This window comes from Haliotis rufescens, unplaced genomic scaffold, assembly GCF_023055435.1.
Source record: "Haliotis rufescens isolate VD_foot unplaced genomic scaffold, xgHalRufe1.0.p SCAF_30, whole genome shotgun sequence".
In the NCBI taxonomy this organism is placed as follows: Eukaryota; Metazoa; Mollusca; class Gastropoda; order Lepetellida; family Haliotidae; genus Haliotis; species Haliotis rufescens.
Window position 1 is genome coordinate 2998535 of NW_025964002.1, and position 133640 is coordinate 3132174.

Here is a 133640-nt window from a genome sequence, read left to right on the forward strand (position 1 = left end):
CTACATACTACCTGTGCGGGTTTTTTTAAAGAGTGCATCTAGTACCTTTCCTCACGCAACCATCAAACTACGCTGTAAATGTACAGTGCAATTTCAAGCAATTGTTCAGTCAATACTGTACTTACCTTTTAATCTAATTGTACATGGTAATCGTTATTGACAAATATAACGACATGAGTAGACATGAGTACAAACATGGCGGCACTTCCCGGTTACATCAAAATGTGCTGATAAAAGTCTGATGAAGGGCCGCAGATGATCAAAGCCGCGTGATGCTATTCACAACACCATAGCATTGAATTAACAAGATTAAGGAAAGATTGCTGTTTTCGTCAAGATGGCGATTAAATTAAAATGAACTTCGGATGTAACGCGATTACAGGATGCACATACTGGAACTACCGGAACATTAGGATTCATCCCATCAGACTCGCAAAGTGCGCTCACTTCAAGCCATCAGCAGCAGAAACTCATTCTCAAATGAAGTCACTAATGTTTTACACCAATATACAAGACTATCGGATGAAGGCAAACAGGTGGAGCTGTGTTTGATCCCGTCCCACGTAGATATTTCATGGAGGAAAAAGCAGACACACCAGCGTGTCAAGTCTAATCGGACGCAAGTAAGATCGGCAGATTTCTATACAAAATTTCAACGAAAATTCACAAAAAACCATACTCATACTCAAATGAAAGGAAAGTTGAAGAATTGCAGTCAGATCAGTTGTCTGGACTAGCTCTCTTTATGCGATGCAGAAACGAGGCCAGCCTCTCGAACGTATACAAACAGAGCAGCCACAGATATTATAAAAAAAAATCTTTAAATGAATAATCAGATCATATCGAAACGAAAATAGAAATCTTATCAACACTTAAACACCCAATAGATATGTGTATCCTGCTCGTGCAATGAGTCCAAAAGAGGGGCAGGTCAACTGCAATTGCTATTACAGTTTGCACTATGTCACAGATTGGTTATCGCGAGCAATTTAGTGAAGAACACGAAGCAGAAAAAATACGACGCGGTACAGGCTCTGGATTCTGGAATAAAGTCAAAACAAGACATCACCTGCAACATTGTCTAACTAAGATTTATCCACAGAAGGCATTAACTTCAAACAAACATCAATCGATGACTTTTTTCGTCAACAAACATAATTCAAGACGGTGTCCCAATATCTCTTTGCTATATCATCCACACCCGGGCTTTCATCACTCAGGACAAATAACGAATATGATCGTGAAAAAAATGCTGCCATGAAACTTCAAGGCGATCGACTTCACGAATTGAAAATTAATGCATGTGATTGCGCGATAAGCTGTGATAATACATCATTAGTCAAATCAATCAATTTAAGGATTCAATTAAACGAAGGATATAGAACTAATCAAATGAATCAGTTTAAAAATAACTAACAAAGATTCGCCAGGTAGAACCTGGCTAATAAATTGCCGTTCACAGAAACATGTCATACTTTTATAATGTCATACATACATACTTTATACATTGATTTCCGCAGTTCCGAAAACAATATTCCTAATTTCGCAAGTGAAGTATAACAGTATGATAATGCTAATAAGTACACACTTATTTACTTTTGTTGTATCTGAAAAGTGTTGATTTTGCCTTTCAATCATGTTACATTTATGATCAAACTCAATTATATCACCTGGATATATCGACGTTATACAGCTGAGGGTCTTACCATGAAAAGCAAATTTAATTGTTTTTACTTCGTTAGCAGTTGCTTCCCGATTTGGTAAACACCAAATACAAGAACGTACGTTGTCGCTTATTTGTTTTCAGAATAATTCATAGACAAATTCAAATGTTTGTGCTGACACGGTATGGTACGATAGGTATCGATTGCAAGTATGGCTTTTAATACATACAACTGTCCGCCCGTGCCAATCCTCAGACGTGTACCATAAACAAACTCTGTTATGCAGTGAAAACATAAAAACACATGAAGCTTTTAAGCACAAAGAATACAAGCTCGGCACAATAGTGTCTTCAAGCATGCAGACGACGGGGAATGTTTGTGAACTAATTAGCTTTCCATTATTATCTGGAGACTTGGGGCGTGGAGATACACGTTTTTAACGATGCTGTAACGTCATGAGAAAGGGATACAATGTCTCGGGATCTGATGTCAATATTCAGTCAACCTCTGGTTATCTGTAGGTTAGTTGAGTGTTGGTCTTGGCGGTAGTTGGAGCTTGGCAAGCAGTCGCTGAGGTAAGTAAAGGCATAGCGTTTGGATTTGCTTAGTTTGTGCTTATGATTCTTTGTTTAGCATCTCATTGTTAAATTAATTTATAATCCAAAAACAGGCTTTTACAGACGATAGCTCTAAAATAAAATTGCGCCACAATGATTTGAGGATCATTATGACGTCATCGCTTACTACTATGTCACAACCAAATGATATCACATATATATCTGCCACTAAAATTGGTCACTTTATTTATTGCAATCAAGACAATGGATATTACTGTTTACCAACCCAAGAAGTTGAAAGAATGAAACAAATAACTCATCTTCATGTCTTGTGATATGAAATATATCAACGTCAGTCGATAAAAGTTTATGAATTCAAACTGATATGTCTAATTACATTATTCGTGTAATGAAGCTCTCGCAATTGTCAGTCAAGCAACATGACTGACCAATCAGAAGACCGAAGTGATACTACGTCTTTTTGCTGGACGTCTTTAAACCTTTCCGACCTTTATGAAAGTAACAGATGTTTAAACATATATTCGACAATACCACACATAAACATCAATATCTCCGGAAACGTAATATTATTCATTATTAGAAGTATACAGATTTGTTTAAAACAAATACCCACACATGTTGATGACTCATTCGCCCCTATTGTTTGGGGCGAGGATAACTCCGCCGAGAGAGAGAGAGAGAGAGAGAGAGAGAGAGAGAGAGAGAGAGAGAGAGAGAGAGAGAGAGAGAGAGAGAGAGAGAGAGAGAGAGATTCATAAACACATCGTTTTTATTAATAGCAACAAAATCAGTAAATGCACCTACTTGTGACTTGATTTTCCGATTCAGGGACCACATGGTTTTCTCTGGGTTGTTAACTGCCGCCGTCGCATGTCAGGAGTACTGCTGTGCGGCGCCAGGCAATAAATACTTACTTTTTATGCAAATTGTCTGAGATGGGCGCTACCACTAGGGTCGGACATGCTTACCTTTTTCGCGAACACCTGTTGTCCTCACTGATTGTCAGTGGTCCATTCATATAATGTTCACAGTTATTTTGAACTTTACGCGTTATGTTATCTGTTTCGGTGGATAATCTAGACAGGTTATTATTTTGCATTGACAAAACATGGGTTTTTTTTGTTTTTTTGTTGTTGTTTTTTTTTTTTTGGGGGGGGGGTTTCAAATCATTTTTATTCCAGTTTCAGTGGTTACAAACACAGTGATATATACATATATAGCATTATTAACATTTTGACACCGCATATTTGGAGGATATGCCTTGATCATGAAGGATCGAGCAAGATGTTCTGGCATGAAAGTAGTTAACACCATATTTATGAGCAATCGTAGAAAGATAAGCTAATCATAAAGGAATAAACAGTACCGAATTATAGTATTGTAATCCTTATCTTGGAAAAACATTACAGTCTTTCTTTGGCAATAGAGTCAAAGTGATTGGAAACAATCAATAATAACACACAGTCAGCAATCTATGTAAGATTCAAGGCATCATGTAAACCACAATACAATATCCACTTTTTGTTATAAGTGCTAAGCTTATTATTAGTTTTTGCTGACAGATATTCCAAATAAATAGCATCTTAAATACTTGTTTAAAAACGTCCAATGAGGGTTTCCTTTTCTTTAAACTAGAAATAAAAATGTGTCTCTTAACTAACATAATAATATGATTATTTGCAGGTTTTGCACTTATTTCACCAAAACATACATTAAATCTTGTAAAAAGTATATGATTATTTCCCACAGAATTCAGGAAAGCCTCCAAGTTTTGCCAGAATTCGAACACATATTCACAGTCATAAAATACATGCATCAAGTTTTCTTTCTCTATCTTGCAAAATTCACATAAATCATCATCGACAAGTTTCACTTTATAAAGTTCTTTTTTTTGTATATATCATTCTATGCAGAAATCTAAATTGAAAATCTATCGATTTTACATCTCTAATGTCTTTTCTAAAAGAGACAAAAAAATTAACCCATTCTAAGCATTCACCAAGTTCAATTTCCCATTTCTTACATATTTTAGGTTGTGAGTCAGAAGAAATAAGTTTATCATAAAAGAGTCTTGAACCTTTTTTACAAATCAATAAGTCCTGATAACAAGGAAGAATATACATGTCAAAGTATAAATCTACATCAAAATGTTTTTTAATTGCTGTTTTCCAATTGAAATAAGCTGAACATAATGCAAAAAGGTCCCTTTAATATTGTATCTTTCTTTTAGAATTTGAAATGGAATAATCTATTTCCCTGACAAATATGTTTTAGGGACCAAATATCCTTATTATACCAATCTTTTATGAAAAACTTTGGGGAATTTAAGTAGTGGTTTAACCATAATGGTTGATTCATAATGTTTTCAATAAGAGAAAGGTCTAATTCATATTTTCCAAAATATTCACACCAAGCTTTAATAACATCGTTCCAATAAGGGTTAGAAACTTTTGTGTAAATAAAAGCATTTGAACCTAATCTTAGTAAATCTTTTACTGGAATGTCATATTGTTGACATTTCTGATGTTTAATACATTTACTTAAAAAGGAGATTTTTAGAGATTTCACAAAAGTTTTAATATCAGGCATTCTTAGTCCCCCATTTTTATATTCTCTCTTAATATTTTCTCTTTTATTTTATCTGTTTTTCCGTTCAAAAGAAAATAAAAAAATATTTTATCTAATTTCTTAATAAAAGCATCGGGCGGATTTGGAATGCCGTGAATATGTGAACTAGCTGTGGTAAAGCAAGTGTTTTAATAACTGTAATTTTCCCAATTAGTGTTAAATGCCCTTTTCTCCAGTTTGCTAACAGTTTAGTGATATTTTCTAATCTTTTACGAGTATTGATTACCCACAAATCCTTCAATTCCGGGTTAAGAATAATACCTAGAACTTCAAAGTCTCCAGTGTGCCACTCCAAGTTGAGCTGATCACATATTTTTAATCTACTCCCAGCGAGGGCGCCTATTCATAAAGCTTTTGACATATTCATAACATATTTATGATTATTTTAACTATATTTCTATGTAATTCATAGGTTATTGTTGATGGTGATAAGATGGAGATGCATTCTTTAGGGATGCCCCAAGGGAATAAATGTGGGTTCGAATCCCAGATTCGCGCTGATAATGGTTCTGGGATGGTCAGCACCCGTGCTCTTGAGTTCAGCAAAGTGGTGAACGTCTAAGACCTGCATCTCTTCAGGCATTCTCCATGCTGATACATCGTTACGTCCGGTTTAACTAATAATGATATACAATAACACGTCCCGTTTTACATGTGGAGCCTATTTGTCGAGCAACTCTGCTCGTTGTGACCCCCTCGGGCATCTAAACTAGTGTCCAAAAGTGAATTGTCTAGTATGAAAACATGCCAATTCGTATTGCACATCCCAAACACAGCATAGTCGATAAAAAATACCGGGAACACGTGATCACTTCCGGGAAAAAACGTAAATTTCGTGAAAGTGACATTTCCCTCTCTTACATGTTCTGCACGTGCATAAAAACTGTATAAAACGGCTGATCAGACACGTTGATATCACAGCAACAAAAAGAACACAAGATATGCCACGTTTGACAGCCATCGAGAGAGAGAGAGCCGTTGGAATGGTCCAACAAGGAGAGTCACACGTCGACGTCGCCAGAAGGTTGGGCTGCGCACGCATCACTATCACCAGGTTGATGCAGCGGTTACGTCAGACAGGTCAGACGTCAGACAGGCCCAGGAGTGGAAGACCACGAGTAACCACGCCCCGTGAAGATCGTTACATCCGGGTATTACACCTGAGGAACCGCACCGTAACAGCGACGTCCACGGCGGCTACAGCACTGGGACACAGGATCAGTCGACAGACCGTCTACAGGAGACTACGGCAGTATGGTATCCGGCCACGTCATCCCTACCGCGGACCGCTCCTGACGCCTCGACACTGGAACAACAGACTGATCTGGGCCAGGCGAGTTCGACGTTGGCAACGGCGGGACTGGGCACGTGTTATGTTCTCTGATGAGAGCAGATTCCTCATCTTCAGAAACGATGGACGGCAGCTTGTATACCGACGATTTGGTGAACGTTTGGCGCCTTACTGTATGCAACAGGTCCGGCCGTTTGGAGGTGGAGGGTTAATGGTTTGGGGTGGCATATGTGGTGACGTCAAAACGATGCTTGTCGTAATTCGTGGAAACCTGAATGCACAGCGTTATCTTGATGACATCCTACGGCCTGTTGTGGTGCCCCTTATTCAACAACAGCCTCGTGGACTCCTTTTCCAACATGACAATGCAAGGCCACACGCAGCAAGATTGACACAGAACTTCCTTGCCAACGCCAACGTACAGGTTTTGCCATGGCCCGCATGTTCACCGGACATGAATCCCATCGAGCACTTATGGGAACACCTCGATCGGCAAATCCGACGTCGTCGTGTGCCTCCAGTCAACGTCCAGGACTTGGAACGATGTCTCCTCGAGGAATGACAACGCATCACTCCCAACGTCATCAGTCCGTAGGCGTGTTCTGGCATGTATTGATGCTCACGGTGGACATACCCGCTACTGACTTGACTTTGAGACGTGTGGTGTGACATTTCCCGTTGTTTCTGTGATCAGTGCTCTAACGAAATGTTCATTTTTCGACCCCACCCATCTTTAAAGGCTTGTCATATTGGTTGTACAGATTTTATTGAAATGAAATTTTTGTACAGATGTTGTGAAAGGATTTCTCAAAAGCATAACACCGATCCTAAACTTCTGCATTGTTTAGTTTTTCTTTTATGTCGTTGCAAACAGGTGGTATCGTTTCTTTTGGACACTAGTTTATATCCACACATGGCAACATGCTTGTCTCAGGGCTTCATAGTAAGAAAATAACTAAATTTGGGTCAATAACTGATTTTGATGCCCAAAACACATTTCTTGGTTTTGTAGAAATATGAAAGTAAAGTATTGAAGGATGAAATGCAAATATAAATACAAATATTATTAAACAATAATGTTTAAAGCGGTGTCATAATCACACACTCATTCACGTGGAGCAGGACACTCACACCCTCATTCACGGCGGCTGCTACCGGAAGGACAGGATATACTCCCATCCTCATTCACGACGGCTGCTACCAGTGGAACAGGACATACTCACACCCTCATTCACGGCGGCTGCTACCGGTGGAGCAGGACATACTCACACCCTCATTCACGGCGGCTGCTACCGGTGGAGCAGGACATATACACACGCTCATTCACGACGGCTGCTACCGGTGTAGAACGACATACTCACACCCTCATTCACGGCGGCTGCTACCGGTGTAGCAGGACATACACACACCCTCAATCACGGCGGCTACTACCGGTGGAGCAGGACATACTCAAACCCTCATTCACGTCGGCTTCTACCGGTGGAGCAGGACATACTCACACCCTCATTCACGACGGCGGCTACCGGTGAAGCAGGACATATGCACACCTTCATTCACCAAGGCTGCTACCGGTGAAGCAGGACATATGCACACCTTCATTCACGGCGGCTGCTACCGGTGTAGAAGGACATATACACACCCTCATTCATGACGGCTGCTACCGGTGAAGCAGGACATACTCACACCCTCATTCATGACGGCTGCTACCGGTGTAGAAGGACATATACACACCCTCATTCATGACGGCTGCTACCGGTGAAGCAGGACATACTCACACCCTCATTCACGACGGCTGCTACCGGTGAAGCAGGACATATACACACCTTCATTCACCACGGCTGCTACCGGTGAAGCAGGACATATGCACACCTTCTTACGACGGCTGCTACCGGTGAAGCAGGACATATGCACACCTTCATTCACGACGGCTGCTACCGGTGAAGCAGGACATATGCACACCTTCATTCACCAAGGCTGCTACCGGTGAAGCAGGACATATGCACACCTTCATTCACCAAGGCTGCTACCGGTGGAGCAGGACACAGTGACCCTCATTCACCACGGCTGCTACCGGTGGAGCAGGACATAGTGACCCTCATTGACGATGTCAACACTCTGGGTGAGTACAATCACCAGAAATACAGATATATCCTGTTATTCCCTGTCGGTATTTTCACGGAAATTCTCTAGAGAGCAGGAGACAGAACGACATACCCTAAAAGGGCCGTGGTGTTATAACTTAAAGGGGCACTGATCTCTAACAGTTGTTACTTTTGTCATTGGTATGTTTCACGTGGATGACACTTCGACTATATCTTGACCTATGCTTTTAATGATAGTATAAGGACATATCGAGGAATATATCCGTCAAAATCCACATATAGGAATATCCCATACATCTGTAGCTGTCGAAAAACCTTGTCATGTGTGACTGTCCAATCTAATATTTTCAAATATATAGATTGTTTCGGGATATTATGACCCGTGTTCGTTTCTCAACTGATCACCAAAGTTTCACTGGTCAGCTGAGATAGCCCACGTGACAACTATGTTCAAGATGTCCACGGTCCTTTAAATCCTCCTTGAATGAGATAGCAATGAGCAATCAATGAACATATTATCGGCTAATCCTTTGAACGAGGTATGTTGCGTAGCATAAGCACTTTACGCCCAAGGAGTGTTCCGTCTGCTTCAGTAAACCTACACATTTTAACACTCACCTCTGACAAATCCTCTGTGCAAGATAACAGTGATGAATCAATCAACATATTGACATATCAAATTTATACTTTCAAATGTTTCATACAAAGATAATGCCAATTTTACTTTTATTTTATGGATCAGAATTATGGGGTTATAGAAAATATGAGTGTATAGAAAAAGTTCATCTTCATGCGTGTAAACGTGTAATTGCGGTTCGATCCTCCACCCCAAATGGTATTGTACTTGGGGAATGTGGCAGATATCCATTGTATATATCTTCGCTTAAGCGCTGTATAAATTATTGGTTAAAACTAACGACTCTTCCATCCACGCGATACCCAGTAAAAGCCTCTAACATGCTGTTCTATCTGGATCAAAATGCCAGTCACTCACGCAATAAAAATAATTGGCCAACAAATATCAAAATCACCCTTTTCAGTTTAGGCCTTGGATACGCATGGATGGATCAGGGTGTTGGAAATGTCAAGATGTTTACGTCATTATTACTCCAAAGAGCTAAAGATTGTTTTCAGCAAATGTACATATACGTATTCTCTCTTCAAACAACTATTTTTACTCGAAGAAAATCTAATATCTGTTACAATAAAAAAAACTTCGAGTATCGCTAGCGCAGTTCAGAGCAGGATATAATGATTTAAAGATCTATAAAGATATATTTAAAAAGTCTAACAATATTTGTACATCTTGTAACATTAATGTTGTAGAAAATGAGTATCATTTTATGCTTGCGTGTAAACTCTATCGTCAATTAAGAAACAAGTACATTCCAAAGAAGTTTATAACTTACCCAAATATTAATTTGTTTGTCATGTCAACCTCAAATAGTACTTTATTACAAAATATTGCAGTGTACATACATCATGCATTGTTAGTTAGAAGAAACACCCATACCTTGTAAATACGTTGAACTATGGGCCTATGGCCTTTCAGTTTGCAATGAATAAAACAATTTGAATTTGAAATATCAACATTTATTACCCCAGACACGTGAAATGCCAATATGCGAACCTTTGTCAGGTAATCTGAATATCACCATCCCTTATTAATTAACAATAATGATAGTTAAATGTAATAAATTTATTAACTTAGCATCAAGTCATTGACGACAAAAACACAGGTCTATAGTTATACATGGATGACAACAAGGTAGCAGTAATTGTTGTATAAAATGTAGTTTAGCTGCCTGCATAATAGGGGTCGTTACTGTTTTGAGTAAATGAACTGAAGTCATTGTTTGCAAAAGTATTATGTACATGTATTTCCTGTATACTAAAGTACATCATTGTACATACGCATTTACTTTTAATGGTTTGCTTTTATTATGCCCCGCCCAAATGAGGTAAGGTGAAATTGGGTTGAATGTCGCGTTCAAGATTATTGCACTTTTATAGGACGAGCAGGCACACAGGCTATAGTGCTAGCTCCAGCTCACTGAGATACCATGCCACAGTTTAACATGAATACCCCACTCAGACACAGTGTGCCGACTCCGAGCCGACCGGTCTTTGCTTTAGCCCCTATGCCAAGCTCCAGACAGGGTAACAACAAGTACCACCTTTCAACGTCTTTTGTTGTGATGCGACCGGGGATCGAACTCCCGACCTTCCGCTCTCCGGGCAGACGCTCTACCACTAGACCACGGAGGTGGTGCAGCTCAAATGAGGTCTGTCACATTATGTCTCTGGAGCATACCTCATTAAACATTCAATATTTCTTCAAGCAGCTTTGTATACACATCAGGCATACACTGAACGTGTGCCTTGTGCAATTCAATTGTTTTGCGTTTCAATGGCAACAAGTTAGACTTCAAACGAATGTCGATACTCATAAAATGTTATTCATTTTTAGGTTTCAGGCAAGTACCGAACTACTAGGTTTTGCAATGAAGGTGCTTATAATTTTGGAATAGGGTTGAAATTAAATGAGGGTTTCATTTTGCGGATTAGCCCTCTGTCATAATGTCAGTTGTACTCACACACGTCTCTTTTGTATATTGAGGTATATGACATATACATTGTTTGATTTATGTACATAACATAACAGGTGGGGGATTTTGGTGACTTTATCTTTTTGTTCAGTTTACATTCCAGCGTTCTTTACGGTTAAACAAAAGCAAAACAATCCCTGTGTGCTGTTCACATTAAAACAAACACGTGTGTGAGTATCATCATCCCAAGAAACACGCAAACATCCCAAACATCGCAAACATTGGGCGTTGGCATTAACATGCACGTGCAACCTGTGAATCACGACCCGTAGCAGGAGAGCTGAATGCACTAAACGTTAAAAAAATGCGTCTTTCAACACATATACATGAAGACATCTCGACTTAAGGTCCAGCAGCATGAGAGCTGAAAGCACCCACTACACGGCTTATCTAACCTCGCTATCAGCCTGCTACTCAGCCATGTCGGCAAAGGGTCAAGTAGTCAACACAACACAAAGTCATTTTGTCAGTTACTGATAAAGCTTTCATATTCAAGCAGAAAAAAAGTCACTCACTACATGTCAAGTACTTTAAGATTACAACTTATATTTACTTATTTACCTAGTTACTTATGGGAACCTCATGTGTCTGAATATAAAAAAGTTTGTTGTGTTTACCTTGAACGAGTCAATATTTTAGCATAAATGTGTCAACACCTTCTTTGGGGGTAAGGTTTTTTATCATTCTGGTATCCACATCATTGTTTTAGTAAAATTCATAACTGTAATAATCCCCTTCCAGTGCTCTGGTTTTGCCATAGAATGCTTGCCATACTTGTTGTCTCCCCTGTTCTATGAGCGTGTGTTTTATCTTCACTAAGGCCACTGGCCGTATGAGTATTTGATCGAATTTCTTGTTTCATTGTATTGTTTTTTCTGATAACACTAAACGAAATTCTTGCTCAGACATCTTACCGTCGACGAGCGATGTTGAGATACGATCCTCAATGCTATTTAACTTTGCTGAGCCAGCACACAAATACTATCATGTCTTAATGCTTTCTTTTGCAAACGGCGAGAAAACATTTTTAAGAGCTATTTCTGTTAGTCCAGTGACTCCCACTGCTACTTCCATGCCAGGTACGATAGGTGAAGCAATTATAGTTGATAACAAAATCACCACCAGCTGCACCAAATCCCATGCTAGTTGCTATAAGAACAATGTCAGCTTCATCAAGAGGACTCACAGCTCTGTGATACTTTTAAAAAGTCAAATTCATGAATCACGCTCCCCGCAAAGGTCTAGAACCTTGAGATATAGTCTTCCAGTTATGTAAAACATCATTGAATTCAGTAACCAAATATAAGCTAATATCTTTGAATGCTGGCCATCCCATTAACATACAGCCTTATGTCTGCAATAGTGGAGCAACGAACACATTCTTTCATTTTAATGGAATATAAACCATGAATATAACACCACTTTTCTATTTTGTAGTTAAATGATGAACCTTACCCGTCGTCATTACATATGGAGGACCAATGAAGATATTTAGTAACCAATCGTTTTTTGTTTCAAGCATAATCCATTTATCATCAGTGAGGAAAGGATTGTACAATTAAACTAAGCGGCAAAAGAAAGTATAGGTTGGCGATTTGTAATTTTCCAAAAAACAGCGATAACTAGTGGAAAGTGGGTATTGGGAATATGACTGCCCAGGAACAGGTACCAAAAAACACCTCACCCGAACGAGCCACCTTTGACGGCGCTCGTGCGGTGACAAAAAAATGGTGTTACAGGTTTCTCGCCTATGGCATACACTGCACGTGCATGTTAGTTGTGTAAATGCGTTCGTCTGCAGGGTATAACCACACGTGATGAAAGCACACAAAAGAAATGCCACGACTGTCCCAGGAGCAGAGAGAGAGAGACATCGGTGTGGCCGAAATGGGGGCAACACAGGTCCAAATTGCCAGAAGGTTTGGTTGTACACCATTGACAGTAACCAGGCTGATTCATCGGTACAGGCAGACAGGGAGGACACAGGACAGGCCTAGAACCGAACGACCCCGAGTGACAACACCACTGGAAGACGGTCAGAAACGGCTCATTCACCTCCGAAACAGATTCGTAACGGTGACGGCGACGGCAGCAACAACGTTGGGACAACCCCATTAGCCAACGTACAGTACTGCTGGAATCCGAGCGTATCGTCCTTTCCGAGGAATGGTACTGACTGCTCAACATCGACGCCTGAGACTGCGATGGGCGAGGCAGGTTCGACGCTGGCAAGTGAAAAATTAGCGTCGAGTGCTGTTTACTGATAAAAGTCGGTTTAACTTGTTTCGAAATAACGGCAGAGAACGAGTTTATCGACGCAGAGGGGAACTTTTGGCTCCGGCGTGTATTCGAGAGGTCCATCTGTTCGGCGGGGGAGGTGTCATGGTGTGGGGCGTTGTTTGTGGAGATCATACATGATTTGGTGATTATACAGGGAAACCTGAACGCTGTGCAGTACAGAGACCAAGTGTTGCAGTCAGTTGTGCTTCCGTTCTTACAAAACCAACAGCAGGGGACATTGTTTCAACACGACAATATCAGGCCCCATACTGTAAGACTGACTCGGAACTTTCTAAACCAGCAGAACGTTGACGTTTTGCCCTGGCCTGCCCACTCATCCGAAATGAATCCTATTGCACACCTGTGGGACCATCTTGACAGACAGATTAGAGCACGCCATCAGCCCTCCCGTCAACAGACACGAATTGCAGCAGGCCCTGAAAGACGAGTGGCAACGAATTCCAGTTAACGTCATCAGAGGACTGACGTCATCGATGAGGCGGCGTATCACAGCATGCATTGAGGCAGCTGGAGGTCATACACGCTATTGAAGACAACTTTGTCGACAATGAACTTGTAGTGCGTCTGACAATTTCTTGGTGACATTTCAGACAACTTTTGAAACTGAAATTTCTTACCCCACCATTGTTTACCTTGAGCTTACATTACCTGTGATTGCACAATTTCATTAAAACTGTGGTTGATCAATGATTTATCATCCAAAACTGGCTCCCACAGGAGATATCGCTTGGATTAAATCAAGCGATATCTACACTGTAGATATCGCTGCAATGAAATGACATCACAATGCTTTGCAGACCATTGTGACGTCACTGGTTACCATGACGTCACAATCAAATGACATCACTAATGGCTATGCTACTGAAGCTGTTAGCAGTACTTTTTACACTGAAGACCCTTCTAATTACTGTCTACAAATTGAAAAAGTTGGAAGAATGATGTCGGATTATAAATAAAATCTCACCCTCGTGTCTTTTGATATCAAATATATCAACACTCGTTGATAAAAGTGGCAAAAATCCTCGGCAAGCCTCGGAATTTTTCCACTTTTATCAACTCGTGTTGATATATTTGATATCAAAGACACTCGGGTGAGATTCTCTATTTGTCATCCCTCCCTAGATTATATTATAATTCACAACAAAACCTCGTCTTGTTATTTTTTTATCGATCATGGAACTCGACTTATACTTTCTTTTGCCGCCCAGTTTATTTTTGCTGGGTTCTCTAATCTCAGCATCATTTAAATCTCCTAGAGAGACACTAGGTGCTGTAAATATAACTTCTTTCAGCGTGTATACATTATCTTGTATGTGTAAAGCATACGACTTGTATTCATTATCGGATTTATCAAATCCTTCAGTGTCTGAAAGACCAGAAAGTGCAAAAGTTAGTTTCACTTTGAAGTGACACATTCAAATATCCTATATGCACTGGTTGATGTTTTGTTCTTAATGCAGTAATTATATGACCTCTGTCATAATATCCTGTCTTAACTTCTTATACTGTAATGATGAGAAAGATTCTGTTGTACCATCATATTTTTCATCATTGACGGGCATATTTCTCAGCAGAGTTGAAGGACTTTCTCACGGAATATTGTCTGTTGTACTATTCTGATCAGGATGGATGGATAGCTCTTGATAGGGAGTTATATTGGGTAACATGACTCCACTTACTATTGTGTTGGGTATTTCATGATTTCTTGTAAATCTAAGTGTATTTGCCAGGTCCGCAACAAGTTCAATAGATATTTACCACTGGTTAAAGCCAGTGTTCCATTTGACTTATTTAGTGTGATATGTGACTTCATAAGGCTTAACAATTTCATCATTACGCTATAGTATGCTTTAGATATAACACGAGCATCTTTATCTATTAATATCGTATTATTACTTTACACTGTAATTAAATTTGTCCGCTGTGGGTCATATGGTATATTACAGAGAGAAAATTCAAGTTGTCCCATTGAGTTATCAATAGCACGAAGCAGTTGCATAGACTCTCTATGTGTTGTTCCCGGGGGTGTAACATACATATTAAATACATAAAGACATAAAAAATATAACTTCAACATGACAAGTGCTTATGATAAAAATGCCAAGTACAAGCTAGACTTGAATGTTTTTTTTCCTGTGAATAGTACTGACGTAACAGAACTCACACACCCAGTGATTTCTGTTGATGTCTCTCGTGCTCAGCTCCAATCACAATTCCCTGATATCTCTGGAAAATACAGGTTCACAGAAACAAACCTTACAACACTACATGCTTAGTTCTCCAATCCAATGCAGCTCTTGCAAAACCAACGCAACTTTGCTTTATGGTGTGTTACAACAGACTGTGTTGTATCTGTTACTGCTCATCTCACAACAACTGACAAACTAAGTAAGTCGGTTTTCTTCTTTCATGTTTACTATCCGATGACGCGCATCCTTGCAGAAATAAGTACACCATAACCACAAGATCAAGCATGGAAGGCATACAATAATCTTTACAACCAGCGGGAATATGAACATATTTGCGGTGAATTTGCTATTTCTACAAAAACAGATGTGTGTCAGCAGGGAGTTTGCTACAATCACTGCCCATTAGTTTTGACTAAGCCAAGTATCAGTCTTAGCTAAATAAATTCAAGATCCATGATACAATACTTCTTCATATACCAGGAAGTGCAGATGCAGCTTTCCCTGCAAGCTTTGCTAGAGCTTCTCCTAATGACTTTAAATGCTTTTTAATTCGCCCTTTTATGTCATCCTCATCACTAGGCGGCGTAGGTGCGTAGTCACTACCACCACCACCACCACCAGTTAAAGCAAAAACCAAAGTTGATGTAATAAACCCCAAAACTTTTTAAAATACTCGTTGACCGCCTCCGTGGTCTAGTGGCAGAGCGTCCGCCCGGAGAGCGGGAGGTCCGGGGTTCGAGCCCCGGCCGCGTCATACCAAAAGATGTTAAAAGATGGTACTTGTTGTTACCCTGTCTGGCACTCGGCATTAAGGGGGTAAAACAAGGACTCGGAGTCAGTATACTGTGTCTGAGTTGGGTATTCATGTTAAACTGCGGCATGGTATCTCGGTGAGCTAGCACTATAAATCGGCATAAGTCCGGACTAGTACAAGCAGCCACAAAAACACACACGCACGTTCATGCACGTCGCAATATAAGTGCAATAATCTTGGACGCAGCTTTAAAATCCATTTCACTTCACCTCACTTTAAAATACTGGTAATGGTCATCCCCTGTTCTCTGAGCAATGTTTTAATTCTTTCAGCCAGTGGAGTATCATTATTGAGAACATGATCAATAGTTTCTTGAAATCAATTGATTTGTGACCGAATTTCTTCTCTATTAGTGGAAGCTACTTCAAAGCGGACTGATCTTTTGTCTTCTAAATTACACAATCTTTCTGCAATACAGAGTCTACTGAATTCTTCTTCTACCTGGGAAAGTTTTGTTTTCTCATAAGCTATATTCTTGTCGAGTTCATCTAGCTTGGCTATATTATTCATGAGCGATCCCCGCATCGTCTTGTCAAGGCCTCGTAATCACTGTACTTTATTGCAAACATGTTGACTTTGATGGAGAATCATTGATGGTATTCAATATTTTAAAACAACTTCATCTGCAGCTCTTTATCATGTTGTATGTCTTTCAAATGATCTTTACCTATGGCGGCCGCTGCTATTCCAAGATCTGTGTGCACTGTTTGCAGAACCTTAGTGGTCTTTTCAGAAACTTTTTCTTCTGGGCTGTCATCGTCTGCTACGAGAATGCATACGATCAATATCTGGAGAACCATTCAGTCGCAACATTCCTTGCAAAACGAATATATTTCTTAACATTTTTCTTTACTTATTCGCAGCAAAATCTCTGCAGTTGTACACAGCAAACATACCGTTTTAATCAGTTTCAACAAAATCAGTAATTACCCTTTTCGCGAACACCTGGTGTCATCACTGATTTTCAATGGTCCATTCATTGAAGTTCCACAGCTATTTGCTCTTTACGCCAAGTGGAATCTGTTTCGGCAGAAAATTTAGGCTGGTTATTCTCTTGCATTGACAATTTATATTTACTAGCTATTGTAAACTACGACCAATAGGAGTAACATATTTCTTATCTGCTTTTAAGGCATCATAATAATCATTCACAGCAGATTGAAAATTTAGTTTGAGATTAATTCTCACCATAGTCCTAAGAAGCTTGTTTCACCAGTCTCTCCTCCTGCTGCTTCAGCTGTAGATCAATATTCTCCATTTTATATCAGACATTAAAAACTTATGTTTAACATAATAATGTCTTCACAATACTGCAGCAAGTTAAATCCACAATGTAGACTGTGCGATCCATTAGGAGTCAAAGCAATCCATCAGTCTATTACTGATATTACAAGTACCATTAATCAGCATCAGTCAGTTCAGGGCCCACTTGAACAAAACGATCTTGGCGCTAAGACTAGTGTAAGCCTATGTTAAAGTATGGGAGTTAAGATCATCTTAGCGCTGAGAGGGCTTTTTGCAAGTGGGCGTTGGTTCCCGTTCCTAATCTTGGTGTTTATGATGTTATAGTTACATACCTGGAACGGACCAGCTCGACTATCTTTTACAATTAGTTTGGTTTCTATTGATGATAACAGGGAGTTTGTTCAGAACACCGTGCAATCGTACAGAAAACTAGTGGGAATGAGGTCATGAATATTGATGACAGTAATGTATACTACTTTTATATGGATCTCTGGAGAACAGCGAAAGAACGGGATAACTTCAGTAACAAGGTATTGATACGACAAGCGCCCAGAATCCAAACAGACTGCGTGTAGGTTCTGCTAGTGCTGATGATACCGATGCTATATTGCACTTTACTTTGAGTTTGTAGAGAGTCACATGCTCTTTTACTAAGCATCCCTTGGTGAGAGGTTAGAATATGAACTCACCTTTTAATGACTACAGAGTAATCAAAGCCATTGGTTACACAGGAGCCAGCTATTCCATTGACGATACGGTATCATCACTAAAGTATATATGATATGGTAACATATCCCGAGTCAGCAAGACAAAATCGTAACCATTATACCGGAAGTCTAGCTATTTTTTATGATCGTGTGCTTCGCCATCGCAAGATCTCCAAGGACAAAAGTGATGCAATGGGGAACGTCAATCTGAATGTGCCTGCTAGATTCTTAAAGGGTATTTTAATCTTGTTCGAGGATGCCTCAACGCCAGATTCCAGACTATCCGAGGTATTCTACAACCCTATGATTACTAAAGTAGAATGGCCTACATAGGGTATGCCTGATCAGCTATATAGTCAAGGTATGCCAGGATGCAAGCGGATGAGGTTAAAAGACTCCCTTCGTTTAGGCACAGTCCGGAAGTTTACACGTTCGCAAAAGATCTAGCTCTTGCAGATGTATCACTGGCTGAATTCCTAATCTCAAAGTATGCTATCTATTAATAATCCTTTACTGAAAGAACCTCACTGTGCTATATTCTGCGGGCAAATGGATTGGGGTAAAACAGATTTTATTCTTGATATTTTACAAGGTAATTATGACAATTTTGTCGCTCATATTATTATTCTATGCCCATTTATAAACGTCAAAAAACATATCTATCAAGAACATGGGTAATGAAGGATCTTGGGGTATACAAAGTTAGTCCAGGCGAACATTTGCAAGACTGCTTACGAGTGTGCCATGACAAATTCAAAAGAGAACCAAGCCTTTTCATTATAGATGGCTGCAGTTCGAATAAAGAACTTACCCGAAAGAAAGAAATGATTTCGTATTTTGCATTCTCGGGTCGACATATGGAACAAAGTGTTTGGGTTCTTACTGAAAAATGCAACTCAGTCCTGAAGAATCTCAACTGGCCAAACAGCTGCTCATACAATTGCTAAACAACTGCCGAGCAAACAATTGCTTAACAACTGCCGAGTAAAATGTAGCAAATTATAGCAAATACAGTCAAGTCCCGTTAATCCGACATGGTTGGATGCATATGATTATGTCGGATTAACGGGTATGTCGGATAAACGACATTAGGTGATTTGTGATCGAAAATCGGACATCTTCACGATAGATAAAAACCAGGTGTACCTTGTAGTAAGATCATTGAAAACGAAATATTCTTTTTGTTATGTTGTTTATTTATTCATTCCTTAATTTATGATTAATGACATTGCAAAAATACAACTTCCTCCACATGTCTACCATAAACTCTTTTAAATCTTTATTGAGGCCTTGAATGATGTAACGTTTAAGCAAGCGTCGTATGACGCTCTTTGTAATCTTCGTAGAAAGAGTATGCTCTGTTGTACCTCAAAAGCGGTGACACGTAGACAGGAAACGCTGGAGCTATTCTGTGATGTCATCGTCCTTCAATTCCCTCAAGACACTACTGACAAGTATTGAACAACAACTTTTTTTTCAAAAATAGATTATTTTCCTGAAAACAGAAGGTTGAGAAAAATAGAGAACTGTCAATATCGAAGTTAATGTAAACACGCGGATGAAGATCTTAAGGTCGTGTGTACAACATCGTGAAGTAAATGTCAACACGCGGATGTTATGGTCGATGCGTGTATAAACAATGAATTGTATTTATATGTCAGATGTGTTCGCACATGATGTGCATAAAAGTACATTTAAAACACAAAATATATTTGAGAAATCCAACAGCCGTGAGGATCAGACCGGCCGGTCGTATTGTAACCACCTTTAGCTGTCAGAATAAGAATCGCAACGGGAGTAAGAATGATATAATAATTTAGTTTGCTGGACTAATCGTGCTTGGACCAGACAATGCAGTGATTGACATTATGATTATCGATTAGGAAACGATGATATTCATTTAACCAGCTAACAGGGTAGGACCGCCCGATCCAATTAATCGTCTCTTACAACAAGGAGGAGTCCGACCTGAATGTGAAATAATACGTACATTCAAAGCATCGTCGCACTGTCAGGACTGGAGTTGAAAACTGCACCGAGGCTTTACTTTCAGAAATCCAATCACTTCCGTTTCTTCTATCGCAGAAGTACGGGTCATGGCTGTAGTACAATGTGCCCATCGAACAACTTCACTCGCGGAAATCGGCCCAGCAGTCACCTGCTTCCACATACACAGATTTTTCACAGGCTCTCTGACACGCTGGCTCATGTTCCAGCCGAATCGTCATATAACCACCAGTTCCTTGAGTACATCCGGTGTACCCGCTGGTGGTACTCGTGCAGGACCCTACAGATGTACAATGGACCTGTAGGACCTATATAGAAATAGCAACACCAGTCTACAACCTAAAGATTTTATAAAAAGGTTTGCATACATAAATCAACTCAAGTTATTTTTGCTAAATCCTGGAGGGGGCAAATCCCGGAGGAACACCCCAAATGACGAAGGTTACCGTAGATGCTCACAAGTTCAGTAAAATCCTGACGACCCAATAATCATAATTCATTCGAATCTGTTGCATTTTAGACCACTGGTCCACTAGTGCTCCCCAGGGTGAACTTATACTCACCTGTCTGGCCCCACCGATGTCCTGTTTGCCAGTGTGTGTCCAGTAGGTTGGGTGGGTCATTTAACGTTATAAGCTAATGGTCAATGCCCTAAGCGACATCGGTTTTCATTGTTGTAAGCGACCGGAAGTAAAGACACACATGCTGCAAGCCAATAACAGTGTCAGTCATGTTTTGATACATGGTGTCAGAAGACGGCGAATCCCGCTGAAATATGCACAGAAAACTGTCCGAACTTAACGAATCTGACCCTTAGAACAACAGGCGTCTTGTGTGTATCTGTTTTATCGACAATTGACTCTGAAAGCGTTGACAAGTGCTAATTTGCCAATGATCTGAACCGGACAAAAATTAAAATAAGTTTCCAGTTTGAACAACCGACCCTAGATTAGGACGCAACTGATATGTTCCAAGAATTTCAGCGCTTTCAACAGCATATCACGTTTAAGGCTGTCCACTGTCTAAGGCATGTGATAAAGATAAGACGGGTTGGCTGGGAATGTGGATCGGTAGACAAGGCAGGGAGATCTACAAAACTCTTAACTGGGAAGAGAGAAAATCACAACAAGTCAACACACTTCAGGAATATGAGACTGATGACTCAGATGATTGTTCAGAATCCGAAGACATAATCCACATTTACACCTTCGCAACAGAGAGTGTGAACAAAATTGGAGCTGAAGGTGACAGGTGGACCGAAACTTTGAAAATAGGAACAAAACAAATAGAATTCAGATTTGACATAGGAGCAAAGTGTAATTCATTGTGAAATCAGTGTATGACCGCATTAAAGTAGTTAGTGACCTGAAATAGTCACCAACGAGACTGTAATCCTACTCGAATCACAAGATTCGCCCCTTACGAACTGTCAAACTTCCTCTAACCTATGTCAAGAAAACAGTTGATACACACTTTCTAATTGTAGATCTGGACCAGGAAATCTGTGGAGATACGTCCGAGGAATTAGGACTAGTAATTCGAGTTAACATGACCACAGATTCTGTGCTTACCAGAACTCATCCAAACCACAGGCACTCTCCCTGGAGAGTATCGCATCAAATAAGATCCATTGGCTAAACGTGTCGTTCATCCACCATGCAGACAACCTGCAGAGCTCAAGGAAAGGATTGTTGAAGAACTCCAGCAAATGGAGGAGAATGTATACATAACCCGGGTAACTGAATGGGTTAGCTCAATGGTAGTCTCAGTCAGGAAGGAGAAAATCAGGATCTGTATTGACCCTAAGGACTTGAATAGAGAACACCGACCACTTAAGACAGTTGAGGAAGTGGTAGCAAACATTCCCCAGGCCAAAGTGTTCTCGACCTTAGATGCAAAGTCAGGCTTTGTACAGATCAAACTCGATGAGGAGTCCTCATACCTAACCACCTTTAACACTCCCATCGGTAGATACCGTTGGCTTCGACTCCATTCTGAATCCATATCCATATCCCGAGATATACCAGAGAATCATTGATCAGAAACTCGAGGGCATCTGTGATGCAGCACCCATCATGGATGACGTTCTGATTGCAGGTGTCGACACGGCTCATCATGATGAAATTCTGAACCAAGTGATTGGAAAAGTTTGAAAAACTTGAAGCTGAACTATGACCAAAGCTCCATCAGGCAGACAGAGGTTAAATATTTGGGACACATACTCACTAAAGATGACCTCCAGTCAGACCCTGACAAGGTTCCAGCCATCATAGAAGTGCCAGCTCCAGTTGACAAAGATGGCATCCGCCGGCTACTAGGACTCGTACAGAACCTAGCCAAGTTCATCCCTGACCTGAGCAAAGTGGACGCACCACTTCGTTCACTTCTGAAGTCTGATGTACTATTCTCTTGGGACCCTGAACAAGAAGACATTTACAGAAACCCAAGAAGTTATGAAGTACACCACCTGTCCTTGCTTACTTCAATGTGAACAAACCTGTTGAAATCCAGTGCGATGCCTTCACTTCCCACTCTCTGACTGAAACTGAGAAGAGGTATGGTATGCCCAAATTGAGACGGAGATTATCCATCGGTTATCCATCGTCCATGCAGCTACCACGTTTTACTGCTATATAGTTGGGAAAGAAACCGGTGTACAATGATCACAAACCATTTAAGGACATTTGCAGGAAGCCACCACACGCAGCACCGATGAGACTTCAAAGAATGCTTCTCAAACTTCAGTGGTATGACCTGACTGTCAAGTATAGGAAAGGCAAGGACATGTTAGCAGCTGACGCCTTGTCAAGAGCCTACCTGACATTTAATCACCCTGATGTTGTCGACCTGAACGTAGTCAACATGGCCGACATGATCTCAGTAACCCCAAACCGCTACGCAGAGATCAAGCAGTGCACTAAGGAGGAACTGGCAACCCTGAGCGAAACTATCTTAAATGGTTGGCCTGACAACCGCCAAGAAGCGCCCATGGAAACACGTCCATACTTGGACTCCCGTGACCATTTGTCCTTATCTGACCGTATCGTTTTCAAAGGACTGCGGATTGTAGTGCCACCAAGTCTCCGCAGCCATATGCTCCAGCTCATTCATGAGTCACACCTTGGTATGGTTAAGAGCAAACAACGGGCGCGAGAAGTAATGTTATGGCCGGCATGAATGCTGACATTGAGAACATTATCAGAGACTGTCACAAGTGTGCTTAGTTCCAAACAAAAACCAGAGTGAACCGCTGATGCCAACACCACCTCCAGACTTGCCGTATCAGGAAGTTGGCTGTAATTTGTTCGACTTCCAGAACAGGAAATATCTCGTACTGGTAGACTACTTTTCGAGGTACATAGACACTGTCGAGCTCAACTCACTTACCACACCAGCAACCATCACTGCTGTGAAAGCCATCTTCAGCAGCCACAGCATCCCCACAAAGTTGCGGTCAGATAATGGCCCACAGTTTGACTCTCGTGAGTTCAAGGACTTCTGTAAGTCATATGGAATCCAACATGTCACCTCCAGTCCCCATTTTCAAAGTTCCAATGGGGAGGCTGAACGAGCTGTTCAGACAGAGAAGAAGCTATTGAAGAAGTTTGAAGACAAACACCTTGCTCCTTTAGACTACAGAACGACGCCATTTGAAGGTATCAACTTGTCTCCCACTCAGCTACTCATGAGCAGGCGTCCACGCAATACACTGCCAGCCGCTCAAGAACTTCTTGTGCCAAGACCCTTAGTCAACATGAAGGCAAGCCCCACCTCACTTGAGAAACAGAAGCAGACGTATTACTACAATCACAAGAAAAGTGACAACGAGCTTCGAAGCTCAAAACCAGGCGACATTGTAAGAATGTATCCACTAGGTAACAACAAGACCTGGACAACAGCCATCGTCAACAGACACCACGAAAGTCCTAGGTCTTACTATGTTACATGTGACAATGGTACCTACTGCCTTAACCGAAAGCATATGAGAAAGGTTACCGAGTCACACTATCAACGGACAGCACCTGAGACAGATAGGAAGGCACCCAAAGATCACCAGCAGAGTTACATTCCCCCCCAGGTGTATGTTCCACCTTCAACTCCACCACCAAGTGACCAGCCCAAAACTACCAGGAGTGGAAGGCGCATCATTCCACCCAAAAAGTTGGATTTGATAATACCATATCCAGTTGAACTCTCAGTTATCATTACTAGGTAGTGTTAGGTTCAGCACAGGTCAACAATTGCAAGTGACAGGAGAGTGGCTGTATGTAAACCTGTCAAGCCATTTATATTGCTCAATAGTTACAAATCATCTAGTTTGTGTTTTTAATCTAGTTACAGAATCTAATGACAATACCACGTGCTGATCCAGAAAGAGACACTGTCCAAGAACTGTTGTGTGCCAGTCTATCCAAGAGTGTGATATACCCTCCCATCTAGTTATATTTAATTGCATAATATACTCAATGAACTTTCCGTCCAAATCACATTTACATATTTAAGGAGGGAGATGGAACGTATTACGCTCATTGTCCTGTTTGCCAGTGTGTGTCCAGTAGGTTGGGTAGGTCATTTAACGCAATAAGCTAATGGTCAATGCCCTAAGCGACATGGGTTTTCATTGTTGTGAGCGATCGGAAGTAAAGACACACGTGTTGCAAGCCAATAACAGTGTCAGTCATGTTTTTTACAGGTCAGTTCCTCACAAAGGACCATCTGGGTATTTGACTTTTGAAGACCAAGCCAGAAAGAGAACAAACACCCGAGTAAATCATGTGAGCAAGTTGTAATGAAAGCGTCCGCAAAAACAAACATTGCTAAAAAATATTTTAGCAGACCAGAAAGCGACCATCCTTGAAAACAAACATTCGTGAAATGATATTTGTTCAAGGTATAAAGAGACCGATCTGTATCGAAGAAAACGGAAAAACAATTCATTGAACTATTCCGACTATATTGGTATGTGTTCATGAATTACTGTTAAATAGTGGTGACACCAGGTGATCGCGAGAAACCAGGAGCACATGGCGCAAGTCAAAATAGGGAAGTGAATGTTCATCATATTTGTTACAGATGCGTCAAATTTAGAAATGTCTTTCCACATATCTACCATAAAACTATTAGAAAGCTTTACTGGGGCCTTGAATGTTGTAACCTTGGTGAAACAGCTTCTAAAAGAGTCGTCTGACCAATCTTAGTAGAAAGAGAAAAACGTTTTACTAATATTTTATATATCCATAGTTACATACTTAACCAATTCTTTCCTTGGTCTTTTATTATGTTGCTTTGTTTCGATATCTAATTAATGTTTTGGAATCACCCGGTAATGAGTCATTTCATTCTTGTTCATATATACATTTTAGTCGTTTCACCAACTCCCTTATAAAACTAGCAATATGCAGTTTCTGCTGGTTTCCCGGAATTTAACCAAATCCTCAATAACTTTTTGAGCATTGATGTCTAATTAATTTGACCAAGAAGCATGTCTAACGACATCATTTCACATTTATGTGGTATAAGTACACGTAAATATGCCATGCGTAAAATTTTATGACAGAAAAACGATATCTTCGGCATTCGCCACGAACAACATAAAAGCTGCCATATTAACCCTCTCTTGATTTGAATTACAATCAATATCCAGACCCCATACCTCAGCGCAATACAATAATATTGGAAGTTCACTGGACTAAAAACATTGTATAAAACATCACATGGAATAGGTTTAAGTCTTGACAAACTTCTCAGATACTAAATAATACCCTTATGGATTGTGATATATCACTATGAAAGTGCGTATTCCAAGACACATCTTGAGATGTTTATTCTTAAATATTTATAAGAGGTTACACATTCAATAGGAATTTTCCTGAAATACAACTTTAATTTAATAATGCCTCCTTCATTTTGGAAACGACAATCTTACGGTTTTTTAGATTAACAGTAACATTATTTCCATGACAATGTTCCTGCAATGTATAAAGGCAAGGCAAGGCCTAGTTTGGCTCCTGCAGACTTACAGGAACTGATAGTACCATACAAGCCAGCACGTTCTCTCCGATCAAAAGAACAGCTGCTTGTGGTGCTAAAAGTCATGTACTAAATCATATGGCGATAGGTCAAACTATAAAAATACACTCAAAACATGTCTCTTCAAGAGAGCCTTTGACGAGATCAATCATGGTCAGAGCGCATTTGAGGAGTTGGAAAGTGCGCTATACAAATCTTAATGTAATTTAATTCATAAATGCGCCTGAAGACCTGATACATTATCAGAAATTAGTATTAATAATGCCGTTCATAATGCGACGTTGTTACCCAAGGAAGGTTTTCCAATACTTACACATGTTTGTCCCAAGTAGTGGTCGTTTCAAGGTTGATCGATGCATTGTAACTAGTCTCGTCTTGTTTACACAATAGGTGACCACCATCTAGGCACATGTCAGGTTTGCTGTGATCGCTTGTCCGGAGGGGAAGGCGTAGTTCACGGCCGCTACTGACAACCCTGACCATTTATTGCCGATTTTCAGTGATTATTTCATCACTTTTTTCCCTATGGAATCTTTACCGATAGGTTTCTGAGGCTGACTATTCTTCGGCGCTTATATTTAAAGAAAAAAGTCAACGCCAGAGAAAAAACACTCTCGGGTATCTGCCGAAACATATTCCTTAGGGCATGAAAGGCAAAATAGCTGTGAAAACCATATGAATGGTGTTCGCGAAAAGGCTAAATGCACATTATTGTGTCTTCATCTTGTGTCTGTTTATGATTATACATTTGATACCCCTGTATCAAAAGTGAGAAGAATATAAATACATGTAGAAAACAAATCGGTTTGAACAAGTATCTTATTTCGACAAATGTTCTTTTCAGGTCCATTTAATCAGATATATTATTATTATGATTATTGAATCCCGGCTGCTCTTTGTAAATCAACTGCCGTGATCTAATGACCAAATTGAAGACACAGTGACATCACAATTATTATCATATAATACTTAAGATGGACTAATATATCAATTCAGCACAAGCAGGTAGCTTACATGACAATCCGATATGGCATTAAAAAACTGTAGTATCAATTCCTACTGAGTCAAAATGAATTTCGATTTCTTTATTCTTTCAAGAAATCGGTACAGATGCTAGGCGATGCCTCAGTTGAATATAGATTGTCAATGCAAGAGAAAAAAACAGGCAAGATTTTCTGAAGAAACTTATTCAACTTGGAAATGGACCACAGAAAGTCAGTGATGACACCAGGCGTTGACGAAAAGGGTAAGCATGGCCTGCCCTACCAGTAGCACCCACCATTCGTACAAGTTGCATGAAAAAGTATTTAATGCCTGACGCAACACAGCAGTACTCCTGTCATGCTACGTCAGCCTGTGAAGAAACCAGACACTCAAGTGATCGATGAACCACAAAATCCAGTGACACCAACAAATTAGATGAAACTAAAAAAAAACGGTATGTTAAATTTGGATTACGACTGCTGTGTACAAGCGCAGGGAGTTTGCTGCACATAAGTAGAGAAAAACGTTAAGAAATATAGTCGTTTTGCAACACAATGAGATCAATAAGTCAGCTCTGTCTTCAGGGAAAGTGATGCTTCAAAAACATACTCGAAAATTAAGCTTAACTCAACATCGACAAGGACATGCATGGCCACACACAGTGATCGGTATCAATCAGTAGGAATTCTAGTGAAGATCAAGCACACCTTATTAGATCCTTATCGTCAACATACATACACTTCAGTACAAGCAACATCATTACTTGGAACATTCATGGATAATGATGCCTTTCCTGCTAGCCCTCTTCTCATGGAACCTGGTTTTAGTTACGTCCAGTTAAACAACTCGCTACAAAGCAACAATACCCTCTGCTGTAGGATTTACTCCGAAGTACTAAGTGCCAATATTACAAAGCATAGAACGACCTTTTCTACAGTATTGTACAGTCGGATGTTTCTATGCAATGCTAATGGGATCCATTTATTGTGGATTCGGTATTGTGCTGTTTCGGCCATGGTGGGTGGTTTTGAAGACGCTCTATTAATGGAATTTTCACCAAACTGTTTGAAATGTACACGGACAGAAAGTTCAAAGTCCTCTATTCTATAACGGTGCGCTTAAACATTTTCCTTGCCTGAAAGCACAACCAGATGCCCACGCCAACGGTACTAATGGTCCATTGTGCAACATTTAAGCCATTAATGGCCATCCTGAGGGAGGAAGTTGCACTGTCGGCGTTCTCTGTTATAAGTATTGATCTGTGGATCATGGTTGTGTCACTTCTTGTAATATTTTGGCACATATTATACCTTATTTTACCTTACAGATACTCGTTTATGATTGGTTACTGAAAGGGCACTTATTTCCCATCTACCCTGTTCACTGAAAAGGTTTCTTTATGCAAATGAATCGGAATTTCTGTTCGGATTGGCGAAGTCAAAACAAGGTAATTTGTCCAAGAAGATCTGATATCGTTCAATAACAATCAATTAGCCAATTGCCTTCCACTGATTTGCCCACCTGAACTAGAAACAAAGGAGACCAGCGAGATCAACTTATCTGTTTCATATTTAGATCTACGCATAAATATTCAGAGTGACAAAACACACTCCACAAGTCTGTATGGCAACAGGGATGACTTCAACTTTCCAAGAGTCAACTTTCCCTTCATGTCCAGCAATATTCCTGCAGCTCCAGCCTTTGGTGTTTACATTTCTCAACTCGTGATACAATCGAGCATGCTCTTTCTCCCATACGACTCTTGATCAGAAGTTGTTTGATCAAAGTTGCAACATTCAAGGCCTTAGTAAAGCTTTCGAAAGGTTTTATGGTAGACTTGTGGAGGGCATGTCCAAACTTGACGCATCAGTGACAAAAGTATGTCCGATGCATTTCCCTATTGACTTGTATCATATGTTCCCGTATTTTTCAGGTGAACAATTGACTTGCCCTTCCTTGTATTTGTGACGGGTGCCACGGATGGAGCAGGATATGCTCACCTTTTCACCTTTATCATCCCTATGTGATAGTGATTCATAAACACATGCTCATGATAAAGTCGATATTCGTAAAATCGACTCTACTTAATGCATTTCTATTGGATATGGAAAATATTTTGTCGCTTTATTTTTATATATTCTTTAAAATGTGTATGTTGAGTGAAGAGTGAGGGAAATTATTTTATTGTAAATTAAATTTGACGAAAAAATATTAACATTTTCTTGAATACCTCTCTGTATATCAATACCTTTGTGCTTCCAGTTTGTCTTCTCAAAAGACGGACATACAATTGCTTCTCATATTTAGGGATTATTTCTCATCAACATGTGACACAGTAGGGTAGATCGTTTGCAAGTCACACCGAAGACCCGTGTTCGCGAACACCTGGTGTCGTCACAGATTTTCAGGGATCCACTCAATGATTTTCACCGCTTTTCTGCCCTTTGCGCCCAATGGAGTCTATTTCTGTTTATTATCGAAGCTGATTGTTCTCAGGCGTTGACGTTGAATCGTACAATCGACTCTGCTGTTAGCAGACATTTCTTATGAATATGGAATATGTCGCTTTTATTTACATGTAATACTTATTATATTGCCCGCCAAGGTAGAAATGTTTCAAATTTATTCTTGGCACATCATCAATCTCCTTATCCTCCTTATACGCTTGAACTCAACATAAACAAACACAACACAGCAACAATACGCAAGAGTGAGTGACTTGGGTTTAACACCGCTTTTAACAGTATTCCAGTTATATCAAGGCGTGTCAGCTTAATGTGGGAGGAAAGCCCAAAGTGATGTAGGTCTCAGACGTTTACCACTTCGGTGAAACCCACGAGCATGAGTATGGTGCTGACAAACCTAGAAACATAATCGGGGCGAACCGGGATTCGAACCCACAATCATAGGTTTCTGGCGTGCCCAAGGGACGCAACTCTGCACAGCGAATCGCGGCGCCTCAGACGACTGGGCCACCCGTGCCCCCACAATACGCAAGAAGGGTAACGGATCAACAACATGTATCATATGCACAAAGCAATTTGCAACTCCTTTATGATTCGATCATGCTGACGGAATATTGATCACTGTAGAAGAGTAATTTCATTAAAATCATTGAACATAGGAAATGAACATATTGTTGTTACGTGAAGAACGCTCTTTACATTATTGTCTTCAAATTGATTCACATAAACACCGCATGAGCAAACACCACGAGGGTAGAATTAATTCAAATGCATGGATGTCTCACAAAAATTCAAGTGGTATATGGATTTACACATTTTTAAAACTTGTGTTAAACTTTACCATAATGACTGAGGAAGGATAGCAGAAAACTGCTTGTATAACGTTTTGAATATCATTGATTTATCGCGTTCTGGTAACATTGATTATTCAGGCTGTGCACATGCAAGGCAATATCACCTGTGTGAGATCACACGTCCTTCCTCATCACGTGTTAGGCATGTATGACATGTGACAATGTTTGACAATGTAAAAATGTGCATGACAATGTATGACATGTATGACATGTGAAAATGTATGACATGTTCCACATGTATGACAATGTGTGACATGTATAACGTGTTTGGCATGTATGACATCTGACAATGTATGACATGTTTGACTTGTGACAATGTATGACATGTTTGACTGGTATGACATGGGTGACTTGTATCACAATGTATGACAGTGTGTGATGTGGACATGTATGACAATGTATGATGTGTATGACAATGTATGACAATGTAAGATTGATGTATCGTGTTCTGGTTTTATTGATTATTCAGGCTGTGCACATGCAAGGCAATATCACCTGTGTGAGATCACACGTCCTTCCTCATCACGTGTATGGCATGTATGGCATGTATAGTGTGTTTGGCATGTATGGCATGCGACAATGTTTGACAATGTAAGATGTGTATGACAATGTATGACAATGTGTGATATGTATGACAATGTATGACAATGTGTGATGTATAGGACATGTGTGACTTGTATGACACTGTATGACATGTATGACTTTTATGTTCATCGTCGCGTTCAATACGATTTTATAGTGCTATCCCACTGAGTTAATATGCTGCAGCTACACTTATGAAAGAATATCCCACTCAGACACAGTATCCCGACTCCGAGCAGATCAGTCCTTGTTTCAACCCCTTAATGCCGAGCGCCAGACAGGGTAACAACAAGTAGCGTATGAAGCGGCCGGGATCGAATCCCCGACCTTCCGCTCTGCGGGCGGACGCTTTATCACCGGACCACGGAGACCGTGCATTGTATGCTATGCATGGCATGTATGACATATATGCCATGTGTGACGATGTTTGACAATGCATGACAATGTATGACAATATAAGACAATGTATGAGTGAGTGAGTGAGTTGGGTTTAACGCCGCTTTAAACAGTATTCCAGTTATATCACGGCGTGTCAGCTTCATGTGGGAGGAAAGCCCGAAGTGATGCAGGTCTCGGACGTTTACCACTTCGGTGAAACCCACGAGCACGGGTATGGTGCTGACAAACCTAGAAACATAATCGGGGCGAACCGGGATTCGAACCCACAATCATAGGTTTCTGGCGTTCCCAAGGGAAGCAACTCTGCACAGCGAATCTCGGCGCCTCAGAAGACTAGGCCACCCGTGCCCCCAAGCAACATAAAAAAAGACCAAGGAAAGAAAGAATGGGTTAAGTATGTATGACGTGCATGACCGAAATAGCCTTGGCAATTCAATACATCTTCATCAAGTGTTATTTCTAGGACACCGTACAAGAAACTGGCCTTGGGAAACGTTCATGACAGCGGATAATGAACCACGATTACTTTCTAAGAGACAAAACCGAGGGCCGGTACCACATATATGTCTATAATACGACAGTGCGAGTACTGAAAATACGTCAATATAGCAAATAGGATTTCTGCCGTTATATAGTCCATACAGTCGATAGTTTTTTACGAATGGCGGAACACAGAATCATACGCCACCCGTACCATGGCTGATTTTGAGGTAGAAGTTTGATAGTGTGTTGTGACATTCAGGTTTGGACACAGGAATCTATAGACGATGTGACATGACTGGTGTCAGTTATAGGTATGTACCATCAAACCTGTTATTGTTTCCCTGTCGCAACAAGGTGGTCATCACTTGATCTTCATGGCGTGAGTGAGTGAATATGGATTTACGCCACTTTTAGGAATATTCCAGCATTATCACAGCGGGGAACACCAGAAATGGGCTTCACACATGGTACCCAAGTGGAAAATAGAAACCCGGGTCTTCGGCGTGACGAGCGAACGCTTTAACCACTAGGCTACCACACCACCCCTGATCTTCGTGGATGGCAACGTCCGTCCACATCAAGCTGGGGATATGAATAGCATCCATGTTAACGATATCATACGTAGGCGCACTGACCGCGTGATATCCTCATCTTAATCCTTTTAGACATGCTTAGAACATACAAGGAAGACGTGTTATGATCTTATGAACCTATTCATTGGGATCTCTATTAAGTAAGAGGGTTCTTTCTATAGGCATTAAAACCTATTGTGAGGTTTTACTTTCAGAGTGGGGGCACGGGTGGCCCAGTCGTCTAAGGCGCCGCGATTCGCTGTGCAGAGTTGCGTCCCTTGGGCACGCCAGAAACCTATGATTGTGGGTTCGAATCCCGGTTCGTCCCGATTATGTTTCTAGGTTTGTCAGCACCATACCCGTGCTCGTGGGTTTCACCGAAGTGGTAAACGTCTGAGACCTGCATCACTTCGGGCTTTCCTCCCACATTAAGTTGACACGCCTTGATATAACTGGAATACTGTTAAAAGCGGCGTTAAACCCAACTCACTCACTCACTCACTCACTTTCAAAGTAAAACCTATTAAGAGGTTTTACTTTGAAAGTAAAACCTATTATGAGGTTTTATTTTCGTTCGGGGGGTTGTACTTTGAATGTAAAACCTCAAATCCCAGGTTTAACCAAGTAACTGAAAAAATGACAACAAGTAGCAATTCAAACTTTTAATTCAATTAAAATTGAATGTCAGGTGTACAGTTCCGCGTGGACATTTAAAAGCGACATCACTTCAGAGTCTGTGAAAGGACAGCGAGGTTTCAAAACACGTGCTTTTAAACAAGTGCTTATCAATGCTGCACAATTTGCACGTGCAGTAATTGCTAGCCGTTATTTCACGAGCAAGTTATAATATCACGTCTTCAAAGAAGCGCTATAATGAAGCGCCTCATTTATAGATGCTCGTTATAACATTTAATCAATTTAGACGGTTTATAAGTATGGAAGGACACTTTCCCTCGGTTTTGGTAGACAGAGCATGCCCTGGGGAGATGGAAAAACTTCCCCAGGGCATGCTCTGTCTACCAAAACCTCGTAAGCGTGTTTTCTCCAATACGTAACGTTCAGCCCATATAACATTTCTACATGCAAATTGATCATATCTGGACGTATACAAGTATCAGATGACCACGCACTAGTTAATAAATATTTTCAAAACTGAAAACATGCTTATATATTTTGAATAAACACCGTTTAATAATACGGACATCATCTTCTGCGTAGAATAAAAGCAAAATAAACACTGTCCATAGAGACGTTCGCTAAAAGTCCATTTTACTACTCAGACTATGTTTATTAGTTTAGCAGTGCTTGTTTATGGATCGCTAGTGATAATACCAAGTGTGCTCGTTTGTGAGCGTATCCTGCCTGAAAACCGGAACAAACACATGCAAAGCCAAATCATGTGTTCGCCTGAAATGGTTCTTGTCGCTGTTATTTTCGAAAGCAATATTTCTGAGGTAAGTGTAGGTTTCATACCATGTGTTTGACATACTAACATCCCTGTAAGTATGAAATATTACACGATAAATATTGACATAACAATCATTTCATTTCGATTTTATTATTGCCTGTATAGACTTATAATTTATTTTAAAAGAACCGTAAATGGCTCTTTCATCAGTTTCCAAGTCCAGATCCTTTTTGTAAATATGTGCAGACCGCAAATCCACACATAGCCTTACTAAGTCCGTAAAGTGATATTAAATTCTCAAAAAAGAAACACCAACCATTGATATACTGTCTGTGTCTACATAGAAACCAGAGATTCTTATGTATGTATAGAAACCCCACACAAGGAGATCCTTTCTGTTTCTATATAAAATCCCGAACCTTTAACCTCCTGGTTGTGTCTATAAATAATAGCAACCAAACCGTTTCAATATTCACAATAAAATTCTACTGAAAGCACAGTCGACTGTACGGTTTCGACTTTATCATGAGCATGTGTTTCTGAATCACTATCAAATAGTGATGATTCAGGGTGTTCGCGAAAAGGTGAGCGTATCCTGCCCCACCGGTGGCACCCGTCGCAATACATGCAAAGGCAAGTCAACTGATGCGTCAAATGTGGAAATGTCCTCCACATGTCTGCCATAAAAACTTTCGAAAGCTTTACCGATGATGCCTTGAATGTAATCTTGATCAAAAAGCTTCTGAGCAAGAGTCGTATGGCGCTCTTCGAAATCTTGGTTGAAAGAGCATGCTCGATTGTATATCAAAGGTTTGCGAATGTAAACGCCAAAGGCTGGAGCTGCTGGAATATTGCTTGACATGAAGGGTCAATTGGCTTTTGGAAAGTTGAAGTCACCCCTCTTGTCATACACTCCAGTGTTTTGTCACTCAGAATCTTTATGCATAGATCTAAATGGGAAACAGATGAAGCGGTCTTACTGGTCTCCTTTATTTCTAGTTCAGGTGAATAAATCAGTGGAAGGTTAGTGGCTATTTGATTGTTATTGAACGATATCAGATAATCAGAACAAAGAATTAAGTTTGTCCTTAAGTCTGTCATGTGGGACAGTAGTGTCAGAGTTGAAAATTCAAATGTGTTAACAGAATTGAACTTCGTTATTTTCTAAGACTGCAAAAAATTAAGTAAATCCTTTTGGTTTTGAGAATCCACATGGTAATTGTTTCAAATACCCCTGTAAATATAAAGCAAGTCCGTCCTTGGTTGTTTCAAGGATTATGGTTGGTCTTTGAAACAGGGATTAGGTGGCACATTGCTTGACTCAGCGATATCTCTTTGTAGGGTTGTAAGGACCCTTAGCATTAAGTCCAAAAGAGGAATGGTAGTACTGATGCATTGATTTGACTGATATCTTCCTCAGTGAACATACTGGCCTTTTTAGTGGATTTTGATGTGTCACTTACACCAAGTTCGTTGATCAAACATATACTGGTTATGTTATGTGAGGCCTTGTCAGTGGGAACAACTACAAACTTGTCAACCTAAACTCCTACAGAACCTTACTGTGTCTTTACTGAACTCTCATGGATTGATGATGACCTCGCTTAGAAGCTTGCTTGCTAAGGCTAGACCCTACTCTGAATCGTGTCTCCTTTGGTTCCTAATTTGATCCTGGAGCAGCAAAGTTGGTTCTGTGAGAAGGCAATTTATATACAAAACCTTCTGGAGCCTAGCAGATAGTCTTGGTTGTATATTATACTCTACATTGAGCCGTGGATCTGGGCAACGATTGGGCAACAAGTTGAGCAATCCCCCCCCCCCCCCCCCCCCCTTATAGTGGAGAGGCTTGCGTTTTATAAGGAACAAAAAAGGTCCAAAAGCTCCCGAAACTCTGCTTGGTGCTCCTTTGAAGCTCCACATGCATCCGCATCCTATCTGGTTATCTATTCAGTGTAAATAGACCATTACATTATTGTTATCGCAATGAAGTCTGAATTTAGGCCCCATAGTGGGTTAAATTGAAATCCAGAGTCAACACGTTTTGTTTCTGTAGGTCTAGATAATGCTTTCTTGAGTTAAAATGCGCCCCATTGTATATAGAATCTCTACACCCTATGAGAAATTTCAATGATTATATACAGTCAATTCGATCTGTATCGGTATTCCATTTTTTCCTGTGTCCAAATCCTCCACGATCGTTAACTATTGAATATATATTATACATATCAACGACAATAGCTTAATATGAATTGTCAATGCAAGAGAATGACCAGCCGATGCACATCCCATGTTGCGTAAAGGGCAAAGAGAGCTGTAAAAATTATATGAATGGACCAGTCTAAATCAGTGATGACACCAGTTGTTCAAAAAAAGAGAATGACATTTCTGCTGTAAATAAAGTAATAGTGTATGTCTTCGAGCGAGAGCCAAACAGTGCAGTCAGTGCTGGCCTTGAACGACATGAGCAACACAAGTGTCCCATGAGTGACACGCACTTAATCACACGACTACAGATAATATCGATCTGACCAGCGCGGACACACTCAGATCAACAATGTTAGCATTTTATGAACTTTGAGCGATATGTCAATAATACATTTCAGATACTGTGCCACCCACGATGGTATTTTGATAAAAATATCGTGTATGCCATAGTTACAAACAAACGAGATGTCAGTCTTACTTCCTTATTTGTAGGGCATGGATAACCACGTGGTCGAACGCGATTCCATATGCAGAGTTGCCTACCTGAGGCACGCCAGGATCCGATGAACGAGATTCGAATGATTTTTGGTTGTAGCCGTGCTACACATATAAGCCCTGTGTCATTAAACTGACACGCCGTGATATCACTGCAATAATGTTTATCCCCGTTATCTCTCTTTTTAAACCATGTGACCTCATAAATATTTTGATGTTTCGTAAAGACGTTTACTCTCATTTAACACAATACACATGCGGTTTTATTGTCTAATGGCACCAAGACACAGGTAGATGGATGTTTATCCATGCCTGTCATGTCACTAAGCAACATTGACTGATGACTGCATTCTGGACAAAGTAGGATGCCGTATAATGGAAACCGTGTTTACTTACCGATCAACAACGGATATTTAAAATATATAAACTAAAGAACAGCATGTTGTTCTTTGTCGCGGGCCTACGAGGGACAACAACGAATAGAGTGAGTGGGGTCCAGAGTAAATTGCCTTCAACACTTGAATTGTGTAATGATCATAGAAAATTAGCTTCACATATTATTCTATCATTCGGTATAATCGCCCGGAGACCCACTCAGCGAGGGATCGTGATTAAAATACATTTATCCGTAATGACTGCGTCTGAAATAATATTGGAAAAGAAAAAATGCAAGGAAAAGGCTTTTGTTCGTTCCTCCACAATTATGACACACGTGTTTGGTTGAGCGAGTTCTCGTGTTGGATTACCTAAAACGGTCCTGACCTTTCTCATACATTTAATTCAAGATAAGAAAGTTATTAAATATAAACGCATATAAGTAAGTAATAAAACATGTCCAGGCATTATCTGTTGTCAGACTTAACATGTTCTTACCTTACATATCCACAAACAGGGCCTTTTTCTTACTCTTTATCACATAAAATTTAAGTTTAAAAAAATATGCTAAAATATATGAGTCAATGAAAGGATTTATAAAACTCCATTTTGACACTGAGTAGACTCTGAGGGTTAAGCGGTAATGTTTACATCCAGTCTCTCCGTGACCATGCCCTAGAAGTAACATGTATTTTCGCTAGTTCGGATATAATTGAGTTGGTGGTGGAAAGTAAAGTGACATCAAGAAAGAGTTACACTATATAACACGTGTAGACCCAAAACAGGAATGGCGCACACATCGGAAATTACCAGAAACATCGAGCTTCTGATACCGATGAGACACGAAAGGGTGACCGTAGACAACAGATCCACTGTCTCCGCTGACAGTGCCGACCGACGTCAGTTGGGTTATATGAACGTCACTGGCCTTGTAAAGTGTTACTATACTTTGGGAATCCATGTGCACACCAAGACTTAACCGAACTGCTGATAGAGCAGCTCACGGGAATATGCCAACTACGCACCATCCGGAGGACACAATTGGAAACATGCTGGCTGTCTCATGTAGATAATTCCTGTTGATGCGCGATCTATCCTGCCTGTCTCGTGGAGATAATTCCTGTTGCTGCGCGATCTATGCTGTCTGAGTCGTGGAGATAATTCCTGTTGATGCGCGATCTATGCTGCCTGTCTCGTGGAGATAATTCCTGTTGATGCGCGATCTATGCTGTCTGAGTCGTGGAGATAATTCCTGTTGATGCGCGATCTATGCTGTCTGACTCGTTGAGATTATTCCTGTTGATGCTCGATCTATGCTGTGTGACTCGTTGAGATTATTCCTGTTGATGCTCGATCTATGCTGTGTGACTCGTTGAGATTATTCCTGTTGATGCTCGATCTATGCTGTGTGACTCGTTGAGATTATTCCTGTTGATGCTCGATCTATGCTGTCTGACTCGTTGAGATTATTCCTGTTGATGCTCGATCTATGCTGTCTGACTCGTTGAGATTATTCCTGTTGATGCTCGATCTATGCTGTGTGACTCGTTGAGATTATTCCTGTTGATGCTCGATCTATGCTGTGTGACTCGTTGAGATTATTCCTGTTGATGCTCGATCTATGCTGTCTGACTGGTGGCAATAACTTCTGACCTGTCTATTCAAAACAACACAACCACAAAGGGTGCATTCAATGCCATATCTGACGGTATTTGTTTACATGATAAGTCATCAAAAGTTATGACCAACCGTATTATGGTTTACAGTCTGACATACAAGTACAGCTACATCTTCCTTGTTGTCCCTTTCTGTCTTAGGTATTGACTAATTGATTAAAAGTATGTTTTAGCAGATTTACATTTCGGGTTTTCAACGAAAACAACATCTTCAGCACTGATCTCGGTTTTTAGATCTATAATTCGATTTGCGATTAACAGGATGATATACATGTCCTGCTAAGTTTGTATCAGCCTGGAACTTAATCTAAATTCATCTTTTAGAATGATGTGAAGATTACAGCCACTGATGATACGCTGATAGACACTGAAATGTATCTCCCCGCCCCCCCCCCCTCCCTTTCCCAACGTAAATATACCAAAGTGTTGTCATGTTGGATGATCCTCAGAGATTTTTCAGAGAAACATCAGTGTGCCCTGAAGCGTTGCATGAGAAAATATATTATCTCAACTGAAACACAACTCTCACTCTCAGCCCTAATCAGTGATCGAGTGAGTGTGTATGGTTTTTCGCCGCTTGTAGCAATATTTAAGCAATATCACGGTGGGGGACACCAGAAATGGGCTTCACACATTGTACCCCACATGGGGAATCGAACCCGGGTCTTCCGCGTGACGAGCGAACGCTTGAACCAAAAGGCTACACTACAGCCAATAGGCTGCGCGTTCGGTTCCAAATTCAGTTTAGTGCGGGTAAATCTACGAGTAACCTAGCTCTACTCTGAAAACACAGTATGTTTATCTCCTATCTGAATATATAACGTAATCGCAATATATTACTGATTATCTGCCGAGACAGATTATATTGACCGTAAACGTAAAATAAGGGTGACAATTGTACGAATGGGTCACTAAAAGCGAATGATGACACCAGGTACTCGCGAAAAAGGTTAGCTTGTCCTGCTAAGACTTGTGTAGAGCGACAGCACTTTATGCCCTTCGTGTCACTGGCTACAACAAAATTAACATTTCATTTTCAAACATTTTAAATGACCGACAGAGCCTTGGCACTTAGCTCATCTAGTCGTAAATCAGGATAAGTTGAGTTGTAACCTGACATCGAACTCAGTATGACAATTGTGAAGAAAGGGTTAGCGGGTGGTCCGCGACAAGTACATGTAGAGGCGATGCTGGCTTTTGACAATGCTTGAGATGAAGTTGTACATTGTACGTTGTACATTTTTTTTCCATGTAGTTTATGACATTATAGGCCAAATATCGAGCCTGAGAATGTATGATTTGGCCATGCTTACATAGCATAGCTAGAATTACCTAGCTGGCTTCAATTTGCACTTTGCTGTGTCCATCTTTTCACAATGAGAACTCAAGTACTGGCTTCGATACCATCAGCGCCAATTACTGTAAGTGTTGGCTTCCATTGTCTATTGCTAATCACCTATCAGCGCCAATTACTGTAAGTGTTGGCTTCCACTGTCTATTGCTAATCACCTATCAGCGGCAATTACTGTAAGTGTTGGCTTCCATTGTCTATTGCTAATCACCTATCAGCGCCAATTAATGTAAGTGTTGGCTTCCACTGTCTATTGCTAATCACCTATCAGCGCTAATTACTGTAAGTGTTGGCTTCCATTGTCTATTGCTAATCACCTACCAGCGCCAATTACTGTAAGTGTTGGCTTCCATTGTCTATTGCTAATGACCTATCAGCGCCAAATATCTGTTGGCTTCCCTTGTTGGTTTTCTAGCACTTTACACTTGGTTGGGCTACCTGTATTGCCCCTGAATGGTTAGTCATGACTTAATTGTTATCCTTTTTGTGTGATTGCAATTCGTAATTTGTATTTGTAACAGCCAGTTAATAATAGAAATGCCTGTACTTTATTTCCGACACAAAACGTTCATCTCTAATTTCAGAAACTATTTGGTTTACACCACTCTGGTCGGATGGTTAATATATAAAAATCAGAATGGATTACCTTGAAAATATGGATTGACCAAATAATGAATGTTGCAAGATCATCCACGTGTCAGGTTTTTATGCTGCATGACAAATATTGATTCGGTTGTTACACAAGTGAATTTCCCTTCCTTCTGAAACATTCATTGATTGTATCGGATGGTTCTCGCGATCTTGTCGCTGGGATAACCAAACTGGGCCAGATCGCAAAGAGGTACTGTTTTATTTGTCAGCTTCTTCTTCGTCGTTTGTCTCTCGTCATTTATTATACATTGACCTTATATGTAGACGATTCCTGAGGGGATCGCTACATCGATCCTTGTTGATCTGTTCGCTCTGATGCAAGTATTGTACGTATACAATAGGCTATAGTGTCATAGGATTGAGGCTACAGATTCAAACTTGGCAGTTGTAACACCTGAGGTTCTTCTGTACTTTTCATTCCTCAGCCGATGGAACGTGCTGGATTCTGGGACTTTTGGAGCACCATGGCGAGGCTTCTCGACAACAGAAACAAGGTAAAATAAGTTTGAGTTATATGATTTACAGAACCATAATGAATAGGTACATTATTTATTTATAGTTATGTCTCAAATAGCTATTGTGTTTTGTCTTTGAGTTAGGGACCAACCATTTTATATTGCTCGGTCTTTGTATGGAGACTTACGGTGGCCCATAAGGGACATGGAGTCTGTTTTTCAATATTTTGATATTTCACTTACTGTTATCGTAAACTTTTGCAAATTAACACGATTTTTCATACAAATATGTGATAAATCATGTGTAAAGAAGATATTGAATCGCTGAAAAGTGAAAGGAAAATGTCAAAAACTAAAATGAAAATGTCAAAAACAAAAGTGAAAATGTCAAAAACTAAAAGGAAAATACAGAAAACTATTTCCACCGCGGTGAAAACAGTTTTCACCGCGGTCGAAATAGTTTTCTGTGGTTTCATTTTAGTTTTTGACATTTTCCATTTTAGTTTTTGACATTTTCGCTTCACATTTCAGCGACTCAATAGCTACTTGAAAGTACATTTTCCATGTTTTCGGTTGTTTTTTTACATGATTTATCACATATTTGTATGACAAATTGTGTTAATTTGCAAGAGGTTACCATAAAAGTAAATGATATTAAAATATTGAAACACACACTCCATGTCCCTTATGGGCCACCGTAGAGACTAGATATTGTTTTCGATACAGCTAAAAAAATAATAATTTAAAATTATAGACCATGAGACTAAATATTGTTTTAGAGTTAAACACCTTGCAACATTGTCAATTTTGCAGCAGATATATATTTTTTTTCTAAAGTCTGATGCACAAGCTGTTTTTTTAAAGCATTTTCCGGGCCAATTAGTTTTTGGTTAAAATCCCTGCATGACGACTGAGAATAATACTATATAGAATTTTATTTCAATAAAATGCCCTTCGTGTCACTGGCTACAACAAAATTAACATTTCATTTTCAAACATTTTAAATGACCGACAGAGCCTTGGCACGAAGCTCTTCTAGTAGTAAATCAGGATAAGTTGAGTTGTGACCTGACATCGAACTCAGTATGACAATTGTGAAGAAAGGGTTAGCGGGTGGTCCGCGACAAGTACATGTAGAGGCGATGCTAGCTTTTGACAATGCTTGAGATGAAGTTGTACATTGTACGTTGTACATTTTTTTTCCATGTAGTTTATGACATTATAGGCCAAATATCGAGCCTGAGAATGTATGATTTGGCCATGCTTACATAGCATAGCTAGAATTACCTAGCTGGCTTCAATTTGCACTTTGCCGTGTCCATCTTTTCACAATGATACCTCAAGTACTTCGATACCATCAGCGCCAATTACTGTAAGTGTTGGCTTCCATTGTCTATTGCTAATCACCTATCAGCGCAAAATATCTGTTGGCTTACCTTGTTAGTTTCTACCCTTTGTTATTTTCCACTTTTGTGACAAAGACTGATGCTAAACATGACAATCCAGTTATCGTCATCACAAAATTGATAAAACGAAAGACGCCCATGTAAGCATTTTCATGAACCTTGGTCTGGTCCAGTTGGGGTGCCCCATCTCACTAGTCGCAACATCTGTCTGTCTGTCTGTCTGTCTGTCTGTCTGTCTGTCTGTCTGTCTGTCTGTGCGTGCGTGCGTGCGTGCGTACGTACGTACGTATGTATGTATGTATGTATGTATGTATGTATGTATGTATGTATGTCTGTGTGTCTGTATGTATGTATGTATGTCTGTGTCTGTGTCTGTGTGTCTGTATGTGTGTGTGTCATCACAATCATGCGTTTTTGAATATTTGTCAATTGTTTTGCGCTTACAAGCTATAAATGTAATTTATGGCGGCTTGTCAAACATGTCGTAAGTGAAATAGTAACAAAAATTACATTTGTAATCCTAAAGATTATAAAAAAACTGGTAAAATATATTAGTAAGAAAACAAACTTTTCCTCGCAGCAAAGAGACATCATCGTGATCTTCTGAAATTGGGACTAAGGTCACAGAGACAAAGGCTAGAGATGTCATCATACCATCAGTATCTATTTACGTGCTCATTATTGCTTCACTTTGTGGGGAAGGAGTGAGTGAGTTGGGATTTAACGCCGCTTTTAACACTTTTCCAGTCATATCACGGCGTGTCAGCTTAATGTGGGAGGAAAGCCCGAAGTGATGCATGTCTCAGACGTTTACCACTTCGGTGAAACCCACGAGCACGGGTATGGTGCTGACAAACCTTTAAACATAATCGGGGCGAACCGGGATTCGAACCCACAATCATAGGTTTCTGGCGTGCCCAAGGGACGCAACTCTGCACAGCGAATCGCGGCGCCTTAGACGACTGGGCCACCCGTGCCCCCTGTGGGGAAGGAACCCCTGAACAAAACAATAAACGTCGAGCAACATACATTCATCCACTGGAGCAGATTGTGCAATTCCGACTATATCATGAGCATGTGTTTATGAGGCACTATGAAATAGTGATGATACCAGGTGTTCGCGAAAAGATAAGCGTATTCTTCCCCACCACGGCCAGTGCCACCCTTCACAAATACATGCAAAGTCAAGTCAATTCATCACTTGAGAACACGGGAACGTATAGTGCAAGGCTAAATAGGGAATTGCATCGTTTATCATTTTTTGTCACTGATGCGTCAAATTTGGAAATGTCCTCCACTTTGGAATTATGTAAGGGACATTATCGCAATCTCGCATTCTCGCTAAATATGCCAAATAGAATGCGAGATCGCGAAAATGTCCCATACAGTATTCCATACTCCACAGGTCTACCAAAAACATTATGTAAGCTTTGCTTAGGCCTTAAATGTTGTAACCTTGATGAAACAACCTCTGAGCAAGCGGTTGATTGACGTCCTTTGAAATCCTGGTAGAATGAGCATGCTCGGTTGTACCTGGAAAATAGTGAAATGTAGACACCAAGAGCTGGAGCTGCTGGAGTATTGCTCGACATAAAGGGACAGTAAGCAATTGGTTAGTTGAGTGAGTGAGTGAGTGAGTTTGGTTTTACGCCGCTTTTAGCAATATTCCAGCAATATCACGGCGGGGGACACATTGTACCCATGTCGGGATTCGAACCCGGGTCTTCGGCGTGATGAGCGAACGCTTTAACCACTGGGCTACCCGACCGCCCCCTATTGGTGAGTTGAAGTCATCCCTCTTGTCATACAGCCTTGTGTTGAGTGTGTTGTCACTCTGAATCTTTATGCATAGATCTAAATATGAAACAGATGAGGCGGTCTCATAGGAGGGTAAATAACCGGAAGAAAACTGTCTGTTTGATTGTTGTTGAACGATATCAGATCATCGATATGCCTGAAGCTTAAGTTAAACTTCTTGGCCAAATTACCATGTTTTGACGTTGTCAATTCGAGCAGAAATTCTGATTCATAAATGTCTAACCCAAAATGTTACATAGATATTATCAATGAGGAAGTCCAGCATTTCATATTTCGTATTTAAAAGTAATATCTATTGGTTGTGCTTTGGCCACTGCATGATGTAAACATCGTCGGTAGAAAGTGAGACATGTAGGCATTATTTCAATCTGCCCCGATCTTCTCGTAAGCCGCTAATTGACTTACCGTGACGACACGGGCTGGGGTCATAACATCGATGGGCTAATTTCAATGTCGACGGACACCCTTCTATATAATTATAACATTCACGCTAAATATTAGTGTAGAATCACAGACCAACGATGTGCAAAATAGGTAGGGTATTGCAAAGACAGTAACAAGAAAGTAAACAGTTCGAAAGGCATTTAACGTAGCTGATCGTTGTCACATTATTAGATAAAATGTTAAACAAATTAGGATTTAAAACGATACAATAGTAAAGATCCGGAGTAACACTGAACTTCAGTAATCCATGCTTCTGGTAAGAGGGGACTAATCTGTTCAGATAGTCAGGTTGACTTGGTTGATGCATGTCATCGTATCCCGATTGCGTAGTTCGATGCTCTTGATGTTTTATTTTGTTTGTTTATTATTAAACGCCGCACTCAGCAATATTCCAGCAATATGACGGCGGTCTGTACATAATCGAGTTGGACCAGACAACCCAGTGACAAATAAACAAACAAACAAGATCTGTGACGGGGACAGAAAACCTGACATGCACCTTATCTACATACCCAGTGTGGGCGGGATGCCTATCTGAAAACATCGAATACTTATCAGCTCTCGAAACTATTTTGAATTCTTTCAAGAATCATTCAAGACAATTGCAATGACTGAATTCTGGACATAGTTCCATGACATATCATATGGCCTGCTGTTTATTGCTAATGTCCATATTTAACCCAGTGTCTTGCCTCTTATGATTGTAAACCTTAAACTGCGTAATTCAACATAATTTGTTAAATATTCATTGATCTTGTGCGGCCATTTGCTCATGTCACAACTTAGTTCTGTATAAAAAATATCTGTGTAAAATTATGCGTTTGAATCTGGGAATCACTTCGTAACAATATTCAGAGCAAATACTTTTTTCTCTGATTTCAGATTGCAACATCAGTCATACTCCTAGCTGTTATTTCATGTGAGTTGTTTTGTTAACAGATACGTATCCTTTACCCACTTAATACTTCATGCAACATTGACAAGGTATTTCATATACGACCTGCCAGATAACACATTTGTAACAACTTTGGGCCAAAGCTTAAGCAACGATTGACCACATGCTGAGGAATTTGATCTGCAGACAAGTACTTGTGCATGTAGACGTTGGTCTGGTCGTATTGTTCGTTTTCATTTTTCATATGACCTGCAATTAACGAAAATAATACTACAGAAACGTGTATGGTACAAACCGAAGAGAAATATCTTGTAATCGGTCCCACGACAAGCGGACCCTGGCACGACAAAGGGACGCAACTATGCACTGCCACAACCCACAAGAAAGCTTATGGGTGCTGATGAAAAACCAAGGCGGAATACCTCATATCAATCCCACGATGAACGGATACTGGCACGAAAAAGGGACGCAACTATGCACAGTTTATGCTTAATATATGTCTTAGTATGGATACTGTTTCGTACGCTATCGATGCGCAAGGAGTGATACCCATTTGACTAGAGCATGTCACCATTCCAGGGTGGAAATGAAACAGACTTGTTGTATCGACAGACGATCTCTTTCGAAATTCTTATTATTATGGACCCGTGAAGATCCGGGGTAGAATAGATCTTCAGCAACCCATGCTTGTCGTAAAAGGTGACTAACGTGATCGGGTGGTCAGGCTCGCTGAGGTGGTTGATAAGGAGATAAACATACTGTGTTTTCAATGTAGAGCTAGGTTACCCGTAGATTTAACCGCGCAAAATTTAACATTTGAAAGCTCACGCTGCTCGTTCGGTTCGAAATTAAATCGAGCGCGGTTAAATCTCCATTCTACCATGACTAAATAAAACGCGAACTCTTTGATGTCAGCAAATATATTGAGTGAAGCGGCATGGGATGAGTCCAGTGTTTTGAGCGGGTTGTCGATCTGAATTACGGAATCACCGACAACAGCCAGTGAACATAATATGGCGCTCTATATGCTCAAGCAGTTTGTTTACACGGAGATACTTCATATGACAGGCACTGAAAGCATATAAGCGCGGCAACATGGTAGGCTAACATGAAGGGGGCACCCCTAAAGAAACATAAGCAGGCTTTGCAAAGCTTCGTTCCACACCGCACGTATCCATTATGACGTCATATCGCCCATTGTGACGCAAAAGGTATGACGTCACAGTTGTATATAAAAAAAGCGCCAAATTCCAAGCTCTCTGTTGTCCCCCAAACCTAAAATACATTAGCTTTGTAGATTTCTACCGTGTTTTTGCACGAAATGTATTGCCACACATCTTATGAATATTGTAGTAACTGCATTTTGTAACCTGTAATTGTAGATATAATTATTTAAATATGCCTACCGACAATGACTGAAAAAAGCACTCTCCTACCCAGAGTTCCATGCGGCCGGCAGCCAGCTAGCATAGTACCTCTGCCACAGGCCAGCGCCATGTGACGATTCGTCCCATCTTTCACAGTCCATTCAAGATATTGCATATGCTTTTCATCCGTTTCATGTTTGACAAGTCTACACATTTTCATAAACAAATGTCAAAGAATGGTTAACTTTCATTGAGAAAGTATGCAAATACGTAAAAATCTACTTGTTTTTGCGTAGTTATCCTTTGTTTACATTGGTTGTACGGCTCCACGTGCTGTCATCGAAGCCCAACGGAGAGCTAGCGACACGGTCACTTTGACGCATAAATATATATTGTCATGCAACTCACTGTCGCAGTTGTAGTAGCATATCTATATAGTTATGCAAAACAATATGTAAAGCGCCCCCAAATACTTGCATTAGTCCGTTCTATACTGATTTCTGAAAAAGCGCGTTTGTTTACAAACAAGAGAAAAGTCCGGTCACATGATATGCAAATTAGCCTGTGGCAGTGGTGTTATGCTGAGTCACCACTGCGACGGAGTGTGTGAAAAAAGTAGTCTTCTATGAATATTAGCTTCCGTGGTGATGCGGCCGTCAACCCAGCTGTTTCAAACAGAGGGTGTTTCATGTGATTTAATTGCCTCTGGTTTACCAATCAGAAATGAGTCATTTCGAAATTCATGGTAGAATACATGTCATCGTATCCCAATTGCGTGGATCGATGCTCATGATGTCAGTCACTGAATTGTCTGGTTCAGACTCGATTATTTACAGAACGCCGTCATATAGCTGGAATATTGCTGAGTATGGCGTTAAACAACAAACAAACAAACAAACAAACAAGAAAGAAAGAGTCTTATTATTATGGCCCAATTTCTTTGTTCATTGAAATAAGGAAATCTGATTCAGTATACTCATAACATGTTTCATAGTCCCTCTGTTTTACAGGTGTTTCGTGTGACAGTCTGACGGGCAAGACATTCTACATCTATAAGAATGAAAAAACCTGGAATGAAGCAAGGACTATATGCGAGGGCGATGGAAGACGCCTGGCGCAGATAGACAACCAACAAACCTCGGATGCTCTTAAGACTTTTTCATCCGAAAGACTTTGGAATGACGATATGTATGTTTTCTGATAAACTATTTCTCTTTTGAATAACCTTTCAAAAAACATAAACCGTGAATGTTCTTAAGGCATATACACTATCAGATATATATGGTAATGGCATGTACACCGAAGTCCCGGGTTCGATTCCCACATGGGTACCTTCTCTGAAGCCCATTCCTGGAATCCCCCGTGATATTTACTGCTGAGAGACGTAAAACACTACTTACTCACTTATCATATAGGTTCCATTTTCTAACATGTCAAAGTCACAAACGGTAGACCTGATTATCTGTTCTCTCCAGTCCGCTACTCTCAGAAAGACCATGACCTGCAGCCACAGAACGTATACCGAGTTATCCAGAGTTTTGAGTTCTGCAGATTTTCTGCAGATTTCTGGTCACGAGATAGATAAACATGTTATTGTACCAGGAAAGCCAAACGTTCTATTTATAACATACTTTTCTAAAACCATAAAAAAATCATAGTGCTATGGGTGAGTGAGTATGGTTTTACGCCGCTTTAGCAATATTCCAGCAATATCACGGCGTGGGACACCAGAAATGGGCTTCACACATTGTACCCATGTCGGGAATCGAACCCGGGTCTTCGGCGTGACGAGCGAACGCTTTAACCACTAAGCTACCCGACCGCCCCCATAGTGCTATGGAACAAAATTGAACGTATTCCAGCAAACGGGTGATTTCATTCGATTGAAATGTTTTTTTTAGATAAATGTGGTATTTGATCACAAAGTTCATAATAAATCAAGTTATCATATCTGTACTTCTGTAAAAGTGTCTGTGTGATGGGAATAGAAATATAAAATGCAAACGTTTTAACGTTGCACCTGAATTTGTCGAAGGGATGAGCGTTAATAAAAATTAACATGATCGTCAAAACACATATGTACTGTAGGTGCTACACAAAGGGGACATGGCTTACGTGTGCGTCGAGGTAATGATAGTAATGCCTTCTGCATTGACGAATGATCATGAATGAAATTGTTTTTGTATTTTTCAAATTTATACCAAAATCCCTTTGTAGTGACTGTTTTCGTGAACTAGAAGCGTTATGTCAACACAGACGGTCTTCAGTTCCTCCTAACTTCAGATGATTGCTACAGTCTAGTGCTACAACTGACTCATGCTGTCCCAGCTCTGGTGTACGTTTATCACTTGACAATATGATCCGTATTATCCCGTGTTATTCCCTGTTATCCTTATTTTCTATTATCACGATTCCATGTGATCATTGTTCATTGTTATCATAACTCCCTGTTTCATTAGTCCCCGTTATCCTAATTCCCTGTTATCATTATTTCCTGTAAACATTATTCATTGTTGTCATCATTCCCTGTTATCATTATTTTCTATTATCACGAATCCCGGTTATCATTATTCATTGTTATCATAACTCCCTGTTTCATTAGTTCCCGTTTTCATAATTCCCTCTCATCATTATTTCCTGTGAACATTATTCATTGTTATCATAATTCCCTGTTATCATTATTCCCTGTCATCATTGTCGTGTTCATTATTATCAGTTGTCCTAATTCCCTGTTATCATTATTTCCTGTTAACATTATTCATTGTTATCATAATTCCCCGTTATCATTATTCCCTGTATCATTAGACCCTGTTATCCTAATTCCCTGTTATCATTATTTCCTGTGAACATTATTCATTGTTGTCATCATTCCCTGTTATCATTATTTTCTATTATCACGATTCCCGGTTATCATTATTCATTGTTATCATAACTCCCTGTTTCATTAGTTCCCGTTATCATAATTCCCTGTCATCATTATTTCCTGTGAACATTATTCATTGTTATCATAATTCCCTGTTATCATTATTCCCTGTCATCATTATCGTGTTCATTATTATCAGTTGTCCTAATTCCCTGTTATCATTATTTCCTGTTAACATTATTCATTGTTATCATAATTCCCCGTTATCATTATTCCCTGTATCATTAGACCCTGTTATCCTAATTCCCTGTTATCATTATTTCCTGTGAACATTATTCATTGTTGTCATAATTCCCTGTTATCATTATTTTCTATTATCACGATTCCCGGTTATCATTATTCATTGTTATCATAACTCCCTGTTTCATTAGTTCCCGTTTTCATAATTCCCTGTCATCATTATTTCCTGCTAACATTATTCATTGTTGTCATAATTCCCTGTTATCATAATTCCCTGTCATCATTGTCGTGTTCATTATCCTCAGTTATCCTAATTCCCTGTTATCATTATTTCCTGCTAACATTAGTCATTGTTGTCATAATTCCCTGTTATCATTATCGTGTTCATTATTCTTAGTTATCCTAATTCCCTGTTATCATTATTTCCTGCTAACATTATTCATTGTTGTCATAATTCCCTGTTATCATAATTCCCTGTTATCATTATCGTGTTCATTATTCTTAGTTATCACAATTCCCTGTTATCATTATCGTGTTCATTATTCTTAGTTATCACAATTCCCTGTTATCATCATCGTGTTCATTATTCTCAGTTATCCTAATTCCCTGTTATCATTATTTCCTGTTATCATTATTTCCTGCTAACATTATTCATTGTTGTCATAATTCCCTGTTATCCTAATTCCCTGTTATCATTATTTCCTGCTAACATTATTCATTGTTGTCATAATTCCCTGTTATCCTAATTCCCTGTTATCTTTATTTCCTGCTAACATTATTCATTGTTGTCATAATTCCCCGTTATCATTATCGTGTTCATTATTCTTAGTTATCATAATTCCCTGTTATCATAATTCCCTGTCATCATTACCGTGTTCATTATTCTCAGTTATCCTAATTCCCTGTTATCATTATTTACTGCTAACATTATTCATTTTTGTCATAATTCCCTGTTATCATAATTCCCTGTTATTAATATTCTCCGATTTCATTATTCCTTGTTATCATTATTCCACGTTTTCACAATTCCCCGTTATCATTGTCATTATTCCATGTATTTATTCCCCGTTAACACTAGGTGACAATGACAAATTTCGGCATTTACCGAATTTAAGAATATTAACACCAAATAACCATGGCAACAGCGGTCTACTAACGTGGACAGGCGGACCATGGTCAACAAGGTCAACTGTGTGACGAGCGTGACTTCACTCACGACAGCTTGCGTCATCGCAGTGATGCACGGACTTTAGGTTCCACAATATGTTACATTCGGTGTATCATCCTTAGACAAAAGCCTTTCCACAAACAATAAAGTCTGCTAAAGCAGAGTCGATTGTACGATTCCGACTATATCATGAGCATGTTTTTATGAATCACTATCATACTGTGATAATACCAAATGATCGCGAAAAGGTGAGCGTATCTCGCCCAAACGGTGGTACATGGGCATGCCAAAGCAAGTCAATTTTTCTCTTAAAAAATACGGAATCATATGGTACTAGTCAAATAGGGATGGATAAGTGTTATCATCGTTTTATTATATACCATATTATCATTTGTTTTAAAGAACCCCGAAAACCGCAATGCTTTGGATGTTATAACCATCTTGTACCCATATACTAGTACTCCATTATATACGGCCAGGTGTTGAAATAAAAAAGTCTAACTGTCATAACTTTACAATTTATTCGTTTATATACAAAACTCATTACTCTTAAAACTAATATTACTTTTGTGAAAGCTTGGACGAATTGTGACCACAAGCACGATGCGGATTATTGTGACACACTATAAATAGATTCCAATTGTATATCAACGCGTTAACTAGTTAATTGCCTTTGTTGCAGAATACAATATTAGAATTACATAAATGTTGAGCAGATTTCGATATCAATATATATTGTTTACATGTTAAGGTAGATTTATTTAAACATATAATGAAGTTATATATATGAGGGATCACATGTAAGGGTGCACTCGATTGTACTTCGTATATTTTCTGTTAAATATTGGAATCAAACTTGCCTCAAAAACTCGATGAATTTGCTTGACCTTTTACACTCTCATGAAAGAACCAGGTTCAGTTCTGTCAAAACATTTGATTTTTCAACTCTGTACATCACTATCCCACATGACAAACCTGCGGACAGACTTCATTCCTTGATCCATGGGGCTATGTTACAAAACGTGGTTACATGATTTTATTAAGTCTGTGCATTAAGACTGAGAGTGCAACCCTCCCCTATCCACAAGACTATGACAAGAGGGATGGCGAAGAGTCAACTTTCCATTCATGTCGAGGACATAAATAACCGTAGAAGTCCTCTGGGCGTTTGTAGTAAACTAGTATCTAAACCAATAGGGAGTTTTATGCTAAACGCTGGTTGGTAGCAGGATATTACGGGAATACGACGATGACGTTTGTGATATATTATTACTTCAGGCCTTATTATATATTCTGTATGTGCTTCTTTATCTAACAAGGGAGGTCGGGTAGCCTAGTGGTTAAAGCGTTCGCTCGTCACGCCGAAGGCCCGGGCTCGATTCCCGACATGGGTACAATGTGTGAAGCCTATTTCTGCTGTCCCCCGCCGTGATATTGCTGGAATATTGCTAAAAGCGGCGTAAAACCATACTCACTCATTTACTTTATCTAACAAGGTGTTAACATAACAGTACAAGTTTTATTGAAGTGTACTGACAAATAAGTCTCATTACTTTGAACATTCAACGTGTGCCTCATACCACAAAGTAGAAGAAACATTTCCTTATTGACATATTCAATGGATCCCGTTTAGTCCAGGGGTCCTGTAAGATTGTATTGTAGCATGTTTGTTCAATGTAGTAAAATATCATATGTGTAAGATTTATCATTTAAAGCAAGAACGGTTTTGTTAACCTAGGCAAGGTCATTTTTGGATTGGACTGAATGAAGGGACATCGGGTTTTCGATGGGACCACTGCGAACCAGCATCTTACACTTTCTGGCAAAACGGGGACCCCCAAGGCAGCGACAAACCCTGTGTGTTCGCTGAACGAGACACCCTGGAATGGAAGAGCGAGGTGTGCGACAGTAGCAGCTATCAGTTCCTGTGTGAGGAGGCCACGGGTAAATAGATTGGTCACAATAAATGGTAGTGCCAGGAGGAGGTGGAGACGTTGTGGTTAAAGCGTTTGCTCGTAACGCAGATGGTCCGGGTTCGATACCGCAATATGGGAGGTCCAATTCCAGTGACAACTGTCGGGATATCACTGAAATTAAAGCGGCAAAGTCCTACTCACTCACTTATCCTAGTTCTAGCATAGCCTGACTCAACAATCGTCTACCATTCCATTGTATTGGCTATTACATTTATACTATACTATACTATACTATACTATACTATACTATACTATACTATACTATACTATACTATACTATACTATACTATACTATACTATGGGGCACGGGTGGCCCAGTCGTCTAAGGCGCCGCGATTCGCTGTGCAGAGTTGCGTCCCTTTGACACGCCTGAAACCTATGATTGTGGGTTCGAATCCCGGTTCGCCCCGATTATGTTTCTAGGTTTGTCAGCACCATACCCGTGCTCGTGGGTTTCACCGAAGTGGTAAACGTCTGAGACCTGCATCACTTCGGGCTTTCCTCCCACATTAAACTGACACGCCGTGATATAACTGGAATAATGTTAAAAGCGGCGTTAAACCCATCTCTCTCACTATACTATACTCTACTATACTATACTATACTATACATATTGACGCAAATATGGCACTGCAAAAATGAACATAATATGTTTTGCTTGTATTCAGCAGTTGGGTGATAGGACAATCGTCAGTGGTAGTTTTCAAAATTTAAACTATTTGTTACTCAAGAGAACATTGTTTGTAAATACATTGTCATTTTAGTACAAACATATGTGAAGGTTCATACGTTTGTCTTTTAGAGGGCGACCAGTTACTGTTCCTTTGGGGAGAGGGCTGGGTTTTGTTTAGCTAGTACTGCAAAACATGCAATTTGTTTTCATTGAACGAAGGCAGCAAGCAGGTGCCACACCAAACTTTCATTGTCAAAGAACTTGTGTCATATTTCACAGTAGGTATGTATCATTCCAAGCAGCAGTTTATCGTTCCACGTTAGAACCTGAACAGTAACTATGGTAACGTTTGTCCAAGCACAGCCACTCCCTACAGTCGATGTTGTTTTTACATCCCAGTTTCTGGGGGTACGGGTGGCAAAGTCCCTTGGACACTCCACAAACCTATGAGCGTGGGTTCGAATCCTGGTTTTACAGTTTTAATAGGAGACGAATTTTGAAATTAAAGAATCGAAGTAGAAATTCTTGAACAAATGTCTCATTTTTAAGTGACAAATACCTTTTTACGTACCTTTCTTATGTTTCACTAGGTCCCTGTACGTATGCAGCCTTCAGCGGATCCTGTTCAGGAACAAGCCATTCCAATACTGCCAGTCACACGGTGTCTTCCGCTCCAGAGTGCGAGACCCTGTGCAGCACCCAACTCGACGGGACACGTGCATGCTGGATGTACGCCTTCACCGCCCCAGACTCCTGTACACTGTACTTTGACAAAGATCCCTGGAAGTGTACAAATCCTTCAGCATCAGATGTAGCCAAGACACGGACTTGTTTTACATGTGTGTACATATATACGTTTTTAAACATGTGGCCATTCGTATGCCATGATTTTCAGTGATCCATTCATATACTTTTCACCACCATTTTGCCATTTACGCCCAATGTAATTTGTTTCGTTGGTTGATGGACACTGGTTATTCCCCAGCGTTACTAATATATTATATTTTGTTTTTTTTGCAATTTGTAAATACATTTCTAGTTCCTGAAACATTTGACAATACACGTTAATTTTATCATGGTGATTTACAAAGTGAATCACTTACACAATAAATGAAAGGAAGACCAGAAGTTGTTTGAAAAACCATCCGATCTTGAGCTTGAAATTGCCGCACAGTTTGTAATATTGACTCCAGCTGTAGGATCTTTTCATGATTCTGTGATTGAATATTAATCGTTTGTAGAGTATCAGGATCACATTTAAAGGGGGGTGGTCTGACTTGGTTGATGCACGTCACCGTATCCTAATTGCGTGGATCGATGCTCATGATGTCAATCACTGGATCGTCTGGTCAAGGGGGGGGGGGGGCACCCAAATTTAAATGTGCAAAATGTAACGGGCTCGAGGTGCTATCTACAGCTGTAGACAAGCAGTGAGTTAACCCGCAGCCGCATCCTCAAATATTTTTATTGAGTGGTCTTCTGCTTAGCTGTATGGCCACCCGATCCCTGTTTGTGCCTCTTCTTCACAGCCGCAATGGGTTTTAGGGGTCGTATTTTGATTCTTCCTTGCGTCTGATGTAAGTTATTACAAAAGTGTATGTCTGAAAACAATACCATTCATTCACTGGATACTGTTTCTTTTTAAACAGTTCAATCAAAGACCTCCTCATCAAACTACAAAAACAGTAACTCAGGTCCAATTATCGACTGCGACTTGTATACAACCCAAGCTCCGACTACCACAACTACTACTACTACTTCTACTACTACACCAACTACAACATCTACTACTACTACACCAACAACTACAACATCTACTACTACTACACCAACAACTACAACATCTACTACTACTACACCAACAACAACTACAACATCTACTACTGCACAAACAACTACTACTATTACAACACCAACTACTACTAGTGCTACTACCACCACAGCAGTTTCTACTCCTACTAGTACAACTACTACACCGACGACTGCCACAACACCAGTCACTACCACAGCTACAGCCACTACTATCACACCATTGGAAGTTTCGACACCAACTACCTCAACCACAACTACTATTACAATAACAACTACGACAACGGCGACATCTACTACAATATCAACTACGACAACCGCCACATCAGGAGCCACAGCCACCCCACCTGTAACAAGTGCTACCACTCCCACCGTAACGGCACTTCATACGTCAACAACATCAAATATGACGTCCAACGTAACGGCTGCATCGTCAATCACTACTAACCCGAGTTATACTCTTTCTTCTGCTGACCCTGGGACTTCGGGGAATACCCCTGTTGATAGCGCAAGCGTCTATGCTCCAAACTCGACAACAGAACTCTCATCTAATACCCCAACCCCAACAGCAGCATCAGTAACAGCACAAAGCATCACAACTTCATCCACCTCATCAACAGGAACAAGCTCGACAACAGACGGAAGGTTCTCGTCATATATGCCAGGAAGTAAGCTGAAATGTCATAAACAACAACGCTGATTATTATCTATAAACAAAACAACTACTGAGATGGATTCATTGATAATCAAAAACAAGTCGTTAATTTTGAAATTATGATTGAATGATACGGATTTCTAAGATTCATATGATTTTAACACACCTTTGGCATTGACAGTTGTATAGCATCTACCGCTTTATTATTTAATATACTCACCGCCAAAGGAAACGCGAACCCTAGAAACATGTAGAGAAGTATGTATGTTTAGAAGAGATGTTTCCAATGTGTTCCACTTAATAACAAAACTAACAATCAGTCAAGTGTTACCACAGTGTGTTCATTCTTATCACGATATGCTGCACGTGATTTCCAAACTGCACACGTCACTCCTGCACGAGGCAAATGGTCATGGATCTATGACGTCACATGTGATACACTGATGTCGGTTCACACAACATAACAGTACGTTCGTTTGTGTATCGAACCAATCTAATATGTCTTGAATTTAAGTAATTATTGATATATTTACCAACATTTATGGTAATCGCGTTTCTTTTGTTGGTGAGTATACATCCCGTCGCCATCGAAACTCGGTGATAAGCACTGGTGTACAGTATTGTCATCCAGACACCACGTAGAAACAAAATATATATTCGAAAATGTTGTTTACAATGAACCCCTTCTGTATGTTGCTAAAATACCAACTGTGTTGTATATTTTCAGACGAGACGTGTCCGTGTGTGGTATGTATTGGAACCAAAAATATGACCGAGATACAGCGTATTGTGGACGCCATACTCCTTCTCCTGAAGTTAGACAAGTCCAAGCTGTCAGCCACCAGAAGGAAGCTGGAGTCAGAGCCAGACGACAGACCCTCAGCACAGGCCATTGGCTACTCGGGGATAATCTTCATCGTCATCACGTTCAGTTTCTTTCTTCTAAGTGATATGATACGACTCTGTCAGTTTTTCTCAAGCAGAGACCCCAAAAAGAAGATAACGAATCGAAATATATGAATATTTATACGTTGCAGTAATTTCGACAAAATTAATGTTGAAGGAATCCATTGAGTGATACCTAAAGGCTGGAAGATTTATGGTAACACGTGACTTTAATACATCTCTCTGCATCGTTCAAACAGTCTGACGGTGGTTGCACGTGTACAGTTGACGTTTCTTGCAATATAGGCGTGGTTGGCACCCATTTGCTGAACTGCCCTAATTCTCTACGTTGTACAACTAAACGTGGCATATATTCTATGCTTATTCTGTGGTGTCTTGGCAAAGATCCATGGCAGTTTATACCATTTCTGCACGAACATTTTTACGGGTACCCGAAAAAAGGTGTTTAGCGGTTTTTCACTGCTGGACGTGCATCATCGAAGCCAATGGATTGATTGTCTTTTTTACCTTAAGTTTACAGAGTTTCGGCGACTGTTTTCAGCTTTGTAACGTTTTCATAACTTTTATAATTTCCCCCACCCCCCAGGAGTTAGTTTATATAATTCGAATTTAGTAATTTAGTAATTATATATGGGGCCATATTTGGCCCAGTCGTCTATGGCGCCGCAATTCGCCGTGCAGAGATGCGTCCCTTGGGAATAACAAGCACGCTCAACAAGAAAAAGTCAATTTTTCTTATTTTCTATGTCACAAACGACCCGTAGACAGGCCAACTCGGTTTCTATATATATGTCGACGATCCGTGTGTAACTATTAACGAGTATCGGTGTTAGTATGGGGTTTATCAATATTCTAGCAACATCACGGCAGGGGTCACCAGAAATGGGCCTCACACATTGTACCCATGTTGGGAATCGAACCCGTGTCTTCACCGTGACGAACGAACGCTTTAGCCACTAGGCTACCCCACCGCCCCAATAACTATTTGGAATAGCATCGAACTTATTTTCCTAAAACCTTACAGAGAACACATCATTGAGCTAAATGGACCAGGGAATGAAGTTAAGCATGTTCTTTCATGTGGACAATACATTCGAATGTCGATTTCCCTGACTATCTGGGGGCACGGGTGGCCCAGTCGTCTAAGACGCCGCGATTCGCTGTACAGAGTTGCGTCCCTTGGGCACGCCAGAAACCTATGACTGTGGGTTCGAATCCCGGTTCGCCCCGACTATGTTTCTAGGTTTGTCAGCACCATACCCGTGCTCATGGTAAACGTCGGAGACCTGCATGACTTCGGGCTTTCCTCCCACATTAAGCTGACAAGCCGCGATATAACTGGAATACTGTTAAAAGCGGCGTTAAACCCAACTCACTCACTCACTCACGTAGACATGCCTCGTACCGTTGGGTACAGCATGTATATCTGATGATATATGGCCCCTGATGACTATACAGTTCATGATATTCAGTACATGCATTATGCCATTTCTTCATACAATTTGTTTTTTTGTGGATGTAGGATAATTAAAACTATCCCTGAATGTTTTATTTTTTGTAAAGATAATAAAGTCTGAGAAATGCAGATATCATTGATGGTTGGGCCCATCAATATTCTGTGCCGATTTTAGTTTCGAACTTTCTTAAAACAACAGGGTTCAAGTTGTTTTTTATGCAAGAGTAGATTACACACTAAAAAACTGTAAATATAAGCATATTTATCAAATAAGATATATAATTGAACGGATATTTATATATTATATATGTTTGGAAGTTATGACAGTGAAACGTTTTAATACTTCAACACCTGGCTATATGTAAATGGAGTGTATGGTTTCAACATGGTTATAACATCGTTTCTCGGCGTTCTTAAAAATAATAATGTGGCATGTTATAAAATGATTAGAAAACTTAACCATATCTTGAGCTTTTAGATAACTCGGTATTTATAACCTTTCGTAATTTGCATGGTAGCATTCAGTAGAGAAATTAACTATGAGGAAAGAAGACAAGTGTTGTTTTGGTACGATATGATATACAGTAAACTACGGTTATAACGAACACGCTTATAACGAACTGACGGATATAACGAACTTACTTTTTTGGTCCCGACTATTTGCTGTATTTATGCTGTATAGATGCTTATAACGAACTACGGTTATAACGAACTAAAATAAGAAGTCCCTTTGAGATCGTTATAACCGTAGTTTACTGTAGTCCCATTAGCCACATTTCAGCCGACAGCGGCTAGCATCAACGTTACGCGACTTTCACGACATTTCAAGTAATTTTAAACTAACAAGATCTTGATGAGTTATCTCTTTAAAATTAATATATTATAAATTACAGCAGGTAGTGTTTTAAACATCTCATTTTCATTTTCATTTTGACGATATCCAAAAAATCCAAAAAAGTCGTACAATAGAGAAGTTCACAGAACAAAGGGGAGACAACCTACACATCTTTTGGTCACTGTAAAATGGGATTCTTTGATAATTGATGCCTTTTACAAAATAAGCAAGATATTTCCAGGTAAAATGTACTGAAAACAAAATTGTGTACTGTTTCATATATCTGCGATGAATGACAGACAAGCAGTTGCGGATCGCGCTTTATGTTCACTTTATAGTTATGATATTAATATTTAAAGCTCGAAACTATTGTCCAATCATTGCCCCGGCGAGGAAATGTCCCTCGCCTGTCTCCTCGTTTGTATTAGACAGGAACCCAGTTTAGTATTGGTGGTAATCATTCGTCACCACTCGCCCCTTTCCGTAACCTGCAAGAAGACTCGTCCCCCTATCGATGAATGTTATTTGCGAAAATACGACAAACCAATCAGAATGCGCGTGTGATTTCAATTTCTTCGGCAAAGAATCCCTCAGAAATAATTTTTGATTTTACATATGTCATGCATCTAAAAATACACCCAAGACACAATTAAATGTGCTCGATCATACTGTATAATTCCGCATGTCCAGATGTGCTTTAAATTGCATCTGAAACATATATAATATACGGGGAAATGTATGTGAACCATTACGCAACAAGTTGACAATTGTTTTAGGTATGCCCGTTTGCGCTAAGACGGAACCCGGTCGCAAAAATGGCCACGAGAGGGGTACGAGTCGCTATTCGGCTCGTCCCGGAATAACACGAGTTGGTCACGAATGGGTGGTAATGTGTCAATAACGTGTACATGATTTAACCGGGGTCATCCCATGTAAACGCTTTCTTTGATATGCCGACAGATAATCAGTGTGTTGTGATTGCTTCTTTGATGTACCGATTATAATCTGTATGACATATAACCCCGGATGTGAAATATAGGTCATATACAATTTGTTATTGACATGATATTCATGTACACATCAATACAAGTTCTCACGACCAGTAAAGATCCGGGTTGAAATAGGTCTTGAGCAACCCACGCTTGTCGTAAGAGGCGACTTTGCTTGTCGTATGAGGCGACTGACGGGATCGGGTGGTCAGGCTCGCTGACTTGGTGTATGCATGTCACCGTATCCCAATTGCATGCACGACGTTCATGATATCAATCACTGGAATGTCTGGTCAAGGCTCGATTACGTACAGCTGGAATATTGCTGAGTGCAAGGTTAAACAGCAAACAAAATACTTCCATTTACAATTCATTCAGATCACTACCCGGTGAGATGTGAGAGGGCATCAAGCCACCCGGCTGCACATTTCTCACCAGCAAGAACTTGTCTTTGTTCCGGTCGAAAGCATGCTTGGATGTAGAAGGTCACGAGCATGTTCAGAGTGTTGATGGTAGAATTGCATGTTCCTAGACAACAGCGCCAGTGGTTTCTGTCTCTTGTAGCCGAAGTAGACCAAATTCTTTCATCCACATTTGTTTGGAATACAGCGAGGCACTTGTGCGTTTTCCATATTGTGGGCTATATGTAACAGTCTGTGACCATCTTGTACAGATACTTTGTTTGAATAAATACGTTCACTCAAAATATTTTAATTTATTACAAAATGTGTTAATTTTCCGGGAGAAAACTACACAAAAAGTATAAAATAAATGGATATTTCAAATATCCTGTTGTTCTGAGTAACTATTTTTCCTCCACGATACCGGTGGTAGTCATTTCCGTTTCTTCAATATACGAAAATATTAACTGGTGTTAACACGTAAGAGGTACGAGTATTAGAATTATTCATTTAAATTCACATCTGTTGATTAACGACTAATTGATAACCGGCCGACATGAGTTCACCAGTGGCCCCTTCACCAGAACAGACCCAGCACCCATGCGCTACCGTTGAGCCGGGTTACTGCGGATTACCCCACAGACTGCGGATTACGTGAGTCTGTCCCATTTCATCGTATATACATGTTATTTATCATCCAAAACTGGCTCCCACAGGAGATATCGCTTGGATGAGATCAAGCGATATCTACACTGTAGATATCGCTGCAATGAAATTACATCACAATGCTTTGCAGACCATTGTGACATCACTGGTTACCATGACGTCACAATCAAATGACATCACTAATGGCTCTGCTACTGAAGCTGTTTGCAGTACTTTTTACTCTGAAGACACTGCTAATTACTGTCTACAAATTGAAAAAGTTGAAAGAATGATGTTGGATGATAAATAAAATCTCACCCTCGGGTCTTTTGATATCAAATATATCAACACTCGTTGATAAAAGTGGCAAAATTCCTCGGCAAGCCTCGGAATATTTCCACTTTTATCAACTCGTGTTGATATATTTGATATCAAAAGACACTCGGGTGAGATTCTCTATATATAATCCGTTGCAGAATTAATATAAACTGTTTAAGTGAGTAAGAACATGGTTAAGACATATTTGCACATTGATATTCTAAACAATATTGGCGGTGACATTGCTCAATGGATAAGTTGTAGGCCGTTCGGCACATTGTGTGAAGTCGATTTATGTGGCCCGCTAGGTTAGAGGGGACGTAAAACCACTCACTCACTCACTCACTCACTCACGTATATAATTACGGTTGTGTTTTTAAATGATTTCTCTTGTTCCTGAACTGTTTATCCACTGTCATATTTAACACAGCAGTTACTACAAAACTACAGTGCAAAGAAATACATTTATTTTAATACATATTAATATTATATAAATGATGACAAATACAGACAGATAGACGGGTTTTATTCAGCATTTAAAGGTCACCCGCCCCTACTGTGCACAGAACACAATAATGAGACAGACAGTTTGGCAGAAGAGCAATGGTACCAAACATTGGAGCCCCTCCGTGTTCACCTTTTAGTGATTGCATTTGCGGTTTGTTAACTAAAAAAAGCTTCTCATCTGTCCAATGCAAAATAACAGTGGAGGAAGTTGTGTATTTTACCTTAATGGTTTTATTGATACTGAAATCAATTCCCAATCTGCAAATACTGATTAAATACGGGTACCAATGCTATTTGTTTTCAACCGAGTATCCACGCGAGCACCGAATACCACACAATGGAGCATAGCAACACACTTAACTTGTCTCTTTGGGTCCATTAACAAAACTTTAAAACGTCAACGCCAGAGAATAACCAGTCTCGACAATCCGACGAAATAGATTCCATTGGGCGTTAAAGGTAAAACTGCGGTGAAAATTATAGGAATGGATCACTGAAAAAATCAGTACTGGCACCAATAGAGTATGCATGTACTGACCTAGCTATATCACCCGCCAACTTTACATAAAACGTGTTTGTGTGTTGCCTGGCGCCGCACAGTGTATCTACATAGAAACCTTCACTGCCGGGCCCCAAGACAGAGTACCTGCAAACACGCCCTCAGCTGATGTTGACTGTCCCCAGGCTACTACGAAAGAAACGTTATTTATGCAAAGGGTCTTTGTACAAGAAGTCTTATATATTCCAAGCGTCCACTGACAACAACGCGAATATTACCATGACAAAATTATACCGAAATACGGAAAAAAAATATTATGGCTTAGAAAACAACTATTTCTATGTTTATCCTGCCCGTTTTGAATATATTTGTACAAAATGTTCGAAAGCGTTTACATACAAATGTGACTGAAGGTCTGAAACGGGGATAATGATTTGAACGAATTTACTTATTTCCAGATATTTCCAAGTCATAAATTATATTTACAAACCGAGTTGGACCAAGTAAAATATTAGCCAAGCACCTTAACATGATTATCTTTTAGTTGTCAATACATTTGGGAAACAGCTTCCTTGTGGTCAGTGGGATGTAGCCTATATACGCTATAGATATAGGACAAAGGGACAGAGAAACAATGAAAGGCTTATGGATATTTTTCGAATACATGTGTCGAATTAATGTTTTGTCATGACTATCTGAGTAAATGAATGCCTCTTTTAATGATGCTTTTATTCTATTAGATTCCGGTTCACTCAATTATTATGTTTTCATTGTGGATACAACAACATCGTCCAATCAAGCGGACGTCCCAACCTTATAAAGACCCGAATAATGAAGCATGGCATCGACAGAATCAATAAATGCCTTATATTTGTAGTGTGTTGTTACCTGAGGACGAAAGCTGCCTAAACCACACATCATTACACGTTCTATCGACTCCTGGGTTTACTCTAAAACGTAAAGATATGCCCATTTCTTTTTATGCTGGATTCCAAATCCGTACAAAGAGTGAGTGAGTGAGTTAAACTTTAACGTCGCATCGGAATCATTTCAGCCATATAGCGGTGAGAACAAGTTATTACATAATAATACAATTGAGTCTTGAATACAAAGATATATTTATTTACAAATTTGTCAAATTAATATATACAACAATATTAATATTAATAACTGTTTAAAACACGGGTTATAAGCCACCAGTAACCGAAGCTAGGCCACCTCGCTGGGGACCATGGGGACTTACAGTGCCTCAGCTTCCTACACGATACCCCAGCAGGATTTACGTCATCACTTGTGCCACTGGTGGTTGTGCACAATACCAGCCAATATTAAAAAAAAGTTCAGTAATGAGTTGGCTTCAAAACACTTGTTGATGATTGTTACATTTGTCATATGGTAATGTTTTCTATTGTTTGACAGTCATTGTGGCTGTGGTGCATTGCTACTGTTGGGATTTGGCAGACGCTCATTGCATCAGTCGTTTCTCCAGTGGCTGGTAAGGTTGTATATAAAGGGACAATACAGTGTTTACGTATCTATCACGCAATAATTTCATCACATTAGAGCCAACTTTCATGTGAGGATCGTTGATGGTAGGAACATGTACAATGTTCTATGTGGCGATGGCACGGTGTGGAAATTTCCAGTAGGTAGTATAAGGGGACAAGAGCGTGCCTCTCGTATCTCTCACACATTTCATTACATCAAGACCCGCTTTCGTGTGAAGATCCCTCATCACCCGGGATTCTCTGTCAAGCTCATCTGGGAAGCTTGACCACTATCGTCGCTTGGTGAATATATAATATTATAGCTGACTTTTGCTATCACCGCTGTATTTGTTTATTTGATACTGACCACTGCCATCCAATTATATATTGCCATTGAATATTGGACTACCACTATTATACTAATTGCGGATTTGTATTAATTTGTTAACCTACTTAATTGCGTAATACATTTGTGGATTGTATACCACTTGTTGGTTGTTTGTTGGTTTCACACTAAGTTCTTTTACCAACAAATTTCTGGATTGACGTACTGTTTCAGTTTGGGAATCGACACGTAACAGAAATTGGGGGCTCGTCCGGTATAAATATTAAATATATGACAAATTATTTATCAAAATTATTGGATAAACATGTTATTGTCTAATCACTGCTGTGTTTAGTGTAGAGGAATCTCTTACCCAACCTTCAACGAAGCCAGTCTGAACTTGTCGAACTGGCCAAACATTACAAACTTGACATCAAATCAGTTGTACTTTACGGCGATGTCAAGGAGCTTTTCATTACACACCTGGTTGAGGAAGACATTTTAGATTATGATGCTTTGGCCTTGCTTGGATTACATCATGTCCTCTCTCATCGTACCTCAACAGGTGATGATTTTTTTTATCTTTCCAAGCAGATTAGTCTTGTCTCGCCCTTCTAGATCTAGTTCTAACAAGTCTGGTTCTGAGTATGTTGACAAAAGTCAAGTTATACCCCAGTTGGTTCTAAAACACTTCTGTATTTTTGCCAGAGCCTACTTGTAGATATTGCCGCAAGCCAGGGCATATCAGTTCTGTTTGTAGAAAGCTGGCATTTTAAGGGATACTGGTGCTCTTCAAACTCTGACTTTGGATGGGATTTTTCCCCTTTCTGAGGAGTCATCAGCGAACTCCGAGGTTTTGTTAGAGGGTGTATGTGGTTGTACAAGTGCACCTCTCCATCTGGTGAAATGAAAGACAGATTTGGTGTCTTGGCTGGTCAAGGTGATTTTTGTAGAAACTCTACCTGTTAGAGGTGTAGACTTGCTCTTTTTCCTGCATATAATGAATGGAAAGTTTTCCATCAAATTGTTCTTCCAAATTCATAACGAAAGCATGTTTTGAGTTTGACAAATGAAACTCCTTTGGCAGTCCAATTGGGTGTGAATAATATTTGTGACAAAATATTGTCCTATTTCCTCGGCTAATTTGCGGCATGATGTGGCCGAATTTTGCAAACCATGCCATCTGTGTCAAATGGTTGGCAAACCTAATCAGAAAATCACAGCCACACCTTTTGAAACCCATTCCAGCTTTTGAAGAACCTTTCAGATCATTGATTGTGTTTCTCCTTTGCCTAAAACAAAGTCAGGCAGACAATAGGCTACCTCAGGTCTGTTTGAGCAAATCATAGACTTCAGGGTGCTGAGTCAGGACGACTCTCACCACTTTCCTGTTATTTGGGAATTGAATATTAACACTAAGGTTATGGACAGAGCCAGTGACATGTTAATGACTCCCCATACACGGTTGGTGGTGACACGTGGTCCTGTGGTGGCACATGGTCCTGTGCACAGCGCACAGATCCCAAATTAGGTGAAGTTAAGCAACGTCGGTCTCGGAGAGTAGTTGGATGGGTGACCACGTTCATCAGCTTGACTCCTGAGAGTTTCTAGGGCTTCGGTCCTGCCCCACACTGAAGTACATAAACCACAAGTGGTGTCTCCTTAGGCAAGTGACTTTGTTCGAAATGTGCCTCTGTTCACCCAGCAGTGAGTGGGTACCCGGTAGGATGAGATGGTAATGTGGCTGTTAACCTTCTAGCGCCTCATGGGCAGCTTGGGTTGTATACTCCCCAGGGAGCTGAGAATGAAAATCGAGTGCTCACTGATCCATTGACCGGGGTAATAATAGTGTAGCGCTATGAGCATCCATTCGGTGAATGGAATCTGGCGCATTATAAATGCACTTATTTATTATTATCATACAAAGTACGTTTGGAGAGATACATGTAGCTGCCAAAAAGTCTTTGATAAAATAATCACCGATGATATTTCCAAATCACTGATTGAGGATATTAATGCTGAAATACAATGTTATACCATCTCTACGAGCGTGCAGAAGCTTCAAAGAGCAGATGACATGGGTCACATGACTCTATACCCGCCCGACATCCCGCGTGGTGGGACATGCGGGGTGAGACAGCCAAGCGTGCAAAGTATCGGGCCTTTGACAAATTTAGATTGACTGACGCTTCACTTGATTTTCAAAGTTATAAACAAAAGAAGCGTTATATGTAAATCAGTGTGTCTTGATAGGAAATCGTATTTTCGTCAAGGAATCAGTGATAAACTTTATAGTATTCATGACAACTCTGATGAACTGTAGAAATCTATGAAATCATTTAAAAAGACCAAGTCATCTTCTACAGCTAGCAAAATCAGTGGCATTGAATGGCACAATTACTTCAAACAGTTACTAAACGCAGGTAAAACCACCTTGATTATTATAGAAAAAGTTAATCAACATTTATTCGAGCATGATTCTCATCGTAACAATTGCAGTGAAGGACTACCTGATCAACTTAATAGAGACATAACCCTGCAGGAAGTTACAGAGACAATCCGTTATCTGAAATGTCATACAGCTGCAGGTGGCATTGGAATTCCATCGGAATTACTTAATTTCCAAATAGATTGGTGCAAGGCAATCATGTGCCCTCTTCATTAAAAAGGCACATTATCTGATCCAAACAACTACAGAGCAATCTTGGTCTTTGTTTTACACCTAAACTATTTTGGACGAGTTCGAGACATGCGTTGGCAAATCAGGCGGAGAAAGGATGCTTATACAGATTGCACTCTATGTGTATGTATTTCAGACTAAGTGTATGAAAAGATTTCTGTATCTGCCTGTAACCGCTTGTAATGATGCAGCTCTTAGAGAAAGTGGTCGAACCTTATTATTTCTCACCTATGTAACAAACTGAGTAAAACACAGGCTAAACTATTCATTATGAATCGTGTCTGATGCTGTGTGGATTGGATAGCGTAAACAGGACTTTCTGGGTAACTAAAATAAAACATATCTTATTCCAGTTTGGCTTTTTATATCTTATTATATATCAGTGTAAACAACGTGTATCCGATTACAACATCCAAAGATTACATTCATTAATATCATCAAATCCAAAGCAAAAGGCATATTCAACCCACAAATCAATTTTACAGACCGAAGTATCTCTTACACAAGTCGACTATTGAAACAAACGCTGTCAAGATTTCGATGTGGTTGTCAACATATTATGATCCAAATGGGCAGACGTAATGGCATTGATCCAGAATGTTTCTTGTGTATATATTGTGTTCGGTTAAATATTAGTCCTGGATATCTGCATTTGTATGCCCTGGATGAATGATTTAAGAAATCGATACATTGAACCTAAATAAAATTTTGTACATCCGTCACTGGAATCCTTTGTTCGCCTGATGTCATCTATTCATAAACCCACTATTGTACAGCTATCAAAATTAATATTGAATGCCATGAAAGTGTATAAGTCACTTCATCAGTTATTGTATTCATATAGTGTTATGTTCTATGGGCCTGTGGCCTCTAACTGGAAATAAAGGTGTTGTAAAGTCAGGAAATCAGTACATGCCCACTTTCGTGTGGGCTTCCACAGGGTTTCCAGAGGCTATTTCCTTACGGAAAATGACAGCTTAGGTTATTGGTAACGTTCTTCTCCATGGTTGGTTTGCCTAGGACTATGCATGTCTGGGGTCTTCCAACAGGCTATGCACCAGTAAGGTATAGGTCAGATTAGGTCTAGTGTATATCATCCTGAATCTCAAAGGTTTCCTTTAGACTATTAAGAATATGATAAGGACTAACTAGTTTGAGACTGAGAAGGATTGGGATGAAGGCATTCATTTGTTATTGTTTGCTGTGAGGGAGTCAGTTCAGGAGTCACTAGGCTTTTTGGATTTGGAAGTAGTTTGTGACAGCTATATAAAATAAATACCCTTATGGTATAAAGCTGAACTAGAGTTGTATTAAAAGTTATTAGTCAAAATATTGCTGAGTGCGGCATTAAACAACAACAACAACAAATTTAAAAATGCTGTTCATTTGCATTTGTGTCCCGTCTTTTGTTCTACCACATATTGTTAGTGGGATTTTGAATTAAAACGACTCACGTACATCGATGCTGTCTACCACCAGTTGTCCCTTGTGAAACTCATTCTACATTTATAAGGTCAGAAAACATGGAATGAAGCAAAGGTTATATGCGAGGACGATGAAGGACACCTGGCGCAGATAGACAGTCGTGAAACTGTGGGTGATCTTAGTTTGCTTTTACAGGCAGCGGTCTTTGGGAAAACGTCATGAATGTTGTCTAATAAACTATTTCCATATAGAATAACGTTTCATGTAAGCGTAAATCGGGATGTTCTTACGGGTTCTTCATCATCACGGCACGTGCTTCAACGTGTCCAGTTTCGAAAGGTCACAGACACCCGATTATTTTACTGACTAGTCACATAGAAGCAGTTTGGTCAGCTGACGCAGGTTTTGATTGATATGTCTTTATGACATCATGTCATGTCAACAACACAATATTTCTCTGTCACGCGACTCCGTCTGTGTGGGGAATCACTCTACCCTCGTGCCATCAGATAACTGTCACAGTGACAATGACGCCGAAAGCCCGGGGTCAATGTCCCACATGTTTGTGATGTGTGAAGCTCATTTCTGGTGTCCCACGCCATGTTATATTGCTGGAATATTGCTAAAAGCGGTGTAAAAGCATACTCACTCACTTCTCATCATGGCGTACGTTTTCGATCATGTCCACGTCTCAAACGGAAGTTCTCGACTGATTATCAGTTCTCTACAGACCTCTACAATCACAGAGACTTCAGCCGGCAGTACTTGCTACCATAGAAAGTATATATATAACGTAAACGAGGGAAACGCTCGTATAATCTTCACCGCTGTTTTGCTTTTTCCGCGCAAGGGAGCCTATCTGGGTTATTCTCTGGTATTTACATTTTATATTTAAATAATTCAAAATTTGTTACAAAGGTAAATGAAACGTTTCCATAATGATATATTCAATATATCATTTTCTAGGCTGGGTGGTCCGGTGTTCAGGAGCATATTTTAAAATTAATTAATTGTGATTTGTGTGTGATGTATTCAAATGAACGGTTTTGTTAACCTAGGCAAGATCATTTTTGGATTGGACTGATTGAAGGGACATCAGGTTATCGGAGGGACAAAGGCGAACCAGCACTTTCTGGGGTCCTTCAGCATCAGCAGTAGCCAAGGCACGGACTTGTTTTACACCTGTGTACATAAAAACGTTTTTCAAAATAGTCCATGTTTATAATTGAAACTATTTCATGGGCATATTGAAGCTTAATACTATCTATGCATATGGGATAGAAAGACGTAATATAGGCTACCCGCAGTCGCATCTTGAAATGGTTTTCCTGAGTGACCATTCACGATGTTTACTTTCATGACGCCCAATCCCTGTTTTGGGCTCCGCTTCACCGCCACAATGGGGTTTAGGAGACTTGTATGGATTTTTTCTTGCATCTGAGGTATTTTTGGTGAAGGTACATGCCGGGGATATTTACCGTTCACTTCATACTGATGTTAGTCAGCTGTTTTTATTTCTTTTAAAACAGTTGAACCAGAGACCTCTTCTTTAAAATTCAGAAACAGCGACAAAAAGCCTAGTATCAACTGCAACTTGTACACAACCCACAAGTACTACAACTACTACTACTACTACTACTGCTAAAACATAAACAACTACAACTACACCCACTATAACACCACTTACTACTTCTACTACTAATACTACTACCACAACACCAACGTATACAGTTACATCTATTGCTTCTACTTCTACTACTACTACTGACCCGTGAAGATACGGGGTAGAATAGGTCTTAAGCAATCCATGCTTGCCGCAAGAGACGACTACGCTTGTTGTAAGAGGCGACTAACGGGATCGGGTGATCAGGCTCGCTGACTCGGTTGATGCGTGTCATCGTATTCCAAATGCGTGGATCGATGCTCATGATATCAATCACTGGATTGTCTGGTCCAGACTCGATTGTTTACAGACCGACGTCATATAGCTGGAATAGTGCTGAGTGCGGCGTTAAACAACAAACAAAATCAACTTTGATACATCGGTCTGCAACCATCTGATAACCTTTAATAGCGATTTGGCAACACTGTTAATACTGTACCACTTCCCTTCTATCTATAAAACGTTGTCGCCAACACCTGTCTGATCCAAGGAGTCCATGTCGTATATATATACACCAGTCCACGTCGACCAGTGACAAAAGTGCCGGTTCCGGATATCTAATATATTCACCAGTGAAAAAAGTGCCAGTTCCGGATGCCTTATATATTCACCAGTGAAAAAAGTGCCGGTTCCGCATGTCTAATATATTCACCAGTGAAAAAAGTGCCGGTTCCGCATGTCTAATATATTCACCAGTGAATATATAATAACCGGATATATAATTTACATATTTATGTCATCGTGGCATGGCATACATGAGTTTATTACTTGCCCGTGAAGAGATCACCCGTTTAATAAACATACAGCTGTATTACACATTGTGTAATACCAAAACGCGTGCAGGTGTACTCTCGGAACACGTTTCACGAACAAATATTGAAAGCTCTCAACATCTCTTGGCTTATTCAAAGACATTGCGTGTGGAGTTGATAGATCACTGAGAGGAGCTTATGCACACTCGATGACCCCAGCAACCTTGTTGCTAGGGTGACGTCACATGGCATTGTTTCGCCGATGGGTCTTGCAACAAAATTCCACAAATTACGTCATCGGGTATTGTGACGTTATTGTAAAGTTTGAGGTACAAGGCCCGTTCCACAAGGCGATCGTATTGTAGCGCAACGACAGTCGTTAGTCTAAGTTAAAGTATGTGAGTTGCGATAGTCTTAGCCCTACGATAATTTTGTGAATTCTAAAGGTGGACCGTTGTATGGTATTAAATTCATACCTTTCAACTTTTGACGTGTTTGAAGTATTATTCTGTTAAACTCAATTGGACTATGCCGTGGATCGTGTAGGTGTCAGCTAGCCTATTTATACTCAACAGTATAATTCTAAAAACGTTGTAAATGGCAAGTAATAAATAAAATACTAAACTCGCTCCCGTGTAAAACCAATTTTATGAAACGAGTGAATAGTTCTGGTATCTGACGAGCGAAAGCGAGTCATATACAACAACTATTCACGAGTTTCATAAAATTGGTATTACACGGGAGCTCGTTTAGTATTCTATATTTAAGTCATAGGCGTAGGGATAAATGCTTTAGTGCTAAAAATAAATCTTTATCAATCATACGATAAAAACACAAACTGTTCTTCAACAAGATCCCGGACTCCAAAGACAGTGTTGCCCTGAGTACATTACAGTAACATGTGGCCATCGAGGTTTATATGTTGATGTCTTGCCTGAAGAACCTTTTTCATACATCAAGTATTTCTACTTTGTTACTCATAATACCAGGAAATATATAGAAATGACTTTCACGGTTCAGCGAAACAAGAAGAAACTTTAACTGGACTCAAAGTTGGAAGTGAGCAAGTCAGCCAATAATTATCTCGCTTTGGGTTCCCTTTTGTCAGAGAACAATCCGCCGGCTGTGTAGAGACGGGAACAAGAATTACATTGTCAGGTTCAAAAGCAAATGCCCTAGCACTGACCAAGACCAGTTATAGCGATGTCTTCTCCGTGTATGTCATTTAGGAATAGACGAAAACCCGAAAAGGTACCAATGCGGTATTAATACATTTTATGTCACGTAACGTAATAGCTCTGTGGTAAATTGCGGACTTGCGGTCTTTCGTCTAAAGATTATGACTCATAACGTTTATTTATTTATCATCAAATATTGTAGTCTGGAGGTAGTGGTGGTTGTTCCTGGTTACATGAAAGGCGTCCACGCTGGCTACGTTCCGTGTGTGTAGGCATTGTTACAATGAACGTATGAGTATTTGTTACATATTTGACAATCCCAACTTCGTGAAGGTAGAAGTGTACCAATCTGCCTCAAGGAAATAACCGGGTGGTTGATACGCTGGTGAACTGCATCAGGCTAAACCTTTGTGTCTGTATTTCTTACACTATTCAACATTACAACATTAATATCCTGAGTAAAACTTTCAAGAAGTTTTATGGTCAACCCGTTGAGGACAATTTCAAATTTGACGCATCAGTGACAAAAATGATGTACCATATGTTCCCGTGCTTTTTCAGGTGAACAATTGACTTGCCTTTGCTGGTGTTTGCGACGGGTGCCACCGATGGGGCAGGATACGCTCTTCTTTTCGCGAACACTTGGTATCATCACTATTTGATAGTGATTTATATTGTAAACACATTCTCGTAATATAGTCGTAAACTTACGGTCGATTCAGCTTTTGGCAGAGATTTCTATTGAATATGGAAAGGATTTTGTCGCTTATATTTCAAATTATCTCCCAAGGATTTCCAAGTTTTTAAAGATAAGACATGATGACATTATACATGTAAATATGTTCTTCAACATCTGCACTATGACAGGAAATCGTGAAAGTTGTGAAAGATAAGCCATGATGACATTATACATGTAAATATGTTCTTCAACATCTGCACTATGACAGGAAATCGGTCACTAGTCAGGTAAGGTGAAAAGGGGTGTAACGTCGCGTTCAAGACATCTTCCCGAGGCAAGAGAGTTAACTCCAGTTTCCACCCTTGCCGAACTAAGCTGTAATTCCTGGGCTCGATCGTAGCGCCATCAGTGGCTATTACGAGTTATGTCCCTTCTTTGCCTCTCCTCTGAACCAATCTCTCGTATCACTTGCATTTGCTTCAAACAAAATGGCGGCGCCCGGTCGAGACGATCTGATCGATAATCAAGATCTGTATTGTGATAAAACGGGTCTTACATCGCGAAGTGCATCAAATCACGTGAGCACCTTGATTAAAAACATGGAAAAATTTGGAAAATGTCTGTTGACACCGAGTTGGAGGTGCACATACTTTGTAAATACTGCAATCGACCGAAATCTGCATGACAGTTTACGAACCGGATTTCGATTTGGTTGCGTGATTGTGATAGGACTATATGCATAGACTCGTTAGTCCAGCCAAAATGTAACTCCATAATACCAGCCTAGTTCGGCAAGGGTGGAAACTGGACTTTTATAGTCAGTTAACTCCCTTGCCTCGAGAAGATGCGTTCAAGATTATTGCACTTATACAGCGACGTGCATGTGAACTAGATATCTGTGTGCAAACGAACTCAAAGGGACCACTAATTTTAGTTCGTAATAACCGTAGTTCGTTATAAGCATACATACAGCATTAAAACAACAAATGGCCGGGAGTGATAAATAGGTTCGTCATAAGCGTGTTCGTTATAAACGTAGTACCTGCAAAAACAGAAGCAGCCCCTTCCCCGCCACGTCTGAAACGCCCCGGCCGCAAACAAACAACTTATATTTAAGATCAAATTTGCATAGTTATGTTTTCTATGGCCTGCGCGTTTCTGTCTATAAGAAAAAAAATTCGGACATCCACTCGAAAAGTCCTTTTTTTTATTTTAAAACGTAATGTGTAATAAATTCTAAATAAAAATGAAAAAACACTTTCCAAAATCACATGACATAAAGACAAAAATACTCATTTAATGATGCGCCCTGATTATGTGTTCATTGTGTGTGTGTATACATATGATACACAGGGCCAGCACAATGATATCTTATTCAATAACTCTCATGGGACCTGACAAAGACAAACATTACAAAAAGACAAATGAACGCGATCTGTTTACCCCATATCATAGAACATAGAAAAATAAACTTCATCAGAACCAGATCCCGCACCTTGAGGTATAGCTTAATAAATAGTGGATATTTGTATGCGGAATACATCCCTTGAAGCTTCCACAAACACAATCATTATTATTATTATAATGATTATGAAATGCTGATTAAACAGGGTTGTACCGTTCTCGGTACAACCTTCCGGATTAACAAGTGTCTGGATTAACGAAACATGTGTTTAATTGAGTAGTCAATGCCCGGAAATTCCATTTTGAACCGACGGCCTTCGTCAGAAGTTTTATCTTCCGAGCATCGAATACGCAATAAAACCAGCAAATCTGAAATCACATACTCTTAAAGGACATTGTAAAACACAAAGGTTATCAGTCATTGTCTGAAGCACTCTCTGTCGACATGAACTCACATCGTCAGACAGACATGATGACGTCATGATACTCAAAGGATATTTCATGTCTCGAGTGAAATTACGTGTTCATCGAGTGACGGTGGAAAGGATATGAGAGAAACAGGTTTTCACGAGACACATGGAATATGCTATTTATTATATACATGTACTTTTTGTGTAGTAGAAAATTACTATTATTCATTTCAAATGTAAAACCTTGAAACATAAATTCTCCCTACCTAACACGCAGGGACATTTCACCACCGCTTGTAATTGCGAGTTAATAAGTAGTTCCGAGTTTGTAAAATCTTGAAAATATAAACAAACGTTATAAAAAATATTTGAGGTTACTACCATTCTTTAGCATACATTTGGATATGATTATATACAAAGTGAATTTTACAAAAATAGTTTTAAAAAGCTACGAGACCGCTGTTGGATGTAAAGGAATACACACTGGTCAAGTAACAAAAATTGTGAAATGAACAGTTTATAACGAAACATTTTCAAGAAAATAGCAAAGAGTACGAAGCGTCACTAACTCCAACAATAACTATCTGTCACTATGTTGCCTTGTCAATGTAAAACTAACGTAAAAAGTCAACAGTTTGTGTACTGGCTGGACAGATACAGGAAGACAATTTACGGGGAGGTAGCTCTTGAATGACAATTGTTCCGTCCAAGTGTTATGTTCACTGCAATGAAAATATCATTTTTCTCAGCTTAAGAAGACTCAGTCTTTCACACTGAAGTATATAATAAAATGGGTGACGTCACTTGTTTCTGTGATAACAATATTCGCCTGGGGTCCGTTCCACAAAGCGATCGGAGCGCTAAGATCATCGTAACTCCCATACTTTAGTATAGACTTACGACTGCCATAGCGCTACGACCGCTTTGTGTAACGGGGCCCAGGGTCCCGTTCCACAAAACGATCTTAGTGCTACGATCGCCGTCAGTCTATGTAAAGTTATAGATCTTACGACAGTCGAAGCGCTAAGGTTGTTTTGTACAACGAGTGAGTGTGTGAGTGAGTACGGTTTTACGCCGCTTTTAGCAATATTCCAGCAATATCACGGCGGGGGACACCAAAAATGGGCTTCACACATTGTATCCATGTCGGGAATCGAACCCGCGTCTTCGGCGTGACGAGCGAACGCTTTAACCACTAGGCTACCCGACCGCCCTGTTTTGTACAACGACGAAGTTATAGAAGTTACGATCGCCTTAGCGCTAAGATCGGTTTGTGGAACGGGGCCCTGGGTGCTATACGATCGTCGTAAGTCTATGTTAAGTATAGAAGTTACGATCGCCTTAGCGCTAAGATCGTTTTGTGGAACGGGGCCCTGGTTGTTTGTTGTTGTCGCCGCGGTGGGAAATATGCCAGCCAGATACAACGCCGGTTTGTAAATAATCGAATCTGGATCAGACAATCCAGCAACTAACATCATGAGCATTACAGAGCATGGACTCAATTCGGATCCGAAGACATATACGTCCAGTCACAACCAAATCGAAGTTCTTCTGATAAATATCGATCACACCTAATATTTCATTTACGTAGTATATCAATGTCGACAAGCCGAATGGCACATTCTTCAAGTTTGGGATTGAAGAAAGAAAATGGTGATTATCAAGAAAATTATTTATGCGCTGTGAATAGTTCAGATTTCCGAGCTTCGAATCCCATTAAATCACTGTGAATACACAATGCCTTTTAGAAAGTGGTCAAATGTAACAAATGATATATTTGGGATAACATTTTCTCGGTAAAGTACAGTTTTTGTACCCGGAGTCCCATGCATCCGGGATGGAAACACACTGCCAGAGTGAGGCACCTAATCGCCAGCACACAAAGTCAACGATCTAACCCACTCAGCCACTGAGGCTTCCATAAAAATGAAAGTCCGACAACTGGTAGTCTAGATCACGTACTTTGTGTACCCCTCTGACATGTGTAAATTGGCACGGCTCCAATGGCCGAAAGCTATGAACACACAAAATGAATGCATTTTAGAAAGTGGTCAAATGTAACAAATGTAACACTTTCTTAGTACAAACTACCGGTACTGTACATTTGGGGGTTGAGGTCTTCAACTGATCATATTGCAGCACACACTCCTATTCGTTTCACAGTGCTACAGATTATTGTCCCCTTGAGGTTATCATGGCGATGCCGGGTTTCCATACTAACACTGTTTCGTTAAGTACGCAACAATAAATCTTCCTTCCTAAATTCTATTCTAATTTTGATTTACTACTTTTCGTTTTACAACAGCGTCGAAGGCAACAGCAACACAGACATTTCAGTATCCACAGGAACAGAACGACGACACCAACAACACACGCAGCAACATCAAGGAGGAAATACTGGATGACGTTCAGCTCCCGGGACGCCGGACGCAGATGCTGCCCGCCGTGGTCGATGATGTGGTTGATCCAGTGGACAGCTCTCCTCATTGGATGTTGGTCACGTGATTTCATGATGGCCGACATCTTTTTCGAAGTTTCATAAAATCTGAAATATCAGTTAAAAGATATGTGACTACGTGATAAAGGTCGCTAGGGATTGTGAGGTGACTTTATTATGGCCGACATCTTTTTCAAAGTTTCATATAATCTGACATATCAGTTAAAATGTATGTGACTACATGATAAGGATCGCTAATGATTTTGAGGTACGACGGTACTTATTATCTTTAATATAATTTCAGAGAAAGAAGAGGCAGCTTATTGGATCATGTGGTTGGTAGTGTGTCATCGTACCCCGCCGGCAGGTCCCTATGCTCATTATATCCATCACTGGGTTGTCTGATCCAGTATTACTGTATTTACAGGCCGCCATCACATAACTGGAATATTTCGAGTTATACAAAACGCGCGCAAACACACACACACACACACACACACACACACACACACACACACACACACACACACACACACACACACACACACACACACACACACACACACACTTACCTCCCATCGCCAAGCACCTGCTGTACAGAGGACAAAAGGTTTGATTTTGTGATATTCGTGACATCAATTTTCACACCCATGCCCTTAGCAACGATCCTAGCAACGACGTCGAACTGGTCGCCGAATATCGGAATGTTCACCATGGGAACACCGTTGTATATTGCCTCCATAACTCCGCTGATGCCACCATGGTTCAAGAACAAGCGGACTTTAGGGTGACCTGACAGGAAACGGCATAAACGTATAACATGATGCTTAGAACTAATTCAGGTGTTCAAATACAATAAGAGGTTAAATAACCTCACTTGAGGTTCTCCATATAACACTTTATATAAGATAGCTGAGCAATAAATCGCAAAGAACAATGAAGAACGAAGTGTGGTTTATTTCACGATAAAACATTGTTCTATCGTGACGTTATTTCTGGAGATTCGAACATGCGTTCGCAACTTAATGACGTTGTATATTGGACGACGTTTTTTTTTGAGAGGCGAGTAGTGAGTTGCTGGGCAAAGCAGATAATGCGATGGGCGAATGATTGCTTCCCAAAGCGGGATAGATATGACAGGGAGAAAAGGTACAGCTAATGGACGAGATGATTGTGAGGATATGCGGGAAGTATCCATCTGCGCATAAAATGGATTTGTCCGACATTGCCGAGGTCGGATTCTATTGATGGAGTCATCATTATATAAATACGGGCAACTATATTTAAAGCTTGTACATTTTAACATCATCCTCAAAGAGGCTGTAAATAATGTCCATATCTCATATAAGTAATAAACGACTCGTGGTCGGACAATAAAACACTGCAGGGAGAATAAGCCATGAGGGGCTTCTCCCTGCAGTGTTTTATTCTGAGATAAACAACTCCCACTCGTTTATTTCTCAAATAACCAACATCCTTTGGAACTTGTCGTGCGGATGACCAGACGTAAGGGGCAAAACCCAGAACATGAAAGCTCTTAATCGAAAACTATGATCATATCCACTGTTACCATTTTCACATCTACAGAAGGAAAAGAGAAATACATACATACGACTTCTTTAACGATACCGTGGGGAATCCGGGGACGAATTGGCCCTGTGAACTGCGAGGGGAAGAGAGGTGTTCTAGGTGCCCCTTCATCATATGGGATTGGGGTCATTCACTCTCTCTAGACAAGCCTTTGCCTTAACTTGGCTGTACCCAAAGCGTGAGGTTAGGTGTTGCCTCGTGTTAGAACTTACCAAGTAGATCATTCTGTGGTATCTTCTTCATGATCCTCACGTTGTCCGACACTGTGGGGAAATTGTTCCCCCCGTAACGCCAGATAACGCGCTGTGGTATAGACTTAAAGGCGTCAACAAAGGCCTGAGCAGTTGCTGCTTCTAGATCCTTGACGGTGGTGCCGAGGCTGAAGACGATGACGCCAGCGTCTCCAGATCCTGCGACGAAACTCTCCAGATCCTAGCAGAAGGCAGGAAAACACACGTCATGACAGAGCTAGAATAGTGTCATCCTCGGTTATCCAGGGTATTATGATAACAATAACTGCCCTGGACCTATTCGTCGTCATAACTACGTTTCGAAACCGAATCCATTTCTCGTATCAATGACTAAGCACAGAAAGTCTCTAGCCCATGCGAGTTATTTGATTGGGTGGCTATTTTTAGAATCGTGCCATTCTAATCGGTATTAGAACTAAAGAAGGCCACGGCAAGGAATGAGTGTGGGTTATTTATCGTAAAAGAATGGGGATGTAATATACTGGATATTCGAGGATGGAATTAGAGATATTTATTACCGGTATCTGTTCGATTATTAACACTATTGCCTATTGACGCCAATTTGTTTGTGTCGTGGTGTGGTATTGAGCAGTAAATTTGCCCCGGGCATGGACGACCATGACCTTCCCTTCAGTCGTGGTCAGGCTTGCTGTCTTGGTTGATGTATGTAATCATATCCCAACTATGTAGATCGATGCTCATGACGATTATTTAAAGACTTCCGTAACATAGGTGTAATATTGCAGAGTGCGGCGTTAAAGTATGTTTTTTTTATGGTCTTGAAGACTAAAACATTTATAAACAGGCCCACCATGTTATAATAAATTATACCCGTGAGGACCCGGGTTAGAATTGGTCATCAGCAACCCATGCTTGTCGTAAGAGGCGATTAAAGGGATCAGGTGGTCAGGCTCGCTGACTTGGTTGATGCATGTCATCGTATCCCAATTGCGTGGATCGATGCTCATGATATCAATCACTGAATTGTGTGGTCAGGACTCGATTATTTACAGACCGCCGTCATATAGCAGAAATATTGCTGAGTACGGCGTAAAACAACAAACAAACATAATATAATTACCTTCGGCAGAGGCTTTGGATCCTTCGTGGTTAAACCGCCCACATACACAACGTTAGGGGTGAGAGGTCGCGGGAACTCCAGGGTGAAGTCAGTATTTGCCAACCACAACTCCGCGTCCGCCATGACGTCTTCATACGACAGATGCTGCACATCAGGTAAATAGGTCTTGACGTAACCATTCATGTTGGAAAAGTAGTACTTAAGTGCGAGCTGAGTGATGAAGTACATCCCAGTATTGGTCAACCGGTCCAGGAAGGACATCCTATCCGTTATCTGTAAAGGTGTGAAACCAACAGGTACATACGCCAACGGGGACGGTGTCTGTGACAGCCGGCCATGTTGAACGGCGTCAAATGCTCCGCATGCGAATACAATTAATGGGATATTTAGGGACTTTATCAAATGCATACCGTGAACAATAAAACCATCCACCACTGCCAGGTCGAATTTCTCTTTTGCTGCCGTGGCACGAAATCTGGGTACAGATTCGAAAAATTCACTGATCATTTTTTCAACAGCCGCTTGTCCGCGGGCCATCTTATCACTTTCATACTGACTCTTTCCTGCCAGAGTGTCCGCAAAAAAATCTTCCATCGCCTTTTCATAATCGGAATCGTCACTACCGTACGTCCACAGATCGAAATGGTCTGCTTTTTTCACCCATTGGCCTTTTGATGCAATAAATGTAATCTTGTGACCTTCTTTGCTCAGCTCTTGAGCAATGTGAGACATGACCCCAAAATGGCTGAAGGGGCCAGGGAACATGACAATGTTAGCTCCGTGCAGGCAGATCGGAGACAGGAGGATGAGGATGAGGCTAGTGCTAGTTTGCTGCATAGCGACAGTCGATGTTCAGGGCGTATGATGCAGGTTCTTCTGACTGAAAAAAAGTACATATCTATGTGGCGCCGTTTTAATATTTATTCCCTATTTTCTTATATTAATAATTCATTTATTGATATCACAAATCCGATTTTAGATATCAATGAATGGTTTTATTGATATTATAGATTGTATTTTAGATGCCAATATAACCTATGTAGATATTACAAAATCATTTATATTTTTTTCTCTAAAATTCACAACAGTTTTATCAAATAAAAAATCGAATAATTATTGATATCTCAAATTCGATTATTAGACATCTAAAAATGTATTTATCGATAACTAAATTGGATTGATATTGAAAAAAATAGTTAAAACGTTTGGATGTCACAAATCATTTTTATGATTTCCAAGTTTCGTATTTTATATATTCACAATTCTCTTATGTTATCAATAATTATTCCAGAATATAAATTAGAAGTTGTCATATCAAACATCAACTTTGTGATATCAATAAATGAATAATTGATATCGTAGAATCAGGAATAAATAGTAGAACGGCGCCTCGTACATTTCGTTTCATCACGGTTAAAAGTATATGTAAATACGTATGTTGCATTTTGGATTGTATAAAAATACATGTGTGCCTATAGATAAAAAATCAATGTTAATTGGTGAAATGCTTCAATAATATTAAAATATTAAATCTTCCACTTGAGTGTAATAACACTTCTACTTTCAAATCTCTTTGCCACAATGGTTTTCAGTAAGAGGCGACTAACGGGATGATGGATGCATGTGATCGTATAACAGTTGCCTAGATCGATATGGTCTTGACGTCAATCATAGGATTTTCCGTTCCAGGCTCGATTCTTTATAGACCGCTTGGGAAACGCCACACGCAATGTATTCAATGTATTTCCCGGGTCAATGGGTCAATGTGCGCTCGATTTTCATTCTCAGCTCCATGTGGAGTATACAAACCAAGCTGCAATGTGAGCCTAGCGATTACCACCCATATTACCCTCTTATCCTATTTACTGCTTGGTGAAGAGAATAATCTGACAAACTTGATATTCTCATAAGTGGCATATACAGCTGAAATTACCAAATCACAAACATAACTAGGAGACATTTTCACGCCATCTCACAACGAGGAAACATTAGACACGCAGATGAGGTCAGGTGAAATGGGGTTTAGCGTAGCGTCCAAGATTACTGCACTGATATAGCTACGTACAGGTGTGTGTGTGTGTGTGTGTGTGTGTGTGTGTGTGTGTTGTACTAGTCCGGACTAATGCCGGTTTAAAAGTGCTAGCCCACTGAGATACCATGCCGCAGTTTAACATGAATACCCCACTCAAACACAGTGTACTGACTCCCAGCCGATAAGTCCTTGTTCTAAACCCTTAATGCCGACAATAAAGTACCATTACGTCCTTTGGTATGACGCGGCCGGGGATCGAACCGCGGACCTTTCGCTCTCCGGGCGGACGCTCTACCACTTGACCAAGGAGGCGGGTCCTAAACACGGGCGTCGCTTATAGTACCCTTGTTGGGAATCGATCCATGCGTTGAGATGTGAGATTGTTTTCGATTAACCTTAGCAAATAGTTAATTGCCACGTGCAAACGTTCACGTTATAATTAGTCAAGCTGGTATTGGAGTAAATGCAAAATGGTCCTGGTCAGAAAAAAAAAGACTTAGAAAAATATAGGAAATACTTGGCGGCAATTGGACGAACAATTTATTGCGGCATCATACAATGTTTGACAGGCCAGAGACGGGAACTCTATATATAAACCATATGACTTCAAGGGGAAAATGTCCCAGTCTTAATGTGGTCAATAAATGTTTCGTTCAGGTTTGTAAAATATCGCATCTTGCTTTGAGATTTGCTTGTAAGGCTGGTTGGTTGGTTAATATGTTGTTTAACGCCGCACCCAGTAATATTCCAGCTATATGACGGCGGTCTGTAAATAAACGAGTCTGGACCAGACCATCCAGTGATTGACATCATGAGCATCGATCTACGTAATTGGGATACGATGACATGCATCAACCAAGTCAGCGAACCTGACCACCCGATCCCGTTAGCCGCCTCTTACGACAAGCATGAGTTGCTGAAGACCTATTCTACCCCGGATCTTCACGGGTCGATTTGCTTATAAGAGAACGTCACATCGCGAAATACATATTTTACTGTAAACAATACGGACATTACATCTTCCACGTATTTGATATACACATACGCATCGATTCGCAAGCTTCCACAATCGAATGTTTACAAGAGCATTCGTCACCACTCGCACCTTTCCGTGACCTGCATTCGGTAAGTCCCGGAATGACACGAGTTGGCCATGAATGGAAGATAATGATGACATAGATAGATATATATGTGCGTCACAGCGTCCGGGTTTGTTGTCCATTCATAAAAAAAGGGGCAATAAAACTAAATCACGTCTATAATCAGATATATAAGATATACTACATGATGTAGTGTCCAACCGATATTGAGTGACCCTGGGTCGATATGTACCCTGACCTGCGACATAAACACTACAGCAACCCGTTAGACAACGCTCAACATCCGCCTATCGCAGATTGTTTTTCTCACAATAGATCAATTATTTCCGAGAATGGCTACAGGTTATATATGTAGGAGTGGTTGTATTAACACAAACAGCATGTGTTGTTTTACGAGCGATTACCTTTCACGCAGCTCACACTTTACTTCCGCGTTGTGCCCGATCGAGCTTCCTCAGTCAGTGCACACTAGAGCGGGTCACCTCAGTAGGTTTATATATACAAGCCGCGGAACTGTACGTCTAAACAAAGTAAGAGAATCTTAACTGTATTCTTGGAGTCACTGCACACTATATATCTATGACACGTACACACTTGCCCTTTGCTCACGCCGGACCTACACTTATGATTTCCTTATAAGGCAGTCGGGTGGTCGGAGTCATATATGTTTACTTTCCGAACACGTGGAGCCTCGATCCATACCAACCTGCACATGTCGTGTCATAATATTTTATCCGGTTGGTGTTATTTTTATTAATTTATATCACTTTGAGTTATAATTTAACAAAACTGATATAGTGTTTGGTCAGCAACATATGTGAGGGTTTAATTCACCCGGATATGGGCGGTGGGGTAGCCTTATTGTTAAAGCGTTTGCTCGTCATATAGAAGGCCCGGGTGTTTTTCCTACATGGGAACAATGTGTAAGCCAATATCTGGCTCTGATATTGCTGGAATAGTGCGAACAGCGGCTTGAAACCGTACTCAATCACTCCATCGACCATAACTGGAATTAGTTGAAAGATGACGACGGTCTGTGAATAATCGTGTCTGGACCAGACAATCCAGCGATTGACATCATGAGCATCGATCCACGCAATAGGGATACGATGACATGCATCAACCAAGTCAGCGAGCCTGACCACTCTATCCCGTCAGTCGCCTTTTACGGCAAGCATGGGTTGCTGAAGACCTATTCTACCCCGGATCTTCACGGTGAGGTGAGGTGAAATGGGGTTTAACGTCGCGTCGAAGATTATTGCACTTATATGGCGACGTGCATGCACGTGTATGTGTTTGTGTGTGGCTGCTTGTACTAGTCCGGACTGATGCCGATTAATAGTGCTAGACCACTGAGATACCATGCCGCAGTTAAACATGAATACCCCACTCAGACACAGTATACTGACTCCGAGCCGACCAGTCCTTGTTTTAGCCCCTTAATGCCGAGCGCCAGACATGGTAACAACAAATATCACCTTTTAACGTCTATTACTATGACGGGCTGGGAATCGAACCCTTGACCTTCCGCTCTCCGGGCGGATGCTCAACCACTAGACCACGGAGGCGGTCGACAAGCAAATGACACATGAGAGAGGGAGTGTTATACTAAAAATCAAATAATTAAATTAGTTTGAACTAAACTACTGGATACATCGGTCATACCATATTAGCAAAACACTTTCTGTAATGGTTAAATGCTCTGTAATAACGACCAATTTGGTTGTGATTTTGATGTCAGCCGGTTCAGACTAATTGATTGATACCATAGTGAAATGGATTTAATTCAGCTTATATTCATTAATTAAGTTCTGAATTGTGCATGTCTGTGGACATGTGTTCCACGTGGCTGCCAATGATGTAGGACAATGGATTTCTCCGGACATATGGTGCAGCAGTAATTAAAATGTATGGCATATGTATGTAATGGTTATCGTTCAATAACCACCAATAATTAACCATCAAATAGCTAATTCATTTCCACTGATTTACCCACATGAACTAGAAATAAAGGAGACCAGTGAGACCGCCTCATCTGTTTCATATTTAGATCTATGCATAAAGATTCATTCAGAGTGGCAAAACACTCTCTACGTGACGGTATGTGTATGACGTCTTCAACGTTCCAATTGTCAACTTCCCTTTGTGTCGAACATCCGTCCAGGCCAGCCACACACACACACACACACAAACACATATAATATCTAAATATTAATAATTGAACAAATTGAACGATATCATGTTTTTCATAACCACCATGCAGCCACCTCATACACCCCACCCGACCACACCCACCCTCCTAACTCTCATTAGTTTAGAGGTATAGATGCTTGATAAGCAGCAGATTAACATTGACGACAACGGGTAATAGATGACAAGTAGCATACACATACACTTGTTATCTATTACCTGTTGTCAGTTATAATCTGACATCCGGTTTTCCAAGAACGCATATAATGGTTTATTCAGGGTGTGCATCGATCCGTTATATTGTTGGGGGGGGGGGCATTGCGTGAGCCGGAATGAATAGGAAGTTCGTTCAGTCAGATCCTCTCGGGGAAATAGATGGCTGGAGCCTAAATCTTAACAGGTAAGTCACAAGTCATTGTTAGATTGTAGGAACGGCGAGGAATGACCCCTTTGAATATTTCTTTGTAGTTAAGGGCAGGTTAGCGGTATATCCTCCATTCAAACGTGTGGTAAGTGGGTGGAAAATCACGACCAGTTTCATGTTTAATATAACCCAGATCTCATGGCGAAAAGGGAAACGTGTGATTGTGTGTGTGAGAGAGTGTGTGTGTGTGCGTGTGATCGTGTGTGTGAGAGAGAGTGAGTGTGTGTGTGTGAGAGAGAGATTGTGTGTGTGTGTGTGTGTGTGTGAAAGAGTGTGTGTGTTTGCGTGTGTGGGAGAGAGTGTGTTTGTGCGTGATTGTGTGTGTGAGAGAGTGAGTGTGTGTGTGCGTTTGTGAGAGATTGTGTGTGAGAGAGAGATTGTGTGATTGTGTGTGTGTAAGAGAGAGAGAGTGTGTGTGTGTGAGAGAGAGATTGTGTGTGTGCGTGTGATTGTGTGTGTGAGAGTGTGTGTGTGTGTGCGTGTGATCGTGTGTGTGAGAGAGAGTGTGTGTGCGTGTGATTGTGTGTATGAGAGAGTGTGTGTGTGTGAGAGAGAGATTGTGTGTGAGAGAGAGTGTGTGTGAGAGAGAGAGAGTGTGTGTGTGTGAGAGAGAGAGAGTATGTGTGCGTGTGAGAGAGAGAGAGTGTGTGTGAGAGAGAGAGAGTGTGTGTGTGGGTGAGAGAGAGAGAGAGAGTGTGTGTGTGCATGTGTGTGCAATCGGGATACTATGAAAGGAAACAATAACAAAGGCAACAGCTAGTCTCGGAGAATTGTCAGAGATCAGTGCCCCTTTGTGCGTACGAAGCCACCGAGATGTCAGTAATTTCACAATTCAAGTATTTATAGGTGTCATATTTACGTCAGTGTTAATTTGATTCAAAGCCAGTGAGACCATTTTATTACTGCTCGAAAGGCATGTTTTCACATTTATATAGTTCTCAGACAATTAATATCCTGATATCTTCCCTAACCACCATTTATTAAACCAAAATCGTATTCATAACTGTAAATATAAAGGTAATATGATTTGGGGATACGCTTATAGAGAATCTATGGATACAACTTGGTTTAAGTAGCTATTGTTTTACAAATGATGTTTTCCTGGTGTAGACTTGTTTGCTATATATATACTGTTGATAAGAGTTGCACCCGACTTGCCTAAAATCCCACTCGCCTAAAAAAATCTGACCCGACTCGCCTAAAAAATATATTTAACATTTAGGTACATTATGTGTATAAAATGCATTACTATGTATTTCTGATAGTTACATACTTATTCTAAAATACAAAAACCCACCGTAGTTCGCCCAAAGAAAATTTAAGCGAGTCGGGTCAAAGTCTTTTTAGGCGAGTCGGATTTTAGGCGAGTCGGGTGTATCCCGTTGATAACACAGGCTGGGCATGGCATGTTCATGTGGTTTTTTTTTATGAAATCACGCATTTTCTGAAGTCAGTATGGCAAATTAAACCATTTTAACACTTACAGGAGTCTTTTATCTGTTGAAAACCGATTTTTTTCAGATTTGGTAAAAACATAACTTTGCATTAAATCTTATTCAATGTCACAGGAACTTTTGTTGTTCAGTATATATAGCCCAAGACTTGGGGTATAACTTGAGAATCTCGATCACCCCGGTGTCTTTCAATTTGATATCAAATATTTCAACACGATTGCGAGTCGATAAAAGTCAAGGACCCTGAGGCTTGCTGGGTGTTGATACATACTCACCGACAAAAGAAACGCGAATACCATATATGTTGGTTAATGGCTGAACAATTATTCAGATTCAAGAGATATTAAATTGGTTCGATGCCCAAACAAACATACTGCATGGTACTATGTTGTGTGAACCGACTCCCATGAATGCATCAAATGTGACGTCATAGATCCATGACTCAAGATGCACCACTTGTCTTGCGGAGGATTAGCGTGTATAGTTTTGAAATCACGTGCAGCAAATCGCGATAAGAATACATAGAGAGACTCTGTGGTAACACTTGACTGATTGTTAGTTTGTCATTAATTGCTACACATTGGAAACATTTCTTCTCAATGTACACAATTCTCTGTGTTGATATAGTTCGCGTTTCTTTTGGCGTTGAGTATATTGGGTGTATAAAGACCACCCGTGAAGATCCAGGTTAGGATATATCTTCCGCAAGCCATGCTTGTTGAAAGAGGCGACTAACAGGATCGGGTGTACAGGCTCGCTGACTACGTTGATGCATGTCATCGTACGGTACCCCAATGACTGTGTGATCAAGACTTGAATGATTACAGACCGCCTCATATAGCTGGAATATTGCCAAGTGCGGCGTTACCCAACAAAGAAAGACAGAGAGATATCAAAAGACACCTGGGTGAGTTTCTATATATCAACCCAAATCCTAATTAATTTAAGCTACCCCCCCCCCCCCCCCCCCCCTTTCTCTCTCTCTCTCAGACATGAGACAGCAGTGAAACAACGCCCTAATCAAATGACGATATCTGCAGTGAGTTTAAGTACATGCTGATAAACAGAAACGGGATATTAAAGTATGTACATTTGAAAGGAGAGCATGACGTTATGCCACTTTTATCAACATGTTGATATATTTTATATCAAAGGACACGAGGGTGAGATTTTATTTATCATCCAATATCATTCTTAAATCGAAATACGCGAAAAAAATCAGTAATTTATAAAAACAATATCTACCATGTAGATATCGCTTGATTTCACCGAAACCTTATCTCTTGTTGGAACCAGTTTTGGATGATAAATGTTCTTTTTTACATTCCTTCTATCATTCTAGCTGACAGTAAATTGTCTGCTCTATAGACCTCATTACAATCTACATGTATGATGTAAAGTATATTATAAGAAGCATTAATATAGGCCTTTTTGGCCTGTTTGCTAATCCTTTTTTCCATTTTGTAACGCTATGTAGTGTAAAATCTGAACATTAATGGAAATAAAATACTGTTTAAATCAAATTGACGCATATTCTGACGCGTAGCATCCAAGGGGGGTAACTCTAATCCGGGCAAGTTCACCGAGAAGTGATAAACAAGCTGTTGACAGCGGGGCGACAGAACTTGCGGTTGTGCCCGAGGGAAGCATGTAACTTATGCTCCGAGGCGGGGATGGTGACAGTAAGTGATTAACAATACATTATGTTATACAGAAGCATGCTATAACCACTCAGTAACACCATGTACACATGATCCCTATCAATACATTTCAGTTATTTTTCAACCGATGACCGTTTGATCGTACATTGTGTATCTCTTCTACATCTACATCGTCATGGATGACGGCGATCAGCGGGTGATGTTGGAATTGAAATGAAAAGTTATTACTTTAAGTGTCTCATTCTAGCCCTACAGGTAGATCTAGCCGGTACAGGGTGTCTTTTGCAGCGTCATTTGTCTTATTGATAAGTCGAGGAAGAAAAATATAGCCAGATAAGTTAACTCCGGCTCTTCCGTGTGATACCACTAAATAAGGACCCATTTATTATAAGTAGATTCGTCGAATTTCTTAACGGTTAGTTTAATCAAACTTCCGCCTTTATCCCCTCTCAAGGATTGAGCGCCAGTGCATCATATAGGCTATAACTTTTGGAGGGGGGAAGCGGGGAGATGTCGCCCCACTTGTAATGTTACCCTATTCTCTGCATTAAATTTGACAAGGCCGTTTGACTTTCAAACCGTATTTTAGACACCAGTTCATGACTAACCTACATATAAAAATTAAAAAACTATAATATGTTATAAATTTACAGGGGGCTATTATAAGAATATTATTTTGGTGAAAAAACCAGAGTTGAAACATAAACTTCATGGTTTATGCTGACAGCCTGAAATGTTTATGTATGACAGAAATATAGTGTTTTTTCAAGAATTTAATTGCCCATAATTAAGGGTGCATAGAACACACGGGTGCGTTCTGTACGCGAATAAATAAGTCTTGTGTACATCGGTCAATCGGAAGGGGTGCTTATTGGGATTGTTCACTGGCCAATATGTTTGCAAATGTCGCCGTGGGCGCTTATTAGAGCGGGGCGCTTATTACATCGAATACGGTATGTCTTCCAAAACAATTTTGTATTAATAATATGGAAACACAAGAGGGTAATAAACTCTTGATGATATTACTTTTTTGAGCTGTGTATAGAGTGTTTGGGTGGGTTTGTTTTACTGTGCTACTTGTCTACCTCGATACTCAGTGAAAACATATAGAGTGATGTGCATGACATCAATCACTGGATTGTCTGGCCCAGACTCAATTCTTTATAGACTGCCATTATATAGCTGGAATATTGCTGAGTTTGGCGTTAAACAACAAACAAACAAACAAACAAACACTAATATACAAACAGCCTCAACAGACCAAATACACAATGAACTATTCAAACACTGTATTGCATTAATAAGTTCATGTTGTTATGGCCCATAGTTGAAAGTTAGAACCTTTTGTTCTCGGAGTTAAGTAAGTTAAATATATCTTTATGAATATTCAGAAGGCTCCCGATACAACAGCAGCTGATATATTATTACCATAGCCAGCAGCACAGATTCATGTGTGGGTCAGCGGCTTGTAATTAACACTAGAGAATAGCTGGTTGGCCACTGAAGCTTAACTTTGTGGTGCTGGATACTGCATACCGAGGGGTATCCTATTCGATACCTGGCATCTTGTCAGTGATTTGACTGGAAGACTTTGGGTAAGTGGAGTGAACCAACAGACAGCGGCTAGGCAGGTTGGCTCTCTGACGCCTCCGAGATGCTGCCTGGCCATGTCTGTCCTGTTATTATTATCATGATTATTTTGCTGCTGTAATCGTTATATCACAAATATTTCAGTGTTGTGGGCCTGCTGATGGACTCCTGTGTTTGAAGATACAGATATCCCAAACAATTCAGCCCGGGGTGTTTGCATATCAAACTGATAAATGCAGGGGTTAAAAATGAAAAATGGAATAGAAAAACGAGTTGACTGTAAACACCTAGAGTCGGGGGAAACACCAGAAAGTATTCCGCCAAAAGTTCACACTATCAATTTCACAACAAAAAATTCACATCGTGTGAACTTTTCTATTTGTTCAGAGGTGTGTGAACTGCAAATATCACATCAGGTGACTACCCATTCTTCCAATCAGCATAAAAGAAACTGTTTATTCTTTAAAGTATGAAATTATTATATGATAAAAACAAAAAGGTGATATCATTACATATCAAACTGTGAAGAGAATGTCCTCCATTTTTTAGGTCTATAAATTCATGCAACAAGTAGCGTTAGACATTGGCACTAGTCCTATAGTCCTTGCCACACTGCCCAATAGTTAAGGTATTAGCAGGACTAGTTTGTTTGTTTGTTGTTTAACGCTACACTCAGCAATATTCTAGTTATTTGATGGCTGTCTGTAAATAATCGGGTCTGGACCAGACAATCCAGTGATTGACATCATGCACATCGATCCAAGCAATTGGAATCGATGACATTCATCACCAAGTCAGTGAGCCTGACCACCCGATCCCGTTTGTCACCTCTTACGACAAACATTGTCGCCTTTTACAGCTAGCATATGTTGAGCACTGAAGACCTATTCTATCCCGGATCTTCACAGGTCTTATCGGACCAGTAGAAATTTGCCCTTTATAAGGGTTTTGCTGTATGTTATCATTATCAGGACTAGTGGACTAAAGCTGAACGAGGATCCAGTGTACCTTCTGGTTAGGTGTATAGCCCATTGTACAATGCAATAATACAAGACATCGGTTGTGTACCTGTATTTCAGTGTAGGTCTTTCAGTACTTTGTTATTTACTCATCCAGTGAAGTCCTCAAATACAGGAACTTTACTGAAGTAAATGATATACAAAAGCATGGTTTCCTGATGAGGACAAGTAGACGTTGTACACATTAAAGGGCAAGTAAAGGGGAAAAAATGATCCATTTTGTCATTTCTGAGAGAAAACAATTCATAATATTGGAAGCAAGTATTTAAATGTCCCAATGAAAGTGATGACATCATGCTCCATAATCGGCTTCCAAAAGGGGGGCATGGCCTGAAGCTACCAGCACAGCTGTTTTCATTGGCAATAATTTACGATCTATATTTGTACACGCAAATGATTCCTCCTAAAGTGAAAAATGAACAGAAATTCTAAATATACTACTCAAAAGAAGTTAAGGATCATCCGATTCTTTCATATTGGTAATGTTAATCTGTCATAGCATGAGAGATTAACTATTGTAATATGGGTGATCCTTAACTTCTTTTGAGTAGTATATTTATGTGGGTTCTCCAGCAGACAATAAACAGAAATACCAATGTAATTTTTAAAAATGTTATTGTAATATTTTTTTAATATTCGCAGTGGAATAAATAATGTTCGTTTACCGGTAATTACCAGTTTTTACTGGTTAAATTAGGCTTGGACCGGTAATTCATGTGACTGCTAGTCCCTGTGGACCGGCAAATAAAGTTCCTTATAAATCTTTGTTGTTGACCAAAACATCGACAGTCAGCTTGTCTGTTACCATCAGGGTTTTCCCTTGTCTATTTTTATCATTTCACTTTGCTACAAGGTTAAGTATATATTAGTTTAAAAAAAAATTCAAAGAAAGAGAGAAACTTGTGAATGAACTTTGTGTGAATGACGTGTAGATCTACCTAAGTTACTTTGGAGATTACGTCATCGCAATGAGCAAATGTTGAAAGAATAAAAAACAGGTAATTTTCATAAGTTTTTGTATTTGATGAAATTTGGGACTGACAAAAATTAGTGAGGACTGGTAATTATTAGAGTTGCCAGTCAACCGGGACTGGCAGTTTCAAACGCCAGCGGGAACACTGCAGGCAGACTGCTATCAACACAGATGCTTCAGCTTATGTTGTAGTAATTCAACATGGAGAGTGGAGACTCAGGGTAAGACATGGTCCCCAGCAACCTGTTTGTTTGTTTGTTTGTTGTTTAACGCCACACAGTAATATTTTCAGCTATTTGACGGCAGTCTGTAAATAATCAAATCTGGACCAGACAATCCAGTGATTGATATGAGCATCAATTCACGCTATTGGACATGCGCCTGACCACCCGATCCCGGCAGTCGCCACTTACGACAAGCATAGTTGCCTCTTTCCGGCAAGCATGGGTTGCTGAACACCTATTGTACCCCGAATCTTCACGGGTCTCCCCCAGAGATCACATCAGGTGATCAGGTACGGTGGCTCGGCTGATGAATGTCATCATACGTCACCGGCTTGGATCGTTGTGCATAATATCCATCGCAGGATAGTCTGAATCAGAATCAATTATTTACAGGCTGCCATCATGTAGCTTGAATATTTCTTAGTACACCGTTAAATAACAAACCCACATATGTTACCAGGAGCAAGTCAATCAATTTAAACAACAGCTTCTATCTAACAGCAGATCCACTTTGCAAGGGGACCTGTGCCAGTATGACATTAAGCAGCACGCTACTTCTGAATTCCATAATGCATGTTTTTTTAGGCAATCTGCTGCTATGCAGCATGGTGTGTTATATATTACATTGACTGCCATTCAAGGCTGTTTCTTGACAAATGCAATTATACCTGGTGATTGCCAAAATATATTTCCTTTCATATGTTATTACAACAGATGCACAGCTTAAAGGGGCACTGATCTAAAGCAATTCCCCGGGACTGGCTGTTGCCTTTGTTTTTGTTTTTTTCCTGTGAGTACCCGGATGATACAGTAGAAATCTAGACTAGTTCGCTACCTGTGCTGCGCAATTCGTAAACGCATTTGTCACTTTTATTGATAGTATAACGGCGTATGGTCACATTGATCAATAAAATGAAATACAGTTTTGGAAATAATAAGGAATGTAGGTATCTTTGTGGGTAGCATCGGTAATGGTGACGAAGTTTTGATAAGTCACTTGCTTGGTAATTGTGCGATTTACGTTTACGCTATTTTGACTTGCAACACACACAAAATATTTCTCCTAAGTATTGCTTATTTTATTGTGTTTATATTTTTACAGTCAAAATGTGCAAAATTTTCACTTAGGAAATTCATTAAACGCTTAAATATTCTGTTATTTTACAAATTGACTGAAAAATATGTCCAGCTGTATTATTATAAAACGAATTCCAAAGATTTTTATGTTTAATATCATCACCAAGAGACTGTAAATGTTACGATGAAAAGTACATTTCTATATTGTTTGGCTTCTAATCCAACCTACATAATAATCTATTGTGATGTTTTTAGGCCCTTTTGATCGTCTTAATCAATTTTAGTCAATCTGTGAAAGAAATGGACAGATTTTTCAGTCAAAATGACTGAAATATTAACACATTTTTATAAATTGCCTGAGAGAATCACATTTTACAAATTGACTGTAATATAAACACGCTTACAAAAAAAAGACTTGTGAAAACAACGTCTATCCCAACGTCTTTCCCAACCAAGACGTAGAGGAACAAGAATGAATCTGTTCAATGCTACAGCAAATGAAGGAAAACAAAAAGCAAGTATCATAATTATAACCTACCAAATGTGCATAATTTTAGGCAGCTTCCTTGTTCAAGGAATGTATCCGTGAATATCCACACAAACGAACAATATCCCACACGTCTGCAGCTGTACAAAGAAACTTATTCGATGTCACGTGTCTCTGTAACAATCAAATATTTTAAAATATGTATATCGTTTCGGGGTATTATAACCCGTGTTTGTTTTTCAACTGATCACTTAGATTGTTTCAGGTGTTTCACATAGGTGTCAAGTCTCAAAGGTCGGCTGAGAAAGCTCACGTGACAACTATTTTCATAACGTCCACGGTTCCTAAAAAAATCCATTGAGTTAGATAACAATGAGCAATCAATCAACGTATTACCCTTTGAACAAAGTATGTTGTTTTTACATCGGCACTTCACGCCATGATATGAGTGTATTCCCTTTGTTTTAGTAAACCTAAACATGTAAACACTCAATTTTGACATATCCACTGTGCAAGATAACAGTGATTAATCAATCAACGTATTTTCTGTCAATACTTTGATGGCTAGGAAAGATCTGTTGATTCACAAAAAAGTAAATCAACTGATCATTCACCTCTTGCTGGGCTGCCACGTGCATATTACATAACACACATTTCACCTCACTTAAAACCTGTATATAGATTGAATAATTACCCCAGTCACAATAAATGCCAAATGGGAACCTTTGTCAGGTAATCGGAGTGGTGCTACCACTTATTATACCTGTAATAAATTCATTAACTGAGCATCAAATGAATGACGACAAATACACAAGTGTAGGGTTATACCAGAAAACGTGAATGTACCAGTTGCGTTGCGTATCATCCGGGTACTCACGGGGGGAAAACAATAACAAAGGCAACAACCAGTCCGGGGAATTGCGTTAGATCAGTGCCGCTTTAAAATCATTGCAATCATGATTCCACAACCCGTTCTGCAGGATTCACATTTTGATTTCATTGTGATTTTGATTCGACTATGCTAGGCTCTTTAACGCCACACTCAGCAATATTCCAGCTATATGATGATGCTCTGTACATAACTGAGTTTGGAGCAGACAATCCAGTGATTGACATCATGAGCATCGATCCACGCAATTGGGATATGATGACATGCATCAACCAAGTCAGTGAGCCTGACCACCTGATCTTGTTAGTCGCTTCTTACAACAAGCATAGTCACCTTTTACAATTAGCATGGATTGCTGAAGACCTATTCTACCCCAGATCTTCACGGGTCTTAGCAAGAAGTAAACTATACTCAATGCCAAAAGAAACGCAAACCATACAAACATAGAGAAGTATGTACGTTAAGAAGAGATGTTTCCAGTGTGTACCAATTAATGACAAAACAAACAATCAGTCAAGTGTCTTTATTCTTATCACAATATGCTGCACGTGATTTCCAAATTTCACACTCTAATCCTCCACGAGACAGATTGTGCATCTCAAGTCATGGATCTATAACGTCACATGTGATGCGTTCATGAGCGTTGGTTCACACAACATACCAGCATGTTTGTTTGCGCTTCGAACCAATCTAATATCTCTTGAATATGAGTAATTCTTCAAATATTAACCAACATGTATTGTATTCACGTTTCTTTTGTCGATGAGTATATTTTTCACCAGGTGTACAATCTTCTCTGGTCAAGGAGGATGTAGTTTCAAATGTGAATATGCAATCTATATAAAAATGAACTGATATTATTTGCTGTTTTGCAGCATCAGTTTTATAAAGACTTATCACCATTCAAAGTTTTCACGTGCATATACATGAAATGAATCACTGAAGCTTGGAGCAGTGTATTGTGAACATATGAACATGAATTATGTATCTATGTCTGTTTCATGAAAATGTGTGTGGTAATTTTGATAGAAATACAATGAATATGAAATTACGTCCAAACTGAATTTAATGAAATTTTACAAAACAGTGAATGTCAAATATTGGAATGAAACTTTGGATTATGCATTTATATAACTGCAATGTACGTAGCTTGCGGCATTTGTTGTCCTCCAACTGCTATGACTCCTGCAACAGATGTAGGTGCAATTGCAGAATCAGTTGTGTGTATCACCACGACTGATTGCACAGTTGATGATGTAATGTTAATAGAAGTTATTAAGTCTTTCATGGGCAGGAGATATGACAAGTATTTGCTCAAGCAATACTGGTAAATTAGTCAACATTGAATAAATATGCACTAATTAGTCTTCTTTAAATGAGTCGATTAAATTACATTTTTTTTGTTTTCTTAAGTTCAGATATATTCAATGTTGCATTGAATTAATTCATGTAAAAAGTACATGTACATATATTTAAAACCTTTACTTATGTTAGGCTCTGTTACAAGTAAGATGACCCGTGAAGATCTGGGGTAGAATAGGTCTTCTGCAACCCATGCTTGATGTAAAAGGCGACTATGCTTGTTGTAAGAGGCAACTAACGGGATCGGGATAGATAGATATATCCCTGTAAATCCTGGATAAATAGACCCAGGTAAATCCTAGATAGATAGACCCAGGTAAATACTGGACAGATAGACCCAGGTAAATACTGGACAGATAGACCCAGGTAAATCCTGGATAGATAGACCCAGGTAAATACTGGACAGATAGACCCAGGTAAATACTGGACAGATAGACCCAGGTAAATACTGGACACATAGACCCAGGTAAATACTGGACAGATAGACCCAGGTAAATCCTGGATAGATAGACCCAGGTGAATACTGGACAGATAGACCCAGGTAAATACTGGATAGATAGACCCAGGTAAATCCTAGATAGATAGACCCAGGTAAATACTGGACAGATAGACCCAGGTAAATACTGGACAGATAGACCCAGGTAAATCCTGGATAGATAGACCCAGGAAAATCCTGGATAGATAGACCCAGGTAAATACTGGACAGATAGACCCAGGTAAATACTGGACAGATAGACCCAGGTAAATCCTGGATAGATAGACCCAGGTAAATACTGGACAGATAGACCCAGGTAAATAATGGACAGATAGACCCAGGTAAATACTGGATAGATAGACCCAGGTAAATCCTGGATAGATAGACCCAGGTAAATACTGAACAGATAGACCCAGGTAAATACTGGATAGATAGACCCAGGTAAATACTGGACAGATAGACCCTGGTAAATCCTGGATAGATAGACCCAGGTAAATACTGGACAGATAGACCCAGGTAAATACTGGACAGATAGACCCAGGTAAATCCTTGATAGATAGACCCAGGTAAATACTGGACAGATAGACCCAGGTAAATCCTGGATAGATAGACCCAGGTAAATACTGGACAGATAGACCCAGGTAAATACTGGACAGATAGACCCAGGTAAATACTGGACAGATAGACCTAGGTAAATCCTGGATTGATCGACCCAGGTAAATTCTGAATAGATTTACCAAGGGAAATCCTGAATTAATAGACCCTGTTAATCCTGGATAGATTGACCCAAGTAGATCTCTGGATAGATAGACCAAGGTAAATTCTGGATAGATAGACCCAGGGAAATCCTGCAAAGAAAGACCCAGGTTAATCCTGGACAAACAGACCTAGGTAAATCTGGCAAATTTAGATCCAGGTAAATCTCTGGACAAATAGACCTAGGTAAATCTGGCAAATTTAGATCCAGGTAAATCTCTGGACAAATAGACCTAGGTAAATCTGGCAAATTTAGATCCAGGTAAATCTCTGGACAAATAGACCTAGGTAAATCTGGCAAATTTAGATCCAGGTAAATCTCTGGACAAATAGACCTAGGTAAATCTGGCAAATTTAGATCCAGGTAAATCTCTGGACAAATAGACCTAGGTAAATCTGGCAAATTTAGATCCAGGTAAATCTCTGGACAAATAGACCTAGGTAAATCTGGCAAATTTAGATCCAGGTAAATCTCTGGACAAATAGACCTAGGTAAATCTGGCAAAGATAGATCCAGGTAAATCTCTGGACAAATAGACCTAGGTAAATCTTGGATGGAAGGACCAAGGTTAATCCCTGATTGATAGACCCAGGTATTGTAACCTTAGGTGTCGGCTACTATACCCTTCTACCTTTGGTCACTTGTACTTATCAACCACTCCTTTGTTCCTGGGATGATGTAGCTCTCAAAATCACAAGCCAGCTGGTTTGCTCAAGTCCTTTTTATTTATGATGGAATTAATCATAAATATGCACACATGGTCCTCAGATATTTTCTTGTAGCCTGTATAACTCAAATACAACACATACCTAAATGATGCATTGAAGAGCCTGATAGCATTTCTGATCAGCTGTTAACTCTAATACTTTTCTGCCCCGGAATCCCAATCTACAGCGAGAACCTCTCTGTTTAGCCGTGAGTTTCCGAATCCCCGCACAACTCCCGGACAACTAACAAAATACTATCGATGATAATTTTATCTCCACCCACCGAAATAATGTTCAAAGTCATACCGAAATGACTCTTAAGCTCATTTCAATAGAAGCTAATTTCCAATCTCTAAATGGCAGATTCAGTTTGCGCTATCAAACTCTTCTTGTCTAAAATAACTCAGTTAACTTTCTTAGTCAATCGAACATAGTTCATGAACCTAGGATGAAAGCCAGATGCTATGTTAAAATGGTATTTACCAATTTACCAAGATATCCTTAATCAGATTCCAATCAAGCAATAATTCATACAATATTTGCTCACTTCAAGACTGATTGTCTATTCCATCTTTTCATTTGCTCTCTTGTACTTATATTACAAGACCAGATCCTGCTAATTCCCTTTTACAGATGAGAATTTGTACTAAGAGCAACAGAATTGTTAACCTTTTGACCTCTTGGTTGAAGCCTCACCCAGTACAGTCACCTCTCACATGTCCATTTCGTATTTCAACCTAGAGCCTGATAGAATTTCATAAACCTCATTTTAAGTTAATATTAAAAACACTTTTTCCAAAATACCTTGGTTATGGTATATCCTGAACAGAGAGGCCCAGGTAAATTCTGGATAAATAGACCCTGTTAATCCTGGATAAATAGACCCTGTTAATCCTGGATAGATAGACCCTGTTAATCCTGGATAGATAGACCCCAGAACTCCCCAATACTTGTATCTATCAGTGTTCCCATTTACCAGTAATTACCAGGTTTTTTGCCAGAAAAATTAGACTTGGACTGGTAATTCATGTAACTGCCAGTCCCATATAATGGACCAGCAAATAAAGTACCTATTAAATCTTTGTTGTTGAACAAAACATTGGTGATATCCATATAAATATATTTTCAAACGAAGTCACCTTGTCTGTTACCATCAGGGTTTCCCCTCATCTATAATCCACCTCATCTTTGGTTCTAGGTTAAATATATATTTTTAGTGACTTTGTCTAAAAATATTAATTAAAAAAGAGAAAATTGTGGATGACGTGTAGATCTAACTAAGTTCAGAAGTAAAAGAAAGTAATCATTGGTAATTTTCATACATGTATGTTTTTATATATTTCTTTAAAGCTGGGCCTGACAAAAACTTGGGGGGAATGGTAATTTTTAGAGTTGCCAGTCCACCCATACTGGCAGTGTCAAAAGCTGGCAGGAACACTGTCCGTATGTGTACAGGAAACATAGATTACTGACACCCACTTTGTGTCAACAGCTGGTGCAGAGTATTCCTTGGGTATAGTGACAAGAGGATAGATTGACAAGATCATCTTTTAAATGCTATGTTTGTCTATGTCACCCAGGCTCGGCAACAGGTCGCCGTGACATTGATGACTGAGGCAATACAAGTGCATTCTCTCGCCCTTGAACCGAACTTTCAGAAGATGTCATGTATTCGTACATGTTTTGTGTGTTACAGGTTTCAAATACATGTTTTATCTATTACAGGTTTCAAATACATGTATTATCTATTACAGGTTTCAAATACATGTTTTATCTATTACAGGTTACAAATACTCATTTTGTCTTTAACAGGTTTCAAATACGTTTTATCTTTTACAGGTTTCAAATACATGTTTTATCTATTACAGGTTACAAATACACATTTTGTCTTTAACCGGTTTCAAATACATGTTTTATCTATTACAGGTTTCAAATCCAGAATAATAACTTGACAGAAGTTCATAGTAACCTCGCTGAAACAGCGTAGATCACCTCAGCATCTGCACCATGGGAGACATGAGAGAGACAGACAGCATCATCCAAGACGGAGTTGCAACCCCAGGGGATGGAGATGCTCCTGAGGTCATTGTTGAGTCCAAGGTCCAGATGAAACGGTCCATGAACCTGTTTCACTGTACAGCTCTCCTAGTGTCCATCACAGGCCATTCAGCAGTCTTCATAGCACCTTCAACGATCATCAAGTATTCCGGCTCCGTTGGGATGTCTCTGGTGGCCTGGATGGTTGGTGGTTTAATAAATCTCAGTTTGGCCTTGTGTTTTACCGAACTTGGCACCATGATGCCTAAAGCAGGTGGACCATACGCTTTCATCTACAGCACATTTGGCTCCCTGCCAGGCTTCCTGATCCTGTGGGGTTATATCGTGCTGATCTCAGGACCCTTCTGGGCCTTCCAGTCCAAGACTGCAGCGGTGTACATTGTGAAGGCTATCTTCCCAGGATGTGATGTTCCGGAAATGGAATGGGGTATCAAACTTTTTGCAGCATGGATTATAGGTGGGTGACCATTAATGAGTTTTCAAGCACTCAGACTTTATGAGATTTGATATTGAACCGCTGCAGATGTATTTTAAACAGGGAATGCATTCCTATTTTTCTTGGGATGTCACACAGGTGATTTGTCTCTCTCAGGTACTATCCTCGGGAATGTCATTTTTGTATTATGTTCACGTTTAATCAGGGCCCATTTGAACGTTTCTTAGCAATTTCATGCAATGTTTAATGAAGGGTACATGCTGTACAGTTATTGGCTAACAATACATATTTAGCGATGCTGTGTATGATTGTAGATGAGCCGATCTCATAGATAAGGCAGGGGCTGTCAGGGAGCCTAGTGGTTAAAGCGTTCGCTCGTCGCGCCGAAGACACAGGCTCGATTCCTGACATGGGTACAATATGGAAGCCCATTTCTGGTGTCCCCCGCCATGATATTGCTGGAATATTGCTAAAAGAGGCGTAAAACCTCACTCACTCACATAGATAAGCCTAGGTATTAACTTGGTCCTTGAAATCTGTATCACAATGTTATGTGCAGTAGCTGAGCTGGACCCACAACCTAAAAAACTATGTCTCATCATGATCTTTCATCGGAAATAGAAAATAAAAACATCTGTATTGAATTATGCAAGTTAATCCTTTCATTACACCATCAGTAATAAAAAGTGTTTAATTGTATGTCTGGACCCACGTTTGTAACCTTTTTTATTAATTTTAATCCAACTTTCATTCAATAATATTTACATTAACTTGTTAAATGTAGCAGGGTGTAGAGACATTGAACATAACATACCTTTTCCGCTTGACCTCTTTTGTTAGGTGGACAAGATAAGGTAAAAAGTTTCTGCGCATAATATTCAAATTTCTTTTTTTCCAAAATATTGAACCCGCTAGAGGGGGGTGCGCATTATACATGGGTGCGCACTATACTCAAGAAAATACGGTAAATGGTTTGATTCCCATAATGAAACTCGGACATGTTATCAGCACCATGTCTACTTTCTCCAAAATGAAACAGTAAGAACAAACTAATTCACCTTTAGCTAGTGACAGAAATATTCCTGTTCAATGTGTTTGTTTTGTGTTATGTTGACAGCTGTTACCATGGTTACTGGCATCATCATGATCACTGCCTGAGTTTACAATAATGTCCGCTCCTGTTACAGTGTCCTTAGTGACTCTCAACTGTGTGTACATGAAGTACGTGACCCGGGTGCAGACGATTCTGTCCAGTACCAAGATGCTCGCCTTGCTCATCATCATTGCTGGAGGTATTGCCATGGTGGCTAAGGGTAAGAGGGATGATCAGGGCTTCTGTAATGTGTCAGTGCTGTGATGAATGGGTGGCCTCAGGACTGAGGCACTTTTAATTGAGACATTCGTGTATTTTACCTGGTGGAGTTGACACATGACTTCCTATTGATGCTCATGATGTCAATCACTGGATTGTCTGGTCCAGACTTGATTATTTACTGACCACTGTCATCTAGATGGAATATTGCTGAGTGAGACGTTTAACAACAAACAAACAATCAAACAAATAAACATGACTTGCTGTTGGTCAGGGGTTTTACACCAAAACTAAAAGTTATGTTACTTTGGTTGGTGCTCGGGGAGCATGCTGTGTTTGGTTGGTGCTCGGCGAGCATGCTGTGTTTGGTTGGTGCTCAGCGAGCATGCTGTGTTTGGTTGGCGCTCGGCGAGCATGCTGTGTTTGGTTGGTGCTCGGCGAGCATGCTGTGTTTGGTTGGCGCTCGGCGAGCATGCTGTGTTTGGTTGGCGCTCGGCGAGCATGCTGTGTTTGGTTGGTGCTCGGCGAGCATGCTGTGTTTGGTTGGCGCTCGGGGAGCATGCTGTGTTTGGTTGGTGCTCGGCGAGCATGCTGTGTTTGGTCAGCGCTCGGCAAGCATGCTGTGTTTGGTTGGTGCTCGGCGAGCATGCTGTGTTTGGTTGGTGCTCGGCGAGCATGCTGTGTTTGGTTGGTGCTCGGCGAGCATGCTGTGTTTGCTTGGTGCTCGGCGAGCATGCTGTGTTTGGTTGGTGCTCGGCGAGCATGCTGTGTTTGGTTGGCGCTCGGCGAGCATGCTGTGTTTGGTTGGTGCTCGGCGAGCATGCTGTGTTTGGTTGGTGCTCGGCGAGCATGCTGTGTTTGGTTGGTGCTCGGCGAGCATGCTGTGTTTGGTCAGCGCTCGGCGAGCATGCTGTGTTTGGTTGGCGCTCGGCGAGCATGCTGTGTTTGGATGGCGCTCGGTGAGCATGCTGTGTTTGGTCAGCGCTCGGCGAGCATGCTGTGTTTGGTTGGCGCTCGGCGAGCATGCTGTGTTTGGCTCCTGCCCCCACTCTTCACTCCCACATTGCAGCAGAGTATATCATTTTGTACTAATATCTACTGTAGACGTTGTTTTACTGCCAGTTTTACCAGCATATGATGTTATTGCGGTAGCTCAATTCTATTTTTCTGTGTTTAATATCTGTAGTTTGTCGTGGTATAAAACTGTGCCCAGCTCACTCCATGTGTTGTCGTCCGTGGTCTAGTGGTAGAGCGTCTGCCCGGAGAGCGGAGGGTTCGGGGTTCGATCCCCGGCCGCGTCATACCAAAAGACGTTAAAAGATGGTACTTGTTGTTACCCTGTCTGGCTCTCGGCATTAAGGGGTTAAAGCAAGGACTGGTCGGCTCGGAGTATACTGTGTCTGAGTGGGGTATTTATGTTAAACTGCGGCATGTATCTCAGTGTGCTAGCACTATAAATCGGCATCAGTCTGGTCTAGTACAAGCAGCCACACACACACACACATGCATGCACGTCGCCATATAAGTGCAATAATCTTGGACACGACGTTAAACCCAATTTCACCTCACCTCACCATGTGTTGTCGGTAAAAAGAATCTCACGCTCGTGTCCTTTATATCAAATATATTAACACCAGTCCATTCAAGTTAAAACTTCTGAGGCTTATAAACTTTTATGACAAGTGTTGATATGTTTAATGTCAAAATAAATTGTGGGTAAGATTCTGTTTATCATCCAAACCATCCTTCCAACATCTTCAGTTTGTAAATAGTGATATTGAGTGTCTTGAATGTAAAACATACAGCTACAGCCCCAGTGGCAGAGATAAGTGATGACAATGTATGATGTCACAATGATCAGCAAAGCATTGTGATGCGATTTCATTGTAGCAATATCTTCCAGGAGATATCACTTGCTCTCACCCAATCAATATCTCCTGTGGAGGCCAATGTGGGATGATATGTGTTTGTACACTGAGACAGAGACAGTGTTATATTCCATGAACATTGTGACCATAATCTTCACTCTGTTGAACAATACACTGAGACAGAGACAGTGTTATATTCCATGAACATTGTGACCATAATCTTCACTCTGTTGAACAATACACTGAGACAGAGACAGTGTTATATTCCATGAACATTGTGACCATAATCTTCACTCTGTTGAACAATACACTGAGACAGTGTTATATTCCATGAACATTGTGACCATAATCTTCACTCTGTTGAACAATACACTGAGACAGAGACAGTGTTATATTCCATGAACATTGTGACCATAATCTTCACTCTGTTGAACAATACACTGAGACAGAGACAGTGTTATATTCCATGAACATTGTGACCATAATCTTCACTCTGTTGAACAATACACTGAGACAGAGACAGTGTTATATTCCATGAACATTGTGACCATAATCTTCTCTCTGTTGAACAATACACTGAGACAGAGACAGTGTTATATTCCATGAACATTGTGACCATAATCTTCACTCTGTTGAACAATACACTGAGACAGAGACAGTGTTATATTCCATGAACATTGTGACCATAATCTTCACTCTGTTGAACAATACACTGAGACAGAGACAGTGTTATATTCCATGAACATTGTGACCATAATCTTCACTCTGTTGAACAATACACTGAGACAGTGTTATATTCCATGAACATTGTGACCATAATCTTCACTCTGTTGAACAATACACTGAGACAGAGACAGTGTTATATTCCATGAACATTGTGACCATAATCTTCACTCTGTTGAACAATACACTGAGACAGAGACAGTGTTATATTCCATGAACATTGTGACCATAATCTTCACTCTGTTGAACAATACACTGAGACAGAGACAGTGTTATATTCCATGAACATTGTGACCATAATCTTCACTCTGTTGAACAATACACTGAGACAGAGACAGTGTTATATTCCATGAACATTGTGACCATAATCTTCACTCTGTTGAACAATACACTGAGACAGAGACAGTGTTATATTCCATGAACATTGTGACCATAATCTTCACTCTGTTGAACAATACACTGAGACAGAGACAGTGTTATATTCCATGAACATTGTGACCATAATCTTCACTCTGTTGAACAATACACTGAGACAGAGACAGTGTTATATTCCATGAACATTGTGACCATAATCTTCACTCTGTTGAACAATACACTGAGACAGAGACAGTGTTATATTCCATGAACATTGTGACCATAATCTTCACTCTGTTGAACAATACACTGAGACAGAGACAGTGTTATATTCCATGAACATTGTGACCATAATCTTCACTCTGTTGAACAATACACTGAGACAGAGACAGTGTTATATTCCATGAACATTGTGACCATAATCTTCACTCTGTTGAACAATACACTGAGACAGAGACAGTGTTATATTCCATGAACATTGTGACCATAATCTTCACTCTGTTGAACAATACACTGAGACAGAGACAGTATTATATTCCATGAACATTGTGACCATAATCTTCACTCTGTTGAACAATACACTGAGACAGAGACAGTGTTATATTCCATGAACATTGTGACCATAATCTTCACTCTGTTGAACAATACACTGAGACAGAGACAGTGTTATATTCCATGAACATTGTGACCATAATCTTCACTCTGTTGAACAATACACTGAGACAGAGACAGTGTTATATTCCATGAACATTGTGACCATAATCTTCACTCTGTTGAACAATACACTGAGACAGAGACAGTGTTATATTCCATGAACATTGTGACCATAATCTTCACTCGTGTTGAACAATACACTGAGACAGAGACAGTGTTATATTCCATGAACATTGTGACCATAATCTTCACTCTGTTGAACAATACACTGAGACAGAGACAGTGTTATATTCCATGAACATTGTGACCATAATCTTCACTCTGTTGAACAATACACTGAGTGAGTGAGTATGGCTTTTCGCCGCTTTTAGCAATATTCCAGCAATATCGTGGTGGGGGACACATGAAATTGGCCTCACACATTGTTCCCATGCGGGGCAATTGAGCCCGGGTCTTCGTTGTGACGAGCGAACACTTTGACCACAACCATCGTCCCAAACAATACATTGAGATGATGAAGTAGAGTAATGTGTGATTGCAGGAAACACGGAACACTTCGAGAGTCCCTTTGCAGATACTACCACAGATACCGGAGACTTGTCCCTGGCAATCTTCTTCTCCTTGTTTGGCTACGGTGGCTGGTAGGTGGACCTCAGTACGGATACATCGCTGCTAAGCAGCTTTATCTAAACGGGCATGTTTTGAGCTTCTTAACAGAATCTGACTGCCTTGGTACTTTGTTTCTGAAACCATAGCATCTGAGGGATATCCCTGATTTCTTTCTAGCTCTCAGCTATTTATTTCAAGGAATTCATCGGTCTGTTGAAATGCTTAGGTCATCTTTATGTCTAATTTTTTTTACTGTCTATCTTAAAATGCATTAATTTTAGACTGAAAAGGTCATGAATGACCTACATATAAGGTGAAGGTCACATTGAAAGTGATTCATTAAGTATATTTCCCATTTTTATACAATTGCCTTTCCATGTAGGTATTTCTAAATGGTATTCATGTAGTGGTTTTCATTATTTAAATATATTTATGTGAAAGTGATGTGAAATAAGATATCTTAGGGAATCTGAGGGAAGTGTATGGTCTGTGTTTCAGGCAGGTGCTGATGACCCTGTCTGAAGAGGTGAAGAACCCAGGAAGGTAGGGCGATAAGGGGAGGAGGAGGAGGGGGGGGGGGGGGGAGTGCAGGGATCCACACCTCTTGTTTATGAAGGATAATTAACATAGAAACATAGAAAATTACATTTAATATAATCATTTGGTGATATGTTTTCAACAACAATAACACCACAGCCATATGAAAATGGTTTCACAATTATTTACAGTGTAAAGTGTGTAAATGCTCCTCATTTGTCCACAATTTGTTCATGCTTGTGAGTGCATGTGGTGAAAGACGACCATCGGACCATCTGATCCCCAACAGTGTACACCCTGCTCACCCTGTCAGTTGGTGGGAAGTCTCCTTCTGCAAGTCTGGAAACCCTGCTGTAGTCACCCGGTAGGAGTGAGTGGGGTGAGTGAGGGGTTGAGTACGGTGGTGAGTGATGGGGTGAGTGCTTGGGTGAGTGAGGGGTTTCGTAAGGTGGTGAGTGCTTGGGTGAGTGAGTGAGTGGTTGAGTGAGTGATGGGGTGAGAGAGTGGTTGAGTGAGTTAGTGGTTGAGTGAGTGAGTGGGTGAGAGAGTGAGTGGTAATCGAGTGAGTGAGGGGTTGAGTGAGTGATGGGGTGAGTGAGTAAGTGGTTGAGTGAGTGATGGGGTGAGTGAGTGGTTGAGTGAGTGATGGGGTGAGTAGTTGAGTGAGTGATGGGGTGAGTGAGTGGTTGAGTGAGTTAGTGGTTGAGTGGGTGAGAGAGTGAGTGGTAATCGAGTGAGTGAGGGGTTGAGTGAGTGATGGGGTGAGTGAGTAAGTGGTTGAGTGAGTGATGGGGTGAGTGAGTGATGGGGTGAGTGAGTGGTTGAGTGAGAGTGGTTGATTGAGTGAGGGGTTGCATGAGTGATGGGACGAGTGAGTGAGGGGTTGAGTGAGTGATGGGATGAGTGAGTGAAAGAGGGGATCAGTTATTGGGTGAGTTAGTGAGGTTTTAACACTGCTTTCAAAAGTATTCCAGTTGTGTCTTCACATGTTATCTTAATGTGGGAGGAAAGCCAGGAAGTGATGCAGGTCTCAGATGTTTACCACCTGGAAAAAATCAGGGCAAACCTGGATTTCGAACCCACGTTAATAGGTTTCTGACATGCCCAAGGGACAGTACTCTTCACAGCGAATTGCCGCGCGTGAGTCTTCTGGCCCATGCCCCCTCACCAGTGGGAAGACATTGACATGATATTCATGACTCTCCTCATGTTTCAGAGTTCTCCCTATGTCGGTGTTCACAGCGTTCTTCATTGTGATCCTGAAAACAGTGCTGGTGAACATTGCTTACTTCACACTGATATCTCCAGAAGAAATGGCTGCCTCCAGAGCAGTTGGGCTGGTATGTAGGAGACACGTAATGATTGCTACCCCATTCATAGTATCCAGTGTGTGTCATAGCAAACAATATCAATCTGGAGGACTAGTGTGTCCTTCCTATCATGGGTTTATCTTGGCAGTCTCAGAGGCTGATATTCTACAACTCACCTACAGTAAATGTTGAAAAATGCTGAATTGGAAACACAGAATTCCCAATTCATTTCATGTTGTTTCATACTCTGTTAAAATTCAAATCACTGGAGTGTATCGAAAGTTTTTTTGAGAAAAGAGGAAATCATTTAGTGTAGTCTTATCAATTATAATGTCACAAGCTTTAGGATTAACTATTTTTGGTATAATGAAATACATGACAATACACTTTTTTGTGAAGTTGTGACATGTTTAAAAGGGCGGGTGATATTGATGACTTTGTCTTGTTTTTGTTTGTAACAGTGACTAATTTCATTCATCCTAGGGTCTGTGAGGAGAAAAAGGCCTCAACCCTTAGTTTTGTGCTTTTGATTGATGGCCATGCTAATACCTCTGAATTTAAGAAATTATGGATTGTAAAAAAATCAAATATTACAATTTTTGTCAAATTTGTCTGCACCAGTCAGTAAGAGGAATCCTCGATAAATCTGTGAGTATCCAAAAGGTCAGATTATTCCAAGACACAAAATACTAGTCTCAACAATCTCTCAAGACACTGAGTGTAACACCAGTAATATGATTTACTATGAACTATGGCCAATGGTTGACAGGCATGATAGGTGATTTGAGGTATGACTGGCTGAGATCTGTCCAAAGTATTACTACTATGAGATAACTGTCAAATGGCTATTTCAATCATTTACTGATAGTGTGGGGTTCACTGAATCTGAAGATATTCTAGAATTGCTTACCATTTATGAATAATTGCAAATTATCTGTCATGATTGAATTGATCTTGTAATTGACAATCTTTATTGAAAAAGACAGATAATGCGAAGAGTTGGGAATAGATAATTTTATATTCCAAAAGGAGGCATAAGCACTCTCGGGAAACGAGGCATTATTCAATCCAGGTCTTGTAAATCTTCACCGACATATAGTGTGCCCAAGACCACCATTGTTGGCCGGGGATGTTACATGTGTTTGATCTTGATTCCAGTTGTTTGTTGAAAGGCTGTATCCTCCATTGGTGCCTGTGATATCATTCCTAGTTGGAACCATCACAGTCGGTGCTTTGAATGCAGGGATTCTTGGACATTCCAGGTGAGTGCCAGGAATGGTCAGAATACAAGCCCCAAGGTAGGCATCATCTTGTCTCAGTAACAGAAGCACAAGGTAGGCATCATCTTGTCCCTGTACCAGAAGCACAAGGTAGGCATCATCTTGTCCCAGTAGCAGAAGCACAAGGGAGGAGTCATCTTGTCCCAGTAACAGAAGCACAAGGTAGGCTTCAATTTGTCCCAGTAACAGAAGCACAAGGTAGGCATCATCTTGTCCCAGTACCAGAAGCACAAGGTAGGCATCATCTTGTCCCAGTAACAGGAGCACCAGGTAGGCATCATCTTGTCTCAGTAACAGAAGCACAAGGTAGGCATCATCTTGTCCCAGTAACAGAAGCACAAGGTAGGAATCATCTTGTCCCAGTAACAGAAGCACAAGGTAGGCATCATCTTGTCCCAGTAACAGAAGCACAAGGTAGGCATCATCTTGTCCCAGTAACAGAAGCACAAGGTAGGAATCATCTTGTCCCAGTAACAGAAGCACAAGGTAGGCATCATCTTGTCTCAGTAACAGAAGCACAAGCTAGGCATCATCTTGTCCCAGTAACAGAAGCACAAAGTAGGCATCATCTTGTCTCTGTAACAGAAGCACAAGGTAGGCATCATCTTGTCCCAGTAACAGAAGCACAAGGTAGGCATCATCTCTTTCAGTAACAGAAGCACAAGGTAGAAGTCACCCCAGTAACAGAAGCACAAGGTAGGCATCATCTTGTCTCAGTAACAGAAGCACAAGGTAGGAGTCATCCCAGTAACAGAAGCACAAGGTGGGAGTCATCTTGTCCCAGTAACAGAAGCACTAGGTAGAAGTCATCCCAGTAACAGAAGCACATGGTGGGAGTCATCCCAGTAACAGAAGCACAAGGTGGGAGTCATCTTGTCCCAGTAACAGAAGCACTAGGTAGAAGTCATCCCAGTAACAGAAGCACATGGTGGGAGTCATCCCAGGAACAGAAGCACAAGGTAGGCATCATCTTGTCCCAGTAACAGAAGCACAAGGTGGGAGTCATCCCAGTAACAGAAGCACAAGGTGGGAGTCATCTTGTCCCAGTAACAGAAGCACTAGGTAGAAGTCATCCCAGTAACAGAAGCACATGGTGGGAGTCATCCCAGGAACAGAAGCACAAGGTAGGAGTCATCCCAGGAACAGAAGCACATGGTGGGAGTCATCTTGTCCCAGTAACAGAAGCACAAGGTAGGAGTCATCCCAGAAACAGGAGCACTATATTGTCAATATGATAGTAAGTATGTGTTGTTCTTCCAGACTGCTGTTTGCTGGCTCCAGGGTGGGGCATGCCTCAGTTCTGTTTGGGATGATCCACCAGAAGTACCTGACTCCTGGACCCTCTATAGTAATGCTGGTATGTACAAGCTATGAGTGAGCTTGTAGAGTTTTGTCTGTCAATCAGGTGTTGACCTGTGTATCACCTGTACATGAATTCAGCAGTGTGGCATCATTGATATTTCCTGTATAAATATTGCATCCTTGTTATGCTTTCTGACATATAAGTGGATGATGTTGAAGGTCCAATTATCTGTATTACAGGTGTTGTGTCTCTAGTATGTTGCCTGTCCATCTGTTACAGGCAGTGTGTCTCTAGTATGTTGCCTGTCCATCTGTTACAGGCAGTGTGTCTCTAGTATGTTGCCTGTCCATCTGTTACAGGCATTGTGTCTCTAGTATGTTGCCTGTCCATCTGTTACAGGCATTGTGTCTCTAGTATGTTGCCTGTCCATCTGTTACAGGCAGTGTGTCTCTAGTATGTTGCCTGTCCATCTGTTACAGGCAGTGTGGTCTCTGGTGATGCTGTTTGTTGGTGGGTTCACCACAATGATGCGATACATCACCCTGTTCTCCAACACAATGAGTATGAGCGTTGTCATTGCCTTACTGTACCTGCGCTGGGTGAAACCTGATGAACCACGTCCATTCAAGGTCAGTTACACCTGTTTATCAAGCACATCACACTTTAGGGACCGGTCATTCATTATAGGGGGTGGGACTGAGGGGAGGGTCCCCAAATCATGTGACAGTCGCTAGGGGAGGGTCATTAAAAAACAACCCAGACACAGGGTTGGGGTAGATATGAAAAAATTGGACAAGGACATGTGGAGGGTCAACCAAAAGTATGACAAACATTATAAGAAGGTCATTATTTTCAGTACATTGGTGCATCAAAAACCTCTAACCCACACTTCTGTAATACATGATCAGTCCCTTAATGCATATTGGAATCTAGTGGTGTGTTCATTTCTTTGAAAAATGACAATTTTGATCATATAATAAGTTGTCAGTTGGGAAATAGATGATGTATTTGCTTCAACTTTGGATTCTTGACTTAAAAAAATTTGATTATTGTTCATACATCATAGTGTAATATATTGTAACATAGTAAATGACAAATGTCAAATATATGACAATGCCTAGTAGAGATAGTTATCTGCCCACCTAACCAATTCCACTGAGAGTAATCTCCCCTTTATTTCAGGTACCGTTGTTTGTGCCAGTATTACAAGTGTTTGTGGTCACTTTCATCCTGGCGCTAGCTGTGTATCAGAGACCAGTGGAGATGGGAACAGCTCTGTTCATCATGTGCCTGGGCGTGCCAGCGTACCTCTTTTTTGTCACCTGGACACACAAGCCGAGATTCATAGCAACATTTATAGGTTGGTAATGATTCACTTGTGCAGTATCTTAAGAGGCATGAAGAATTCAAAAAGGCTGCAGTTAGTAGTAATCGGTTGAGCAATAAGTTTAAAATTCTCAAAAGTGTCAATGTCAGTTTGCTGATAATAGGAAATTGTATATCTTGCCAGTTTTGAATGAGGCGCCACTTCCTGTATTTGACATTTGGCTTGTTGCGACTAAAATACAACACTTAACACTTTTGGCTTCTTTTTCATTTCAGAAAAGTTCACAATTGCCGTCCAGAAGATATTTTTTGTTGTGAAGACATCATAGTGTATAGGATATATTATGGGGACAGATGTACTTTTAAAATATTTGAACTGTGCACATACATGTTTATATCTGCATACCAATATGCCTCCAGGATGTACTTAGTAGACTGGAGTTTCGTCATCAGTGTAAAACCACTGGTTATAAAGTCAGTCTATGGTACCTTCAGACAATACTCTTTACAACATCAATAGTTTAAGACCCTTTTAAAATATTATATAAAATACATTATATTATGTTATTCTAAGTTATCTTTAACATGTTTAAGATGACCCCACATATACCATGAAGGCGACAGTTATCGTGGACCCTCCCCTAACTTTGCATAGTTGAGCTTGTTCCCCTGGGTTTGATTGTGTCAAATGAAAAGCAGAATACTACTGTCCAGATAGACAGGGTTCCACTGTTTAAAGGTGAAACGATGAGTTTTCATGTCACGATGTGACACACGATACCTTTTTTTCTTTTCAATAAAAGATGATACACTTGCAGAAATAAATTACATACTACTCGTTTAACATGTGTTTAATGACCCCCCCAGCATTTGTCAATCAAATATCGCAAGATGTGTTGTAATTAATTCACTACTAAAAATAGCCACTAAAAACGTGTCTACAGTTAGCTTTTCCTTTTGAATCTACTCTGAAATATATTGTCAAGACGTTTGTGCGATTTGACGTAAATATGTGTATCATGGTACGTATCGTGACCCTCATATCGTGACCTTGTATCGTTTTCACCCATAGTATTGCAGTAATATTTCAGGGATGGAAATTAACTCAAAAACAAGCCCTCAGGGCCAGTGAGATTTTGTTTCTGCAAGGCCTACAAAAGGACACTAATATCCATTCCTTCTCTTTGCTTGATCAAGCTCTCAAACAAATTAACACCTGCCGTATAACAACATGACGGCTGTATTATCAGGCTTAATTGCAATGTAATTATCAGCATGTCCTTATATTGACATGACACTCAAATCAGTACTGAGGCTTGCTTTATTTGAGGGACCATAGTAGTTTCATTGATAGTGAAATTTATTCTTCTGTATAAACAATTAAATATACATTTTACATATTTGACCCACTGGAAATGTCAAATAAATTATCATAAAATTACTGTAAGCTTGCTGTTATGATTGACTTCTAGCCATTTTTGTTTCTTCGACATTATTTAGGACATAGGTATTGTTAAAATGAGAGAAATAGGATTTTCCTTCAATATTTCAAGAGACAATTAACTATGAACATGTCCATGACCCACGATTAGTTGTACACTATATGTTGTATTGCTTTAACCTATATCTGCTCAGGAAACATTCTTGGATTAAAGACTTTCTTGTATTCAATGTCAGAAAAAAAATTCCTGTAAACCTCTGTGAGCAGCATCTTTGACAAATCTAACCTCACTGCTTCATTTGGTTACGTTGAAAGCCCAAGATCCTGAGCATGTTGAACACAAAGACTGAACTGCCCTTTGGACACATTGAATAACTTCTGAATAATTTCTACTGTTTCTTATTTCTAAAATTATTGACGGGCCCAAAAAGTGTTCTTATCATACCCATACCTTAACAAGGTTTAATGTTTTCAATGTTGATGAAATTGTTGCCCATCTTTTTGGTGGAGTATATTAATGAGATGCTGTGTCTGTTAATTTTTTATAAGAGTGTAATAATGGACAAACTGTCCCAAACACCGATTCTTGGTGCAAGGCTACATGTTGATACACAGGTGTCTGTCTCCAAACCAGTTGTCTCCCTTTGGTCTCTCTTATAGTAACTGATTGTGACTTAATCAGTGATGTTATATATTGTTTTTTTTATTGTTGTTGATATACACCAGAAATGTCTGGTTGTGTCGTTTGTTTTTACAGTATGCCACATTTTTACTGTATTTGTTAATACAGTACTGTTTAATATATCATTTCTAATATGGTTGGGTATCATTGACAGGACATTCATAAGAACACACCAGTAACGTGAGTGGCAGGGATATTATTGAGTATGAAATTCACAAAAATCATAATTTTTCTACAAATTGATTGGCTGGTGCACAATTACTGTTTCATTGTTTGCAAAATGTCCTTTGCAACGTATCATAGATCCATTTGTTGCCGCGAATAATGATGACCACTTTGTCTGCAATGTCACAGAAGATTCTGTGTGGCATCCGTCTTATAATGGAATGAGTGTCCTGACACTGATTATGGGTAATAAATTAAAAATAAATCTATTCATGAATCATTTTGACGGATTATGTTTCATAATTGTTATGTGTTTTTTATGGTAAATCAAATACATGAAATGTGTTTGTTGCAGCTGCAATTGTAAGATGGAAGATGCCAAGCTTGGATATTTAGACATAGCGGGTATTTTTCAAATTAAACCAGAATATAAAATGGTTCAAAGTTTAAATATATTATGCAAGATTCAAGGCAATATGTCACATGCCACTGAGAACTGGTTGGGTATGAGGTGCTTTAAAATCAGTTATGATTGTTATTTTACTAGTAATGGAGTTGCCAATTTTGGACAAAGCCCTTTCATTATTCATAAGAAATCCAACTATATCATGAGCATGTGTTTATGAAACACTATCAAATAGATCATTGGTGATGCTGGTATTTCAGTGACCAAGATATATGTGCATATTTTTCTTTTCATTATTGTACCTTAACTGAAGGTTCACATAGCATTATGCCATCCGTCGTTCATCACTCTGTTGTGTCTATATTTGTTACTGAAGGTTCACATAGCATGTCACCATCCGTCGTTCATCACTCTGTTCAGCTGTGTCTACATTTGTCACTTCATCTTTGAAATCGGAATGTCTATGATGGAACTCTCCATGCATTGGTCTTGCAAAACATGTAAAACTTGTATCCCATGACGGCCATACTGGAACTTTCATTCTGGTTAGCTGTCTTTTCATATGTCAATGTGTAATTAATTATCTGGTCAGTATGTGTAAAAGTAAAATTTAAAGATATTTTGTGTGTGCATTTATAAGAAATAGTAACTCTTAAACTTCCCAATTTAAAACCCTGTATTGACATCTCAGAAACCATTGACTGTGGGAAGCTAAAATTTGTATGTACTAGGATATGATTATGTCCTTAAAACCTACTGAAACCGGGTGAGTTTTTAACATTCAGGGTAGTAATTCTTAAATTTTTAAACTTGTACCAATCAGCTGTTTGGTTTTTATTTTGACTGCACTTAATTGGTTTAATGCATACTTTACGGACATGTTATATTGCTGTAATGTCAATTCATGTACATTTCCGACACTGGAGCCCCACCCTCAGAATGAAACTGTGATCGATGTCATATATTTCAGATGATCATTTACTATGGCCCTCCCACAGAATGAAAATGACTGATATGTATTTCAGCGGATCATTACCTCTGGCCTTACGTACAAAATGACTACTGTGATCGATGTCATATATGTCAGATGATCATTTACTCTGGCCCTCCCACAGAATGAAAATGACTGATATGTATTTCAGCGGATCATTACCTCTGGCCTTACGTACAAAATGACTACTGTGATCGATGTCATATATGTCAGATGATCATTTACTATGGCCCTCCCACAGAATGAAAATGACTGATATGTATTTCAGCGGATCATTACCTCTGGCCTTACGTACAAAATGACTACTGTGATCGATGTCATATATGTCAGATTATCATTTACTCTGGCCCTCCCACAGAATGAAAATGACTGATATGTATTTCAGCGGATCATTACCTCTGGCCGTACGTACAAAATGACTACTGTGATCGATGTCATATATGTCAGATTATCATTTACTCTGGCCCTCCCACAGAATGAAACTGATTGATATGTATTTCAGCCATTCATTACCTACGACGTTAAACACAAAATGACTACTGTGATCGATGTCATATATGTCAGATGATCATTTACTCTGGCCCACCCACAGAATGAAACTGATTGATATGTATTTCAGCCATTCATTACCTACGGGGTTACACACAAAATGACTGTTCTGTGATCCAGACAATACATAGTACCTGGTGCCTCGCTGTTCCTGGCTACTTGGTGCCTTACCAGGGCGGTTAAAGCATATGCTCGTCACACCGAAGACCCGGGTTCGATTCCAGACATGGGTACAATGTGTGAAGCCCATTTCTGGTGTCCCCAGCTGATATTGCTGGAATATTGCTAAAAGCGGCGTAAAACCACACTCACTCACACTTGGTGCCTTCCCACTTTCAACATTGATACCTCATATTGTGCCTTTGTATCAGGAGAGGCTGTGTTTTTCATTTTGTCAAGAACATTCTATTTGACAATGTGTATTAATATATGATATTTTTCGGACATGAATTTATTGTAAGAATTTGAAAATGTCCATATCCTTGCAAATTTGAGTCAGTTTGAATTTCATGATATATACAGCTCTGTCAAGTAATACATCATGACACTGTGTAGAGTGCATATCATTATAAAATAAGGTTTCTACCACACACTGCATGGTAAACAAAGGTAGCAAAATGTCTTAAAACATTTGAAGTAGACATGAGTATATTAAATTCTACCAGCGATGGGTGGACATGAAATTTCTGGAATAAGTACATTTGGCAGAGATCTTTATGCAGACTGGAGATTAGCGAAAATGGTACTCTGTCTCAACGTAGCCCAGGTTGCAGACCTTGCGCGGTGTTTCTTCTCTAGGAATGTGTTCATCCACCTGTTTCAATACATAATTCATGTGGACTTCAGTGAAGCTGTGCAAAAGTGTACCTGAGTTTACTTACTGTTACTGCATTTATATAAGGCTCAAGAGAAAATTTGTCTTGAATAACAGTTCATTAGAATTAAAAAATGTCAAATCCAGAGAATAATTAGTCTTAAATATCTTACAAAACAGATGCCCTGGGGAGTTATTTTGTTACAGTGCACTTTTGTGAATGTGTGTCCATTATTGTCATTATCATTATCATCCTGTACATATGTTCTTGTAGAATCCTCCTGTTCTAGAACTTGCAAGGAGCGGTCCGGTAGCCTTGTGGTTAAGGCATTCGCTCATCACGCCAAAGATCTGGGTTCGATTTTCCCGACATGGGTACATTGTGTGAAGCCCATTTCTGATGTCCCCCGCAGTCATATTGCTGGAATATTGCCAAAAGCGGCGTAAAACCATACTCACTCACTCACTCTAGAATTTTGAATGCTTATACATGTATACTGAAAGATATATTCTGTACACTAGATTATATATTTACACTAGATCAGGGTGTTTTTCTTGTTTGTGTTAGCAAGTTATGCATACTTATTATAGTATTGTGAAATATATACACCTTCGCAAGGGTGACTGTTGGGACTGACTGTTATTTTTAGAAGCATGATTCATAGGAGGCTAGTTTCTGGAACCAACTCTTTAAGTGTAAAATTAAATAAAGAAAATAAATATAAAATAGTTTCATAGTTTCTTAAAATAAGTAGAAAATAATGAAAGCATGATTTCAGACAAACAAGGCATTGATTTTATTTTACATAACTTAGAGAATGGAAAACAAGGAAGTATGTTACCATGGTTACTCTGACTTCCTGTCTTCCTGTATGTGTCTGTGCAGTATTACTCAATGCTGGGTCCTCTTGCACAAAGCGATCTTAGCGCTAAGACTATTGTAAGCCTATGTTAAAGTATGGGAGTTACGATCATCTTAGCGCTAAGACCGCTTTGTGCATGAGGGCCCTGGTCAGTAATTTACAAGCTGACTATTTCAAATGTTGACACCAGCATCAGCAGGACACAATGTACTGTGTTCATCACTCAGCAACTTGCTCAAGTCTATTTTGATATATGTATACAACTCAACATTTGCTGAGGAACAAACTAGTCATCTTTAGTCAAAGGTGTGGTTCTTAGGAAATGTTGAGTAGTATAAAATACTATGGCTCATGAATCTTACATTGTGAGAAGAAGAACCATTTCTTTCTGACAATGGACCCATTCCTTCTGACTTTTATATGTTTGAATAAAGATAAAACTTCATGCAGTAAACGTTAGTGTATGCATGACCAGATCATTTTACACATATATCTAAATACATTTTGCCAGGGCTACAGTCAAACTTTTCCAAATCCGACAGTTTGTACCTATCTCTAAATATCTACAACGGGTACCCGGGTAAGTCGGGTAATAGTGTGGGGGGTACCTGGGTAGTAAATTTGGACTCGTCCCAGTCCTAGTTTCTTAAACTCAAGCAATATGACCAAGCATAATGTGTTATTGATTGGGGATTACTCAAGACAAAAAATGAAGACTAAGACAATTGGAGCAATACACAAGGTAGAAATGGACAAACTGTCTGAGAAGCAACTGATTTTATTGTTCAAACATATCCACATTTTATATTTAATTTGAAATAAATTAATAACCATCAACATCGCACTTTGGTGCAGCTGATCGCTATTGCCAGATATTATTTCGTATGGCACAGTTTTACCAATCACTGTCGATGCTCCTGCACTCGCGATAGCGAAAACTTTATGTTGACATATACCAGTTGAACTACAACAAATATGACTTTCAGCAAGTCATTGTATAGCATTTATTATATTTATATATATTCTCTATCCGCTAAAGTTCGATTCAAGGCGTAAATTATGGCCATCTGACCGTGGTAACTTTATATAACGGTCAGATCTGCGATCTTCAGATCACTTCACATACAACTTCGCCGAAATGAATGTAAACAATATTGAATGAAAGTTTGAATAAAATATAAATTATGTCACAAACATAAGTCCAGATATACAATGAACATTTTATATAACCAGACATTGTAATTCCATGATTAATTAGTGTACTTCAGTATGGATTTGTTGACATGATATTTCCGGTGCTCCGTGCTCACAGTAATATGTATGTTGGCAAAATAAACATCAAAACTCTTCAACCCTGTGTATAAGATGACCCCCCCACACACACTTGAAAGCCCCCGAATTCTAAGTACGAAAAAACTTGCCATACACACAGCGATTTATGGTATGTGAATTTAACTGTATGATATTTAATACATTAAGGTCCATGACACAGGTGTATGTAGCACTTCTGAAGTTCAAACTAGAATTGTCCCAATAAACAGCTGTTATGATTAGGGAAATATTGGCCTTAAGTTTTGTAAATAACTGAGCTTTGTTTTTTCTTGTTTTTCTCCACTTCAACTTTATCCATTGTTGCTTTCATTTCAGATATGAGAATACAACAAGGTGCAATAGAGAACATTATTAACTTCACTGAAATGTTTCGATCGATGTGTTTGTACAATACATAAGCCAGCAGTAGGTCATCACATGTGTTCAGCTAGAAAAACTGGTGTCCTCGGTCTGGGGAGACAATCAGTTATTCCAGGAACCTTGCTTAGAAACGACGAGTAAACATTTGCCAGGACAACAGTATTTTCCAGTCAATTTGACAGAGTATAGAAGATCATCATAAAGGCTATCCTTGTTTTAGATGTAACTGTTTGACTTCATGAAAAAGCTTTGGCCTTTTATTTATTTGATTTGTGTGAAAAAGACAGGTTTTCTTTGACAAAAGTTTTCAAAATAAATTTTCCAAATAAACGTTTTTTTAGTCAGAAATTTTGATCAGCTTGAATTATTGATGAAGTTGGGTAATAGCTAAGAAAAATATCACTGGTAATTTTGTTTCAACCTAATTTATTTAAAACAAAAGCACATGGCATTTCAATCGCTAGGAAGTTTACATTGACTCTTGCTTACTCATCTTTGGCAGTCATGAAGCACTGGCCTGTTTAAGGAAAGTATCCAGAATTTGCATAATCAGAGAAATATATTTCCTCTGTTCTCACATGAACACATTACACTAACATTGAGCATATCAGTACAAAGTTTGATGTACGATCTAAAAAATACTATCATGAAAGTGTATCCCGTGGATAAGCCGACCCCTTTCTACAGAATCTTTTTTCTGGTCCTCAAAATTCGGCTTATACGCGGTCATATACGGTATGTATAAAAGTGTAATTTTCTGACTATCATACTTTTACAAGTCAGAATAGTTCTTAGTACTTTAATGTTATATTTCGTGTTGAATATATAGATACATTTAGTATACATTTCTTGTAATTTGTTATAGTGCTTAAATGACATATATATATACAATTGATAATTTCATTTATGTGTTATGATTTTTATATGACATATACAATTGATACATGTCATCAATGTGTTATAGTGGTTATATGACACATATATACAATTGATACATGTCATCAATGTATTAACGTTATAGTGGTTATATGACATATATACAATTGATACATGTCATCAATGTGTTATTGTGGTTATATGACACATATATACAATTGATACATGTCATCAATGTGTTATTGTGGTTATATGACATATATACATTTGATACATTTCATTAATGTGTTATAGTGGTTGTATGACATATATACATTTGATACATTTCATTAATGTGTTATTGTGGTTATATGACATATATACAATTGATACATGCCATCAATGTGTTATAGTGGTTATATGACATATATACAATTGATACATGTCATCAATGTGTTATTGTGGTTATATGACATATATACATTTGATACATTTCATTAATGTGTTATAGTGGTTATATGACATATATACATTTGATACATTTCATTAATGTGTTATTGTGGTTATATGACATATATACAATTGATACATGCCATCAATGTGTTATAGTGGTTATATGACATATATACGATTGATACATGTCATCAATGTGTTATAGTGGTTATATGACATATATACAATTGATTCATGCCATCAATGTGTTATAGTGGTTATATGACATATATACAATTGATACATGTCATCAATGTGTTATAGTGGTTATATGACATATATACAATTGATACATGCCATCAATGTGTTATAGTGGTTATATGACATATATACAATTGATGCATTTCATCAATGTGTTATAGTGGTTATATGACATATATACAATTGATGCATTTCATTAATGTGTTATAGTGGTTATATGACATATATATATACATTTGATGCATTTCATTAATGTGTTATAGTGGTTTTATGACATATATACAATTGATGCATTTCATTAATGTGTTATAGTGGTTATATGACATATATACAATTGATGCATTTCATTAATGTGTTATAGTGGTTATATGACATATATATATATTTGATGCATTTCATTGATGTGTTATAGTGGTTATATGACATATATATATACATTTGATGCATTTCATTAATGTGTTATAGTGGTTATATGACATATATACAATTGATGCATTTCATTAATGTGTTATAGTGGTTATATGACATATATATACATTTGATGCATTTCATTGATGTGTTATAGTGGTTATATGACATATATACAATTGATGCATTTTATTAATGTGTTATAGTGGTTATATGACATATATATACATTTGATGCATTTCATTAATGTATTATAGTGGTTATATGACATATATACAATTGATGCATTTCATTAATGTGTTATAGTGGTTATATGACATATATACAATTGATGCATTTCATTAATGTGTTATAGTGGTTATATGACATATATATATATTTGATGCATTTCATTGATGTGTTATAGTGGTTATATGACATATATATGTACATTTGATGCATTTCATTAATGTGTTATAGTGGTTATATGACATATATACAATTGATGCATTTCATTAATGTGTTATAGTGGTTATATGACATATATATACATTTGATGCATTTCATTGATGTGTTATAGTGGTTATATGACATATATACAATTGATGCATTTCATTAATGTGTTATAGTGGTTATATGACATATATATACATTTGATGCATTTCATTAATGTATTATAGTGGTTATATGACATATATACAATTGATGCATTTCATTAATGTGTTATAGTGGTTATATGACATATATATACATGTATATACATTTGAGGCATTTCATTAATGTGTTGTAGTGATGTGTTATATATATATATATATATATATATATATATATATATATATATATATATATATATACATTTGATACATTTCATTAATGTGTTATTGTGCTTATGTGACATATATATACATTTTGATACATTTCAACATTAATAACTCTATACTCAGTATAGTTATTAGTGTTTTTTTTGGTTATATTTCGTGTTGAATCTATACAAAAAATACATGTAATGTTATTTTCTACAGTAGTTATATGACATATGTTATATGTCTGTTTCTGATATAGATATATGTTTTGATTCTTACAGCATCATAGTTTCCGAATGTATTTTTGAATGCATCTGTGTTGTTCAAAATCATGCCTTCATGTTATTGATTGGCAATAGTAATAAAGCTAGCCTACTGACATTATTGTGTTGGTTTCTGTTATCCCACCTGAGCATTGGATCAGCGTTAAACTGTGTTTATCACATGGCCTGCTTATCCGCATCACCAATTGTCATTTTCTGTAAGTACATCTATTCTGAAACCTCTGCAGCAATGGTTTCCTTGTTTCACAACACACTCAGCAATATTAAGGATAAGATACCACTCCTTTTGATTGGGATAATGTTATATTTCCCTGATGCACAAAATTGATAATCATGATATGTCAAGTGCATATTTATACATATCTGACAACTATTTATCCTTACCAACAGTACAGTAGTATATATTCTGTAAGAAACATTTTCAATTTTGGGGGGAGATTTCAATTTTTTGCCATAATTATCAAACTGATTACTGGATGTTAATGTATGGATACTGATCTTTCCTGATGAACATAATCTTACGGACCATAAAAGGACTCAAGGGTGTTGACGGGGGAGCCTGCTTCATCCCCAAGTGATGGAACACACTTGTAGGTCAGCTTGCAGGTGCCCGTTGTGGCATTCTTGGTAATCCCTGTTGCCTGGAAGAAGACGTGGCCAATGTTGTTGATCTCCCCTGCATCAGACATTAGGAACACAAAGGTCGTGCACGCTGGGGACAATGCTGGTCGACTACAGTGTCAGAAATTTGCACTAGTCCTATAGTTCTTGCCAAACTGCCCAATGCTTAATTTATCACACTGACTTGTAGAAAATTGCCATTTTAAGGGTTTTGCTATATGTTATCATTATGAGGACAAGTGGACTAAAATGGTTAGTTTCTTTTGCAGCTCTGAGCAGCACAGGGCTCCTCTGAAATTAGTATTGTCCTTGGGTGAGTGAGTGGGTGCTGCTGAATGTAACGCTGCTTTAAACACCCTTGTTCAATTACACCATACCACATGTCAGAGAGTCCACATTAAAGCCAAGACCATGGGAAGTGATTGTAATATCAACTTGTCATGATTGTACCTTTTGACAAAGCCTTAAAAGACCAAACAATAGATTTTTAGAATTATGATTCACACTGCCAATGCATACTTATGAATTTACAAGAAGATGAAGAAAATTATTTTATTTTGGCGTCACATTCTTAACATGTCACACACACACACACACACACACACACACACACACACACACACACATACACATATATTTGTAATTTTCAAGAGAAGTGAAGTGATATGGGGTTTAACGTCTCGTCCAAGATTATTGCACTTATATAGCGACGTGCATGCACGTGTGTGTGTGTGTGTGTGTGTGTGTGTCTGCTTGTACTAGTCCGGACTGATGCCGATTTATAGTGCTAGCCCACTGAGATACCATGCCGCAGTTTAACATGAATACCCCACTCAGACACAGTATACTGACTCCGAGCCGACCAGTCCTTGTTTTAGCCCCTTAATGCCGAGTGCCAGACAGGGTAACAACAAGTAGCCTGCAACCACGGTGTATCGCGGTACTTGTCATGTACGTGTAGTGATCGTAGGTTTCCGGAGGTCTTCGGAAAGGTTCGAGTTGGTCGTCCCGTGGCTGACCACGGGAGACCCCGAGATTAAAAGTGTTGTCAGCCATCGTTGTAAGTAAACCAGGTCGAGTACCCAGCTCAATGCAGTATTGAATATTATACTGACTTGACGAACTGACAGCCCTTGTACGTGAGTAGAAAACAAGGTTTGTGAAACCGAGATATCGTTTTCACAACAGTGGCGCTGTGAACACATCGAATTTTCTCGGGAAAAGATTTTTTCCGAATTCGTCGACTGCTCGACTTTGCCGCCACGCCGTCGCCATCTTGCTTGTCTTGGTTACAAGGACAAGAGGGATATTTGGCTAAAGTTGTATGAAACTTTAGCATTTTGCGACGTGTGGAAACATTTTTCGCCCGGTTAGTACCGTGCGACTTCGAAGTAGTGATTTCTTTTCACGGCCGGTTCCGTATCGGCTGGTAAATTTATAGTTCACCGCACGTGGAAATCTGCGTGCGTTGATCAAGTACGGCCGTTTTCGTGACAGTGACGAGGTGGTGAGCCAGTTAGACTTTGCCATAAACCCCGACCATGGCAACAGGCGAAGGAACCACACCGAGAGGATGGAGGATCACCATGTGCAACAGCCAGAGACAAATCCATACGACTGGATGCAGGAGGGTGGAGAGGACCAGGCCCGAGGGGGAATGGCACAGACCCAGACACATCCAAGGGGGTGGGAAGTTATGGAGAGCCTGTTGGACCATCAGAAAAACATGGCAGAGGCTCAGAAAAACATGGCAGAGGCTCAGGAAAGGAGACTGTCAGAGATGCTGGCAGCCCAGGCTGAAACTAGCTTGCGGATGAGTCGGGAACAGATGAACGAGATAGCTAAGCTCCAGGCTGAAACTGTCTCGCAGATAGTCAAGGCTTTGGCTAATTTGGCTCCCACACTACAAGGCCCGGGCGGGAGTAACTCGGGCCTGCAGCAAGACAGGCCGGCACTTATGAGTCCGTCGCGGGAAATAGTTTCCAGTATCCAAAGGGGATCACGGGTTCACCCAGAACCGAGGTTGGATGACAGCCCACAAAGACAGTACTACCCTTCTTCAAGAGCAGAGGGGAACGAGTATAGTGGGGATGCGGTTTCTCCCAGGAAAGCACTGCCAGTAAAGAATGAGCCTGTAACGCCGATCCCACCGGTGCCGAGGGAACAGGATTACAGATTGCCGCCACCTGCGCTCTCGACTTACAGCACTGTAGGGGGTGGACAGGGGGCGCGAGTCAAGGACACACAACACAAGCAATTGTTGCAGAGTGTAGATTATCTGACCACGGAGCAGAATCGGAAACATGCTCGAGGAGGTACTCCCCAGTTTCAATCGGACAGTTCTGGCGAGTATGCGAACTCAAGCCTGTACTACCACAAAGAAACCCCAAACAAGGGAGCCAATTGGGGCTACAGCTCACCCTGTAACCCCCGGAAGAGCATGGATGCACATGGGCTGAATCCATCCACTGGGGATTACCCTTTGCCCAAGCAAGTGAACAGCTACCAGTCAGCAATTGACCATCAAGTCGCACCGGATCCCAAGGTGGTCAAGCAGGAATTACCTGATCGTGACCAGACCACACTGGACAGAGGACTTAACAGAAGAGGCCCCGATAGAAAAGATTCAGATGGTCGAGGCGACCAGGACCGGGCCCCCATGGATAGATATCATGCCGAGGAGAGTGACGTGGATGAGCGAGAGGACCCACGAGAGCCTAGCCGCAAGGGTGATGCAGTTAGACGGGATAGGGGCGTGAATAGAGGTCCGGCTCGCCGAGGCCCCGAACGACGGGAAGGAGCAAGAGACCAGCCCCAACGCCATAGTACCCCTAACCTAACATATGACGGAAGATCTGGTTGGTCAGGTTTCTACCTCAAATTCCAAACACTGGCCCGCAGAGAGGGTTGGTGGGAACAGGAGAAAAAGGATCAACTCACGTTAGTGATGCGAGACGTGGCAAGTGACTATATAACTATGTGCCTGGACCGGGACCCGGACTTGTCCTTTGAGGATATGGTGTTTAAACTACAAAAACGGTTTGAACGCAGTGAACTTGCAGAGACGGCACAGATACGATTCCCTACCATGAGGCAAGAGGGGGGAGAGACATTAGAAGACTGGGCACATCGATTATTGGCCACGGCTGTGGTAGCTTTCAGGGATTGTCCAGACCGATTCATCGATCGACAGGTGATAATGCGTCTCTGCCAAGGATGCGAAAACAAGGAGGCTGGACAATTCGTCTCTAACATGAATCCAGGGACCCTGGAGGTCGCCATTGCAAGCTTGCGCCAATACCAGCATAACACACAGGCAGTGTATGGAAGGGCCCGTCGGGAGATACGGCAGGTCGCTACAGACACATCACCACCACCAGGAACACGGGTGAAGGTGGTTCAAGCCTCGAGTCCCAAGTCATCGGGTAGTTCTGGTGATTCTGGCACAGAGATAACAGGGAGACTGGAAGCTGTGGAACAGAAAGTCAGTAGCCTCACTCTGTTTGCAGAGGAAACCAGGGCCTTTATGAAAGAAACCAGGACCTCTAATCAAGAGATTAGAACTTCTATGGAGGAAATCAAGACCATGGTCACGAAGCTGGCGGAGAATGTGAACAGTAGAGGACGTCAAATGTCTCCGAGCCCTAGCCGACGCACTAAGGGATGCTTTAACTGTGAAGTTGAGGGGCATATCAAGGCAGATTGTCCCCGCAAAAGCCCCAGTGAGGAGAGAAAGGTGTCCTTCGTAGAGCCGTCTGGGGGCGTGACTTTAAACATGTAGGGGGAGGGCGGACAGGCCAGAATCCCTCCCCCACATCTCACACAGGTCAACCAGACACAAAGGGACCACCTCCATGGCCACCAGACATAACAATAGAGCCGACGCTGCTGGTTCATGACATACCGGACGTGGAACATAAGCCGGTGGGAACCAGCAGCTTACCTACAATGCCTCATAGGACATTCAACAGGGACAGACCACCTCCATGGCCACCAGACATAGCAATAGAGACTGTGTCACCGGTTCATGAGACACCGAGGGGAATCAACAGAGTCTCCACACTGCCTCATAGGACATTAGACAGGGAAAGACCACTTCCCTGGCCACCGCCAACAGCAAACGAGCCGGTACAATTGAAGCCAGGAGAATCAAACAGACTTATGCTGGGCAGGGAGGTGAACACGCCAGTGGATCTGATGTTTGGATCCCCGGTCTCCGAGGGCCCCAGTGTCCATGAGTATGTCAGAGATCTGAAGGAGGCGATCCAGGAGGCCCATGACCTGGCTCGAGTGACACTAAAATCTGCAAGTGCTCGCATGAAAAGGGACTACGACCTGAAAACCTTGACCCGGACATTCCAAGAAGGCCAGCCGGTATATGTGTTGGGCTCTGCTGCGGTACTGGGCCAGTGTAAGAAGCTCTGTCCTGTATGGAAGGGGCCTTATCTTATTGTAAGGAAGATCACGTCAAACCTTTTCATCGTGGCTACCCCAAAGAAGGAACTAACAGTACATCATGACAGAATCAAGCCGTGCGAAGACCGTGAGCTCCCCCGATGGGTGAAGAAAAAGATGAAATCGGAGGAAACAAGGTGGGATCTGGGAGGACTGTTTCCGGAACCGACTGCGGATACTCCAGACCCGGATGCAGAAGATGAACTTCTTTACTGCATATACCGCCAACCTGATGATGGAGAATTTATAATCGCTTGTGATACCTGCGATGGTTGGTTCCACGGCAAGTGCGTGGGAATCACTGAGGCGATGGCAGAGACGATAGGGGAGTACTTTTGCCCAGAGTGCCATTAGATGAAGAGGATGAACGGGGACAAGTATGCGGCAGACGTTCATTCCATATTGAGGGAACGCATGCCATTGGATCAACCCCTGCAATGATTGGCAGGGGGTGGCAGCCCTTGTTGCCACCATAGCTGGAATTGGGTACCACGAGCTGTTGCAGCAGAGCGTGGACAACGCCGGCCGGAGAACAGCTCCGAAACCCTTGACCGTCATGGCTATGGCGGTCTCAGTAATTCAGCTCCAGGGTGCAACTGACGTGCAGTTGGTTGCTCTCCCAAATCGGGGAGACCCATGAAGACCCATTTGAAAATGGTGTATTCCCGGCAGTGGATCTGTCGGGATATGTTTAAGGTGTGAGGAAGCCCCTTCATGGTTAGGGGGGGGGCTTAGTAAACAGGGAGGGATGTAGTGATCGTAGGTTTCCGGAGGTCTTCGGAAAGGTTCGAGTTGGTCGTCCCGTGGCTGACCACGGGAGACCCCGAGATTAAAAGTGTTGTCAGCCATCGTTGTAAGTAAACCAGGTCGAGTACCCAGCTCAATGCAGTATTGAATATTATACTGACTTGACGAACTGACAGCCCTTGTACGTGAGTAGAAAACAAGGTTTGTGAAACCGAGATATCGTTTTCACAACATACGCTAACGGAACAAAATGCACTCACTAACCTTTATGATTATTCGTGTTCTCTATATCAGATATCATTTATTTTATCAAACTATGCATATTTTACTGATAACAGTTCATTATTTACATTAGTAGCTCTGAGTAAAAGCCGGGCCTCGCGCTCTGTTTGACAAGGGAGAGAACTCCATCGTATCGCGGTTCAGAGAAAAGTTGTGTATGGAGGTCCGAATTGGACAAAAAGAGGACATAATTCTACCAACCACTTGGTATGATCATGCCAGACATCAGTGATTTGTCCCGACAAGTGCAAAGACAGCACAAGTAAAATTCTAAATGTGTTAGCAATAGGTATTCAATGCATTTTTACCGAAAAGTAAGAGAAAAATATTTTTATAAGTCAACAACAAAATATCAGAAATTATATTTTAAGATTGTTTAAAAAAATGGAAAAATGTTAAAAGTCAACAATAAATATATAAAAAAGCACTCCTAGTATGCCCAAAGTATGTATTTATCTTTTGGTTACTAGTGAAGAACGTATTTCTAAGTTTGGCATTATGGCCCTTATGATCTCCCAATAGATTCTGGGCACAGAGCGGGACTTTTTACAACGAAATATATCACAGAGTTGGAAATTAAGATTGAAAATAAGAATAAGACTGACTTTTTACAACGAAATATATCACAGAAATGGATATTAAGATTGAAAATAAGAATAAGACTGACTTTTTACAACGAAATATATCACAGAGTTGGATATTAAGATTGAAAATAAGAATAAGACTGACTTTTTACAACGAAATATATCACAGAGTTGGAAATAAAGATTGAAAATAAGAATAAGACTGACTTTTTACAACAAAATATATCACGGCATGAATAAAGTAGAGAATTATTTTTTTTAAACTATACTCTTTTTATTCATTAATTCTAGTGAACATGATTGATGGTATTGATTGAATCAACTTTTTTCCATTAAAAAAATGAAAGGTACGTCTGTATTTTGTAAGACAAAACAAAAAATATATATTTCCTCGCAGTCGACTGTGATGATCAAATGGTGTCATCCTCTTCGTCTCGATGACGACATTCTACTTATTCATTGAGTAGCTATATCAAGAGATCGAGGACTGTTTCATTCTTTCACGATAGGGTGACATTCCGTTTGATGACGATCATTCTAGTATACATCTGAAGGCATCTACCCCGACTACATTCCACATAGCTGGCATTCCTAAAGAATTCAAAATTTCCGCAACCATCTATCAAGTATCAACCATCTATCAAGTATCAAGCTACGTTTACCATGGACATACTTTTCCATATACACATCTTTTCACGTCAGACATATATAGTACATATTTACGGCCACACACTATATAAAATATACAATATATGAGAAATAAAGGTGTAATAGTTCTCCCGTGGTCACAGCACTAAATTTTTAAATACAATGATTTAACAAAATCTGTTTTCTCCGTTGAAATATGTGTAGTACAAAGGGTGTAACAAGCTTATCATTCCGCTTTAGAATACGTTCTGGTCGGCAGGGGACATCTGCATAGATGTTGGGTTTAAATTGGATGCTAATTACCATAAATCATACCTGAAATCTGAATAGAGATTACAAACGGCAAGAAAATGTATCTCATCTTCAACGGCATTGATAGTACAGAGTCTACAAACTCTGTCCTGAAGTGGAGTGGGCGGCTAAGACTACCTAATTCTATTTCCAATGACAGAGTGCCGTAGCGCAGCTCACTCATACACTGCGTTGAGATCTTCTCATAATAGCAGAAACATGTTTCAACAGTCAAGGTGTCTTTGAACATTCTACATGTATGCGACTTGCCGTTGTTATGAAAAAAAGGTGGCAATGACAGAAACACATGCCCAACGTTGTCTTTTCGTCGTTTAGTCTCATCGTACACGCACAGGTTGCTGGGGAGCAACCCTATTCCGTTGACCCCAGGGGTTCTCTAGCACTGAAACGGCCCGCGTCCCGTGGCATGTGAATCATCACCATCATCGTTTTGCATTCACTTTAATGAATTTGTCTTTGACACATAACCAGCTGTGAATACATTTGCTCCTGTGAAACTGCATCATCAATAAAAGTAAACTCTTACTGAACCTAGTCAATCAATCATCATTAATTTCCCTGAAGGGTTCGAGTCTTTGTAACAAACAATGCATTAAAACATTCCACGATTTATGGGTTGCAGCTCAAAGATTTTCTTCATCACACAAAAGATACTTAACAAACGTTTTGACAAAAGCTTCATGAAGTATATGGTTAACTAAACTGCAGGGAAAAAAAGTATGCACTTGGAAATTACCTTAGACCCCAAAATTACAAACGTCCTCAAAACGTTACTAGACTGCCTTGATATGATACATGTCATATCGCATATGGTACCCATATCAAATACATGACCATCTAATAACAATTTCATGTATGTAAATCTTTAGTCAACATCAAACGTGTGTATACACTCTTTTGTTCGGCAGTTTACTCTACAAATGGCAACTAAAGCTTTGTACTTCATGACCTAAACCACAACGACCATAGAATTGCACCTGACAGACAGATATTGCCAAATACAGGTACTCAGTCAAAATACCGTGCGTCCGTTGTCACGTCTGTATTCACGAGATAAAACCAAAGGATATTCATTTTACGAATATTATCCGTTTTTCAGTCAGGAGCGTTCTGAGTGTTTGTGCGACTTATGTCTGACTAAATGTTGTCTGACTGTTCTGTCTGACTACGTCCTGCCTTAGTTCTGCCTGACGAAGTTCTCTCTATGTTCTGCTTGACAACGATCTGTCTGACTATGTTCTGACTGACAGTTCTGACTGACAACGTTCTGTCTGACTATGTTCTGACTGACCGTTCTGACTGACAACGTTCTGTCTGACTATGTTCTGACCGACAACGTTCTGTCTGACTATGTTCTGACTGACAACGTTCTGTCTGACTATGTTCTGACTGACAACGTTCTGTCTGACTATGTTCTGACTGACAACGTTCTGTCTGACAACGTTCTGACTACGTTCTGACTGACTATGTTCTGCCTGACAACGTTCTGTCTGACTTTCTTCTGACTGACTATGTTCTGACTAACTATGTTCTGCCTGACTATGTTCTGTCTGACGAAGTTCTCTCTATGTTCTGCTTGACAACGTTCTGTCTGACTATGTTCTGCCTGACAACGTTCTGTCTGACTGTTCTGCCTGACAACGTTCTGTCTGACTTTCCTCTGACTATGTTCTGCCTGACAATGTTCTCCCTGACTATGTTCTGTCTGACTTTGTTCTGACTATGTTCTGCCTGAAATGTTCTGTCTGACTGTTCTACCCGACAACGTTCTGTCTGTCTATTTCTGCCTGACAACGTTCTGTCTGACTATGTTCTGCCTGACAACGTTCTGACTGACTATGTTCTGCCTGATAATGTTCTCCCTGACAACGTTCTGTCTGACAATGTTCTCCCTGACTATGTTCTGCCTGACAATGTTCCCCCTGACTATGTTCTGCCTGACAACGTTCTGTCTGACTATGTTCTGCCTGAAACGTTCTGTCTAACTATTTCTGCCTGACAACGTTCTGTCTGTCTATTTCTGCCTGACAGTGTTCTCCCTGACTATGTTCTGACTGTCTATGTTCTGCCTGACTATGTTCTGCCTGACTATGTTCTGTCTAACTATTTCTGCCTGACAACGTTCTGTCTAACTACTTCTGCCTGACAACGTTCTGTCTGACTATTTCTGCCTGACAATGTTCTCCCTGACTATGTTCTGACTGACTATGTTCTGCCTGACTATGTTCTGCCTGACTATGTTCTGTCTAACTATTTCTGCCTGACAACGTTCTGTCTAACTATTTCTGCCTGACAACGTTCTGTCTAACTATTTCTGCCTGACAACGTTCTGTCTAACTATTTCTGCCTGACAATGTTCTGTCTGACTATGTTCTGCCTGACTATGTTCTGTCTAACTATTTCTGCCTGACAACGTTCTGTCTAACTATTTCTGCCTGACAACGTTCTGTCTGACTATTTCTGCCTGAAAATGTTCTCCCTGACTATGTTCTGACTGACAATGTTCTGCCTGACTATGTTCTGCCTGACTATGTTCTGTCTAACTATTTCTGCCTGACAACGTTCTGTCTAACTATTTCTGCCTGACAACGTTCTGTCTAACTATTTCTGCCTGACAACGTTCTGTCTAACTATTTCTGCCTGACAATGTTCTGTCTGACTATGTTCTGCCTGACTATGTTCTGTCTAACTATTTCTGCCTGACAACGTTCTGTCTAACTATTTCTGCCTGACAACGTTCTGTCTAACTATTTCTGTCTGACTGACAGTTCTGACTGACAACGTTCTGTCTGACTATGTTCTGACTGACCGTTCTGACTGACA

At 40.0% G+C, this 133640-nt stretch overlaps 4 protein-coding genes across 6 annotated transcripts; 3 read left to right on the forward strand and 1 right to left on the reverse strand.

Annotated features, from left to right (window-relative positions):
* The first annotated feature begins 2068 nt into the window (after positions 1-2068).
* On the forward strand, positions 2069-58575 carry LOC124147288 (mucin-5AC-like). The gene is made up of 8 exons (XM_046517965.2): positions 2069-2239; positions 41091-41159; positions 45671-45707; positions 48061-48238; positions 53060-53265; positions 54561-54809; positions 55620-56447; positions 57162-58575. The coding sequence occupies exons 2-8, from the start codon at positions 41094-41096 to the stop codon at positions 57452-57454; spliced, it is 1857 nt and encodes a 618-aa protein (XP_046373921.2). The 5' UTR covers positions 2069-2239; positions 41091-41093; the 3' UTR covers positions 57455-58575.
* Positions 23389-24351, forward strand: LOC124147301 (uncharacterized protein K02A2.6-like). The gene has a single exon (XM_046517980.2). It carries the CDS (start codon positions 23389-23391, stop codon positions 24349-24351), a length of 963 nt encoding a protein of 320 aa, XP_046373936.2.
* A 15797-nt stretch (positions 58576-74372) lies between the features above and the next one.
* On the reverse strand, positions 74373-84142 carry LOC124147287 (2-hydroxyacylsphingosine 1-beta-galactosyltransferase-like). Of its 2 annotated transcripts, none has more exons than XM_048380423.1 (5): positions 84075-84142; positions 80353-81232; positions 79233-79452; positions 78003-78222; positions 74373-77538 (listed from the first exon to the last, which is right to left on the reverse strand). In XM_048380423.1, the coding sequence occupies exons 2-5, from the start codon at positions 81187-81189 to the stop codon at positions 77259-77261; spliced, it is 1557 nt and encodes a 518-aa protein (XP_048236380.1). In that variant the 5' UTR covers positions 81190-81232; positions 84075-84142; the 3' UTR covers positions 74373-77258. The 2 variants fall into 2 exon arrangements, with proteins under 2 accessions (XP_048236380.1, XP_046373920.2); XM_046517964.2 differs by having other exon boundaries at positions 83889-84126.
* Positions 84143-86004: 1862 nt separating this feature from the next.
* Positions 86005-115553, forward strand: LOC124147286 (cystine/glutamate transporter-like). 2 transcript variants are annotated; one of them, XM_048380415.1, is made up of 11 exons: positions 86005-86074; positions 100700-101288; positions 102455-102580; positions 106720-106819; positions 107286-107330; positions 108541-108664; positions 109793-109896; positions 111175-111271; positions 111697-111846; positions 112400-112577; positions 112820-115553. In XM_048380415.1, the coding sequence occupies exons 2-11, from the start codon at positions 100781-100783 to the stop codon at positions 112870-112872; spliced, it is 1485 nt and encodes a 494-aa protein (XP_048236372.1). In that variant the 5' UTR covers positions 86005-86074; positions 100700-100780; the 3' UTR covers positions 112873-115553. The 2 variants fall into 2 exon arrangements, with proteins under 2 accessions (XP_048236372.1, XP_046373919.1); XM_046517963.2 differs by lacking the exon at positions 86005-86074 and adding an exon at positions 89131-89234.
* The last annotated feature ends 18087 nt before the right edge of the window (positions 115554-133640 follow it).

Coding starts and splice junctions, on each gene's coding strand:
- LOC124147301 (XM_046517980.2), top strand. CDS start 23,389: ATGCCAACACCACCTCCAGACTTGCCGTATCAGGAAGTTGGCTGTAAT.
- LOC124147288 (XM_046517965.2), top strand. CDS start 41,094: ATGGAACGTGCTGGATTCTGGGACTTTTGGAGCACCATGGCGAGGCTT. Junction 48,239..53,059: donor AGACTTTGGAATGACGATAT/GTATGTTTTCTG, acceptor TTGTTAACCTAG/GCAAGGTCATTTTTGGATTG. Junction 53,266..54,560: donor CCTGTGTGAGGAGGCCACGG/GTAAATAGATTG, acceptor ATGTTTCACTAG/GTCCCTGTACGTATGCAGCC.
- LOC124147287 (XM_048380423.1), bottom strand. CDS start 81,189: ATGCAGCAAACTAGCACTAGCCTCATCCTCATCCTCCTGTCTCCGATC. Junction 79,453..80,352: donor ATCCAAAGCCTCTGCCGAAG/GTAATTATATTA, acceptor GCCTTCTGCTAG/GATCTGGAGAGTTTCGTCGC. Junction 77,539..78,002: donor CAGGTGCTTGGCGATGGGAG/GTAAGTGTGTGT, acceptor CTGATATTTCAG/ATTTTATGAAACTTCGAAAA.
- LOC124147286 (XM_048380415.1), top strand. CDS start 100,781: ATGGGAGACATGAGAGAGACAGACAGCATCATCCAAGACGGAGTTGCA. Junction 107,331..108,540: donor GAGGTGAAGAACCCAGGAAG/GTAGGGCGATAA, acceptor CTCATGTTTCAG/AGTTCTCCCTATGTCGGTGT. Junction 112,578..112,819: donor ATTCATAGCAACATTTATAG/GTTGGTAATGAT, acceptor TTTTCATTTCAG/AAAAGTTCACAATTGCCGTC.